The 144,179-nt window shown below is 41.9% G+C and overlaps 5 protein-coding genes and 1 non-coding gene across 8 annotated transcripts in view; 4 read left to right on the top strand and 2 right to left on the bottom strand.

The window, feature by feature from the left end:
• The window catches only part of chst11 (carbohydrate (chondroitin 4) sulfotransferase 11), a 94,224-nt gene extending 69,877 nt beyond the window's left edge, over nt 1-24,347 (top strand). For all 3 annotated transcript variants that reach the window (XM_078281464.1, XM_078281463.1, XM_078281465.1), the window contains 2 exons: nt 15,568-15,797; nt 16,015-24,347. In XM_078281464.1, the coding sequence (XP_078137590.1) occupies nt 15,568-15,797; nt 16,015-16,639 (855 nt within the window). In that variant the 3' untranslated portion in view covers nt 16,640-24,347. The remainder of the gene's footprint in view (nt 1-15,567; nt 15,798-16,014) is intronic.
• A 21,460-nt stretch (nt 24,348-45,807) lies between these two features.
• Nucleotides 45,808-90,902, bottom strand: slc41a2b (solute carrier family 41 member 2b). The gene is made up of 11 exons (XM_078281355.1): nt 90,794-90,902; nt 87,913-88,510; nt 86,744-86,851; nt 81,340-81,411; nt 80,536-80,680; nt 80,106-80,252; nt 67,846-67,993; nt 66,627-66,706; nt 57,441-57,572; nt 55,260-55,408; nt 45,808-46,173 (listed from the first exon to the last, which is right to left on the bottom strand). The coding sequence occupies exons 2-11, from the start codon at nt 88,477-88,479 to the stop codon at nt 45,988-45,990; spliced, it is 1,734 nt and encodes a 577-aa protein (XP_078137481.1). The 5' UTR covers nt 88,480-88,510; nt 90,794-90,902; the 3' UTR covers nt 45,808-45,987.
• Nucleotides 90,903-91,792: 890 nt separating this feature from the next.
• nopchap1 (NOP protein chaperone 1) lies at nt 91,793-96,345 on the top strand. The gene is made up of 4 exons (XM_078242960.1): nt 91,793-91,932; nt 93,076-93,150; nt 94,359-94,492; nt 95,319-96,345. The coding sequence occupies exons 1-4, from the start codon at nt 91,872-91,874 to the stop codon at nt 95,499-95,501; spliced, it is 453 nt and encodes a 150-aa protein (XP_078099086.1). The 5' UTR covers nt 91,793-91,871; the 3' UTR covers nt 95,502-96,345.
• Nucleotides 96,346-101,670: 5,325 nt separating this feature from the next.
• Nucleotides 101,671-101,742, bottom strand: trnap-agg (transfer RNA proline (anticodon AGG)). The gene has a single exon. It is a non-coding gene; the product is annotated as a tRNA-Pro (tRNA).
• Nucleotides 101,743-110,304: 8,562 nt separating this feature from the next.
• Nucleotides 110,305-115,478, top strand: LOC144512432 (NXPE family member 3-like). Its single transcript, XM_078243194.1, has 6 exons — nt 110,305-110,433; nt 110,575-111,030; nt 111,973-112,268; nt 112,876-112,946; nt 114,638-114,841; nt 114,925-115,478. Exons 1-6 carry the CDS (start codon nt 110,305-110,307, stop codon nt 115,476-115,478), a joined length of 1,710 nt encoding a protein of 569 aa, XP_078099320.1.
• A 10,495-nt stretch (nt 115,479-125,973) lies between these two features.
• Nucleotides 125,974-136,844, top strand: LOC144512029 (deoxynucleoside triphosphate triphosphohydrolase SAMHD1-like). Its single transcript, XM_078242561.1, has 14 exons — nt 125,974-126,660; nt 127,542-127,702; nt 127,922-128,037; nt 129,228-129,322; nt 130,396-130,536; nt 130,630-130,730; nt 130,926-131,034; nt 131,555-131,646; nt 131,784-131,899; nt 133,689-133,822; nt 135,094-135,174; nt 135,327-135,431; nt 135,514-135,651; nt 136,180-136,844. The coding sequence occupies exons 1-14, from the start codon at nt 126,610-126,612 to the stop codon at nt 136,249-136,251; spliced, it is 1,512 nt and encodes a 503-aa protein (XP_078098687.1). The 5' UTR covers nt 125,974-126,609; the 3' UTR covers nt 136,252-136,844.
• The last annotated feature ends 7,335 nt before the right edge of the window (nt 136,845-144,179 follow it).

Below are 144,179 nucleotides of genomic sequence, written 5' to 3'. Positions count from 1 at the left end.
TCAGATACCATCTAAATACAGGGAAGGAAACTAGTTTCCTTACACAGTAATACTCTTTCCTCCTCATTATGTATGACCGAGCCAAAGCCTGGCTCACAGTTAAACGCTGATTCAGAGATCACAACTGTGGCTGGTGAAAAGGATGCGCAGATCTAGGGTTGGAACTGTAGATGAATGACTCAAAGTCAACATCAGCACTAATGGAGGGTCACTGTAATGGGAAGCATGTGTCCAATGGCTGTCTGTCTGTGTGTGTGTGTGTGTGTGTGTGTGTGTGTGTGTGTGTGTGTGTGTGTGTGTGTGTGTGTGTGTGTGTGTGTGTGTGTGTGTGTGTTTGTGTCTGTTGTCATGTATCTGTATTTTAGGGGATGAAATGTCCCCACAAGGATAGAGAACCGGGAAAAAAAATCTTCTAAAGTAAAAGACTTGGGTTTTCAGTAAGAGTCAGATTTAAATTCTGGAAGATTTTTTGGAAATGAGCCTACTTAGTGGTAAGATTTGATGCGTTTCTCCTTCATCTCTTTTCACTCTGATCTACATTTTATTCACAGTATGTTTTCATATTTTTCCATCTCGACATGGTTTCAATTAAAACTAATTTCATGTTTAAGACGCAAGTAGATAGAATCAGGTGTGTCAACACTGATTTGACAATCAGACAGATTTGGATGTGTCAGCATAGTGGGTATGGAGGATATATTTATTCATAATTCAAATTGAAAGTCCAAAGAGAAAACGAAGCGAGATCAAATTAAAAATATTATTGTACTACGCTACTAGGAAAAATCAAGCCATAATTTAATTTAAAAAAGAAAAAAGGAAACTGAAAAAGAAAAAATGATCATTTGAAAATGTAAAGTGCAATGCAAAAAGTCAAATTTAAAATGTAAAGCTTGAATATAAATGCTTAAACTGAATTTGGAAATTACCGTCAATTACTTTTCCATTTCGATTTAACTTTTGGCTTTTCCATTTGGACTTGACAGAAGTGTAAGAGTAAAAGTGTATGTAAATGAGGAGGCGTGGCCCAAAGGCTGGTGGGAGGGTCTGAAACAAAAGGGGTGCATTGGGCACACATGATTCAATTTGAATTATGAATAAATATTTCCTCCATATAGTGGGCAGGACAAACACACAATCAGGAGAAAGCTCAAGTTAACTTGTGTTAACTCCTCTCTGAGTTTGATGACAGCTAATAACAAGAATGATAAGTTGATGTGCTAGCTTGCAGTGCATCTCTTTCTAGTCTATCTGTTGGTCTAATTTACACAAGTTGGTGCAGTGCTAAGTAAAGTAGCAACATGTTACACTGTGGAAGGGCCACTAAAACAAAACATGCTTAGGGCCCTGGGGATAATTATTCATCAAAGAATGGACAAAATCACTGGAATTCACTTAAAAGTTCATTTACTTGCAGCAAGTAGAGTTAGTTTACAGCACTTCAGCATAAGAAGTATACAGAAAATGACTTTCGTTCTTTAACAGTAGTTTTTTTATGGAAAAGGGAGTAATATCACACAAAGAGAAAGGCTTGACGTCTCCTCCGCATGCCCTGCCCTCAGGGGTTTTCTGTGCTTTCCACAAGGTCAGTGATAATCATGATTATCACATGAGAAACACAAGGTGCAGAATGGGCCGCATTTTTCTGTCCGAGCCCGGCCCGCGTCCGACAGTGCAGTAACCCGACCCGAGCCAGACACATTTAAAATCTAATCTTTTTCTCATACTAATGACACATGTACATTTGTTTTTGTGGAAAGCCTGCTTTTGTTAAGCAACTGTAGGAAGGCATTCAGAAATGTCAACAGATGAGCGTATCAGCGCACACGGGGCAACAAGCTCACGTTAACACAGGCACGCACCTACATAATAAGCTTTTTTAGATTTAAAATGTTCAATGCCTTATCGCACTGATGTGACCGAGCCCGACCCGAACTCCAACATCATTTCTAAATATCTGTCTGAACCCGAACCCGAGCTCGACGGGCCGGGCGGGGTTCAGACAGATATTTCAGAAATGATGTGATATCCATCCTCTAATAGTAAGCATAACTTTTCTAACAGGCCCCCCAAAAGTATCATCCATGGTCTAATTTTTTCAGTCATTACCCAGAACTTGTGATCACGTGGACAGAAGGGAAGATTTATCGGTTTATTGATTGACAGAAACTTTGACGTTTGCATGACCGGTGACTCTCCTTATCCAAGCAAAAGAAATACAACTTAGTTGGAAATTTAAAGGAGGGAAAAGTCATCAGCCCTTGTAGGACAACCAACAGTTATAGTGTGGAGAGTGGTCATTTTAGTCATTGTTTCCCCCAGAAAAGTTGTCTTTTTTTCCAGTCCCAGACTGATGGCAGCATTAATGTAAAGCCCAATAGTATCTGAGATAACAGTCTCATGGACGGACTCGTGCAATTGAGAATTTAAAAAAGCTATAAGACAAATTCTGTGCATTATTCTACATTAAGTCAGTGCTAAAAGCTAAACAGAGATTTGAAAATATCACTACGTCTAAGTTTCCAACAGAGCCACCCCACTTTAACGTTAACTGTAGTTTAAAAAATGTCTTAAAAGAACATTAAAAAAATAATATTGCTTAGTTGCTTAAGCCCGGTGGGCCACCAGGCTTGCAATACACTGGGGGAAACCCTGCTGTTTCATAAATGAATGTACTCAGTGAAGGGAGGAAAGTGTCTGCGTGTGTCTGCGTGTGTCTGTGCCACTGGATCATACGTCTGGATTGTTTCACCAGCTGCAGATATCCAGCTAAACCCACAATCCATTGTATTAGTTGAGTGTGTGTGTGTGTGTGTGTGTGTGTGTGTGTGTGTGTGTGTGTGTGTGTGTGTGTGTGTATTTGTCGATGTGTGTCGGTGTGTGTCGGTGTGTGTCAGTGTGTGTGTGTGTCTGTGTTTGTCTGTGTGTGTCGGTCCGTGTGTGTATCTGTGTATGTGTGTGTGTGTGTGTGTCTGTGTTTGTGTGTGTGTGTGTGTGTGTGTGTGTGTGTGTGTGTGTGTGTGTGTGCGTGTATGTGTGTGTTTTCCCACCCTTCCCCTCCCATCCTCCCTTGAACTGGCACCCTAGGCCAGATTATGGCGGAACACAGCGGCAGCCACTGGCACCGGCTTGAAAGAAACGTGGCACCTTTCACCCACAGCAAAGAAGCCACGCAGCTGTCTGAGCGTTGCTCTGCTGTAAAACCATCAGACCAGAGCGCAACTATATGCTATGGATACAGGTTGAAGTGTGTGTGTATTAGTATGTGTGTGTGTGTGTGTGTGTGTGTGTGTGTGTGTGGGGGGGGACTGGATAAGTCATTCTGGGTTTAAACCATAGACTGTGTAATATTAACAGACAGAGTATGTGTAACGTCACCCATTGGTTTGTGGAGAGCTGCTATGAGTCGTTGAGTTTGCCGTTACGGGTGCAGCCATCCTGGTTGCAGATGTTGACATAATTTATAAAAATGAACATCATTCTGTGTTGCAGAAGACTTAAAACTAGCGATTGAGACCATAAACTCATTATGAAAATGTTTACTGAGGTAATAAATCAAGTGAGAAGTGGATCATTTTCACATTGACTTCTACAGAAACCGACCTCCTTTTGCAACCGCACGTGTCGCCCCCTGCTGGAATTCAGATAGAAAGCAGGTTTAAGGAGTCTCCCCCTGCTGGAATTCAGATAGAAAGCAGGTTTAAGGAGTCTCCCCCTGCTGGAATTCAGATAGAAAGCAGGTTTAAGGAGTCGCCCCCTGCTGGAATTCAGATAGAAAGCAGGTTTAAGGAGTCGCCCCCTGCTGGAATTCAGATAGAAAGCAGGTTTAAGGAGTCTCCCCTGCTGGAATTCAGATAGAATGCAGGTTTAAGGCTCTTCCGCATTTGCAGCACTTCGCCGAACCAGATGCATTGTCCATTAATATTTACAGTCAATGGTTTAAAGACAAAGGGATTTAGAGGAGGCTTTATTCTTTTTGTCTCTGTCTATCTTTGGAGGCTGCCATGTGAGCATGGCTGAAGACAGACTGTGGGGTTGCACAAAGGGACCAATAATCAGTCAGGGTGGGGGCGGGCCATTTTATTAAAATACAGCATAAAAAATCGGCTTAGAAATATAGGAACTATTGGATAGGATAGAACAACATAATGTAATTCTGCTAAATAAAACATCACATTCATTATTAGTTTCACTTGTTTTAATTTTAAACAAATATCACAATACACATTTTCTATAAGCTCAGTCTGCCATTTAAATTAAAAAAACTTAAACATTACTTAAATGGAAACATGAATTGGTCATGTGAGCCAAGTGACAGTGCTCTTATCCAATGGAAATCAATCACTAGCCCCGCCCCTGACAGACATCACAGTACGTCATTTCTAGGTAACGAAGCCCTAAAAATTGTTGCAAATTCTTTCTTGCTGTCTTTTGAGAGCACTCTGTAAAACCTTCCGGACGCAGGTTTAAAAACTGAGCGATCAGTTGCCATGTACTAAGTGGAAACCTTATTCACTTTGTTCTCTTTTGCTTCTACTTGTTTAACTTCTCTCTCTTCTCTTCTGTGCGTTCTCTTTTCGCTCCCTGAGGGGTAAAACATGGCATGCTGGGAGAAAAGGGGTAAAGTGCACATGAGAGCAGAGAGAAACTTTGACGGTTCTGAGGGAAAGTCAGGGCAGTTTGTCATTATCTTGTCTGTGGCGCTACATTATAATTACACGCCTCCTTTTCTCTTTGAGATGTACTGGCACACACATACACACGCTCAGACACACACTGGTGTCTATACACAAGTGGTGTAATGCACACATGCATACAAAGGCACATAATATATGGTCTTCAGATGAACAGCAGCACAAGTACACACATGTCACACATAATTGGGATATATTTACATTGAGTTCCTTCTGTTCTGTTTTTCACTTTTTAAGGTACAGGCTGCTCATGAACCATTCATTCGTGAAGCAAAGAAAAGTAATCCACTGGAATCCAGGTGTTCATTACTGTATGCCGCACGATGACTGCTGATGTTCAATAGAGCAAAGCGCTGCGTAGGTAGGATGGGGTGGTTCATCAAACACAGGGCTTTTAAGTAGGAGAGCAGCGTTCGTGTCCAGAAGAAGTTAACAAGACTTTCACCCAGGAAACGAGGGTTTGTGTTCCGCGGGTACTACTTGAAGGGAAGTGGTGTTTTACCCCAAATCACAATCTTTTGTTCTAATCTTAACTAGTCATTTTGCTGCCTAAAAAGGCCCCTTTCTGTCAGCTAAACTTAACGGCAACGGCCGCTAAACCAGCCCAGGCCTGAAGGCGCCTGTGGCTCAGGTAGTGGAGTGGTTGGCTAGCAATTGGGAGGTTGGGAGGTTGGCGGTTCAATCCCTGGTGCTGCAGTCCCAGGTCAAAGTGTCCTTGGACAAGACACTGAGCCCCAAATTGCTACGGAGTTAGTTGATACCCACAATGTTCCTCTTCTGGGATTACTCCAGTCCTGATGCTGCACCATCGCTGTATGAATGTTTTTCTGATGAGCAGGTGGCACCTTGTACGCCAGCCTCGGCCACAGTGTATCAATGTGTGTAAAGGGTGAATGTTGCCTGTACTATGTAAAAGCGCCCTAAGTAGTTGTTAAGACTACAAAAGCGCTATATCAATACAGTCCATTTACAGAGTTTTCTACCCGACTCACAGTCACCTTTTCTCGGCTAAATTTTACAGTAAAGACACGCTAACTGACATGTGACCGGTCTTTACGCGACTAGCTGGCACTTTCTGTAATTTTGTATGATATCGTACGAATTGTTGTGTATTTTCGTACGATATCATACGCACCCATTCATTTTTTATTTGTAGTATTGTATTTTCTTGGTTTACACACATAACATAATACATAATACAGATTGATATACACATAATCAATCAAATACTCAGAGGGCCTAATCTGGGCAATTCCCAATGCATAGTTTGCATTATCCAATTACTTTGTAAGATAGAAAGAAAAACTGAAATAGTGCGAGAGTACAAATGTCAAAAGTAAAATAATATTAGGAATTACATGAGAATGCGTTGGAAGGTAATGGGTCAGAATGACAGGGAAATCAGCGTAAATGTTTACCACAGGTGCAGTCACAGGCAGGCTAGCTTTCCGCTGGGAAGCAGGCATGATGCTGGACTCAGGTTACAGGTTTAATGTGAGCGTGGGACAGGGAGAATCAGGTTCAACCCGGTGTCAGATGTCCTGCAGATCTACCCTGAAGTGACCACAGCAAGAGTTTATGTGGAAGTATGTTAATGCGTACATAGTTCTGCATCAGCAGTCAGCTGCGAGCCCGTTTTCAAACCTTTCATTTACAATTTTTTTTATCAAAGTTGCATTATGGTGCATCTCGTGGTTATGCAGCTGTGAGAGGGAGGGTTTGGGAACTTTCTCTACAGGCAGATGGTGCATTCGAGGACACACCAGAGTCAGAGAGTTGGTATTGGGCTACTGAAAAGCAATCCATTCAGAGGCTACTTTGTCAGAAAATCGGATCCAGGTGGTTAAACAAATAATTACTAGATGTCACGGACAGGTTCAGTTAAAGGACAGCCCCTGCTCTCAGCTGCATCCCCACACTATGAAAACATGACATTGAAACTAAAGGTGATGCAATGTCTGCAAAGACTACTGAAATAAAATGAAACCGTTTGTAGTTAACGGGCTAAAGTTTGCTGTGCCAGTATGGTTTATTAAGTGTTCGTGAGCAAGATGTTGGATCAAAGAGCATGTTGATAGTGAATGATTCTGCAAAACCATGGATTATGTTCAATATTGGTTTTTTTAAGTACTTCTATCTGCAATCTACACATAGTCATTGTCATGTCATATAAATTATGACATAGTTATAGTAAGGTATGTTCAGGGTGCGATTTGTGAAGAAAGCAGAGGGGGGGATGTTTTTTGATCATGCACAACAAAACAAAACATGCAAGAATGAAATCCCCCTTCCAATACCATGAATATAGAGCCACTCGGCCATCCATGCCAAAATAATCATTTATGCACTTCAATATCCAGTGGAAAAAATTCTCAAAATGAAATAGCACAAAATGGTGTCAACATAAAAACACTTTCAAGCCGGAAAACAAAATACTTTCACCCAGGAAATGTTTTGGTCCCTAAACTTAACTGCCATCGCGGCATGACGTTCACTTTTTCTGGCTAAACTCCACTACCACGGCCCCTGAAAGGACCGTCATCTGGCGGCGCCTGTAGCCGGCTCACAGTCACCTGTTGGCGGCTAAACAACTGCCGCTGGTAGCCGGCGCCCCGGAGCTCTGGAGCGGCTAAATACAACCAGCAACTGCTGCTCGGCTTGTATCTTTCTATGGCACTATAGACTGTTCACGTTACAGCGCTTTACTTAGTTTAAAATACTTCTATTTTAGGTATATAATTAATATATGGTCTAGGCTATTGGTGAAGTAGATGATCATTTTGAGGTGGGGGGGTGCATTTTGTCCCCACTGGGGATAACAATAATTCAGAAGAGGCAGGGATATGTAGACCAGAAAGGGGGAAATCCCACGCCTCCCCCCGGAAAATCGCACCCTAGGTATATTTAATGTTATGCAGTCAGGGTTGGGTTTGAGGAAACCGTCAAACTCTGGGTTGAGAAGCGACTTTAGTTCGACTCTACCAGTGTAGTTGTTTAAATGCAAGGCAGAAGCAATATTTAACTCTAATATTTAGTCCTTTTCATTTTGAACATTTTACATCAGAAAGGTTATTTTCCCCCAAGACTCACTGCTTCCTCCCAGAGTTTTATCCTGGTCTTCAGTTAGACCTTCACGGGGCACTAAAACTCTCCATTAAAGCCTGCTCTTGAAATTCTTGTGAAATAGCCTATTAACAGCTCCTTTAGGTTAGGCGAGGCCTCAGGGCTTTACTGCAGCTTTTACAGACAACCATCTCTCAAATGCCTAGAGTACAATAACAGCCACAGTCCCATCATATTTGTGGTAGGCAACACTGACTCTCATATCTACGTATATGACTTTGCTAAAAAGGAAATACTGCAATGGAGCAAATGATTACATTATTATTATTATTATTGTTATTATTAACATTAATTGGTACTGGGAATCAAACAGAAACCCTGCAGCAAATAGCATTACATTGTGTGTATGTCTCGGTGTGTGTTTGTTTGGCCCTGGCAGCGAAGCCTAGAGCTTTCAGCAGCTTTCAGAGAGGAAATGCCGTAAACATATTATTTCTAAATCTTTACAATCATTCCCTGAAAGAACCAAGCAGGCCTGCCTTGTTGCACGATCCAAACTGCCATTTTCAGCGTGTAGCTCGCTAGCTCGAAGTTTGTTGTTGTTTCCCGAAACAAACAGAGTTCTGCAAGGCGAGGGACATCCAGTGAAACATCAGGCAGGGCTGATTTTCCGGTATATGAATTGGCGTCAATCCAGACAAGTCTTTTACTGTCCGTCACTAATCAGTCGTGTCTTTCTCTGCCATATTGTCTGATTTCATTTGTTTCTGTTTCTGTATTCATGTTCATTTCTTATTCATGTTTAATATGTTTGTTTGTTTATGGATGCACCAATCACCAAGGCAAATTCCACGTGGGTGTAACTTACTTACTTAGATTCTGATTCTGAATGCTGCACCATATGCAGTTTTTTAATGAAGGTCTTCGGATGATGATGATTATGATGCAATTCTTATCCCAAAACCATATATACCCCATTATTTCCAAGAGGTTACTTTATGTGCCGTGAATACATTTACCCCGATCCCTCCTTCAGAGCTGCTCAGTAGTTGTTCTGAGCCTTTTCCAGGTATGAATGTGTGGAGCTGCATGAATATGAAGCAGTTATCATATTTTTTATGTTTGTTGAAAAAGAGCGTGTTCTCAGTAGGTTCCCTAGGTAAAGAAACATTTCCTCTGGTCTTTTCCGTGTCGCATTGTGTGCAGGTGGTCACGCCGAGGGCCCGGTCCTTCCTCTGCTGCTCCGACTTCTCATAAATGACATTATGAAAAGTTAATGTGCCATTAGAGGGCCTCAGTGGAAAGGATGAACCTGCCTCATAAACTGTCAGCATTGTCAAGGTTTTAAAGAAGGGCCTCGCCCTGTTGGCTTTTACAGAGACTTAGGTGAAGCATGTGTGTGTGTGCATGTGTGTGTGTGTGTGTGTGTGTGTGTGTGTGTGTGTGTGTGTGTGTGTGTGTGTGTGTGTGTGTGTGTGTGTGTGTGTGTGTGTTTAGTACAGTTGTGGTACACTGGCAGCTTTATTCCTGCCTGCTCTATGAATCCCAGTCTGTAAGCAGAGAGGGTCAGCGAGACAGACTGCCTTCAGTGCTCAGTGTGTGTGTGTGTGTGTGTGTGTGTGTGTGTGTGTGTGTGTGTGTGTGTGTGTGTGTGTGTGTGTGTGTGTGTGTGTGTGTGTGTGACAGAGAGAGAAAGAGAACTTTGATGAATACGATTGATCTTTGTTTAGATGACTTCGCAGCCAGCAAAAAGAGATAGAAGCTGATGCACAAACAGAAGACGAGGAGTGCAGACGGATCACATTTGATGAGACAAAATGGAAGCGTAGTTTAGCAGAAAAAAAAAAAAAGAAGCATTCCTCCAACATTACCAACATCGAACCAAAGTGAGGAGAATTGCTGCTGCAGCACTTTGTTTTCACCCGATTCACTTTGAACGTCCGGGGCATCAATTTAGCAATTCTCGCCTGTATCCAGAGACAAAGTGTATACACTTGAGAAGCAGCACCAGAATAGCCAAACAAAAAAAATCACTGCACAGGGCTGCACAGTTAATTGAGGAAATGTCTAAATAGTCGTATCGACTGCTGCAGTGTTTAAATTGCAATATGAAGCCGTATTTCTTAGAGGAAAAGATGTTTCAGGCATCTTCTCTAGACAAAGTGCTCTGATGCTCTGCAGAATCCCTGGGCTACAAATCACAACGCATTAGCATCTCATTTTGCTCCAAGACAGTATTCAGACATTTCCCAAGTTCTGAGGAATACATTATCAACAGAATGTTGTTTCCATATGTATGGTAATTCAAAGTGCAAATGTGACATTCTCAAGATATATATCAATATCAGTTTTGGTCACTTTAGAGCCCTAATTCTTAGTCTATGAATAATTGCAACAGATTCTACAGTTTATAGTGAACACACCATGGCCAGATTAACCTGTTACAGGGCGTCGGACATCGGGCACCCTGCTGAAACCCTTGCACCCCTTTTCCGCATTTGTACTGTAACAAAAAAAAAGAATCCTCTATGAAGGAAAGACCCTGCTGTACTCTTTTTCAACCATGTAGAGTTTCTTCTCTTTCTTTTATCACGTCACAAACCAACACCCTGGAGAAACTTCATTACTCTCGTTATGTCTACACTGTTATCCCAAATTAGTTGACTTTATTAGAAATTTGCGTAGAAACCCGTTACCTTAAACGGTTTAAGTTTTTAACCAAGGTGACACTTAACAGGTCAAGTTGTATTACTACAGAGCAGTAAGTTGATGTAGTAGACAAATCAAGTTTACATTAGTAGACATTACTGAAAATCATTAGTTAACTCAAGTTTCTCACATCAGGTTATACAATCAATACAGAGTACTTTATACTTATCAAAACTACAGAAAGAACTGCTCTAAATATGTTTTTTTCCTTATGACAGCCTGATTTTAAGAACAATGTACTCAATACTTTAGTTCCAGTAAAACATAAAGCATAACAATTCTCAGAGTGTATTTCCCATCATGCTCTACATGTATGTTTGACCTTCGTCTGCCTCACTGCCCAGACCCCATCAGTCCCCCCCCGGGTCTCGGTCATGGTGCAACAATAAATGTAGACAAACATGAAGACTAAATCAACCATACAAAACTAAAACCCAGATAACATCAATGCACACCCAAAACATGAACAGAACATTATTAAAACACACTAGGACAGAAACCGTTCAGAACATATTTTTTTCCCATGAGCCTTTGCACCGCTTCAGCCAAGAACAGTTCCAATGACCCCGCCCCTCCCATACAGAAACTTACCATCCTTAGTTATCTCTGCTTCATATGATCTGTGCACTGCATACTTAAGCTGATTATTACAAACAATTTAGGGGGGTGGGGGGGTGCGTGATAACGGGAGGCTTGTATCATGTGGACGCACCAACAGTGTTGTTGTCATTACTTAGAATTCCTCATGGGGGCGACAGAAACTACGCACTATAGCTTTAAATACAAACACTGGCCAGAATGTGTATCACATCTTAGTTTGTCCTCGTGGGTGTGTGAGAATTCAAACAATATGAGGTGATGCTAACAAAACCATTGCTCTATAGCAGGGGTCTTTAACGTTTTTAAAGCCAAGGACCCCTTAACTGAAAGAGAGATGGAGCAGGGACCCCCCTACTATATATATTGTATAAAACTAAGTTGCATATTGAACTGGGCCTACAATAACGTGTAGGGCAGCCTAAAGCCTTTATACATACCTTTTTAGTCCATAGAATACTAAGCTATTAAAATAATAATTGTTTTAATGTTAAAACATACATGTGGCACAGGGAATCCACAGGATGAACTGTATCTGTGGACCTTACCTGTAGGCCAGTAAGCCTATTATCAATGTGTTTTTTACACAAATGGGCTTTATAATTGCTTTAGCATGTCATCATGTATAAACTAAAATAATGAGTGCGTAAAGAAGCTTTACGGTAGCTGATAATGGATCTATTTTACTTAAATTATACTTTCATGGGACCTTTTAAGGCCCTTGGGGATGCAGGATGCCAGTATAGTTGCCCAATTTGTATGGTTAGTAACTCACTTCCTTCAATTCCTTGCGTTTGTAATCCCCTCCTAGCTTCCTTCCTCTATCTTTCTTTCTTTATTTGCAACCGTCAGCATATCAGGAGGAAGCTATTCATTACCGCCATTGCGTGTCTGACTCTCGGATCATATTTCAAACTCAAAACAACTCTCAGTGAGAATCATACAGCCCTGCAGAAGGAAATGAAGACTTGAAATATGATAACACAATCCCCACGTTCCCGTCATCGGTTTCTCACACATTTCGACGACAAATGTTCAGCAACAAGAAAAGAGCGTCGTCCGTGAATGCACAATGGGCTCGTCTCAACCCCCCCCCCAACGTGTGTAGATAAGAAAACGGAGAGTTTTTCTTTTTGCATATACGACGCTGATAATGATGTTTATGGCGAGATTAGGTTTGAACTATGTATAAGGATTTCCTTTGAATTTTCGCCCAGTTTTAATGGACACGTTTCCCAGAGAGAATGGATGCAGTTGCTAAAAGAGAGGGCACACACAGACACACACACACACCACTCACGTCTACATCAATATATAGTATCGGTATGCTCTAACACTAAGTAAGTAAGTAATTCATCATATCATCATCATCATATACCACAGCTGCACGGGGGAAAATTGCTGAGCTGAATCTTAATTGACCATATCATGCGGAGCTGCTAACTACTTTTATAGTTGTGGTTTTATGACTTTTGCTAGCTCCTATCCAATGCTGACCCACTAGTTTGTGTCCACGCGGGATTCGAGGGGTAATGTGCAGGCAAATATGCACATAATGGTATCTGCTCTCCCATGGGAACGGCCTGACATGGCCAGAGGTCAGTGATCTCCATCACGGCCCCGTCTCAGACTGTATGGACTTATCGCCTCTCTCATCTCCTACCCTCTCTCCCTCTCTCCTTCTCTTCCTCACCCTTTCATCGAAACCGCACGTGACTCGACTGAGTTGCTAGAAGAGGAGATAAATTAGCAGAAAGTAATCCTATGGAAAGACGAGAGATAAGGAGAGGAGCAGTGAGGCAGACCAGGAGATGACAAGATTTCCTCCCTTGTCTTTCTTTCCCATGCTAATTACAGCATTTTCAAATTGTCCTCCTCAGGGACGGAGGGCCGCACGCCCGCAGCGACATTAGATGAAACATAGCTTGACGTCTCTGAGCAGATTGAAAAAAGGAGAGATTTTCATCAACAAAGAGCTGCTATTCTCTATGCACTTTTACGCCTTAGTGGGCTTTGATGTTTTGACGTTAGCATGAATAGGAAGGAGTGTAGAGCACACACAGAGAAAAGAAGTGTGTGTGTGTGTGTGTGTGTGTGTGTGTGTGTGAGGGGGGGGGGCAGAGGCGTTCCTAATCCATCATGCCTTGTCAGTTTACACTTCCCTCAAAATGCTTTAAAGGACCGTTTTATATGACCGGGACAGGCGAACAAGGTTTGAAAAACAGGTTTAAGCAGAGGTTACAACATGGAGATGGGAAGTCTGTTTTCTTTCCAAGAAATAAAGAAACTACACTTTATCATGTGGACTTTCTTATATGGAGATGAGAGATTTTGTGTGAACAAGATTCAAATGTTTGGGCAAACAATTATTATTTATTTGCGAGATTCAAACATAGTGTGCGCACATCTTGTTGGAATAAGATATTAAGTTGTGGGTGCAATCTTGTGGAAAACAATCTATTCTTTTGTTGGAACCAGATCCATATATTGTTGAACACGAAGTTATTTCCGTGCAGGCCGATATCTATCTGTTGTGGGCACAGGTTGTCGAAACAAGATTGATATTTTACGTGCACAAGGTAATTTATGGAAGCAAAATCCATATGTTTTGCCGATAGTTATTCTCTAGAGGGAATAGGTTATTTAAAAGTTACATTGTTTGCACAGGAATGAAAATACCGTCTTTTTCGATCTCCACGCTGGCTATTAGAGCATCACTCAGGATGAAGATGAAACTTTGGGATGAATTAAGGAAAGCGAGAATGTGTGGCAAAAGCTCCTCATTTATTTAGTATTAGAAAATGTTTCAAGACTGTACATAACAATCTCCAAAAGGGGGATAATTTTAACTGATCGCATTAACATGACTACTATCTTTAAATTGTTAACTGTGTTGAATATTGTTGAAATGTGAACTCACAGTGAGACAAACCTTTCCTCCCACCTCTTCACCCACCCACCCACACGACTTCCCAATGGTGCTCATTGAGAAGGTAACAAGACTTTGAAACATGGCTTTTAAAATACCTCTGATTTTACGGTCATGCGTTTCCTTCATGACTGCTTTAGTATGTTGTCATCAGATAAAAAGGTGCAAAAGATTGGTTTGCACCCGTGTTTTTGTACTGTAGCAAGCTGTGCACATGATGAATTGCCCACCTGGAGACATGGTTAAAGAGCGACTCTAAAGAGAAATACATACTAACCTTTTAGTCAAGCTGTCTTCGTGTCTAGCGCTTGGTGGTGGTCCCTGAGTTATTTCAGGCACTCCATGTCAGCCCTGGCCACTAAAAGGACACGCTTGTTGTGAGTGGGACGGAGCAGTAGAGATGCAGGCCACAGTACAATCAATTTAGATTCGGCGAGGAAATCGGGGAACTGCCCTGGAGGGGAATTCGGACCCAAAGGAAAAACAATCAAGAGGCTTATGAAAACACTCCTGCCCTTCAGATGCAAAGCCCTCCGGCTGCTCTCTGCCTTTGACTCTTTTAATTCCTCCCCAGCCTCCTCCTTTCCCTCCTGCCATGGTCCACTTCATCACAAGCGTCATGGTGAATATGAAATATGCCTCAGATGAATGATTGCTGACTGGATTTGAGCATATTGAACACTCAATATCTGTAATATCCTCCCATATCATTATCTTCCTTCCTCAGTACCCATGGACTCATCTCGATCATAGTCTGTGGAGCAACTCAGATAGGGGAAAAAGATAGAGTCAATAAAGAGATGAGTATGATAATAACGGCTGAGATTAATAACACTATCTATCTCTCTTCATCATTCCCTCTTTCTGCTTTGGTTCAGTATCATTCATTTTAGAGTGCTTTATTGGCACGTTGAGATTTTACACTGCCAAGGAAGTTATACAGTAATATTTGGAAAAAGGTATAAGGACAACAAAATCTACATAGACAGGAAGTAATTTTGTCACAAAATAATGTTAATATACAACAACCAGGCTGGATAAAGTTATACCTCAAAGAGAACATTCTGTAAAGAAATACATTCTGTCCATACATGGAGATTTACAATGTACTGTGAAACCTATTAAATAGTATATTGGCTTTTTTATTGCATTATACTGTTCTTGCCCAAACCTGAATAACAATGACATGCAAACCAATGGCCCCTTTTCAGATATATTTGCCAACTACCCAACACGCTAATTTGGCCACCAAGGCAACTAAGTTTGATGCCACAAATAGCATTTACTAGTTTCTGCTGGGTTCATTAGTCAGTGTGTAAATCACAAGATGTAGTTGACAGACCCTATTGTTACTGGGCTAACACCCTAACATTAAAAATAAATTAGAGCCAAAATATCAAGAAACGACCAATGTTTACTTCATTCTGATGAAATGGTTAAGCATCAAGTACCGAATGTTTTATGTCAAGAGCCGACAGTCTCTTTATATCCAGACAGTTACTGAAAGCCCTTTGTTTCAATTTCACAGCACATGTCCCTTTCTCTCTCCCACTCCCTTCTTCTCTGCCTAAACAGCCGGAGTTGTCTGGAGCAGCCGTCCTCCACCAGGCCAGGAGGGATCAGGTAGTGGATGCCTGTCGCGTCTACAGTGCGTCTAGCCGTAAGCGCAAAGTCCTGACCCCCGGAGACCTCAAACACCTTGTGGTGGACGAGGACCACGAGCTCATCTACTGCTACGTCCCCAAGGTGGCCTGTACCAACTGGAAACGCGTCATGATGGTGCTCACAGGCCGGGGCAAATACAGGTGAGTAAAGCACCTGGCAGACATGGCTTGAGAAAGGACTGTACAATGCTCTGTGATTTACAAATTGGAAGCAAAATGCACAGGACGTGTTGGAGGATGTACTTAGATCCCTGCGTGCTGACCCCATTACACTGGAAGTGGATTCATTTCAAGGACATGAATGCATATTTTTTGTTTCGCTGTTGTTTCTTACTGTCCGTATGCCTCTCTTCCACAGTGACCCAATGGATATCCCTTCCAATGAAGCCCACATTCCTTCTAACCTGAAGACGCTAAACCAGTACAGTATTGCTGAGATCAACCACCGCCTCAAGAACTACCTCAAGTTCCTGTTTGTTCGCGAGCCCTTCGAGAGGCTGGTCTCGGCATATAGAAACAAGTTCACCCTCAAGTACAACTCGTCCTTCCACAAGCGCTTCGGCACCCGCATCATCCGCCGCTACCGCAAGAACGCCACGCAGGATGCCCTGCTCTACGGTGCTGATGTCAAATTCAAAGAATTCGCTGAGTACCTGGTGGACCCGGCCACGCAGCGTGATGGCCCACTCAACGAGCACTGGCAGACCGTCTACCAGCTTTGTCACCCATGTCACATCCACTACGACCTAGTGGGCAAGTATGACACGCTGGAAGAAGACGCTAACTATGTGTTGCGGCTGGTGGGTGTTGGCGACTCCTTGCGCTTCCCGAGCTATGCCAAGTCCACTCGTACCACCGATGCCATGACGGCCCAGTTCTTCAGCAATATCAGCACTCAGCAGCAGATCCAACTCTACCAGCTTTACAAGTTGGATTTCCACATGTTCAACTACACCACACCCAGCTACCTCCGGCTGGACTAATGGAGGACAGGGCTGGGACTCTAAGAATGACTGCCTTGTTTACGGAGAGGCAACAAAATGAGTGGATTTTTTGGAGGCAAACGTGATTTCTTTTTTTTTTTTAAACTGTCGTCGTAACTTGCAGGCATGGGGGTCTGATTTAGACATATAGATAGGTGCTGAAAGAAAGAAAGGTAATGCGTGCTTGTCTGGGCATAAGGGGGAGGATGAACAATCAACTCTGTGATACAGGGAGCACTGATTGTATAAGAATGTGGGCTAAATGGACCAAATGCATGCAAAGACTAAAATGTGTGGGTGAAGCAGGTCTTCAAGGTGTTTTGAAAGGGGAACTTATCCTCAGAGGATGGACTTGAAGAGGGATTCTTCTGATGATATTCCCTACATGTTTAAACAAAAAGCTGGCAAATTAGGCTGCTTCAGATTCTACAAAGCAAACAGCGGCCTCGCACGCGCCCTGACCCCAACGCATCGTGGGAGCTAAGCTTATCCCCCAACGCCCTCTGATCAATAGAGAAACTCTGTCAAATTGTAAAACACAATTCATGTCCTTTGCTGCACTGTCAGCGCGGTGTGTTAGCACCCATCACCCTTGCCCTCATTACATTTCAGAGGGAGACCGGCTCATCCCCGCCTGGTCAAGGACGCCCTGTAATAGATGGCTAATGACTTCACTCTCTAGACCTCTACAACTGTAACTATGGTGGGTTGGCCTTCAGCTAACAGTTTTAACCTAACAAGTTGTCAATGGTCTATATCCTTACGACGTTGGCAGAAGGGATCTCTTGTGTTTACCTTGAGGACAAGGTGTGAAAGTGTTTGATAAATCATTGCCTGTAACACCAAGCACCCTTAACACTTTGAGCTACAGTAGGTGGTTAGAAAGGTACAGGATGTTCTCACGTGATTGGGCACACCAGCTGTGAGTGACAAATCTGAGCGCAGAAGGTCTGAGCTGAAAGAAAAGAGACCGCCTGTGTGGTTGTGAAAGGGTTAGAGGCACCGGATCTCATAACCCCGCCCTGCCGTGCCCCAACATCAGTGGACACACCCAGGGCCACACCCACAAAGCCCCCGCTCAGACGACCAAACATGTCTTTTAGTAAATTAATTAAGATTATCTTCATGCTTATTTTTGTTTCTATTGTCTTATGAAGCATTGCTGCGAGCAGCAATAACAGAGGATTATTTAATTTGCTTTGTTGATTAAAGATTGAAAGATTGAATTGTTATTTTTTTCGGCGATGATGAACATTTTAGGACTTTTGAAAGTTAAACTGTTGTTGTCTTTCTTCACACCTTGCCTCCGATACATTGTTAGTGCATAGCAGCTTTTTTCATTTCTGAAGGTTGTACGGTACATTTCAGCCCATGGCTTCGTCCTTCTGTGTCTGACAGATTTATGAGTTGTTTTCCATTTCCTGTTGTCATACATTTGATGCCAAAATGGCTGCGAGAGCCTCAGAGATCCACACTCTGTGTTCAGTACCCATCATTACCGTAAGCAAAGAAAGACGCCCCCTCCCCAAACCACAACATGCAAAATGCAAACATAGCTCTCAGTGTACATATCAACAATCTACTGCCCAGCTCACAGAATCAGAGACCGTATCTCATACTGTAATGTGATTAATGTTAGTGATGCTAAGCAATGTCAAGGTTAATAACCGCACCCTCCATCACGCTGTGAATTGGATTACAGACTGTTGTGTAAGCATTATACGGGGGGGGAGAGAGAGAGAGAGAGAGATGGAGAGAGAGAGAGAGAGAGAGACAGAGAGAGAGACAGAGAGAGAGTCATTTAGTTTATTATACCTCTATGTAAATTACAAACCACTCCGGCTTCAAAGTGAAAGAGATCTTTTTTGGAAAAGCTGCATCACTTTGTTGCACTTGACTTAACCAGACACAATGTTTTCTTATGCAGTCTGTAAGACCGGGTTTAATAAAGTCCTAGTTTTGAAGGAAAATTGATGGACTAATAGTAAAGTGGGTCCTTCTTTATTACCTAATCTTGAGGCTCTGACTGTCAAGGTACAATGTTTGGGAAGAAATGCATTTAATTGTAATATTGTGTGGGAATATGGAAATATGCACCACTAAAGCACAATGCCCACTGCAACCCTCTGAAAAGGATAAACAGCTAACAAATGGATGTTAAGGGTTTTAAGATGGGTCCTGGACTATCTGATCTTGAGGCCCTGCAAAAACCCAATATCACAAATCTGTCTCAGAGGGCTTTACAATCTTCAACAAACAGTGCAGTATGACATTATGTATATGTAGACCCTCAGTTCAGATAAGGAAAAACTCCACAAAAAAGCAACCAGACAAACAAATTCCCTTAAGGGAAAATCTTTAAAACAACAAAGAAGGAACCCATCGTCCAGGACGGATAGACATGCAATACGTGCTGTGTTTTAGAGTAGACAGAAGTAGCAGTAGTAGATTTACAGGACCAGAATTATGATTTTATGTAAATCAAGTACATCACATACAGTATTAAAAGTAAAACGTGTAATTAGTTAAAGCGTCATGAATCCCTGTAACAAAACCTAATTTTAAGACCTTCACTTTTCAGCAGATACTCTGCTTACATGATGCATATCCTTCGATCAATTCGCAAACTTGGGGTCATGTAATATCCCAGCATATGAATACTGTCCACAATGCATACAGTGTGTAGGGGCCCAGCAGTTACTTTTGCTGCTGACACAGCTTTATGAAAAAGATGATTTCATCTTTTGCTATGAAAGGCTATACAACTATTGTCTGTCTGTAAATAGTGTAAAGTAATTTACATACAACTTTGCAATGCAGGAGATTTCTTTTTTAATAAGCAATTTACCTTGAGTTTTTTCTTTCAAATTGATCAGTAAACTGTACTTGTTCACTTGATAGCTCTTACTGCAATTCCAGCTCCACTTCGCTATTGTGTTTGGTCTAGTAGTGACCCCATATCTTTAAATGGATCTGGTGAGTGAAATGTTAGCATTACTGATGGGTGTGATGACTTGATTAGATTTTTTGCTCCCCCCACACTTCTCAACCCAAAGCTACACCCTTCTGCAAACCTTTCCTTGTAACTTTTGAAGGATTATTACTGTAGTGTGTGTGTGTGTGTGTGTGTGTGTGTGTGTGTGTGTGTGTGTGTGTGTGTGTGTGTGTGTGTGTGTGTGTGTGTGTGTGTGTGTGTGTGTGTGTGTGTGTATATGTGTGTGTGTGTGTGTGTGTGTGTGTGTGTGTATGTGTGTGTGTGTGTGTGTGTGTGTGTGCACATGCCTGTGAGGGGGTTATAATGCAAGAACAACCGTATTTTTTCTTTGTTTTCTTACTCCCACACATCTGGCTCTAATAAAGGAGAAAAGCTACCGGCCTGGCCTGTAGTTCTCCTGCACAAACAATGGCTGTATTCTCAGCACGGCCTCCTCCAGGGCAGTGCTTAGGGTCAGGCGCACAAAAATACACACAAACTCCGCTCGCACATTAGTTCTCCTGCTGATGTTGATGCCACGCAGCATCTTACTCAGCAGTTGTGCCCAGCAGCACCTCTCCACTTTAACACGATGGCTGAGCCATGGCTTAAACTGCTCATTAAGCCCCCAGAATGGAAGACAAACGACACACAAAGGACCTCTTAGGCTGCAAACAAGCCGTTAACAGAGGCCTCTCTTCTCCTCGCTCGATTTTCCTCTCTCCCACCCCAGTCCAAAAGTGGCCTCGTGTATTAAAAGTAGAACAAAATCAGTGTCGATGATCCCTTCTGTCCCTGTGGAAAAAGGGCAGCCTGCTTAAACAAACAGAGCTGGGAAAGAATCCCCACGGGGAACCAAAAGAGCACCTACTGTTATGACCCCAGCTGACTTTCTGCCTTCCTCCGGTAATAATGTCCCTATTCTTAACTTCCCAGTCTGCATTGGTCTGAACACTGCCCAGTTGTCTCATACTGTAGGTGTGTTTGTTTGTATTCAAGTCAAGCCAACAGGTTTATTTATATTGTTTTTGAACGATGTCTATTATTAGACTGAATTACATATTTGCTGAAAGGAACATAGGAAGGCTTCTTAACATATCTAAGGGAGTGTTTCTCTTGAGGAGCTGACGATGTGATTTGTGCTTGTATTTTTATTTTTGTTATTTATGCACAGCAGCTCTGTGAGGTTGTACTTTAATGCTTATGTTAGCCTGCTAACATGGGCACAAGGACAATGCTAAATTGTTGATGTATAGCAAGTAAAATGTTAACCATGTTCACCATCTTTTAGGGTTTTGGGTGTTAGCATGCTAACATTTGTTGATTAGAACATAACACAAAGTACATCTGAGGCTGATGGGAAATTTAGGAAACCAAAGTATTGGGCGAGTTAAAAAAAAAAACTCTCCAAGCTATAAGCTAAGCTAAGCTAAGTGGCTGCTAGCTGTGGGGTATCAATCTTTTCATCCAACTCTCAGCAAGAAATAAAAAAAGTAGAGTTGCCAAAATGTCAAACTACTCCTTTGAAGATATATTACACAAACAAAAGAAGGTTTCTATAGTTTTTATTGTTATTTTGGTTTCTTTTTGACACCAAAAAATATGATCATATTGCATATCATCAGCACAGGGGGACAAAGCCAGAAACTTCTTTTTATTTATTTTTTTATTTTTTACCAAGCTTTTTCCTTCTCTGCGTGTTTCATTTCTGACATATCTATAGTCCCAATGCAGTATGTTTGTGTACAGTGTTAACATTATGCCATTCATTCTGCTGTTGTTTTTGAGCTTTCATGTTTGGATCGATTAGTAATTACTCTGGTTGCCTCACACACTCACAGACATACACACGCCATGCACGTACACACTGGGTTTGTGTGGCACTATTGTTTCTCTGTGCCTTTCATTCACAGCAACACAAAGCAAAGAATTCAGAGCGCCTTCTCTCTGTGCTCACCTGGGCCTTCCTTTATACTGACACACACACACAGATTCATTTATTGAGTGTCAACCCCCAACTCCAGTGTCTGCCAGCAGGACAGATTCTGCTTCTTACTATGCTATTTCACACACTCTGCTGTTGTTAAGTTACCAAAATAATTAGAAAACGATTGGGTGGACAATGGTTTGCCAAAGATTGACTTGTCTACCAGCTTCTACACCGCATTGTAAATATGGATTCAGATTTTGGATTTGCTGGATTACTTCATGGCACAAAAGAGGAATTGTTTTAAAAAAAAAAAAACTGTTCACAGTGCAAAACCTTCCAGCTGCACTGAACTAAAATTGGCATGTTGGATATCACAAGATTCCTCTTGCTCCTCTAAAAAAACATTACTGTAAACAACAGAGAGGGGAAGAAGGGAAGTATCAAGATCCACTTTACAACAGAAGGCACCCAAATTCAGCTTGAGGAAATACAACACATACAGTAACACCAAAAAGAGAAACTCCATTCATATTTCTCACATGGCAAATCCCTTACTACTGTATTTACCCAGATACACACACTGACTACGTTTACATGCACAAACCCTGATTGAGACACATATTCCGAAAGCGCTGTATATGTCCAAAGAATGCTTCTAAAACCTGAATAATACCAGAATATCCCACGTCTTAATCGGAAAATGCTATATTTGGAAAAAGGCCTTTGTTGGAATATCCAAACAGAATATGCTGTTTACATGACCCGTATCAAATTCAGAATATTGTCATATTTGGAATATTAGCGGAATATTAGTGTACATGTAAACATACTCACTGTTACATGCACTCACTGCGATCTCACAGAGCTTCAGACCTGCAGAGGCCCGTGTGACTGCACCAGAGAAAAGCTCTGATTCTCCTGCTGTGTTCACACCAATGTGGATACATCTGAATCGGTTTTTCTTCTTAGATCAAAACAGACTCATGTTTTAGTGATAATGGAGCTTTTAAAAACATGCTTAAGTGTAATCTTCATCCTTCTTTGAGAATCTTGACTTTCTGGCGCGCCCTTTTTTCTTTTACACTTGCTCTGTAAACAAGTGTGTTTTTTGGGGGTAGAAGTCACATAAATAATCCTACTTATAAGATTTAATTATTTAATTTATTAATTGTGGCCACTATTTACTGTATCAGTTCTAATAACACTGAAGCCACCAAAGTAGCTGCTGAGATATGGAAACACGCTGACATCGCTGACACTAAATAATCCCTCTTTGTACCTTTTGTACTATGGCAAGCACTATAGGCCCCAAGTTAAACCACCAAGTGTGTCTGTAATAGTTTGGTTCCAAGACTTAAAATCAACACTAGGGCTAGGTATTTTTTGAAAAATTACGATACCAATACCAGTACTCTTAAAGTCATACCGATACCAATAGAGTACTTCATTTGATACCTTTTTCTTCTTCTTCATTCAATTCCCATCATGTGAATGGAAGCATTCACTAGCATGAAATGCCACCACTCCTGCCTGTCCAAATGATTTTAATGCAAGTACATTTTGAAAGTGTTCAAATTATTAAAATATGTATTAAATAACGGTACAAAACTGCACAATGAAGTTATTTGGGCTCAACTTCACCACAACACGGACTGTATGGGTTGTAGCTTCTGCGGTAGTGGGCCAATCATATGGCACATTAAATTAAAGAACTTGCGGTGATTGGCTGCGAGATAATGATAAAAAAAATACAAATAGTGCAGGTATCGTTTGACTGGAGAAGTTTTAATACTACTTTGTACTGGGCTATTTTGGACGATACCTTAGTCAACAGCCACATCTCTGATCTCTGATGTTTAGCGATTCAAATAGAGCTTTGTAGATAGGATAAAGAAGGGGGGTGTCATCTTTATATAAAGTGAGCTATAGCTTAGCTGAGTTCTATCGAGGGGCTTTCTGCCGTTTTTTGAAAATGTCTTTGTTTTACACAGGGCAAGTGTGAAGGACATGCCCAGTCGAACACATTTAAGTCATTTTATTTAATAAATTAGTGCGGGTGAAAGTCTTATTATACGGAAGAGGATTAGGGCCACATGTGAAATTTTTTTATTGAGTTCTGAGTTTAAAGTCAGAATTTTTTTAACTTCAAAAAAATGTATTGAGATAAAATATAAATCACAATTCGGAGATTAAAGTCAGAATTCATGTGTTGCTCTGACATCTTGTACGTCCTCCTTCAGTAAGGAGTTCCGGAGTGTTTCCTGGCAGCTTCATGTTCTGCCAGATGGCGTGGATGTTGTGCTGTAACCTGTACAGAAATGTGTGTGTGTGACTTTTTTTTTGGAATGAGCCCTAAATCAGCCGTGTCTGTGACTGAATTTATACCATGTCATCAGCATTTCTCACCATTGTGTGTATCAGAGTGCCTCATGTGCTGTAACTACAAGTGGCGAAGGCTGGATCATTTCTGTGTGTGTGTGTGTGTGTGTCCCTCTGCCTTAGAGGGAACGTCTTCTTCAAAACTCTCGTTCAAACAGGCGCCACTTATTTATTTATTTATTCTCAAGACAACCACCCATACTCCTTCCTCGCAATCGCCATGGCAACAACTGTCTGTATCTCTCATTTCCTCCCGGGACAGCCTCTCACTGTTCTGTTTTACTCTGTTCATATTCAGACGCACTCACCGAAATCATGAATAATTGACTGTGTACTGTACACTGAGTGTGGTGTCGACCATACAGCAGCCCGACCTGCGGTTCATCCTGTCCAATGTTTTCACAATAAAATGACACTGAAACTCCCGGAGCCTGCCACTGCTTGTTTATTTCATGGGTGGATGTCAAGTATTCGTCTGTCAGAATGGAAGATAACGTGATCAAACTCAAGAGAGGGAGTGAAAAATACAATATTTCCCTCTGAAAGTAGAACGGGGCATGAAAGACTCATTGAAAACTCAAGTAAAGTACAAGTACCTCAAATGTGTTTTTAAGTACAGTACTTGAGTAAATGTTCTCTTAGTTACATTCCACCACTCGATAGGGTTGATTTTAGCAAGAGTTGTAGCCTCCAGTAGCCCATCATGTTCCTGCCTCTGATGCACCTGCTAGTTCTAAGCCCCGGCTCATTAAATCTGCAGCAGCTGTGTTTGTGTCTCAGCCTCCGTCTCTGTCCGTCTCTAAGACGGCACTGTCTCCCTGCAAAGACCCCCATCCCTCTCATTACGCCAACACTGTGTTCTGCTGCGTTCAGTGGTCCCTTTAAAGTGGCTCCACTTTAAAAAGGCCCTGGGTCCAAAAAGTAGGCCTACCACATGAAAAATAACCCCCAAAAAAAGAAAAAAAGAGAAAGGCAAAGTAAGATTGCTCTCATCTGTGAACACCACAGATTGGAGTGCTGTTTGTAAAAATATACAACCCACTGAGGGACCTTCTCTGATCCTCCATTTAACAAACTGTGTCATAGTGTTGGGCAGGCCAAAAGTAACCCTTTAAAGTTCTCATTCCGAACTCGTAAAATAAGGACGTTTGGACAGTGGCTGTCAGCATCTGATGCGACGAAAAAGGCGTCTTTCAGCGTGTTTGTGTAACGCCCCGGGGAGAGCAGCAGTTAGATAGGATTTAGTGAGTAGTATGTAAGGGTGAATTACGCAGGACAAATCAAACACAGGACTTTCACCAAGGAGAGCGGGGTTCACGTCGCGCTTTTCACGCTTGCTATAGTCGCTTTTTTCTTTCCTCCCGCGTGTCACAGAACCGTACGCCTACCCACGACCCTTTCCTAAACCCAACCGTCCCGTAGTTCCCGCGTGTCACGGAACCTTAAGCCCACCCACGTCCTTTTCCTTAACATAACTGCGTCAAAAGTCCCGTCGCAATAGTCCCAACCAAGTGCGTTTACTTAAAGCGCTAAAGGAGACTTTTAGCGTCAATAAGAACGACAAAGGCACCTGACCAAGCGTCCATATTTTACGAGATGAGTGTGAGAATGTGTTGGCAACTCTAAGCCGGCCTGTTATGATTGGTCATCTGCTCTAGGTAGGCAGGACTGGAGTGTTTTTTTTTTTTAAAGCCACTGCGGTGTTAACATTGTCGCATGTAGTTCATGCTAATGGCAGTATAAATGTCATCTTGGCTGCCAGTGGCGTTAAATTCTCCCCAATTCCGGGTCACATCACTCCTGAAACATTTTCTGTTTATGTAGTATTTGGTTTAAAAGCCTTTATTTTGACTGTAGAAATTGCTGCTATACTCTATTAAGTGTCCACTGCTAACTATATGGCTAACGGCAGTAAACAATGTCATCAGTGTTGTTAAATCCTCCCTAATTCTGGGTCGCATTACTACACAGTCTTTGCTTTAGAGTGAGTTCCAGAGGATTATACACATAATTGTTGCATATTTGAAAGGCTTTTTGATAGCATTTCAGGTTTACTGGACAGTTTATTGTGCAGAGAGACAAGCGGCATGGGAGACTGGAGGAGTGAAATGTGTCCAAACCCATATGCCAGATGTGGACTCAATGCTGTGGTTAGACACGGTGTGTGTGCCAAACTGGATGCTCTTCTGAGGAGTGATTTGGTGAGAAAAAGATTTTAAGCTAAAAAACTGCAAGTCCTTTTCAAGAATCACATATGAATGCAGAAGCTAACCCCAGAATTCCACCAGGTGCGGATGCACCACGTTGCGATTGAGTTCCGTCATCCGCCATGCGTCATACCACACCGGGACAACTGAGAAGCCAAGCATTTTGCCTGCCCGACTCGCAGATTTTTATGTTTTGGTCGTTTTTTCCTGGATATTTGTCCTTCTACCATAAAAGTAAGTAGTCTACATCGGGGGTGGCAAACTCAGTTTCACTAAGGACCACACTGGAAAATGAGAATCACATTCTAAGGGCCAGACATGTCAAATATTTTGACCATATTATATAGCCTTCTCACTTACAGTTTGGCCCTAAAAAGTCAGCAAAAAAAATCCTTACCCATCTTAGAGTTTAGCAAATCGGGCAAAACAATAACAACATTTTTAAAAGTAGGATAGCACACAGCCGACTCACACCAACCTGTTTCACAGGCCTGAATATGCAAACTCTGAAATTCTGAGTCTCATAATCGGCAAATCTGCAAACTTTCTGCTTTGAGTGTTGCATAATTGCAGTTTGAAAGCTTCCCATGTTTTTGGTTTGGGGCACAACTAGGCGGGCCAAAATGTGTGAACCTGAATTGTGAACCTAAATTGATATGCAGGCCGGATCAAAATTTGCGGGTTCGCGCGGGTGAGTTTGACACATGGTCTACATAGTTAAATGGTTTCTTCCATTTAGTCCAGTTAACATCAACACACATCAAAGATTTGTGGCTGTGTTTTTGTATTTAAAATAGTGCAGTGATGTTATATACGATCAGGAGTCTGCACGGGCTGTTTATTTTGAAAATTGGCCGCATGCTCTAGTAATTCCACTCCCTGCCCGGCCTGTTGAACGCCCTGCGGCTTCGTTAAAAAGTAGACGTAGAGTGGGCGCGTGTTTTTTGCGTAGAGCGGCTTCCGGGACGCTTCTACGGAGCGCGGCATCGCGGCTGGTGAATAACAACACATTCTCACTCTCCCATTGCGTAAAATAAGGACACCTGGTCGTACTGACTGACATGCAGCACAAGAACAGGACAGTTAGTTTTAGGAAAAGATGGTGGCTGGGGTTACAAAATGTACATTTCAGTGACACACTGGACAAGAACAGGACATGAACCCCGGTCTCCTGGGTGAAAGTCCTGTGTTGTTTGACCCATCAGCCCCCCCAACCTGCCTCCTTACGCTGCATTTCAGTCTTTCAAACTACTACGGGTTGTCGCTCATAATACTACGTCATCTTAGAGCGCTGCGGAGCTGCTCCTGCGTTCCATACAGACGCTGAAGGCTGCTTTTTGCATCGTATGTGAGGCTGAGAGCCACTGACCAAGCGTCAGTGTTTTACGAGTTGGGAGTGAGAACGCGTTATGAATAACAAGCATTGTCTTGAGTGGCGGCAATTGCAATCGGAATGCAGCGCAGACGTGCCTGGTGGAATCTAGGGGGTGATATCTAATGAAGAGTTAGATGAATGTATTCATCTGACTAAACATCAATCCAGTATTAACTTATTTAAAGGCCAATCCGGCCCCTCGCAGCTTTTGATTTGGCCCGCATATCAATTTAGGATCACAGCACATTGGCGAAGTTTTTTTGGCATTTTGTCCTTTGATGGCTAAGTTACTTTTGTCTCTACTTTTGGGTGTTTGGCTAAGATATTTGACTTTTTCTCTTTTCTCAAGCATGTCAATAAACTCTACATGCCTGTTTAAAGCACCACCCATTTCTCATGGTCCGAGGTGGCTTTGGCTAAAGTGTAGGGGAAGCAGCTTGTTCATTAACCACAGAGGTTGGCGGTTCAATTCTCGGCTCCTCCGGTCTACCTGTTTAAGTGCCCTTGAGCAAGACACTATATGACTGCAATTTGTTTACCATGATGTTTTAGCTTGGCCTGAAATATAACCTGTGACAACATCTTCTTTCACTCCCTGTAATAACACTGATGCTGTTATATTCAAACACTGCATGTCTACTGCTGTAAACAAGACACAGGGAAATGACAGGGAGGGGTGTTGTTGTTATGATGGGCAACCGAGTGCAACCACCTGCCTAACCCCCACCCCACCCCTTCAGCAACCACACACACACACACACACACACACACACACACACACATATACACACACACACACACACACACACACCCAACACACACACACTTGGCAGTGTTCCTCCTCCTGGCTGACCTTGTGGTCCCATCTCTGAAATACACATTGCCCTTTTTACCCTCTCCAACTACACACCCTGTCATTAGAGGGAGGTGAGAGCAACTGGTGTGTGTGTGTGTGTGTGTGTGTGCAAAAAAAACAGAAAAGCAGCTACATATTCCAAGCAAGAAGAAGAGAAAGAGAGGGAGGCCAATGTGATCTCACAGGATCACGCCAATTTTAAAGCTTTGGTGCGTAACTTTTTTATATTAATACCCAGGGCCCTCATGTGAGGAGGACCCAAAAAGACGCTAGAATGAATAGCTGTGGATGCACGGTCCTCGTTCTGTCTCCCATCTCTCTTTCCATCTGTGTGTATTCACGACTTTAGACAAGTAATGCTTGTTACTAACTTCCCCAGAGTCCTTATGTATTCTCGCCACAGAGATTTCCTTGGATTGGGGTGGCACCTTGATCGCGGTTGAGGTTGCTGCTGTGGTCCTGCTCGACGCCCTGCACTGTTACTACTATTATTTCTAGTGATAGTTCTATTATCTTTATTGTTCCTATAATTGCCACTGTTCATCATACCAACTGCTATAATTATTATGAATCATATTTCTCCATATCTGTACATCTGTATCACAGTGTCTCTGTGTCCCAACCGGCAGCGGCAGATGGCCGCCCACCAAGAGCCTGGGTCTGTCTGTTAAAAGGAAGTTTTTCCTCGCCAATGTCGCACCAAATGCTTGCTCTTGGGGGAACTGTTGGGTCTTTGTAAATTATAGAGTGTGGTCTAGACCTGCTCTCTCTGTAAAGTGTCCTGAGATAACTCCTGTTATGATTTGATACTATAAATTACACTGAAGTGGATTTTTACATGGAAGCATATATTAAGCATTAGCCATAATATGGTTAACAGTAACATTCAGATAAGGTCTAACTAATGATCAGACATAAATTATCCTGTGTCCTTGTGTTTTTCTACCATTAAACGTACTGTGCAGGGATTTGAGCACTAGCGTGAAACCTGAACTGACACTTTGCAGTTAGTCAACGTGAAGAGGTGCTTTTTATCACTCGTTATCGCAGATACCATCAGATTTACTGAGGTTTCAGATTCAAGTTTCCCATGACTGGGATAAGCAGGCTTGTGACCAGAATGTTAAAGGTCAGATTCACACAAACAATCAAGGCGACCTTAAAAAGCCAGTAAGAGAACTGTCAATGCACTGACGTGTTAGGGAGGGTTTTGCTGTAAAACATAACGCGTGGTAAGTCAATTTTCCATCCATAGAGATGAAAAGTGTTGGCAGGATATCCAGACTAAATGGATTATCTGATGTGATGATAAATCACTCGCTGATTAATGCAAATGCTGACATTTAGAGTTAAGGGCTCAATGAACAGAATTAGAGGCCGATCTTTTCTCTCAAATCTCAGGCAGTTTGCGTTCTGAGGGTTAATGTTGTCATAAAGATGTCATCTGTCATCAGGATGGAGAATTTATAGTGTAAGGTGTTCCCTTGGTCAGAGAGACTGGGCTTTTACCCGGAGCAAACCGATGAACCATTGGCCCTGCTGAAGTGGCACGGAATCCCCAAACAACAGGAGCCACTACAGCTAAATGGTAAAGCTGAGACAGTGCCATAGGGCACGGTCACACCAGCATTTGTAACTAAATATTATGGCAAAATAAAATCTTAATTAATCACTGGATTCACTCACAGAGGTAAAGTACATTTGTGTAGAGTCTAACCTTAGTGAACTGTCTTGACAGTGCTGACCTTTGAGGGAATAGAGAGAGCTGAGCAGTCCTAAATAATAATAATAATAATAATAACTTTTATATTTATATAGCACCTTTCATGAAACCCAAGGACACTTTACAGAATTACTGTGGCTAAGCTAAAGGAGGTTGTAGGCTGTGGTGAACAGGTGGTGTTTCAGATGTTTTTTTAAATATGTCCAGGGATTTAGCATTTTGGATATCTACAGGGAGGGTGTTCCAGAGGGATGGGGCTGCAACACTAAAGGCTCTGTCTCCCAAGGTACAGAGTCTGGTGTGGGGAATGGAGGGCAGGCCAGCGTCTGAGGGTGGGGTGTACGGATGAGGTACTGTGGGGCCAGGGCAGATTTGTAGGTGAGAAGGAGGATTTTATATTTGATGCGGGACTAAGTTGGGAGTCAGTGAAGGTGGATAAGGGCTGGGGTGATGTGCTGCCAGGTCTTGGTGTGGGTAAGGACCCTGGCGGCAGAGTTCTGGACATACTGGAGCCTGTCTAGGGTTTTGCTGGGGACTCCAGACAGGACTCCATTGCAGTAGTCCAAACGGGAGGTTATGAAAGCATGTATGAGGGTTTCTGCCACAGAGTCAGAGAGTGATGGCCGGAGTCTGGAGATGTTTTTAAGAAAAAAAAAGAAAAAAAATGGAGGAAGCTGTATTAGCTGGCTTGTAGAGTAATAGTCTTGATCAATGTAAGTTCATTTGCAGGATAATAATCGTAAATAAACATCCGGATGTCCCTCGCCTTACAAAACTCCACAAAAGCCACACACTGAAAATGGCATGTTTTGGAGAAGATTTGGATTGTGCAACAAGGCAGGCCTGCTTGCTTCTTTTCAGGGAATGATTGTAAAGATTTACAAAGAATATGTTTACGGCATTTACTCTCTAACTGGGACGTTTTGGGACTGATTGGTGGGATTGCTGTGGACGAAGTACACACGGAGATACACTGGTAAGAGCTAATGAGGTTTAACCATGTATCAGCTAATTTAAATAGCTCATGTTACTGTATCGTGTCAACAGTTAACTTCATTTACAAAATATTGTATGTTGGTTTTGTCTTTTGCGGGGTGTAAATGTTCCACCAAAACAAGTTCCTTCCCGAGACTACTTAGCCTACTACTTAGTCGCTGAGTCTGGAGCTTAGCGCCGCCCAAGACGATTGGGATTGGTTTGAAAAAATTCAAACAGCCTAGAGCATTTTTTTCTCCTGTCCTGCAATATATATGTGGAGGAGCCAGACTAGTAGAGTAACCCCTATTTTCCCCCAGTCGTGTCTGCGCTGCGTTCCGGAGGCGCCGCAGCCCCCGCGAGCAATCGCTGCCATTCAAGTCAATGCTTCATATTCCACCAGCTGCACCACGGAGTGTCCCAGAAGCGTGCGTGAAGCGGCTCTCGGCTCGGCTCTGCTAGAGATACGTGCCAGGTCTATTTTTACGCGAGCCGTTCGGACAGTTGGGCAGGAAGTGAAACAGCGAGACTATCCAGTCAATTCACCAAAAGACACCCCCAAATATCGTTTATGTCTCCTCTACAACACCACGGACAACGATCTTGGAGTTTGAAAAACATAATACCACATCACAGATCTTTTTTTTTAAGGACAACACCAGAAAAGAGAAGGCACAGACGCGCCAAGTGGAGAATCGGGGGAGTAATATTATGCTCTGCTGGAGTAACTGTTCCGAAAAGAGGAGTGGATGGAAGAAATAATTGTTTGTTTTCTTCTGTCTGGTTAGAGTTAGAGTGCAAGGCAGGTCAACAAGCTTGCAGGACCAACTATTTCACAAGGACATGCAAATTATTTCTGCTGCGCCACTTTCTGGTGCTGTAAAGTTTGTGGAGTTCCTCTAAAAGCCCTAGATGCTGCCTCATACAGAACTCTCACTGTACTCATCAATGTTGCTAAAATCTCTAATTATCTCTAATAGAAAATGCTAATTTGACATTTATAATATGTGTCTTACTGGTGTATTTTGAAAATATATCTATTAAGAGGATATTGAGGCTTGTTTATTTACCAGTGGGAGTGCTTGCATGCATGATTAGTATGTAACTGGAGAAATAATAAGAGTCTAGAGCAGCTCAGTGCAATATGTTTTGTGTTATTTCACTGGATAAATAAAACATTGACCTTCTACAGGATAACTCAGAGTTAGTTCGTTCTCTGAGCACCACAGACATCTTCATGCCAATCCATCAGATAGTTGTTGAGACATTTCACACAAAAAAAAAAAAAAATATTACCCTCACGGTAACGCTAAGGGCAGGTGTGTTTAGGACGTGTACGAATCCACTTTTGGTAGTTTAACGGTGGAAAAAAGGGTCCGTGTGCCAGGCACATGGTTCTAAAGGGTTGTACTTAGTCTCTTCATTAATCATAGGTGTGTTTTGGGCGTAACATGCAATAAACCAATCGGAGAGTCATCTCCCATTCCCTTTAAAAGCCAGGCGCGTTTGGACCTTGGAGCATTGCTGTTATGATGGAGGATTTGCTGAGCAGGAAGGAGAGATTTTCAGGAGAAGAAACTGATCTGCTCGTGCGTGAAGTGAAAGCGCGCAAGCAGATCATATCATAATTCTTTTTCACATTGTGATATATATTTTTTGCATGTTTGTGTGCTGCTGTGTGTCCCTGTGTGTGTAACACGAATAGTGTGCGCGCTGTGCACGAGCCTAGGCCCATTTTACTAATGCGCTGTTTAAATAATAAATATGAAATGCTGCGTTATTGACTTTAGACCAGGTTTTTGTTGGTCAATGGTGCAATCACTTCCCGCTGCCTCAAGATAGCAATACGCCAAGAATGCACCTGAACACACCTCCCTGTAAGACCAGCACGTCCATGCAGACGGAAATTCAGCTGGATTTCACTCATTTAGGCTGGATATCTGCTACCTTCCTCTTCCTTTGTGTTGGCGTTCTAACCTCTGGTGGATTTGTGAGGACTATGGTTAACTGCTCCTCAGATCTCTGCAGGGTAAATCCAGACAGCTAGCTAGACTATCTGTCCAATCCGAGTTTTCTGTTGCACGACTTAAACAACCTTTGAACGTACACATGTTCCACCAAAACAAGTTCCTTCCTGAGGCTATTTTGCACACGTGGCTCTGTCCGGAGTTTAGCGCCGCCCTAGACGATTGTGATTGGTTTAAAGACATGCCAATAATCCAGAGCACGTTTTTTTCCCAACCCAGAATGCTGTGTGGACTCGCCAGACCCTCCTCTGCAGCGCTGTGGAGGTAGGTTTGGCCATGCGAGACTAGCAGAACAGCAATATACATACTGTATGTGCTGTCATCACACAAAAAATCCATATATAGCAGCTTTAAATGTTGTATTTTTTGTTATATAGATGTTTGTGTTTGGGGATGTAGAATTAGAGGTGAGAAGGTGAAAAGAGCTGTGACAGCTTGCATATGTGATGATCCATCAGTGTTGACTTGTTTCGTTTAAACCCAATCATGGTTGGGGCAGAGGGCGAAGGACAGTTGCTTTCCTCAGGAGTCAAGTGATGACGTGAGCATCAGAGGAAACTTGTCACTCTGCCCGAAATGTGTCCTCATTAGCTGTCCCTACGTGGTGATGGGTAATTAGTGCGCCTGGGTGTTCACAGGGCGGCAGACATACAGTTTTGAATCTCGTTCAGCCTCCTCCTGCTATCTCGGTTTGGGTTTGGTGCCAAATGAGATTGATAACCGGCTAAATAAAGACGGATAGATCGGCGTTTCGCTCCAAGAGCACTGAGCACCCACTACAGGCTGAGTCATCCGTCCTCGGCAACAGCACTATCGATCTTCCCTTGTCGAAAGTACAGCTACTGCCAGTGTAAAAAATAGAGGACACTGTGGTGGGGGTGCAGAGGTTACAGTGTCACATCCAGGCCAGCTACCAGCTATCTCTGGCTTTTTCCTAAAAGAGTGACTCAACGTTTAAGACAGCGGGATGTAACAACCCTTTGAAGAGGACAGAGAAGTGCAGGTCAAAGCAGCTCAACATCATAGCTCAATAAATCAGACACAGGGAAAACAATCATATGCCCTGTCTGACTCCAGAGGAATGTCACTCCAAGGTGTCAGGAATTTCTCTGTTTACCCAATAAGAACACATAAATGCTCTGGTCAGTCTTGCTTCTGCAGCGGCATTCTCTTCCCATTAAGCGCTATACTTTTTTGCATATATATATATATATATATATATATATATATATATATATATATATATATATATATATATATATATATACACACAGTGGGGCAAAAAAGTATTTAGTCAGCCACCAATTGTGCAAGTTCTCCCACTTAAAAAGATGAGAGAGGCCTGTAATTTTCATCATAGGTACACTTCAACTATGAGAGACAAAATGAGAAAAGAAATCCAGAAAATCACATTGTAGGATTTTTAATTAATTTATTTGCAAATTCCTCGGGAAAATAAGTATTTGGTCACCTACAAACAAGCAAGATTTCTGGCTCTCACAGACCTGTAACTTCTTCTTTAAGAGGCTCCTCTGTCCTCCACTCGTTACCTGTATTAATGGCACCTGTTTGAACTTGTCATCAGTATAAAAGACACCTGTCCACAACCTCAAACAGTCACACTCCAAACTCCACTATGGCCAAGACCAAAGAGCTGTCAAAGGACACCAGAAACAAAATTGTAGACCTGCACCAGGCTGGACTGAAGACTGAATCTGCAATAGGTAAGCAGCTTGGTGTGAAGAAATCAACTGTGGGAGCAATTATAAGAAAATGGAAGACATACAAGACCACTAATAATCTCCCTCGATCCGGGGCTCCACGCAAGATCTCACCCCATGGGATCAAAATGATCACAAGAACAGTGAGCAAAAATCCCAGAACCACACGGGGGACCTAGTGAATGACCTGCAGAGAGCTGGGACCAAAGTAACAAAGGCTACCATCAGTAACACACTACGCCGCCAGGGACTCAAATCCTGCAGTGCCAGATGTGTCCCCCTGCTTAAGCCAGTACATGTCCAGGCCCGTCTGGAGTTTGCTAGAGAGCATTTGGATGATCCAGAAGAGGATTGGGAGAATGTCATATGGTCAGCTGAAACCAAAATAGAACTTTTTGGTAAAACTCAACTCGTCGTGTTTGGAGGGGAAAGAATGCTGAGTTGCATCCAAAGAACACTATACCTACTGTGAAGCATGGGGGTGGAAACATCATGCTTTGGGGCTGTTTTTCTGCAAAGGGACCAGGACGACTGATCCGTGTAAAGGAAAGAATGAATGGGGCCATGTATCGTGAGATTTTGAGTGAAAACCTCCTTTCATCAGCAAGGGCATTGGAGATGAAACGTGGCTGGGGTCTTTCAGCATGATAATGATCCCAAACACACCGCCCGGGCAACGAAGGAGTGACTTCGTAAGAAGCATTTCAAGGTCCTGGAGTGGCCTAGCCAGTCTCCAGATCTCAACCCCATAGAAAATCTTTGGAGAGAGATGAAAGTCCGTGTTGCCCAGCGACAGCCCCAAAACATCTGATCTGCATGGAGGAATGGGCCAAAATACCAGCAACAGTGTGTGAAAACCTTGTGAAGACTTACAGAAAACGTTTGACCTCTGTCATTGCCAACAAAGGGGTATATAACAAAGTATTGAGATGAACTTTTGTTATTGACCAAATACTTACTTTCCACCATAATTTGCAAATAAATTCATTAAAAATCCTACAATGTGATTTTCTGGATTTTTTTTCTCATTTTGTCTCTCATAGTTGAAGTGTACCTATGATGAAAATTACAGGCCTCTCTCATCTTTTTAAGTGGGAGAACTTGCACAATTGGTGGCTGACTAAATACTTTTTTGCCCCACTGTATACAGTGCTGCTCATAAGTATTCATACCCATGCTAAAGTTGACTAAAAAGAGGAATAAAAAAATCATCTTTTGGAAATTCATCCTAATGCCTTAATTAAAAAAATGAGGAAAAATCCAACCTTTAAGGACACCAATTTTTTTTGTGAATGAATAATGTATCATGAATAAATAAATGTTCTTCCTTAGAATACAGGGGCCATAATTATACATACCCCTATGTTAAATTCCCATAGAGGAAGGCAGATTTTTATTTTGAAAGGCCAGTTATTTCATAGATCCAGGATACTATGATCCTGATAAAGTTCCCTTGGCCTTTGGAATTAAAATAGCCCCCCCCACATCATCACATCCCCTTCACCATACCTAGAGATTGGCATGGTTTTATTTCAGTTAGCCTAATAGCTGGTTTGATTTGCATTGATATGGATGTTATCTCAGTTAGCTATTAGACTAACTTAAATAAAACCATGCCAATCTCTAGGTATGGTGAAGGGTATGTGATGATGTGGGGGGGGCTATTTTAATTCCAAAGGCCAAGGGAACTTTATCAGGATCATAGTATCCTGGATCTATGAAATAACTGGCCTTTAAAAATAAACATCTGCCTTCCTCTATGGGAGTTTAACATAGGGGTATATATAATTATGGCCCCTGTATTTTAAGGAAGAACATTTATTTATTTACAATACATTATTCATTCACAAAAAAATTGTCCTTAAAAGGTCGGATTTTTCCTCATTTTTTTAATTAAGGCATTAAGATGAATTTCCAAAAGATGATTTTTTTATTCCTCTTTTTAGTCAACTTTAGCATGGGTATGAATACTTATGAGCAGCACTATATATATATATATATATAAAATTGTACAAATGGGGATAGCACACTTTTGCTCAGTCTGTCCTCAAAGGCATTCATGGCATATAAACAATCAGACAAGCACTTTATGTGAAGCACACTGAGGCTTTATGAGCAGAGGACCTCCCATACCAGCACCTAGGGGTGATTATGTCAAAATATATCCCCCATGCATTGGTATAGACCATATCATACAACGTAATGATTTCATTGTTCTCAGCATCACCCTCACGAACCTTTGGCCCTTTTACTTTATGGTGCAATTCCAGGTCCCTGGTTTCACACTGTGACACACTGTTCGAACATGTCTGAGCACCTTGGCTTGACTGGCAAGACCCACAGGCTCTGGAGAAATCTGTTTCCAATTACTTTGCGTATGAAACTTCAGTTGTTTTCCTGCTGGGGTGTTCTGCTGGGGGATTCACGAGCTGGCTGTGAGCTACCGCCAGACCCGTTTGGAACCCCTGTCTGTCTCAAGGCTCCTTGTTAACACACTGCTTAGAGCCCCAAGGGTGGCTGGATGAGTGACGGAGGGGGGTTAGGTTTCACAGGCCCTCTCAGGTCCTGTCTGGGTCACTGCTGCTGAGCCGGCAAACCGAGAACATATACCCCCAAAACTTCACAGCTCGATTTATTAAGCTAGCTCACATTGACCTTGTTAAAAATGAACCGTCTAGACCAGTAATTTCCCAACCAGGGGTACTTGTACTTGTGCGTGGAAAGATCATAGAGTAGCTCCATTAATTTCAAAAAGATTGAAATTAGAAGAATATATCCACATATTAACATTAGCGTCAACTTTAACACCTGAACACTACCGACACTATTAAACAGTGAACTATATGGGGTACGACAAAACGAGATTTCAGACACTCACTGAAAACACATATTCACACAATAATCCAACATATTATTAGCAAATATAAATCCCCACTGAGGATAGGCTTAGTGGCCTGTAGGTAAGGTAGTCACTAAGATAGCCATCCACAGATACAGTTCATCCTGAGGATTCACTGTTCCACATGTATGTTTTAAAATTAAAAGATGATTTATAAAAACATGCCAACAATTATAAGGCTATTTTAAAAGCTTAGTATTCGATACAAAAAAGGTATGTATAAAGGCTTTAGGCCTCCCTACACGTAGGGTCAGACTACACAAATTCAGTCCCATTTTGACCCGACACGTCGCAGATAAACGTTCAAAGACGTTCCCGATAACGAGGGTCGGGACTGACAAACGTGCGTCTTTACATCTTGTAGTGTGACATAATCAAAGATCAGCGATCGAACGTCTGGGACGCTTTACGACCACAACGCATGTTCTACGACGTGTTCCTTGACAATGACCAATAGGAGAGAAAGTGCTCTCTGCCTCTCATATGTAACCATGGCGAAAAAGGAGAGACGCTACTGCTGCTGTCTGCTGGAGGAAAGATACACACAGTGCTCATATAGGCTTTTTTTCATGGTAGGCATCGCCCGCCTCCCAGCATTGCACGCTAGCGGGCTAGCCTCTAGCAGTTATCTGTTTTTTCTGGTTGGTGCCATACTTGTAGTGTTGCCACTCTTCTGTCCAAGGCACAGCAAGCACATTTAGCAATACGTCCGTCTAGTTTGACATAGTGACTGTCGTGAAAGAAAATCAGTTCATTTGACAGTTTAGTTGTATGAAATAATTAACAATATCCACTTTTATATAATGAATAGTGTTATATATACATTCAGAACATACAGTGCATTGGGAATTGATGAAGGTGTATGCAAGTTCATCTGACAAAAAGGGTTATTCTAGACAACTGAGGTGCGTTGTTAAACACAATGCACCATCTGAAATATATTAATCTTAGCTATAGCCTGATGCTTGCCTGGCATGTGTTGTTCAGTGCTCCGATAATAAGGTAGTTCTTTTTAAATGTGCAGCAGTTGTTCGATACAAACCTCCTGAGCCATAGAACGTCCTTCAACTGTCGAACACAACTGATTCTCTCAGCCTTTGAGACAATCCATAAGCATGAATAATCTATAATCTGCTTGCCTTTGGCTTTGATCACATGAGAGGTAAGAAAATCCATTTGATGATGTTGAAACATTGTGAATAGTGTTGGAATGCTTCTCACCGTGTTTAGAGCGATATGGGAAGTGCATTGGTTATACAACCCAGGACTTTGAATTTAGACCACGCACACAGTCTGTTAGTACCCCCGCCCCCCACCCACCCTTCTTTTGATCCTATAACTGCCTATTCCTGTTTCCAAGAAAGACACACCTTGTGACACCCATCTTTGATTTGTTTCTTCTTGGCTGTTTTCTTGGGAAGCCACACAATTGCAGAGACGTCACGGAGGTACGGTAGCTCGTCTGCTGCCGTCAATCGATTCTGAGGCTTCTTCTGATCCAAACTCTGATGCTCAACGGTGTTACTGCTACGGAGAGACGCTTCACTGCCAAATCAGCGCACGGATCATTCCTCCTCTAAAATTGGCAGCTGTCATTGCTAATGATCCATCAAGAGGGCAGACGTGAAAAAGACACAAAAGGCCTTTAGACAGGATTTCAGGAACGCCGAGGTCAAGAGTCCACGTCCCTCCAATTTGATTTATTCAGTTAACAGCAGTTCTATTTTCTGTAAATATTCTCTGTCCCATCACGGAAGTCTAAATGTTGTTTCAAAGCCTTCTTCACATAATACAATCCTGTTGGGGAAATACTGACCTTTGTGGTGCTTGGTATCGGACCTTTTAGAGCCCCTGAAGTCCTGACAAGACAAAGGACTTGGAAGCATTCAGGCAGAGACTGGTAAACCTGGGCGGGCCCTTGCTGCCCAATTTTGTGCATACATTTGAAAGATGAATGAATGAATAATAAGTAGGAATTCAATAATGTATAGTTCAGAGTTGACCTGCTTCCCAAAACCCCTGCTGGCTCTGCCTCTATGGCAGGATCCAGTCCAGATGATACAGTAGATCGGCTGATAAATAAAGATATTTATGTCTCTATATTTTGCAAAGCCCTTAACGTAACGCTCGTAATTTCCTTAGTGAGCTACCGTACAAGCTACTGCTTCTACGTCACGGAAGAGGAAATTTAATTATCACAAGATCCATGGGATGAAAAAGTCGGCTTTTCTAATTCGCGGTGTGCCGTAGAACCTCAATACAGCCCGAGTACCGACCAAAATGTTTTAGCAACATTGAGTTTTGAAAAGTGTTAAGTGCTGTTGTGAATATGTCACATTCCATTCTGTCAAAACTCCGAGCAAAGCCTATCCCATCTGTTCTAATATGTATCAGAAATTATTCCACTGTTGTCCTCCCTGAAGATTCATCCGTGTGAACCGACCCCTGGACCAATCCCCTGGAGCCTCTCTATTAGCTTTCGAACTCTCACGTCATCTAAGTGAACGGAGGGATCGTTAGAAAATGTATATACCCTTGTGTGTCTCAACAAACCTTTAGAGCTTTGGGAACTGAAGCCTGCATCGTGTCACCTTGTTCTCCGAGCCATCGCCACTGCTTTCACAATCAAGGCAGGAGCGCTTCTGGGATCCCTTTAACCACCGGTGCTCATTGAAAGGAATGCAATTCACAAAAAGGAAGAAGAACTAAGTCCAGGCACTCAAGGTTGGTTACAGAAAGTGATAACAGGGCCTTTAATAAATACGGCAAGACATCAAAAATACACCAACGCGTGTCGGCTTGAGCCTTCCTCAAGGTGTGACCCACCCTGTGTGTATTTTTAATGTCTCGCCCTATTTATCAAAGGCCTTTTATCACTTTTTGTAACCAACAACCTGGATTTGATTTTCTATGACTTTTTTGGTCATAGTTCTTCTTTTTTGTGACCTTTGACTGTATTACTGCATGTCGCATTTCTAGCCTGAACAAACCCGCCATTTTTAAATAGTTTAGCCAGCGAGCCGAGCTGGTACTAGCAGTGGGTAAGCGCCATTTGTGTTGGCGTTCTAACCTCTGGTGGATTTGTGAGGACTATGGTTAACTGCTCCTCAGATCTCTGCAGGGTAAATCCAGACAGCTAGCTAGACTATCTGTCCAATCTGTCTGGACCGTTTGGCGCTTAGCGCCGCCCAAGACAATTGTGATTGGTTTAAAGAAATGCCAATAAACCAGAGCACGTTTTTCTCCCATCCAAGGAATGCTGTGTGGACTAGCCAGACCTTCCTCCGCAGCGCTGTGGAGGAGGGTCTGGAAATGCGGGACTAGGATACAACCAACTGGTCCACTCCCAGTACAGCATCAAACAGAACCACTGAACATATATTTCAATGCCAAACAATCTTAATTATTTCGTGAGAGCAGAGAGAATACTTGGGTTATGTTCTTCCCTGTGATGGAACACCAGCTTTTACAGGGAAACTACTTCATGTGTTGGAGGTGGGCGTACGTGTGAGATCTGTGCATAAATGCATGTTTCCATAAACACTGAGGTCAAGAGAAGAGGATGAGCATTGCCTGGTCGTGTTGTCATGGAGACCATCAGAGAACGTAGATAATATTTCTGGCTTACTTCAGGCACACTTTTTTACCTTTCATTTCAATCATAACACCTGCTTTTCCTCCCTGGCTCGATAGAGATGAGGGACAACTGATGAAAATGATCTTATAGCTAACTCTGGTCCTGCTAAGGAGCTGTGCATAGTCCCTAGGGTTAGGGTTGTATATTTTAAAGTGCCCATATTATGCTAATTTTCAGGTTTATAATTGCATTTAGACGTTGTACCATAATAGGTTTACATGGTTTAAGTGAGACATCTCACTTCTGTTCCATCTTTGTTGGGAGTCGCACATGCTCAGTAGCTAGGTTAGTACTACTAGCCAGTCAGAAGCAGAGTATGAGGGCGTGCCCTGACAGTACCTAGGTAAGGACTACTAGCCAGTCAGAAGCAGAGTATGAGGGCATGTCCTGACAATACCTAGGTAAGGACTACTAGCCAGTCAGAAGCAGAGTATGAGGACGTGCCCTGACAGTACCTAGGTAAGGACTACTAGCCAGTCAGAAGCAGAGTATGAGGGCGTGCCCTGACAGTAGCTAGGTAAGGACTACTAGCCAGTCAGAAGCAGAGTATGAGGGCGTGCCCTGACAGTACCTAGGTAAGGACTACTAGCCAGTCAGAAGCAGAGTATGAGGGCGTGCACTGACAGTACCTAGGTAAGGACTACTAGCCAGTCAGAAGCAGAGTATGAGGGCGTGCCCTGACAGTACCTAGGTAAAGACTACTAGCCAGTCAGAAGCAGAGTATGAGGGCGTGCCCTGACAGTACCTAGGTAAGGACTACTAGCCAGTCAGAAGCAGAGTATGAGGGCGTGCCCTGACAGTACCTAGGTAAGGACTACTAGCCAGTCAGAAGCAGAGTATGAGGGCGTGCCCTGACAGTACCTAGGTAAGGACTACTAGCCAGTCAGAAGCAGAGTATGAGGGCGTGCACTGACAGTACCTAGGTAAGGACTACTAGCCAGTCAGAAGCAGAGTATGAGGGCGTGCCCTGACAGTACCTAGGTAAAGACTACTAGCCAGTCAGAAGCAGAGTATGAGGGCGTGCACTGACAGTACCTAGGTAAGGACTACTAGCCAGTCAGAAGCAGAGTATGAGGGCGGGCCCTGACAGTACCTAGGTAAGGACTACTAGCCAGTCAGAAGCAGAGTATGAGGGCGTGCCATGCTAGCAGCTAGGCGAGCATTATAACGTGTGTTCCAAAGTGACCACGTTTGTCTCTGAAGTAAAGGCTGGACTACAATAGAGCTGTTTGGAGCAGTTTGTGAACAGTGTTTTCTGTTGGAGATGGTAAGTCCCTTTGGGGGGGGACTTTGGACTTTTTCACTTTGTAAACCTATAACATTAACACAAAAAAGATATATAACACAATAAAGGAAAGGGAAAAACACCAAAAAGCATAATATGAGCACTTTAAGCTTTCATCCGCTGCATTCGGAGCTCATGTGATGGCTGCCTTTCCCTTTCAATGCAGTAATGACTATCACCATGTGCCCATGTGGATAAGAGGGCGGCCACTTGTCAACTAAACCCTTCAACAAAAATAACCAGAAATGAGATGCTTCTAAATTCAAAAAACATTTATTTAGACATTTGTGGCTCATATGAGCCACAACTGCAAGAAAAAGGTATCATACCAAAAGGGGAATATTTCCACTTTGAACCAAATTGATGTCACCCTCTAGATGCTGACAACTTTGATCTCTAGAAATAGTTCCATGCCAGTAATTAAAATATAATTTTAGAATGAAAAATGCAATAGTCATCGTCGTAGAACTGAAAGTGAGTACAGAAGGAAAGCATTGCACAGAATTGCAATGCTGCAGAAAGACATTTGCATTAATGACATGACAGAGAGAAATACTTTAACCAGTGAATCTCAAGAGGCACACATTGGGAGTCGATAAGAGCCATGCGCGCAATGTGCTGCCGAGTTATCGGATTAAGGTTTGATTTAGGAGTTGAAAAGTAAGATTGTTCCCCCATTTTCTCTGACCTTTTGAACACATGGCATCTTCTGAAAAAGTCAATGAAATCTGGTGTTTAATCAGGTTGTGCTCACACTGATGATGATTAGTCTGAAATGAGTTAAAACATGAAAGCTGGTGATTAATTGTGAACATGCGTGGAGATACTATACATACATGCGCCGTAAACAGCATGTGATGAGCGTGCAAACATCCACCGTGGAATGTTTGAATTTTTCCGGCTGGACTGGCGCAGTGCTCCGGCTCTGTGCGCACAACTGGACCACCACCGAGGAAAACGGAGAGGGCAAAAAAAACAACCAAAAAAAACATTTTGACATTTCATACAGACGATTTCATGGTTTGTTTTACATGAGAGAGAAGTGCTGTTGACATTTATATAACAGGAGGCTGAAAAGATGAAAGTAAAAGTATCTGTGGATTGGTTGATCCAAAGCAATAACTAACCGTTCACTTAGCGCTGCTCTACCTAGATCCCGTTGCTACGGCTGTAGCTTTCCGTTCTCCCACAGCCATATGCCGTTCATGTGACAGTAATACAGAAATTCATAGTATTCTTTGAATCAACATGGGTCCTGATTTTGGACCAGAGCAGCTTCTCATTTCTAGTGCCCGCTGATTTTGCTGACTGACATCTGATGGCAACTGTCGCTGCGCTGTAGCTAGCTATATAGCTAATTGAGCTAACGTTAACGTCGTGAGTTGGTTTAAAAACACTAGCCATGTTTCCATCTACATGTTTTTATGCGAATTAAGTATTATCTAATGAAGAATGCTTTATGGAAACAGTAATATTCGAATGAATTTCTTGGATATCGAACACAAAGTTTGTACGTTCGATCTCATCGGATTTTCTCTTAATCGGTAAACGGCTTATGTGATAAACGCTGATGGAAACTTTATATTCTGAATAAATAATGAATTGCGATTACGTTTTAGGTCATTTTACGGTTGCAACCGGCCATAAGACAAAGACGGGTTGTTTTTTTCTCATTTCCGCCACATATTTCCGCTTTCTTTGCAGACATGGCGGGTGTCAACAAAAACAGATATAAATGGACGCACGAGGAGATGAGAAATAACGGCTATTTTAGAGATTGTTACTGGCATTTACCTGCATCATCATAGCAATGTTTTGATAGCGTCATTGTTGTCTTACTATATCTTGATATGTCGCTATCAGCTGGCACATAAGCACTGTTGTAGGTAGACGACGCAATCTATTTCGGCTGGCAAACTTTGTTCGCAAATGTCAGCTTGAATGTTGTGCGATTCAGTGCGAAAATGAATGGAAACGCCTCGAAATCTCTGCCCTCTCCAGCTGACTATTCTTCTGAAACATGCATGTGGTGGCTACATGCGTGATATAATATTAAAGGAGTGAGGCGACAGCGGCCTGTCCCAGCCAATAAGTCAGTTACTAGTTAATGATCGACATGAAAGACATGTAATAAAGAAACAGCACTGTTCTTGCATTGCAGTGTAGAGGCAGTTAGTTTGAACGATCAAGAAAAATGTAAGATCAGACTGTTATTTTCATTCCAACATGAATAGCTCACACTATTTGACTGCTCAGCTTGTATACTTGTTTGAATTTTCAAACTGTATGTTTTCACTTTTAGGATGAGGACTAACCGATGAGTTTGGCAAACACAATGGTATCTCAGGTAACGTTGCTGGGCTCTAAACTTGATCAAGAGCGATGCATTGGGACTGACTGAACTAAATGAACCTAAAAATGATCAATTGTCACAAAATGTTACTGTGACACTTTCGTCCTATGTCCCTATGTAAACATCAGTCAGGTTAGAAAACGTAAAAAAAACGTCTCAGAATTGCACCCGTGCACGTTGGCTTACATGCAGCTGGGAGCAATGGTCCAGCCTTATCCTCGCAGAGAACATTGTGGTATAACTCAAAATATTAAAATAGGAAGAAAAAAAAAAATACATAACTGCTGTGTATGGATAGAGCTTGAGCAGAGTTTGGTGAACACAGAAACATAAAAACACGCAGACACAGGAAGAAATGTCGACTTCTCCAACGATCATTACAAATTTGCGTTACTCCCGTCTAACCCTGGTGCTGGTAGACCTGCTAACATGGCAGTTCACAGCGCGTGTTCAGTTGATCTCGGATAAACTTTTCACTTTCTTGCCTCCATCCCAGCCGTCTCTGTGTCCCTCCACTGGCTTGATGTTGCGAAGCCGTATAACACAAGGCAGGTAACAAAGAGTTTGTGACACGGTGGGTGGTAAATCCCCAAAATACACACCAACAAAAGGAGATTGTTAGTACAAGAATTCCGACTGATGCTCGGCTGGCAGAGTAAGCCACCATGCCAACAGCAGCAAAGGTTTCCTCAGCGCTGTGGGTGATGGCTGGTGTTTTCCTACCATCGATATAATATGCAAGTGCTTTGGTGCAAATTATGCAGATGAAAATCTGTACTGAGAACAGTCAAAATTTATGGAATATAACGTCTTTTGTGTGTAAAAAAACCAACAAGCGAGCGGGAGAAAATAGTTTCCAAACCATCATGTGGTTCAAGTGAGTGAAGCAGAGGAATGTGCTGGCCAGCGAGAGATGGGCAACAACATCCCCACAAGGCTTAAGGAAAAGTGACAAGTCGGGGGGGCAGGAGCAGCGTCCCCCCCCCCCCATCACCGCTGATGCCGCCTCAGTCGCCCACATCGCTGTCTTGGTCTCCTATGACCCACAGGAAGTGGAAGCTGAGCGCCAGCAGGGCGGTGCCGAACAGGTCACCCAGGGCTGTCAGGTAAGGGATGGAAAAACTGTCGGGATCTTTGCCGCTCCGCCACATGGAGTGCACCATCCAGTCTGCTATGCACAACAGCAGCAACACCTGCGAGAGAGAGAGAGAGAGAGAGAGAGAGAGAGAGAGGGAGAGAGAGAGAGAGAGAGAGAGAGAGAGAGAGAGGGTTTGACTGTGGCTTGTATGAGGATATTAGGAAGCCTACATGGTCACTTCTCTCAGAAAGAATAGGCCAACAACATGGGTGGTAGGGGAGTTGGAATGAACCATTGCATCGATGCATCGCGATGCGGACGTAGTGGATTTTGCATCGATGCAGCGACAGACCATAATCGATTATTGCCTGCTGATGTTACTTGTTGATTTTCGGGGGTCGCTGCTTTCTTATGTTTCTGCCTTTTGTCTGTTGTCTGCTGTGTTCAGACTCCGCTACATTCAGGAAGTGTCTTTTTTAAGAGCAGATACAATAAAAAGGGGAGTTCATATATATCTGACTGCTGGAATTTGTTGATGAAAACCATGTGTAGCAATATATATTCATATTGAGGAGGTGGCGCATTGCGATGCATCGTGATATTGAATCGATTCAAATCGTTGACAGGATCATCGTAATCGAAACGTAAGACCAGTGAAGAGTCACACCCCTATTGGGTGGACATTGAGCGGGAATTAAATCCTCCATTGAAAACTACCAATTAGTTAAGCCAGAATTCATAAATTAAAAAGGAATAGTTTGAAGTTTTGGGAAATATGCTTCTTCGTTTTCTTTTGGAATGCTACAGTGTACATAAGAAATAAAAACCTCCCCCCCCCGTTTTTGATCAGATCAATTAGATTAGGTTGGCTTTTGTTTGATATATAGTGTCTTGCGAAAACGTTTGCTATTTTATCGGGTTGCCTCTTAACAAAATGCTCCGAGTGATTTTGAACTGGGCTTTTATTGTGAAGGGTAAAAACTTAAGAAGCTGTCGCGTCATGCGCTGCTGTTCAATATGCCACTATGGGAGTAAAATAAAAGTGTGTTGGCCGTCTTGGTTCACGCTGGTTCAGATTACGGAGCCTTCGTGTTTTTTATTTTATTACCCTCAGCTACAGTAGTTAGCACTAGAGTCTGGATCGGGCCGCATTTTTCTGTCCGAGCCTGGCCCGCGTTCTCATACTAATGACACGTGTACGTTTGTTTGTGTGGAAAGCCCGTTTTTATTAAGCAACTGTAGGAAGGCATTCAGAAAAAAAACAAATGAGGGGCAACAAGCGCACGTTAACACAGGAGCACACCTACATAATAAGCCGTTTTCAATTTAAAATGTTCAATGCCTTATCGCGCTAATGTGACCGAGCCCGACCCGAACCCCAACATCATTTCTAAATATCTGTCCGAACCCGGCCATCCATCCTCTAGTTAGCCAGCATTAGCTAGGAGGGCTAACTTGGCTTGTTTACTTCATTACGTGAACGTCTTTGTCACCCTGAACGTCCCGCAGAACACATACAGCTCTAAATAATAATGGTAGTTGTTTTTGTCAGTTGACTCATTTCACTAATACAGTATGTGGTAGAGATAGGCCTGAATCTGGCTCCTCCTGAGTGTAATTTGATGTATATTTTTTTATTTCTTTTGACTCGTTTAGTAGTGTCTTTTCAAGGCAATACCAAAGAATGATAAAGCAAAAGAAAAAAAAAGAGGATAAGAAGAGGCAGTCTGAGTGTAATCCTTAACCAAAGAGCAGAAAGAAAAGCAAGATGGAGACAAGAAAAAGCTTATGTTATCAAGGCTGGGAGGAATAGGTGCTTCAAAATGCTATGCAGAATGGCATAAACACTTACAACTGTAGTGGGAGCAGAGCGGAAGACGAGTAATGGACAGAGCAGCAGACCGAGAGATGAGTTAAGAGAGTGTTATTCATAATTCAAGTTTCCACGCACGGAGGCAACGGTGCCGAGAGTAAAAGAGAAGTCTATTAAAAGATAAGGACAGGACTATAATTTTGGGGGAAATGAGCTCCCCAAAGTTGGCAGTACAAACATTATGAAAACAAATAAGATATGCCAGTCATGGAAAGATATTGACATGTTGAATTAAGCAGGGATGATTGATTAGGATAATCTATTATTTTCTGTGTAGGAAACCGCAATTAATGTACAAGTTTTGATAACCTGACAGCACCACTTGTCTTTGAATGTGGGGGAAGTTTGTGTGATGTAATGTGTAATCTCGTTCAACAACATGGCCTCCTGCTTTCCCGTCCAATACTGTTCAGTCGTGACGCGATGAAAGCGTCTCACAGGCAAACAACAAGCTTTCCAAACCCGACTATCCACAAGCTAGGGTGTCACGGCTTTGGCTTTTATTCGTGTTGACAGGGTGGCACAGTTGGACATCCTCTCAGTTGTTGCAATTGTGGCTTTTGTAGCATCGCTTGCCTCAAACTGTCAACTACGATCCATCATTTACAGCACACAGCTTCCCATCGAGGATATTACTTTAGTTTTTTTTCCCCCTCAGACTAACAAGGAAAGGGAGGAAGAGACAGAGAGGAACATTTGTCATCTTTTTAAGGATTAAGATGCATCCAATTTCCACAGTTAGCCAAAACAAATGAAAAATGAACGAGACAAATGAAACGGAATGGCGATCCATCATGGAGCCTCTTTCTCCGTGTCTATATTCGGGCCCTAATCACATCTGAGTAGCGCAAGAGATGGAGTGTCTACAAGATAAAGCTGTTTGGTCTCCTGAGATGGCCATGGCAACAGTCGCCATTTGCCTGTGTGTCAGTTTCTCCAATTACAAACCACTTACACAGGTGGCAGAAATATACAGCGGAAAATGAGTCGGACTGTTTTGACATTTTGTTGTGGATGCTGGGAGCAGAATAAGTCGAATGCAATTCCTCTGGCTCTCTAACAGTGTTGGACAGAGGCGCAGGAAAAGGTTTCGTGCTCCTACGTGTGCGAATCATGCAGTGTTTTAGAAATGTTCTTTTGTGTAGCAACGTCAAACGGAACATGAATCCTTTGAATGTGTCTATACGCACCTTTTCGTAGGCAATGGGCAAAAACAGGTTTTTAGTATTATGCTAAACCTCTCTTGCTTTTTTCCGTGAAGCTCAAAGTCAGATTCACAAATGCTCTGAACTGCACAAATGTGTTGTAAATCATTTGGAAATCATTTCAGCTTGATGAGTGCTGCCTGCTCGTGACATTTGGTCATTAGTAGAATTGACACTCTTGAATTGCTAAATAAGACTACATGTTCCGTTCTGTTGGTGGGTTAGTTTCTTCAAAAAAAAAAAAATGTCACCATGAGGGGCTGGCTGTTATTTAGAAGAAATTTGGAGAATAGTACCCTGGGAATGAGCAGGGAATTTGTTTAACTTTAGACATTGCTAGGGTCTTGGATTGTAATTCCTGTAAACTAATTGAACATTACTTGTTACAAAAATGCTTTGAGAAAACACTGCACAGTGTGTGTGTGTGTGTGTGTGTGTGTGTGTGTGTGTGTGTTGCTTCAGGTGTTTGCAAGACTTATGACTTGTACTTGCTCCCAAGAACATGACATTTGACTTGCTCCAAAAGAGATTTCGGTGCCACTTGAATGCCTGCGCTGACCTCTGGATGTTACAGGCAACAAAAGCATCCCTTCACGTCACGTTAAAATTACACTTGGCAGAAGGTAACGTTAGCCTACCGTTAGCCTACTGTTAGTAAGTAGCTGGCTTAAACACGGTTAAAATGTTTAAAGTCGGGGAGATGTCGGAGAAAACACACCCACAAGACTTCATGGTGCACATCGTAAACTCATGGTGAATTCAGGTGCACCTTGAGAAACTCAAGCTGTAGTCAAGTAGAGTACAGTTCTGCCATCTAGAGGTTCTTCTTTTGGTTGTTTAAAAGCAATTCTATAAAGAAATATTTAAATTTGACCGTATGGCCTTAGCATTAAAAAAAGCCGTTCTTTAATGTTGTAAACTCCAACTCAAACAACAACTCCAACAGAGTAAAATCATTTACATCATTTATCATTTTTGAAAAATATAACCTCAGATCGGACTCCGTATCAGCATATACTCAATATTAAAAGAACTCGGATTGGAATCGGGACCAAAAAACGTATCAGGTCATTCACAATCGTTATTCCTGTAAATCCTGTAGTCCTGTAACTAATCAGACATTACTTATTAGCACGTGTTAAGCCTGAAAAAAAAGCAACACGTTTTAAAAAAAATACAAGGTGCTGCACTCGATTATTGCTTCAGGTACTAGTGAGATGATGAAATGAGATTCAGAAAGGCCGCTTTAATGCATTCATGAGTTTGAAAGGCTTACCACACACCAAAACACCGCATTGCAGTTTATCATACTGCGAGACGGGGTTTTGCAACGCTTCAAAGTAATCTTAGCTGTGTTCATTTATGTCTAAAAGATTCATGGTAAACAGCAGAGTATTCAGTTCACTTTAAAAAGCCCCAACCAGGAATGTCCTTTGAATGGCCTCAGTTGATGTATATGGAATTATATATTTAACTGACGATGTTAATCATATACATGATGTGTGTATTGACTCAAATAAAACCTCTATTATAAGCTGCTCACTCTAACACAAAGTTCCCTCTTCTGTTTTCTCAGGTTAACTTCTCTGAGCCCCCTCTGCCTCTGTGCATCACTTAAGTATGCAAGTATACATAACCATCCTGTGTTCAAAGACACCTGCAAATACTGCCTGAAAGAACAAAGCCACTTGATGTAACTCTATTAGCTATTTTAGAACACTGCAGGTATTTATCATCTGGGCAAACATAATTGGATTCTTAAAAGTAACTGCCCGCTGAAATGCTTGATTTGCAGACCGTTTCACATTGTCGATCCAATATTGTATAATAACATTCTAGTGTATGACTTGAATACAATTAAGCTCAGGAATGACTTGGGGAATACACAGGTATTTTATTATGACTTTTTCTTTGCATCCTCCTTTAAGCAGGCCACCCTGAATGATACCGTTTGTTTGGACCTCTCGGAGTCATTTGGGTGCTCGTTCCTGGTGCCAAAGGTCTGGTCAATTTTCCATTGAGTGATCCGATATCGATTCATAAAATCCTGAAATGGATCTTTTTAGAGGCTCCGTTTTAAAGCTAGAGTGAATATATCGGTATCCTATGAAACTAGACCATCCAAGTAATCCATCCATGTCATTCTAAATAACACTCCAAATGTAGTCAATACTTGGGGGAAATGCATCACAGAAAGCACTTTTTCTGTCTCTATGTTTGGGCTCAATTCTTAACAACATTCATATTTTTAATAATGCTCCAGGTTAGAGGGTTTCTGAGAAACTTGTTCATATCCAAGCTAAATTAGTATTGTAACGGAAATATCCCTAACTAAATAGACATTAAATCCAATCAAATCGAGACCTTGTCAATCGGAATCGAATTGATTCAGGAAATCAGTGGCGACACCCAGCCCTAGCAGCAGAGAGTCCAAAGATTCTTACTAAAGCCCAATAATTGTGATGGCACAATGGCTGCAGTGTTTCCAGTGGCCTCCGCTGTAACTGGGGGGGGGGGGGGTTGGGGAATAAGTAGTAGTAGTAGTAATAGCAGTAGTAGTAGTAGCAGTAGTAGTAGTAGTAATGTTCAGATCTATATAATAGATAACTGTCTAACCTCAGATAGCCGTGTTCTAGTGTGTTTCTGTGTGCCTTACTCTTGAGCAAAGCTGAGCGGTTTCAGGAACAAAAGGTCAGATGAGCGACCAAGGATCTTTCTCACAGCTTAGATGTGCCGGATGCCTGATCTGTCAAGATAACACTGATACCATCTGATGGCCAGCCATGACTGAGATAATGAGGTTTGGGCTTCAGAGCAAGAGATGTTCACCCTTTGATTAAGTGCCTTTCACACAGCTATTATTGGTTTGTATCTGACCATGTTTTGACCCAGTGACATAGACCTTAGTATTATTAAATGTCCCATATTACGTTACATTACCATAGTAATGCATATTCATCAGTGGTAAACTTTGTGTAACCTTTTTTTGGGTTTCTTGACTACTAAACTGTCAAACTGCTATTCTCTCGTTCTGAGTTTTCAGACAGCTCTTTGGCTTATTGCACTACGTTGCTTTATTTTATTTCGTATTGCCTCATTCTTTGTCTGAATACACTGTGGGCTTGTGTATTATTTAAGTTATGTTTTTACTCTTGTACTCCTGTTTGGTATGCCCTCAATTTCCTATTAACTGTGGATTTGTGCAAAACCATCAGCCACTGTATGCCAAAATATGTAGAACTCCGGCCAATTTAACGGCATTCTTATTCTCTTCCACTCAGTGACTGCACCAGGAGGCTCGCAGAGATATCACAGAGTCGCCCTATTCTGCAAAAAAAATTTTTTTTTCAATTTCTCCGCTAATTTTTAAATGGAACATTATCAAACCACAGCATGTGCAATTTCCGCTTATCGCTGCTATTAAAGAACCAGACGGTTGCAGACCCTTTTACTTGAACTGAATGACATCAATTTCCATCATGCTACAGACATCTTTGCCAAATTGTGTCTGAGCCCATGCTAGGCACAGAGACGAAATAGAAAACTATATTGTAAGGTCTGCATATATTCAATCTCAAATGGATGTGAGTCCATGCTAAGAGTCTCAGGCAATTGGATATTTGAAATGCAGGTCATGTGTGAATTAAACACTTATTTATTTACTTAGGGTTACTGAAGGACATTAAATGAAATACATCTGCATGGGAAAAGTGATTTCAGTTTTCAGATATGTAGTAATATACCCCATCAGGGTCTTTTGAGGGCACTTACCAGAGCTACTGACAGCCATAACTAATGCTGCTGTCTACCTCATTCAAGTGTCTAAACTGAGCCTCTTTGATTTCTCTCTTACCCCGAGTTCAAACAATCTATTCCAAACATGGAAATGTCCCCCCCCCCCCCCCCGAGGTCACGGATCATAAATGACAACAGAAGCAGACCATCCCAGACCCTCACTTTTCACACAAATGAGCTTGTGTGTTCATTTGAGTGTACTGTCAGGCGCGATGGTGAGAGTGGCAGAATGTTTATTACCGTCATTAGTATCATCATTATAACCTGGGTAGGAGTATAGTTGGAGAGGCTCAATGAAGGCGCAGCCACTGTACTGTGAGCATTCCCTGCTCATAATCCTCAAACACCCACACACATTTGTTTGCAGAGAGATAAAGACATAAGGAAGAACCTTGCGCTCAGTCCCGTTCCTTAACTACCAAGACCTTACCTAGCTACTGCACATGTGTGACTCCCAACAAAGATGGAACAGAAGTGAGATGCCTTGCTCTGTAGCTAAAACAGAGAGCTCAACACACAGGGTGAAAAGAGGAGCTGCCATGTTAACCCAACCGGTACAACCTCTAAATACAATTATGAACCTGAAAATGAGCATAATATGAGGTCTTTAAGATTATTTTCTTCTTAGATTATTACAGAGTCTTAGCCATGAATCTAGATGCACCCTAGTGGCTGCAAATGTAAAAATTCTAGTCAGGCCAATCACGTCGTGTATAGAGTCGGTGGGCGGGGCTTAACATAATGACGGCAGAGTTGCGACGGTTCCGTGTGAATTCCCTGCTACTTGAAAACAAAGAAGATGGCTGCTGCCGCTGGCGAACAGCGGTCTTTGGAGTCGGCTTTAGCCGCGACTCTGGAAGACTTGGAGTTCAGCTTTTCTTTGAGAAAAGAACAAAGAACGGCACTGAAGTCATTCTTAAAAAAGGAAGATGTGTTCGGAGTTTTGCCAACCAGATACGGCAAAAGTTTAATCTATCATCTAGCGTTGCTCTGGTTGGCTATGAGTGCAGAGGGAATTTGAAAGACAGCCGTTTATCCCGCCCCTCGAACTGAGCCCTGCCAATGGTGAGTTCCCAGACCCAACATCTGGATGTGGGTCTGGCTTGTCAGGCTAACAGAGTCTAGCATGTATCCATGTTGCAGTAATAAAAATGAGCCACAGATTGCATATTCAATTAGGAAAACCTACAGTTAGTATGAAACTTCCATATTATTTGCAGCATTCAGCCGAATAATTAGGGTCTGCTATTCTGTCTGTCTGTGTTAATACACTGATGACAAAGCAGATGCAATTCCATGGGTAATTTCTGCGGTAAGCTTCAATAAATAATCATTCTATAATAACCTTGCTGCTATGACATTGTCTAGAAACCATCATTCCAAGCAGGAGTTAGGCAATTCCCCAGACGTAGATCGAGGAGGAAAACAAAGAAGTTCATGAATTATTCTGACACGCAGCGTCTTGTCTGCGCCTGACCCAGCTTGTAAACCCTGTTGAACATTTGAAACCCAAAAAGCAAAGTGCTGTTTAAGGTTCTTAAATCTAGTCAATAAATTGACGAGTATTCTCGCTTTGATGGTTGTAAATATTAGGATGTAAAAGAGGCTGGATCCAAACTTCCTGCCCCTCCATGGGCCTGCCTCTGCCATTTGATGTTCTATCTGGGACTAAAGCCCCCTTAAAGCAGCTCTACTGGCTACAGACTAAATTGATTTGGAAAGTTCCCAACGCCTCAGTTGCCAGGATTAGATCCTAATGTTCCATGTCTGCATTCATGATTAAAAGGAGTCTTTAAAAGCCTTTGAGCAGAGCAAGCATTGGGATGCATACACAACAAAAAAAAACACACCGGCTAAATTCTTAAAATTCCAGACGTTAACACAGATCATGGTGCACCTGAAAAAGTAAAAAAAAAGGAGTCATTCATGACCCACAAGCCTTCATAATTATCTTAACTGCTGCCAAAACAAAAACGTACAGAAGTCAGATTCATTCAGGCGTCGCCTGAAGCCACAACGCTCGAGGAATTCACAGGATACACACAGCTGCTTCTCCTCCTTCACTACAAGTGTTGGGAAGGAAACACGTCCACGGATTAATCTTTCATGGGAACTTATTCTCTCACTGACGGGGAAAATAAGGTTTTGCCGCTGCATGATGCTGGAAATCAACAGTGCAGGGTGAGATGAGCTTGTGCACATAGTGAATGAAATGAACTTGCCGAAGGTGGAACGTGGAATAATGAGCAACACATGTAAAACTGACTATTTTAGAATCATAAAGCTTCTTACATATTAAAAGCACACGAATAGTCATGATGTGCTCACCTGCAGCGTAGCAGCAGCCAGGTAGACGGACATGAAGATGGGCGTCAGCGTGGTGTGTCCGCTCTTCATCAGGTGGATGGTGTAGAGGAAGATCAGGTGACCGGGGATCACCAAAAGGAGGAGCACCTGAGCCGAGCGATGATTGGCTCCTAAGAAAATACAGAAAGTGTGGAAGGGGAGGAGGGTTGGAGGTGAATGTGAGGGTGTCGCTTCTTTGCAGGAGAAACGGTGTAAAAGCGTGAATGTACGGATGAGGATTTGGACCACATGCGAAAAAATGCATTCGAGTTCTGACTTTAAAGTGAGAATATTGAGTTTAAAGTCAGAATTGTGAGGGGAAAAAAGTCAGCATTCGGCCTTTTTTCCTTTCAGAATTCTGCCTTTAAAGTAGGGCTGCACCATATTTGGTTTCATCGTCTACATCGCGATGTGCGCATACGCGATACTCACATCGCAGGACGTTGCGATGTTGACGCTAAAACTTTTTTGCTGCTTCATAGAGAAGTAAAAGTTTCTCCTTTTACATGATCGTCAACGTTAAAATTAGGCCCTATGTTCCCACATTTCTAGGACATTTTCAAAATTAGGTCTTGTGTTCCTACATTTCTTCATCCTCCCACAACATTTAGAGGGTTAGGGTTTGATAAAATTGGATACAAATTTATGAAAAAGGAAATGTAAGAACATAGGGCCTAATTTTGGAAAAGAAATCGTAGAAATGCGAGAACTGTGGGAACATAGGGCCTAATTTTGAAAAAAAAATCCTTTGAAATGTGGGAACATAGGCACGCTCCCACAAATTGTGCTGTTTGAATCAGTCCACCTACTGTCCACAGGGTTCAGAGTCCTGCTGGTTTTCAGTCTCGACTTCTAACAAGAAATGAACTTACACTTGGGACAGCGGTGCGTGGAAAATATCTGCCTGGTAGGACAGCGAACCAGCAGTACTGCAGCTCACCAGGCACAGAGCTGAAAACCACTGCTTCAAACTGATTACAAAGTGATTATAATCCTGACAGCGCTTCCGTAGACCTTGATATTCAAACCTACTTTAAACATGTGCACTTGTGTGAAAGCCAAATACAATGTGTGAAGGCCAATAACCAGCATTCAACATTCACCTAATGACTAAAATAATGAATATTCTGTAGGTCACAGCTAACAGTTCCGGGGACAATAATATTGTTGTTGTTTTTAATATTTTTCTCAATGTTTCTCTATGGTTTTATGAAAAAGGTGACTATACTGACCAATATGTTCCATCCTCAAAACCATGTATTGATTGCAGAGTTTTTGAAGCCACCAAAATACACTGAACTTAACATTAAACGTAATGACTGTTATTGTGAGTGTCACAAAGAAATAAAATGATTTTGTAACAAATAAAATAAATAGGTTATTAGGTTTTTAGGTTATAGCTATTGCTGCTACATTTTTCAGCGGCCGTTGCCGATAAGTTTAGCCGACAAAAGGAAACTGTCCTGGGGCGACGACAGTTAAGTTTAGACACCAAAATGACTAGTTAAGAGTAGAAAACTAATTAAAAAACCCCTTTAAGTTGTACCCCCGAGACACGAAAACCTGTTTCCTGGGTGAAAGTCTTGGGTTTTTCCCTTCACTTCTACCGGGATACGAACTCCGCTCCGCTGCTTGAAAGCCCCGTGTCTCCCACTGGACTTGTGTTTTGTAGGTGACGTAAAAGGGGGAAAGCAGGTAGTGGATCAAACCACTGTGAAGCAAGGGAGGGGGGGAGGGGGGGGACTCAAAATGTTTCTAAACTTAAAACACCTTTTTTTTTGCCCCATCTGAATTTGTATCGTTTTACTACTTACACAATTATAAATATATTAGAGACTTAGCTATACCAGTATCGGAAAAGCCTCCGATACTGCCTAAAATGCTAGTACTGGTATCGTAAAGTACTGGAGTTTATGCACCATGTAATTTAGCCCCGAATTTATTTACGTTCTTTTTCCGTTATGACTGACTGTCAAACTGGTTAATAAAAAAGTTCTACGGCATTTATTGTTTGTGGTTGTTCATGTATTATAAAGACTTTAACCCAAGCTAGGTCCGTACAACAGTGATATAAGTCATTTTAGATCCACACAGGGATAGTAGTATACCGCTGTTATAACATAATAAAATATATGTTTTTTTGTAAACGGCCACAGTTCTGACCTGAACCCCAGAATGTGCGGCAGGGGTAGTAGCAGCCCTTGGCCTCATCGGGAACCTCCCCAGGAGCGCAGTGGAAATGCAGGTGAGTGGAGAACCTGCTGGCCTGGATAGCCACTAGGTTACCCCCGATTCCTGGAAAAGATAGGAGAGTTCATGGGTCATGATTGGAGCAGAGCATTCGGGGTTAGGTGAAGTCAATGACAAGACAGATTAAAGTTTGGGACACAGAGACACTGATATACAGAAATACAGAGACACACAAAGGGGTCCCAACCAATCCTGCATGTTTGAGGCAGATACCAATATCAATATTTAGGTTAGTTAAAAAATATTCTCGCATTCCACAGCGCTGCGGAGGAAGGATTCAGGGATGGGAATAAAACGTGCTCTGGTTTATCTGCATTTCTTTAAACCAATCACAATGGCAGCGCTAAGCGCTGCACGGAGCCGCAGCGCCTCTGCAAAATAGCCTCGGGAAGGAACTTGTTTTGGTGGAACATGTGTACGTTCAAAAGTAGTTTTAGTCGTGTGAGAGAAAACTCAGATTGGACAGATAGTCTAGCTAACTGTCTGGATTTACCCTGCAGAGATCTGAGGAGCAGTTAACCATAGTCCTCAGAAATCCACCAGAGGTTAGAACGCTGACACAGAGAAAGAGGAAGGAAACAGACATCGGCAAAGAGACACACATCTGGCTGAATTTCCGGCGGCAGCGGAGCAATCCCAGAATTGGAACGTCGTTGATAAAGGCTAGTTAAAAAATAACAAATATATCTGCCAATATTCTTATAGTCACATAAACCTATATAGATATATACATAGCCTATGTAAAAATAAATAAATAGGGATGTCAGTTTGTAGGTCGCTTGGAACACTTGAGTCAGAGCAAGATATTTCAATTCCATTGGAGACACTGCAATGGAATTTTGTATGGATATTAAAATGCTTTATTTTCCACAGTAGGCACGGCATTGCAGGACAAGCAAAGGTGTAACTAATAATGTTTATAACGACTGCGGCTTTGCCCTTAACCTTCCGTTCTCTGTGTGTTGCAGTTCTGGAAATCCCTTGAGAACGAAATGGGCGAGAGAAAAAAAGTGCAATAAATAAATGATTCATGAGGTACATGGGCGCTGTGACTGTGACACGGTCATCATCAGCCTGCTGCATGGGCCAGATGAGTTAGTATAATAGTGTGATGAGGCCTTTCTCCAATTAAACACCACCATGACCAAGGATATGGTCATTGATTTTAAGAAAATCATCCCTCCCGCCATCTCAGACCTTCATTAAAGGAGATGAAATTGAACGGGTTGAACAGTTTAAGTATCTGGGAACCGTCATTGAAAAAAGCCTGAAGTTTGATGCCAATTGTGATGCAGTCTGTAAGAAGGGACAGCAGCGTTTGTACTTCCTCAGGAAGTTAAACACTTTTAATGTAGATAGGAAAACGATGTCCTTATTTCATAAGTCCTTTATTGAAGCTGTTCTCACTTTTGCCAGGATTGCTTGGTATGGTAACCTGAACATCGGAACATACTATACATTTTATTTATAGTATCAAATCCTAACAAGAGTTATCTCGAGACACTTTACAGAGAGTAGGTCTAGACCACACTCTATAATTTACAAAGACCCAACAATTCCAGTAATTCCCCCAAGAGCAAGCATTTAGTGCGACAGTGGTGAGGAAAAAACTCCTTTTAGGCAGAAACCTCGGTGGTGAGGAAAACTACTTTTTAGGGAGAAACCTCAGACAGACCCAGGCTCTTGGTGGGCGGTGTCTGACGGTGCCGGTTGGGGGTGTGATGAACAGTGGCAAGTATAGTCACAATAAAGATAATGGAACTATGACTAGAAATAGTAGTTGTAGTAGTTCATGGCATAGCAGAGCACTGCAGGGTGTAGCAGGACGTAGGGTGTAGCAGGACATAGCAGGGCACTGTAGGGTGTAGCAGGACATAGCAGGGCACTGTAGGGTGTAGCAGGACATAGCAGGGCACTGTAGGGTGTAGCAGGACATAGCAGGGCACTGCAGGGTGTAGCAGGACATAGCAGGGCACTGCACAGCGTAGCAGGGCATAGCAGGGCACTGCCGGGCATAGCAGGGCACTGTAGGGCATAGCAGGTGGCAAGGTGATATGTATCCCACAGTCCCCCTTGATGGCTATCTTTTTATGTTTTTTATCTTGCACTGCTGAGTGCATATCAAGTTTCCCATTTGGGATAATAAAGTGACTGAACTGAACTAAAGCTACATTGTTCCTCAAAGTAATACAAGAAATGCCATATTTCCATCATGTTTTCCACCATTTGAGATTTTGGCTGGAGCCCTTTTAATAACACCTGATGAAAACACATTGGCTGTGTCTCAAACCGCCTACTTGCACACTTCAAACATTTAGTTTTAAGTATATAGTGTAGATAACGCAAAAAGTCAGTGCACTCAAAGTACCCGGATGACCCCCTAAAAACGGTCAGAAAGTTCAGTGTGGAACGATGGGCCCTACGCGCACTAAACGGGCGCCATCTTGACTGCAAAAATCTTTTAAACTGACCTTTGTTGATCTGAAATGAAGACAGATTCAGCAACTGTATGGTCCATTTCTCGCTTAAAATGTTTTCAGAAACACGTTTTGGTGAACCATTTTCATAAAATACGAGATCGTATTCCGAACGAGCCGCCATTATGCTCGGTTTGAAATTCGGGAGCAGCCAGACCCACGTGATGCGTTCGTCACTCTCATCCTGCTCGTCATTTCCGGTAACTTTTTTAATATAAGCGTTCCTTTTGGGACAATACTAACCATCCTAAGTGGGCACTACAGCAGTAAGTGGTCAGTGCACATTAGCAGTGTACTGACGGAAGTATGCGGAATGAGACACAGCCATTCATTTGCATTTTCTTTTGCAGATTTCCTGGAAATTTGGTTACATTTGAATGGCTAAAACATCTCTGATTATTGCAGATTATTTACTTCTTCAGTTTGCAAGGGATAGACCGATTACCGGGATGTTTTTTGGCAGTCTGCAGAGTATCTGTATCAGCGTTTTATTTGCCTGATAACAGATACAGTTAATGAATTAAAAAGTGCACTACCTTGGCTCAGCTACAGCTCTGTGTCCGTCCCTCTGCTTCTGTTTCACTCACCACTGAGTCTGACTTCATGTCCCGCCCACAACACTATCTGACTCTCTTCTACTGTGTAGTATGTTGAAAGTTTCTCATTTATTAAATAATTGCTTAAAGCATCTAAACACAGTTTTGTGTATATTGGTTTTATTAACTACTAATAATTGGTATCGGCCTTGAAGAACCAGTATGGGTCGATCCCTACTCTTTACTATCAACAATCTCTACCACCATTGGAAACTTGTAGAAGAAAACGCAAAAAACCCAAGAGGCATTAGTGAACTACGGTGTGACTTTAGCAGCTTTGTTACACACACACACACACACACAACTATAAAAAGATAAATACCATGGTTGAAAACTTATTAGACTTTCCTCTCGTCTTTGCATTTTGTCTCATCATTTTCTTTTTAATACTACCACATTTTTCAAGACAGTGAAATGGATCACAGTCATTTTCCTTGTCAAGCAGATGAACAGTCTCGAGAATGTTGGGACGCCATCTGTACCGACAAAAACGCAGGGCCACTTTACATTCACATACTGCAGCTATCGCACCTTCCCTTCAGCGAGTACCACACAAACTCACTTCCTTGGACTTTCATGTTTGTATCCACAGGCTGGTGACTAAGCCTTGCAGGAGAGCTCGCATCCATTCATATAACAACAACAAAGTAGCTGACAAGTGGGCACAGAGCAGCTCAGAAGAGGAGAAAAGGGATTGACTCTTTATGTCTGTAAAAAGTATTCAGGGTAGAAGCAAGGCTCGAGAAGAGAGACGGTTTCTCTTTTCAGAATCATAACATGTTGTCATTCAAATGCTTGTAGCGCAGTGGGCAAACATCTTCCATACATTGTTAGCGTCCATTCACTGAAGTGGCTGTGTACAATAAACTATATATATATATATGTATATGTATATATATATATATATATATATATATATATATATATATATATATATATATATATATATATATATATATATATATATAAATAATAGGGCTGGGACCATATGATTTTGTTCCAATTCGATTCTTTCACGATACAAGTGATTTTCTTTTCCTTCTTTGACAAAAACAAAAGTTGAATGATACTCTTCTAGAGACAATATATCATCAGACATTCCTAAAAACTCATTGTTTTCTAAGAAGAATGCACATCACATGTCAGTCAGTCAGTCTGACATTCATTTCCTTTGGAAAGAAGAACACAACATGGATGCTCTGCTTTTGGTCTGTTTTGCTAGAAACAGATCTGATGTAGTCGCCGTCGGTGGTACCGTAGAAACAGAAAATATTCAGGTGAATCATTGGTTAAAAAAAATAAATAAATCAATCACGATACATAAGATTTCCCCCCCACAGCCCTAATATGTACAGAAAAAGAAGCAGGATGTGTGTCTCAGGCTTCTCCCTCTAAACCAGGCCTGTTATTGTGCTGAGTGTATTAAGTTAGACACTCCCACCACCTCAGGGTGAAGTCCGCTTAATTCAATCTATTGTGGCTCTTTGTCCGCCTGGTGACATTTAATTGGAGCATTAGAAGAACTCCCACAGGGCTCGTAAACAGACATAACTTCACAGTAAGCGTTGTCACACTGTCACCGCCCTCTCACTTCACACTCCTGCCCTGGCAATCTGAACATGTCACTGATCTGATGTGTCTTTAAAAGGAACACTTCAACACACTAAGGCTTAGGGTTGGGTACCAAAACCCGGTTCCACTATGGAACCGGTTCCCTACGCAACCGGTAGGAATCAATTTAGAACGCAAATTTCGGTTCCTCATTTTAGTTCCACTTAATGTGTCGACTGAAATATGTTCCCTCTGTCGCTCTGAAACGGACGTAAAAATATCACACTCTCTCTGTAGTCTACCGTTAGCTAGCTATCATAAACGTAGGCTACTTTTAAAATGCCATATTTTCTCTCTGGGCTAACCAAAATGGCCGTAAAGACATATTAACCATTCACTGCACGTGATCACTAGTAAACATATTACACTTGCTCTGCTAGTCTATCGTTCAGGACAAGACCCTGTAGCCTGGTGGTGGGGGAGGGGGACAGCCTCCCCAAATTGTCTGCCCTTTCAAACTCATACCTGTGTGTCCAGGCCTCTTGGACACCATCTGAGAGGTTTCTCCTGTGCAGGACACACCATAAGTCAGGAGGTGTCGTATCTCGCCAGAGAAGGCAAATATGGTCATTTTTCTGCTAAAGTTTGAAGCTGGTTCAGTTAGCATACCAACTCAACATTTATTTTGTTGTTACTTGTTAATAGTGTAACTGTTATTTGTTGTTCAATTATTGTAGTTGTGCGTTAGGTGACTTAGGTTTACTTATTATATATTTAAGTACTTTAAAACGTTAATATATTGTTAAATTTAAATAGTTTTCAATAAATAAATAAAAACTCTATAAAAGAGCCTCTCTTTGATGTCATTTTTCAGTTTTTCAAGAATCGGTTTAGGAATCGGAATCGTGTTAAGTTTTAAAAGTACCGGTTCGGCATCGAAAAAAATCCAAACGTTACCCAACCCTACTGAAGCTATGTTTACACTTGGCGTCTTTTTTTTAAGCTGCCAGCGTCTGTTTGACGCCTCTGCAAGATTTCTTTCTATCATCTCAGAAATATTGCAAAACTCCGTTCCACACTCACCTTAGCAGATGCTGAAAAACTGGTCCACGCATTTGTCTCCACCAGACTGGATTACTGTAACGCACTTCTCATCGGGATCCCTAACAAAAGCCTGCAGAGACTGCAATATGTTCAGAATAGTGCTGCAAGGATCCTGATGAGAGTGCGAAAATACGACCACATCACATCCATTCTCCATTCACTTCACTGGCTTCCTGTTTCCGCTAGGATTGAATACAAGGTCTCCCTCCTTACCCACCAGTGCATCTATGGAAATGCCCCCCCCCCACCTGAAATAACTACTAACCCCGAAAAATACAACTCGATCCCTCCGTTCAACAAACTCAAACCGCCTCCTTCTCCTTCTGTAAAGAAGAAGAAAAAAAACCTGCCCTACGTTCAAGCGCTTTTTGATAGCCGACCAATGACAAGCGGAGTAGCCTGACCTGTCATTTTTATAACAACAAGAAAACAATGGAGGCAGAGCACAGCGAGCTATATATGACCGGGTGCTCTCTGTACAGGGAACTCGCTTTGTGTTATGTAACGTTAGCAGCACCGCTCTCTCTCTCACTGTTCTTTCTCTAGCTCGCTCCACCACTTTGTTTTATCTGACGTTAGCACCGCCCCACATCGCGCTCTCGGATACTGTAGCAGTAGCTGTAGTTATAGCAACAAAAGATGCTTTCGGGCTACTTTTTGGAACCAAAACGTTACCAGCTTCTTCTTTGTTTTTTACTACAAAAGCACACTAGTCAACTTTTTCTTGTCAAAAAAGACGCCAAGTGTGAATATAGCCTTAGACTGAGAGGTCTATGAGCCATTTACACATGCACGGCAAAACTTGAAATCATCCAGACATTACCCGGCAGAGCTGTATGTGTGAACGCAAATGTCCACATCAGTCGGCCGGATTCTTTACCCTGCCAGCTGCAGAGTACAAACTGTAATGTCCGCTTGAGCCCATGAATGAATAGAGCAGGTCATCGAGAATTCACAGCGAGCGTGTTGATGACGTTTTCTATTGTGGCTGACGGGAAAGCGGAAGAAACGTAATGTCCGAGGCTGCAGAAGAAAGGTGATTTAGAGACGCCGGCAAAAAAATGTCTAACTGGAGAGACGACAAGATTTGGGATCTTCTGCCTAAAGGGCAGACGTGGTGTTCTTACACCCTCAGCAGGGGGCAGAGGTAGAGTGAAGGTTTGGGGCCAATATCTGGTTTATTCAGGTCAGTGGGTTTGACAGGAGGAATGAGGACGAGGAGGTCTGGGGAACTACGTACGTACGTGGGGAACTACAGGGGGTCTGTGCTCCTGTCGATGGGGGGGGTGCGCAGGAACTGTCTGCCTGCTCATCTCATCTCTGCTCCTCTCCTCCAGGTTTAATTTCATTTTGTTTATTCGAAACGGCTCAAACACCGGGATGTTACGCGATAACAGAAACACAGATTGCATATAATGAAAGAAAAACATGGACAGGAAGTGAGATGTAAAAGCAGGCAGACACCTTATCGTAAAACAAACCGAAGGGTGGGTGGGGGGGAGAGAGAGAGAGAGAGAGAGAGAGAGAGAGAGAGAGAGAGAGAATACAAAAAAGGCAAATATGCCGAGATGACAAGCAAAGATTAAAGACTGCTGTATCTGAGTGCTGTCTAGCGGGAAAACTGCAGAACAAGATGCATAACACAATGTGATATCTGCGTTTAGAAATCCAGATCAAAGGCGTTTTAAGACCTTTACAGTGGCACCTGAAACTGAATTTAAAATCAAAATTAAAACAAGGCAAGAACACCAGGCCCATTTCTGGTGTAGTATAATGCCGCAAAAGAATCGGGTTCAATAAAAACAAGTACTAGTAGGAAATTAACTTCCATCCAACTTCCGTCCGGCAGACGCTTCCTCCATACCCGGATTAAACATACCAGAATACCTTTTGAAATATTAATATAGTTTAAGCAGCCAGAGATACCTTCTATTGCAGGGAAAAAACGAATCAATTTATTTATTAAAATGAATGAACGGAGGTCCCACTCCTTTCTAATCGGACATCCACACATCAAACTTTCCGTTCAGTCTGCCTTTTCTTTTCTTTCATTTTATTTTTCATTTTTATTACTACAGGACCCTCAGTGCATCTTATTCCGCTGACAGACGCGAGTAGGCCGCCTCACTGTGTCATCACCCGTGAATAAAGTGTCGTCAATCCGAGGCGGTTAAAACGTTTGCTCAGATGGGAATTTTGCACGCACGCACACACACCCCCCCCCCCACCATTTACAGTCAGAATCGTACTCCATCTCGTTAAATGTCTCTCATTAATGCCATTTAATTAAAGGCTTATCTCTTGCTGTTGGAAGGTGCCAGGGCCCTGGCAAACTGTGGCTCAGCCAGTTAGCAGTGGGAGATAAGAGGCGAGAGGAAATGGAACTGAAGGGACTAGTTTTATGAAGTGCAGACAGACTGACGGACTGTGGCCGACTGCCTGAACCAGTCTCATTAGGCAACTTGTTTATGCTGAGGCTGAGCATTCGGTGTCTTTATTTAGTAACTTTCATTTATCCGGGGACTGTTGACTGGGCACAGGCGCTTCTTCTGCTGTCGCAGTCGCATTAATTCACACCTGGGAGCCGCACGGCACAAGACAAACAGACTCCATGGTGTGTCATCCATCTTGTGTATAAACTCCTTGTCTATATCTCAGCTCCAAGGGTCAGAGACTGCATTAACTGCCAAACTGAGAGGGAAAAAAAAGACACAAACATCTGCCGTCTGCTAAAAACGCGCACACACACACACAGTTTGTCTTTCTTTCTGGGAAATCATGTCTTATATTACCCAAAGGACCCATTCAACTCAATTCAGTTTGACTTAAAATTCAAAGAGTAATCAACTTTGGATAATTCCCGGTCCAAGTACCAAGTTGAGCCATGCTGTAATCTTTCATTATGAGGAAGCATATGCCATATTGATTATGGCTTTAGAACGTGCATGTAAGCAGGGACCAGGCGTTTGTATATAAAGGTCATTGATCATTTTAACCTAAGTTACACACGTGTATGACCACAATCTTTTGGTGTGTGTGTGTGTGTGTGTGTGTGTGTGTGTGTGTGTGTGTGTGTGGGGAGGGGGGGGCTGAACACAGCCCAATCCTTTAACACTGTGTCCTGCACTTCCACAAAGGTGAAATACAGCATTAGAGCAATCGAACTACACAGGCTTTGGGTTTTCATTACATTTCATACGTGTATCTCTTTTCTGTAAGCCCGTGGATTTAGGAAGCTATTATATTAAAACCTTTGGTCCCAGATTCTCCTTGTCTGTTGGTGCCGCCACGGGGGGGAAGCAATTGCAAATCCAACACCTTGAAGCCATTCACAGCAAAAGGAAGAAGCCGTTGCCAATACCGTGACTCACCGTTGATAACCGGGGTGTACACCACGATGCCAGCCAGATTTGGGTCAGACACTGTTTTGTCCAGGATGAGTCCTCCGATGCTGCAGAACACAACATAATTAGATCATTAACTGCTGGTACTGCGTGTGTGAAAGAGAGAGAGAGAGAGAGAGAGAGAGAGAGAGAGAGAGAGAGACACACACAAAAGGGGGCATGGAAATAGAAAGACAGAGCATTCGTTATCTAAATGATGTCCACAGTGAATCTATGGCCTTTTAAAAAGCTTCATCAGCTGCACTGAGTGGTGAAGACTTGCTACCTTGTCGTTTTTTTTTTTTTTTTTGACGGCAGCAATTGGATGCTTGATGCGTTTGCCACTAGCAATTATTAATTTCTCTTCAGTGACCACTGACAAGCAAAGAAAACAGGCTACACCCTCCTACAACCGCGATGGCTGCACCTGATTGGACGTGGGGCCGTCTGCTCCCGGGTTTTAAAATAGACTTACGCGGAGGCTCGTTTTGGAACGTTATTGAAGGAAAATAGTTCACCCAAATTTGTTTCTGAAAAAACATTTTATGCGAGAAATAAGCTATGCAGTTGCTGAACCTTTTTGTCTTCGATTTAGGAACGACAACGATCCGTTTTAAAGATTTTCGGGAGTTTTCGAGAGGCGGCGAGCAGAGCTGGACGCCCCTGATTCTCATAGAGTAGCCTGGACCTCATCTTGACGCCTCGGCCTCCGAAAGTCGAGAATGGATTGCTTGGCTGCTCCCATAGACAACGAATGGGCGGGAAAAAGCGGAAAGCATGGAAATGACGCCAACAGTGGACACGTACCATAAGAGAGAGTGAAAAACAGTACAAGAGTTTGAATAGTTTTAAGCTTATGGTGTCCACAGACACTATTTCTATTGTCTTTTTGCTCTATAAAACCTGGGAAATGTGTCATCGCCCGCACTTAGTATTGCGAGGCGAGCGAGACAATCATTCCCTTCCTACTGGCTGTCTTAGTAAAAGGCTGCCAGGCTCAAGTGGACCCGAGGGTGGATGTGCTCGGGTGCTGCAATTTGTTTTCGGGATGAGTCATCAAGCAAACCAGACACTGGCAAGTGCAGACGCAGAATAGCTGTACTTTCCCCTTTGAAGACTAAACAGGCACAGTTACACACACACACACACACACACACACACACACACACACACACACACACACACACACACACACACACACACACACCTGCTGATGAGCATGGCAGTGATGACTGGCTCCCACCCAGAGTAGAGCAGGGTGCGGCTGGCCGGGTGCTTGGAGGAGATGACGATCCACAGCGGAGTCAGACACATGAAGAAGGCGCAAACCAGTGACGACACATACGGGTAGGTATCTGGGGAAGAGGAAGAGAGGCATTTATTTTTTTTATTGTTTATATACTGTATATATTTTTTTCCCCCCGATTCATTTTTCCTCTATGGGCAGCAGTTTGGATCTTATCCCAGCATGCACTAGGGTAACGGTAGGGAAAACCCCTGGGCACTGTTCAAACCGAATGCCAGTCCAGTTTTACAGTGTCTATTTTTTTAATTTATTTTTTTTTTATACAATTTTCAACTTAAAACTACATTTTTATACAACCTACGTCTTTCATATGATTATATTTTTGCAGAGAGGGCCCCAGATAACACAGGACCTGCATTAAGGCTATTTTAAAGGGTAACTATGGGTTTTTTTCAACCCAATTTGCCTATGTTTTTGTGTCTAAGTGACTGATGGGAACAACTATCTTTGACATTGGTCCAGTATTAAACAAGCTACAACGTAAGTTAATAGGACAATTGTCCAGTTTGTATTTACCTTCACAAAAGTGCTCATTTTGCCACTGACAGGCTCAGATTAATATTCTAAGGGTCTGACAACATTATGGAAAGGATTCCTAAGGAGGTCGACCTTTCTGTTAAAAGAGTAAGATCCTTTTTTTAAACATAAAAACAGCCGCGAAAATTGTGTTCACTAAAGCCACCAGACTCCATCTAAATAAACAGTAATTTTAGCAACGTAAATATACACTTCATTCAAAGTCGACAGAAACTAAATAAAACTATGAAAATCCGTTTTGGGTCGTCTTTCCACTTTCCCAACCATCGCAACTCTAGTTTTTGTTGAAATAAACACATAGTTTACCAATTTACATGTGAAAATAGCTGGCTCCATACACATTAAAAGTATAGTTTTTTTTTAAATGGAGTCTGGTGGGTTTAGTGCTAGCGACCTCAGAGCTGTTTCTGGTTAATGTTGTCAGACACTTAGAATATTAATCTGAGCCTTTCAGTGGCAAAACGAAGCACTTTTAGTGGACCAAATTGACGATGCACATTTGCCCCATAGGGTTATATTACAGCCCGGTCTGTGGCTGCCCGCATTTACGCTTAATACTGGACCAATCACAGATTGTTGTTCCCAACAGTCATATATACACAAAAACATAGGAACATAGGGTCCAGGTTGGAAAAAACAGTAGTTACAGTTTAAGTGATATTGCGTTTTTGTAGTAACATTGTGAGAAAGTTCAGTCATGAAACATGACAGCCTCTCTCTCTCTCTCTCTCTCTAAAGGTTGCTCTCTGCAGTTTTGTAAATAGATCCATTAACTTAAATATGACTCCATATTTCTTGACTGAAGCTGAAAGTATGCTTCCCCATAAACGCGAGTTTACTGAGAGACAATCCCATCGCTAAGCTCAAACCTCATCCCAGGCTAAAATGCTAACATGCTGATGATTAGCAGGCTTAATGTTTGCATGTTTACCATCTTCGTTTAGCATATTAGCATGCTAAGATTAGCTAATTAGCAATACACGCAAATTATGGCCAAAGCCCGTCTACGGAAAACCGTTCCACTCCCTGTTCAGCCCCATTGTACCGAATTTGGTTGCAGTTCCACCAGAGTTCCACTGGGGGTGATCACAGTCCAGTGCTAAATGAATGGGACTCTATGGAGCTAGACGGCTACATTTGTCTCTTTCGCCCGATTGTCGTTTTTGCAAGTTCAACATGGATTATAGGTCAAAAGTTGAATGAACGAGCACTTGTGTCCTTTCGATTTCTTACAGGTTGAGTCGTTGTTGCCCATAACACCGAAGCATTCTGCTAATGAATGCAGATTGGTCAGTGAAGGACTGATTACGATCGGAGATCCCGCTTGACGGCATCCAAAGCAGAGCCAGAATGTCAGAGTGAATATTTCGGCGTGGTCTTTAAAACATTAGCAAACCTCTTTCTAGCACGTGTATTAACAGGGAGAGCCTAACCTGTCAGCTGTGTTGTATTAACAGAGAGAATCTAACCTGTCAGCTGTGTTGTATTAACAGAGAGAGTCTAACCTGTCAGCTGTGTTGTATTAACAGAGAGAGCCTAACCTGTCAGCTGTGTTGTATTAACAGAGAGAGCCTAACCTGTCAGCTGTGTTGTATTAACAGGGAGAGCCTAACCTGTCAGCTGTGTTGTATTAACAGAGAGAATCTAACCTGTCAGCTGTGTTGTATTAACAGAGAGAATCTAACCTGTCAGCTGTGTTGTATTAACAGAGAGAATCTAACCTGTCAGCTGTGTTGTATTAACAGGGAGAGTCTAACCTGTCAGCTGTGTTGTATTAACAGAGAGAGTCTAACCTGTCAGCTGTGTTGTATTAACAGAGAGAGCCTAACCTGTCAGCTGTGTTGTATTAACAGGGAGAGCCTAACCTGTCAGCTGTGTTGTATTAACAGGGAGAGCCTAACCTGTCAGCTGTGTTGTATTAACAGGGAGAGTCTAACCTGTCAGCTGTGTTGTATTAACAGAGAGAGTCTAACCTGTCAGCCGTGTTGTATTGACAGGCAGAGTCTAACCTGTCAGCCGTGTTGTATTAACAGGGAGAGTCTAACCTGTCAGCCGTGTTGTATTAACAGGGAGAGCCTAACCTGTCAGCTGTGTTGTAATAACAGGGAGAGTCTAACCTGTCAGCTGTGTTGTATTAACAGGGAGAGTCTAACCTGTCAGCTGTGTTGTATTGACAGGGAGAGTCTAACCTGTCAGCTGTGTTGTATTAACAGGGAGAGTCTAACCTGTCAGCTGTGTTGTATTAACAGGGAGAGTCTAACCTGTCAGCTGTGTTGTATTAACAGGGAGAGTCTAACCTGTCAGCTGTGTTGTATTAACAGGGAGAGTCTAACCTGTCAGCTGTGTTGTATTAACAGGGAGAGTCTAACCTGTCAGCTGTGTTGTATTAACAGGGAGAGCCTAACCTGTCAGCTGTGTTGTAATAACAGGGAGAGTCTAACCTGTCAGCTGTGTTGTATTGACAGGGAGAGTCTAACCTGTCAGCTGTGTTGTATTGACAGGGAGAGTCTAACCTGTCAGCTGTGTTGTATTAACAGGGAGAGTCTAACCTGTCAGCTGTGTTGTATTAACAGGGAGAGTCTAACCTGTCAGCTGTGTTGTATTAACAGGGAGAGTCTAACCTGTCAGCTGTGTTGTCGATGCTTCGAGAGAACAAAGGAAGCGACTCAGAGCTTGCTGTAAAGCAGTATCTCTGGCCGTATATGTGTATGACGTCATTGACATTTTAAAAGGCTTTTTAGAACAAAAAAGCCACTTTAAAAAAAAATCTAACACCCAGCAGTGTGTATTTTCTTAGCCTCCCCTTTCGAATACAACATTCAAATTACTAGACAAAAAATGATATCCTGAGAAAAGTGGATTTTGAGGGGTATAGCTCCATAGAGTCCCATTCATTCTGCACTGGCCTGTGAGCGCCCCCTATATGGAACTCTGGTGGAACTGCAACCAGTTCAGAAGCCGGAAGTAATGAGAGAGTGGAACATCTTCCCTTATTAGAAATTCTTTGGTATGGCCCAGGCTGATAGGAATGTGATTAGTTTTGAAGGTATTTGGGCCTAAACCAAAATACTGGACAAATTACATTTTAACCTGATGGTGGCGCTAGAGGACAAGTCAGGGGATCATCACAGTCATAAGGATACCTCGTCTAGGAACCATGAATGCCCGTAAATTTTTTTGCAGCAATCCATCCAAAAGTGGCCGAGATATTTCACTCAAAACCACTAACTTCATAATAGCACTAAATGAAAAGTCAGAGCATCACCAAATGCATTAGACTTCATCCTCTAGGGACCATCAATTTCTGTTAAAAAAAATCCCATGGCAATTCATGAAATATTTTTCGAGAGTATACTTTAATCTGGACCAAAGTGGTGGACCAACCTGCCACCCTTAAAGTGGCCATATTATGCTCATTTTCAGGTTCATAATTGTATTTAGAGGATGTACCAGAATAGGTTTACATGGTTTAATTTTCAAAAAACACCATATTTTTGTTGTACTGCACATTGCTGCAGGTCCCCTTTTCACCCTGTGTTCAGGTCTCTGTTTTAGCTACAGAGTGAGACCTCTCACTGCTGTAACATCTTTGTTGGCAGTCGCACATGCTCAGTAGCTAGGTAAGGATCACATCATCTAGCTAGCGGTTTGTTTCTCCAACTTCAGTCAGTACAAGGCAGGATTAGCTGGGAGACTTCTTCTAAATGAGGGCGCACTTCCAACTTTGCGTGGAATACCTGCAGAACAGGGACATGGAATTAGTTCTTTTGTAGATTACGGTGAACTAGTGTGTGTTGTAGCAGTGTTTTACCATTCAGAACGAGCTAGCATGCTACGGTTAGCCACCTCGTTTCGCATAGTATCATAAAAAGCCCTGCTGATTTTGAACAGCTCACCCAGAGACTGAGGGCAGGTTACATTCAGAAACCGTATCTCACTCAAAACAGCATGGATGTTTTTTTTTCCAAGTTTGAATGCGTGTGGAAGCACCAGAGACACAAAATAACACCCCAAATCCCAGAAAAGTGATTTTTTTCATAATATGGGCACTTTAAGGCCAGGCTAAAAAGTTCCTGCCATGAGCTGGTTGAACTCTCTAAATTAAAAAAAAGGGGCTTGACTTTATTTCCCATTTTCTGAACCTGAGGTAAACTAAACTAATAAAAGGAAACAACTTGCAGTCCCAGAAGCATTTGCTCCATTTACAGTACATGCTGCAAATCCACTATTTCTGACAAATTCCTGCCCTCACAGCTTTCCTTAAAAGGTGCTGTAGGTAGGATTGTGAAGATCCAGGACTTAGCCAAAGAATTTAGACATGGACAATCCCTCCCCCCTTTCCACTAAAGCCCAAAACGGTCACCTAAGCTCCTCCCCCCACAAGGGAGAATGAATGCGTGTGCATGAGCAATGATTGACACACAGTTAGACACCCCCCCCGGCCCTGATTGGAGCATCTGAACAGGGAGCTGTGGTACCAGAGGAGCCAGAGAACATAGGGTCAGTTTCAGCAAATAGGACAGAAAGTTAGTTTTAGAAGGCTTACCTACTGCACCTTTAACATTGTGAGGTTCTCCATTAAGGTTAAAGAAAAGTAGCTAGGATAAGGGGAACGCTTATCACATTTAGCCTACCAGCTTTAGTGTCCAATCCACCTGAGCTGCATACTATTTTTCAAATGTGAGAGGAAAGTGGAGCACCGAGAGGAAATGCACACCAACACAGGGAAGGTTTCGCTCACTTTCTCTCTACAACTGTACCTCTTTGTTTAAACTAAAATATAGCACAACACAACTATTTTTGAAAGAGTAATTAGGGTAAAGCACCTGCTTAGAGCAAACCACCAGATGTTTCCAGCAGGATCCTGTTCCAAGCACTAAATAACAGTCATTACAGAAACAGTCCCAGATTTATCATCTCCATGGTCTGCTAGCTGGAGAATAGAAATGGCCCAATGTTCAGTTCAGAGTATTAATGGGCTATGGCAGACCTTTAGTCCCAAAACGCTGAGAAAGATATACTGAGGCACACATTAAACATTAAATTGATATGCACAGAGTTAAGCTGACACTCCAATTAAGGTCGTCAACAGGTTAAACTATTTACATGAACCTCTGCCACCCTGCCATTGAGTTGTCCTGCTGCCGTGAACAAACCAAATGAACAAACAATTGATATTCCTGTCCATCTCTGGTGGACTACATTCCACTAAAACGCTCTGCCGGGAAAAAGAATGGTGCGGCTGCCAACTCTCTTCTAGCTGAGAAATGGCAAGATGCTGCTAATGCACGGGAAAGAATGGTGATTTTAATATTGATGACAAGTACTGCTAGCTACCCTGTTTTATGATGACAGAAGTGCATCCAAAGCCCCAGCATGAGTTTGCATATGTAAAAGCTACCAATGAGATGAGTGTGATGTTTCTCTGCCCAGGAATCCTGTTCATGGGTTTAACTATGCACCTGAAGCAGGATTATTCTAACTTTTTAACAGAATGGGCACCCGGTGCAGCGCAAAGCCCCACGCAAGTCCATCCATCCATCCATCTTCATCCGCTTATCCGGGGTCGGGTCGCGGGGGTAGCAGCTCCAGCAGGAGACCCCAAACTTCCCTTTCCCGGGCCACATTAACCAGCTCCGACTGGGGGATCCCGAGGCGTTCCCAGGCCAGGTTAGAGATATAATCCCTCCACCTAGTCCTGGGTCTCCCCCGAGGCCTCCTCCCAGCTGGACGTGCCTGGAACACCTCCCTAGGGAGGCGCCCAGGGGGCATCCTTACCAGATGCCCGAACCACCTCAACTGGCTCCTTTCGACGCAAAGGAGCAGCGGCTCTACTCCGAGCTCCTCACGGATAACTGAGCTTCTCACCCTATCTCTAAGGGAGACGCCAGCTACCCTCCTGAGGAAACGCATTTCGGCCGCTTGTACCCTGGATCTTGTTCTTTCGGTCATGACCCAGCCTTCATGACCATAGGTGAGGGTAGGAACAAAAACTGACCAGTAGATTGAGAGCTTTGCCTTCTGGCTCAGCTCTCTTTTCATCACAACGGTGCGATAAACTGAATGTAATACCGCACCTGCTGTGCCGATTCTCCGACCAATCTCCCGCTCCATTGTCCCCTCACTCGCGAACAAGACCCCAAGGTACTTGAACTCCTTCACTTGGGGTAAGGACTCATTCCCTACCTGGAGAAGGCACTCCATCGGTTTCCTGCTGAGAACCATGGCCTCCGATTTAGAGGTGCTGATCCTCATCCCAGCCGCTTCACACTCGGCTGCGAACCGATCCACGCAAGTGTCTTTGCTAATTTCCCGTCCATCGTCTACGTCCTTCAAATAGCAAAACGTGCCTGGCTTTTAAAGGGAACGGGAGATGTCACTCTGATTGCTTTATTGCATGTTATGCCCAAAACACACCTATGAATTAATTAAGACACTAAGTACAACCCTTTAGTTAATTTTCTCCTGATTCGTCTGTCTGAAAAATGCCATGTTGGTGTCAGAATGTCCGTGACATATGTGGCTTGAAAAAAGGGTCCAGTATTTACTTATATAATCTATGTTCTTTCACGTCTCCCATTAGACTCTAAGAAGCCTGCCAATGCTACTGCTTTCTCGGAGCCGTTTCAGATGCGGTTCTGACAAACATGTAGCTAATTTCCCTCAGTGCCCTGCAGCCAAGGCAACTTCTTGTAAGTGAAGTTGAACATTTTGCATGCGTTTGCTGCTGACTCAAAACCAGTGATGTACATGAGATAGAGCTGCCTACACTGACTGTGCTGTATTTGAGAGACCCTTGCCAGAGACACTTTTTTTTGCAAAATTAATGTCAGTACATCTGCTTCCCTTGCCAATGAGCTTAGACTAGTTGTGGATACAGGCTCTGCAGTGTCCATTTTGCCACACCACATCTACGATATGTCCCACCTACAAGTCGGTTGGTGACCTACCCAAGGAAAATAACTGGATGCCTGGATGCATACACGTCACAGTGAGTACAGGAGTTATGACCTCCTCATCCACGCTCTTTGTGGTAAGGAAAGGCATCCTTCTCCTAGGAAGAGATCTCATGGCTGCCTTAAACATCTGCATTCAAGGCAATACTGTCTGACCTCCGTCCACTGCTCCTCCTGTTTCTGTGTTGACTGCAGACTCTACACCTGCATTCTGCATCCCTGCTGCTCCTTACATCGGATGTTCACACAGCTCTGTGCATTAGGTGAAAATCGATCATACTGTCAAACCTGTACGTCAAAAAACTACGACCACGGTCTTTTGCTGTAAGGGCTTCTGTCTCAGTGGAACTGGATCGCTTGCTGAAAGCTGGCGTCATTGAAAAGATGAATGCATCATCCCCTGTGTTTCACCTATAATAGTCACAGGACAGAGAACTGGTGGAATAAGAATGTACACCGCCCACCGTGAACCTAACAAATCCGTAGGTACAGACTGCTACCCTCTGCTCTATGTGGATGAACTGTTTGCAAACCTACAAGGTGTGAAGGTGTTCTCTTCAACTGATCTGGCTAATGTATATTACCAGCTGCCCCTCTATGAAGATAGCTGAGACCTCACAGCATTCATCACACACCAGGGTCTTTTCAGATACCGTAGGGCCTACTACTCTAATGTTTAGAGAATACACTCTGGACCTGCCGCTATAGTCCCCTAAAGAGGTGTGGCAGTCGTGAAACCCACGTGACATAGATTGAGGAAATTATTTTGAGTTGGCTGATGGCCATGAAATACATCTGTAATATCGTTCAATTACCCAGGACACTCACTTGTTTCTATGTTGAGGATATCATTCAAAGACAACTTTCAAACACCACTCCCACTTTGTAACTCCATACGGTATTTTTGTTCGAAAATTGCTACTTTAAGTTCTCTGTTAAATATATTAGCACACAAACTTTAATCCAGACATTTAACTCTGGAGCTGTTCAGCTTTCTGGCACTTTTCTTCAGGCATTGCCTTGTGCCAGTTTATGGCTGCCCGTAATGATGTGGTGAATTTCAAAAAAAATACTAAAAAGCATGGGAGGATAATGTCTCCTCTCTTTGTAATTGTGGGCAATTTGTCATAATAAATGGATATGTGTATATGGCTCCCATTCTGCAGGTGTAAATGCAGTCGGTTTCTCAGTATTTGAGTCTAGACCCAACCTGATTTTTTTTTTTTTTTACACTCAATACTAGCCATTCCTTCCTGTTTTGTCTACATGATGGTTTCAATTTTCTCATGGACTGCCCTGAAATGGCCCAGTGTTGCCACATCCACACAAACACACAACCGTGCACGCTCACAGGCTTTGACCCCATTTCTTGGTGGTGCTGCTTTTATGTATTGTTGAGCCCTCTCGGTGAAGATCTCTCCAACAATCCCGTTTGTTAAAAGCACTTCATGAATAAACTTGACTGCGTTTGACTGGGCTACTGCAGCTACTGCAGTCTCGTCGGTGTCTCATCTCTACTCCTCAACATTAGCAGCATTAGAGCCATTAAAGGTGCAGTAGGTAAGACTTATAAAACTAACTTTCTGTCATATCTGCAGAAACTGACCCTATGTTCCAGTAGAACTACATGAAGCAGGTAATACCAAAAAAATAAAAATCCAGCTCCTCTGGCTCCACCTACAGCATGTAGTGCGATTTGCAAAAATCCACCGCTCCCTGTTCAGATGCACCAATCAGGGCCGGGGGGGGGGGGTGTCTAACTGCGTGTCAGTCACTGCTCATGCACACGCATTCATTCTCCCTTGTGGGGGGAGGAGCTTAGGTGACCGTTTTGGGCTTTAGCGGAAAGGGGGGAGGGACTGATAAGTTGTCCATGTCTAAATTCTTTGGCTAAGTCCTGGATCTTCACAATCCTACCTACAGCACCTTTTAAGGAAAGCTGTGAGGGCAGGAATTTGTCAGAAATAGTGGATTTGCAGCATGTACTGTAAATGGAGCAAATGCTTCTGGGACTGCAAGTTGTGTTTCCTTTTATTAGTGGGGGGAGGGGCTTAGGAGACTGTTTTGGGCTTTAGCAGAAAGGGGGGAGGGACTGAGAAGTTGTCGATGTTCAATCGAAAAATCCTTATGTAACACGAATCGTTTCCCTAGAATCAATTTATTTATTTTTTTACTAATAATTGACCTAAATATTTTCTGTTTATATGGTAAAGCTGACGGCGACTACATCATATCTGTTTTCAGCAAAACAGACCGAAAGCAGAAAATCCATGTTATGCTCTTCTTTCCAAAGGAAATGAATGTCAGACTGACTGACTTAGAAAACAATGAGTTTTTAGGAATGTCTGATGATATAGGGTATTTTTCAACTTTTGTTTTTGTTAAAGAAGGAAAGGAAAGTGTCAATACTATCGAATTGCATTCCTTCTAGAACCGCATCAAATGAAAATCGCAGTACGAATCGAAACCCATGTATCGTAAAAGAATAAAATTCAGGACAAAAAGCATATCGTCCTAGCCCTTAGTAATCGTGTGATTTATAATAATAATAATACATTTTATTTATATAGTGCTTTACATGGTACTCAAAAACACTTTACAGTAAAATCAGCACATAGAGCAAGCATATTAAAAGCAATTAAAAACAATAAAACCAGTAACTATCAGGTGAGAAATATAAGATTATTGTATTTATACTCTGTTTAGCTGATAGTAAACTGACCATTAGTTCCAATTCAGCAGGAAAGTGTTGGCGTGGCTGGGCTCGAAAACAACAGAGCCACTGTCCTGAGAGTGACACAGCCAGACAGCCTCACTGCACTGCCATGGAAATATGAAATCGGAAGTGTGCTTAATACATTTAGCTCACAGCTCTAAATTGTTCCCTTTCACTGTGGTGAACATCTGTGTCGTACAATTAGACCAGACAGGGTTAGTTAATGTTAGAGTCTTTCCCAGAGGAAACAGGTCCCAGTGTACGCTGTATTAAGTGAGACAAGGTGGTGCAACGGAGGTCTGGGTGTGACATGAATTAAACATGTGGAATGTGTGGTGGTGGGAGGGGAAAGAGACGGTCTGTTTCTGCAACTAAAGAGAAGCGCGGCTAAAGAGCGAGGCAGGAAGGACCTCTACTGGCCGACAGAGGGAAGTGCTTCATTACAAAAAAGCCACCACAGAAAGTAAAGATCTGGGCTCTACAACCATTTCTAACTGAGAGAAGATTGACCAAATGAAGTGAAGGGCTTGGCATTAACTTTTTGAGGCACTTGTCCTTTGGACAAGTACATTTATGTTTCACTTGTCCATGCACACAAGTCCCTTGTCTGGGTAAAGATTTATCATTTTAGAATTCTTTTTTTTTGTGTTTTGCTAATACAGAATTCAAACAAACCGGTCATCAGGTAAAATTACAACAATAACTGACGGACAAACAAGCAGTGGAGTAGTAACACTACGAGGCAGAGAGCCAGCCGCTAAAGAGTCTAATTAACTTAAAGCTTCATCCACACAAAGCACCACTGTTGTGGAGATAATAGGTAGACGCTCAGTCTAGGTGCTAGTTCTGGGTTTATCACCAGGTTCACTCAGGTGTGTCGGCCAGAACACCACTTAAGGCCAAATATTCCAGAGGATGAAATGGAAGAGCTGAGCGATATGCAAAATACAGATGAATAAATCAAACATGTATACTCATTCCTCCTTAAACAGTAATATACATTACCAAACGTAATATAAACAATAGTCACCAAGTTATTGTTTAATCTTTTTTCTGCCAAAATTTGAAATAGGTCTGAACATATACACATAAACATGAGTCCAACGTATTATCAGCAAAAATGAATCAGCCTATTTGTGATTTATTTATTTATGAAATAACATTGATGACATGCATATTGGCCTTGCAGGTACGGCAGCCACTAGGCATCTACAGACACAGTTAAGATGGATGATTAACTGTCCTACATGTATGTTTAACATTAAAACATCATGTATGAATATATTAATATGTCAATTATTATTGTAATACCTTAGTATTGTATGCACCATAATAAAAAGGTATGTGTAAAGGCTTTAGGCCACCCTACACGTCATTGTATAGGCCCAGTTTAATGTGCAACTTAAGTTTCGACAAAAGAAAGTAAGGGGTCCCTGCTCTGCCTCCCTTTCAGCTAAGGGGTCATTCCCTCCAATATCGTGAATCATATTCATTTGACATATCAGTCAAAATAACCGTAATTAGACATTTTCCTCATATCGTGCAGCGCTACTTACAAGGAGCTCATTATTAAGAGCATTATTAGTCCAGCCCGGAACCTGGACCTTGTATATCATAAATAATTTTACTCACTAAATTATACAAAGTAGGACAACAACACAATGCAGCTTTGTTTGAATCCATTTTGTGATATATCGGGTAAAATCCACACACTCACATGGGGCGCAGAGCCTGCCCCTCCCCTGTTACCACAGACCTGATCTTGAGGGAGGCCTTAACCCTCCAGCCTCAGCTTTTCACGTGGTCTCGATCTGGTTGGATTGGCTAGTTGGCGGTTTTAACACCAGCACAAAACAACAACAAAACATGCAGACCGTTGGCTCATTGGACATTGTTAGCCACTCCTGATGTACTTATATAGCGGTTTCTAAAAGGAGTAACTGTTCACCTACCTAGGCACTTGTAGAGGCCTTGGCTTATCCCGGCCAGGATCGCCAAGGTAATGAGGTCCCCAAAACTGGCGGCGATGGGTGTGGCTACATTGTCTGGGTTGATGCCAGTCTTCTTGGAACCCACGATTACACCCACCATGATGATACCTGAACGGGACACGAAAAGGGTCAGCGGCCATCACATAACTGGTATGCCTTCAGACATCATTACACAACCAGTCTGTCAGAGAGACATACCTGTTTTTTTTTTAAAATGCATGTGAGATTAGTAACAAAGACAGAAGTGACCCAGTTTCTCCAGTCACAGTATCAACAGCTTATTATAAACTGGGCTACTCAGCTGTCACTCTGTGTGTGTGTGTGTGTGTGTGTGTGTGTGTGTGTGTGTGTGTGTGTGTGTGTGTGTGTGTGTGTGTGTGTGTGTGTTTACCCTGCAGCAGGGAGGCTATAAAGGCCGTGGCCACGCTGCTGGAGCAGAGCAGCACAGCGTGGCTCATCTGGAACTTCCCTTCCGGGATCCAACCGAGAATCACGGCTGCTACGGCAGCCAGGAAACCCACCACTGTGGCTTGAACCTGGAGGAGAGAAGGGGGGGGGTGTGTGTGTGTGTGTGCTCTTTTACTAGAGTTGAGAAAACAACAAACAATGCGTGCGAAAACAGTGCTTACAGGATTAGCAGGAGGGTAGGTAATGTTCCATATAAACACGACTGTGGTAATACTGTGGGTAACATCATGTCCAGCTAGATTTTCTTCCTGCTGACGTGTTGTGTTATTGCGTGACGCATCGGACAAACAGTTCATGAAAACACAGTGACGTTGCACGTGTCGTGCTTTGTTTATTTAGTGTGTGGGTAGATGATTAGCAGAGCATGTACGCAGTCTTACACAGACAGAGATCAATACGACGCCAATCTAAATCCAAAAAATGGCCGCCATTGGTAGTCAGCGGCAATGTGTATCAAGAATATTACAGACCACAGAACATCCATAGTGTCACATAAATGGCATAGTATGCAGGTGAGATTGTGTGCCTATGTTAAATATAATTCAATTACATTCTTTTAAAAAATGTGGAACACAAATCAGTAGAGGCATTCGGTTTGAAAAGGAAAATGCATATTTAAATAGAAGCTAATCAAAACAATTCAAACAATCGTTGCAGTATTGATTCATTCATTCAATACTAGCTGTTCATGCATGTATATAGTTTAGGGCTAAAGTGTGTGTGTTACCTGCTTCAGTGCCAGGTTGCCTATGATTAGATTCCACTTCTCTATGGGAGAATCCATCTTGCCCACATTCACCTGTGTTTCGCGGTAGGACAGAATGAAGAAAACAATTAGTAACATTCTGTGAGTTTTCTATGACTGCCTGTGAATATGCCAGAGCCCAATGAAAAGCCTGTAGCATTTAATACACCAGTAGAGTGCCCGTTCAAAATGCGCCCGTTTGGAACAGGCTGACTGCCTGGCCTGTGGAATTGCTGCTTGAAGCTGTTTTTCAGAACTATTGAATTTTTTTTTTTGTCTTTATTTTTTTGTTTCAACGTACCCTTTGAGGGACATGCACACAGAATGTGTTCATCATCTGCAATTATATAATAATTATCCTGTTCACTTGTATTATTATATCTGACGTGTTTACTCCTTGTTGCTGTTCATATGTATGTTTGTTCTTATGCTTTGGAAACACAGAGAGAGAGAGAGAGAGAGAGAGAGAGAGAGAGAGAGAGAGAGAGAGAGAGAGAGAGAGAGAGAGACAGAGAGACACAGAGAGAGAGAGAGAGGTGGAAGGCAATGGAATAACAAAAGTTTTTGTTTAACTACATGTTAGTTTTGTCACTATAGGTCCTATTTTAACAATCTAGGCGCACGGCATGAAGCGCCTGGCGCAGGTACGAATCCACTTTTGCTAGTTTGACGGCGGAAAAAAGGGTCCGTGCGCCGGGCGCATGGTTCAAAAGGGTTGTACTTAGTGTCTTCATTAATTCATAGGTGTGTTTTGGGCGTAACATGCAATCAACCAGTCAGAGATCATCTCCCATTCCCTTTAAAAGACAGGCACGTTTGGACCTTGGAGCATTGCTATTATGATGGAGGATTTGCACCGTAATATTTGCATTGTTATGTAATCTTCTGCATGTGTGTGTGCTGCTGCCCTTCCCTGTGTGTGTGTGTAACAAGCATAGTGTGCGCACGCTGGGCACGAGCCTAGGCGCATGTTACTAATTTGCTGTTGAAATAACAATGAAATGCTGCGTTATTGACTTTAGACCAGATTTTTGTTGGCCAATGGCGCGATCACTTCCCGCTGCCTCAAGATAGCAATAAGCCCAGCACGCCCACGGGCGCACAGATGGGCGCAGGTGCATTTGCTATTTAAACGACGCGGGCGCTGGACGGGAAATTGACAACTGCGTCGGTCTTAAACTAGCAAAGACACTTGCGTCGGGCTTTGCGCTGCGCTGCGCGGGTGCAAGATAGGGCCCTAGGAGTCTTTTTGGGACACCAGTGAGGAGTGTCAGCTGCCACTGATCTCTGCTGTCCGTGTTGACACAGCACTGTGAATGTGGAGCGTGTATGCTGAGAGCCGGGGGCCGACAGGAAGAGCCAGAAACCAAACAAACAAAGAGAGAATTCTGCTGTGTCACTTCTTCAGATTTTGTTCCTACGGTGCAAGAGTGAGTAGTGGAGACAAACACAGAGACGTGGACACACTGAGAAATGTCTCACAGGTTCCGCTGAAGCACTTGTGGACAGGACCATATTACAGGGTTTCTGCAGGTTTCACCAAGTCAATTTTGAGACTTTTTTAAGCTCATTATGAATTCAATTTAAAACCTATATCACAACATCAAAATGCTTTCTTGCATAAGAGCAGCAGGCTTCCAATACGTTGTTAGTAACTGACTTAAACCAAGCCCTAAATTCAGTTTTTTAAAGCCAAAAGGTCCCTAAACTTGCACTTCCCCATAGCCTATGGTCTATGGTCTCTTCGACGTGTAACGTTAGACAGCCAATCACAGACATTATTAGATCTCGGTAGACGCGTGCTGTGTGCTTATTGGCTCACTGACGCTGATGAGATTTACTCCTTTGGTATTGAAATTGGCTATTGAATGACGAGGCATTTTTCGTTGCTCGACACTAAGGATGCAATTCAGTCGCTGCCTAAAAAGTATTGAATTTGGTACCCAGCCCTATTTATGACGCAGTTTCTTGGGTATGTATGAAAAATTTAACTTGTATTTTAACTATTATAACCATCTTATTAACCTGTGCTGTATTAACACCTCCCTCATGAGTGATGAAGCCTATTTCATCTTTTTATTACTGCTTGTTACTGCTCTGCATGGTTGAACGGTGCGAGAAGATGGCTTGGTCTGTGTTGCTTGGCTGTGTTTTGATGCTTGCATGGCTTCTTATACTGAATGGGGATACTGTTGATGTGGAACTGTGCTAATGTCTTGCTGCTTCCTGTAGCTCTGCGTGGCTTACTGAGAAAGCTTATTTGTTGCTCTAGCTGTCTGTATGGTGTCTTGTTGACTTCTGTCTGTATAGTTTAACCTGTACTAATGCCTTGCCGTTTCCTGTTGCTCTGGTCTAAAATCAACTGGACTATAGTTGAAAATTAGCCAGCTAGCTAACAGTGGCACATTTACAGAAATGTTAATTAATGTGTGTTGTCCTTTTATAAAATAAAGAATAAGAAATCCTGTGCTGCAAATTAATGCACTCTCTATCAGGCAAACCTGTTTCTTTCCTCACTGTCCTTCCCTTGTTACACTGTTTGCTAAGGGAGCTCTGAAGTGGAGCAGTACATTTGACATCCTGGTTGCAGCAGCCCGTCCCACCTCCGTCTACAGGAAATCACCCCTCACTCTGCTACATCAGCAAATTCCTCCACTTATTCCTAATCCGCAAAGCTCGTCCACCAAAATGCCTTCAAGATGCTGCAAATTAATTCTTGCATTAAACTTTCCAAAGTAATAACAGTGTTTTCCCCCAGGGTATTGCCAGCCTAAGATGCCCGCCACCAGGCCTAAGCCACTGGGAATTCTTTTTTAACCCTTGTGTTGTCTTCCTCCGCCGGCCATGCACTTGTTGTCCTCTCGGGTCAAAATAGAAAATTAACACATTTTTTCGGTGATTTTTGACATTTTTGTCCCTTTTTTTGACACTTTTTGTGATGTTTTTACCCTTTTTCTGACATTTTTGTCCCTTTTTTTTGACCAACTTATTACCACTAATGTTACACTTATTTTTCGGAATTTATGGTCAATAAACCTCGTTGGATTTTTAAATTATACCTAATTTTTGAGTCAAAAAAGCTGAAATTATGATTTATTTTGACTAATATTAGAGGAATGTATGTTGATGGATAATCAAAGACTTGTGTATGTCAAAGTTGAGTCAGAATACTGTTATACTTTTTTCAAATGCTAAAAAACTGAATAAAACAACTCAAAATTCAATGAAAGTAGTGATCATTAACTGTACTTGCGAAACTGGAACCATCCATGTTATTTTCTCGGTAATTTGGTTGGAAAAGAACCCTTTTTTTAAATAATTTTTTTTTTTTTTAATATAGACATTTTGATAACGGGTCCAATTTGACCCCGAGGACAACAGGAGCTTTAATTTATTTTGAGACGTTTTCTAAAACTACAGGGTTTTTTTACGACTCAGTTGGAAACTTAGACGTAGTCATATTTTAGTTCGATTTTAGCGTTGACTTAAAGTAGGATAATGTATGGAATCTGTCTCATGGCTTTTTAAATTCTGAATTTTGCGATTCCGTTCACAATTCTGTTACCACAGAAATGATTTGGCTCTACATTAATGCTGCTATCAGTCTGGGACTGGCTCCAACCGGCCCGCGTCGGCCCACTGACAAACAAGGTCAGTAGTCCACCGTTGAGTTTTCGTCTCCATTTCACCTGACAGAGAAGACGCTCCAGCTGTAATTACAGGCTGGGATGTCACAGAGGTGACCAACAAACTACAGGCAGAGAGAGGCTCAGTCTGTGCAGATGAGACGTCACCGCAAAGAATGATGTAACGCCACACACACAAACTAACGCACCCACACGATGACTTCACACATCTAAAAAGATATAACATGTTTGTGAGGCTGGCTGGAAGCGTTTCCAACGTTGCGACATAACATAGAAAAAAAACCCGAAATAGCTTTCTGTTGACTAGGCCGTAGCGGGGGGGAAAAAAATGAAAAAGCAAACAGAGCTAACGCAGCGTCACTGCATTATGAGAATATATGGGATGTCAGTTCTTCAGTCATGCAAGCTGACTGTTTGCTACATCGCAATATATGCATTCATTTATTTCTATTGCACATTTACTGCCGAAACCTTTTAGTGACAAATGCTAAATCCATTCCAACTGAGCATACACATTTAAATTAGTTTGTTTCCTCTCACATCATGCTGAACATAAAAACACTTCCCTGCTAATGTGTCATTCTGACTGTGTTCACAGAGCCAGTGTGTGTATAAGGGGCAGGGGGTGGGGGGGAATCGATACAGCATAGCATTGCGATATTTCACTTGGCAATACTGTTTAGATACATGCTGGGTGCGATTTGTGAAAAAAGCGGGGGGGGGGGATGTTTTTTGATCATGAAATCCCCCTTTCAATACCACCATGGATATAGAGCTCGGCTGGCCATGCCAAACACTTATGTACTTCAATATCTAGCGGAAAAATAATCTCAAAATGAAACAGCACAACGTGGTGTCAACATAAAACACGGCGCTTTGAAGCCGGGGAGCGGAGTTCACTTCGCGGCGAAAACAAAAATACTTTCACCCAGTAAACGCTCTTTCTTTCCTCGGGAGTGGCGAAACTCCACTACCACGGCCCCTGAAAGGAGCGTCATCTGGCGGTGCCTGTAGCCGGCTCACAGTCACCTGTAGGAGTCCCGGAGCTCTGGAGCAGCTAAATACAACCAGCAGCTGCTGCTCGGCTTGTATCTTTCTATGGCACTATAGACTGTTCACGTTACAGCGCTTTACTTTGTTTAAAATACTTCTACTTTAGGTATATAATATATGGTCTATTGGTGAAGCATTGATCACTTTGAGGGGGGGGGGATACATTTTGTCCCCACCAGGGATAACAATAATTCCGTAGAGGCAGGGATATGTAGACCAGAACGGGGGATATCCCACACCTCCCCCCGGAAAATCAAACCCTGGATGAATGGACGCCAAGTATCGATCTTTCATTGTATAAACTGCACATGAGAATTTAACATTTTGGTACTACAATAATAAACATGTATGACAGGTTTGTATGACAGTGTTGGCCAGTTTGTCTGCTTGACAATCCCATTTTGCAAAATTGAACAAAACAGAGAAATGTATCTTTTTTTGAAGGGAAAAAAACAACAGATGTTGACACAGTTTTCCTTTGGGGACATAATTTGAAGTTGCTGGGAAGAAAAAAAAAAAGGTAATAAGTTGCAATACATTGCAGAATATCGCAATATGTTGAAAACTGTTGAAGTATTATGACATAAGTATTGTGATAATATCGTTTAATGGGGGCCTCTGGTGATTGCCAGCCCGTGTGTGTGTGTGTGTGTGTGCGTGTGTGTGCATGTGCGTGTTTGTCTCACCGCTGTGGACAGCCTCGAGGCCAGGGTCATCTCCAGGTTTCCCTTGAGGCCGAGCAGAGCCGGTACCAGGATGAAGATCTCCGTGATGTACTGGAACGCCTCCCAGTGCTGCGGAGGACATAAGCACGGAATACAGAACATCACGTCTGACCCTGTAACTACTACACTTTCACTCAGCCTCATTTGACATTGAAATTAAAATGCTACGCTATCATTTAGACAGGGCTAGACAGAATTCATCATTTGCATATGCATCCATGAACCATCAAATGCTAGTAAGTGGAACTTAAAAAGGTCCCATATTGCAAGTGTAAGTAAGTGTAAGGGAGACTTCTAGTCTAGACTAGGGCTACATTTACATTGCTAGGTTTTGGTTTAAAAACACATTTATAACCCTTCTGACCCCGTGTAGGTTTGGAATCTGCGGGGTTGTGTTGCCGTCTCAACGGCCGCAAACGGGGCCCTGTGGCAACCAACAATTCGCCGGCCTGATTGGGTCTCATCGGTCATCACGTCTCGTTCTCTGAGACTAAGCTACTAACGTTACCATGGCAACTACTCGCAACGTGCGGAGTATACACGCTGCCTCCGGTTTACCCCGGCACACGCATGCCCAGTACACGAGACTGTTGATGAGATATGCGGTTTGGGCCCGTTAGTTTAAATGGAGCGTAGGAGCCACGTATTGTACGTTGTTTATGGTCTCATTTATATTATTTATGGCTGGTCAAATTTGAACATTCCCAAGTAGCGTACGTTTTATCAAAGGAAAGGTACATTTTAAAAAGAAAGTCAAATCTTACCTTCACTTCCATAATTGATCATGAGGTTTTATTTGTTATCTCTTTGTGTGGTTGAAAATATTTGATTTCTTTCCTTGTCCATGTGAGCTACCTTGATGTTAGCCATGTAATATACTGTAATATGTTTTCAAGATATTTCTTTATTTTCTTGTTTTTTTTTAAATTATTATTAATTTTATGATGATGATGATTAGGGGTGTGCAAAAAAAAAAATGAAATCGCAAAATCGTCTCAGTAATTACTTTGCGGAGTACTGTGTTAGGAAAATAAATAAACTGGAATTAGCTTTTAATGCCACTCTGTCTTGAGCTCTCAACCATGCTGCTTGGTTTTTCCAAATAATGGTTGCATTGTGGCTCAGCTTACCTGCACAATATCCAGCACCATTCCAGCTGAAACAGTTCCAAATCCAGCCAGCAGGAAAGGCAGCAAGATCTGCAGCGCCATGGCCAGCAGCGACTCCTTGGGCATGTTCTGCACGGTCGACCTCCGCCCTTCCTCCTCCCCTTCTTCTTCTTCTTCTTCTTCTTCTTCTTCCGCCTCCTCGTCCGCCTCCTCCCCGGAGAGCCTCCTCTCGGCCAGCATGGGCTCCGTTTCGGAGTAGCCTCCGTCCCCACAGTCGGATAAAGTCACCGAGGAGCGAGAGGCCCGGTCCAGGAGCCGTCGGCCCTCTGCGTGCGACGTCTCTTGCCTGTAGCCGTTCTGGAGCGAGACGGGCTCGGGCTTGGCTCCGATGTCCACCATGGCGAGCCGCTCCTCCTGCAGCTTGGTGTAACCGGTGGGGACCATGGCTTGGAAGAGAGAGGCAATCCGTCCAGAGGAAGGTGGCTTCAGAGAGAGAGCGCTCCGGCCGCCGCCTGCTCCGCTCATACGCACCGTCAGGCTAGAGCCTAGGGAATCCCCGATAGCTCCTCCCAGACTCTGGATACTCATGGTGTGCTACAGGGCCGCAGTTTCTCATCTCCTGTCATCCAGCATGAGAGCAGTGTGAAAGTGAGACACAGTAATACAGTGGTTTAGACTAGCTCAGGTGCACCATCCATGTTGGAAATTGGAAATGGAGTCTCATGAGCCTGAGGGAAATACAGAAGGGAAAGATAGCAGAGGAGAGAATAGCTAGGACAGGGAAAAACACAGCATGAAGCAACATGAAGGGGAACTTTGGGTTTTTTCAACCTATATATTTATATGTTTTTGTGTCTGGTAGGGCTGCACAATATATCTGGGGTTTTACCGTCATCGCGATATCAACTGGCACAAGTTGTTGTACCAGTCCAATATGACTGTCAGTTGAAATAAACCTTGTGTTGTATTCGATATCACAATATTTCATAATCAACAGCTGAGACACTTCTTAGAAAGAGGAACAAAACATCCACAATCCTCAGTAACCAGAGAACCAAGGCTCTGAATATGGAGCAGCTGTTTTCTATTGATACACAGACCGGCTGTAGGAGCTACATATTGTATGTTGTTTATGGTCTCGTCTATACTATTTCCTGATTATTATATTGTGCACTTATATTGTAGGTGATGGGCGTTTTCATCGCGGTTTGAGCGGAAGTGATAACATTAAATGTGTTTGCTTCACCTGGGTTTTTTTAACCTTTGACAGAAAGGGGTGAGGGGAGCCTGGGAGCGACACACTTTCTGTTGACTAATGTTGCGGCTGTAAGCAGCCCAACAAAGTGCCGCCGCACTAACACACTTGTTTCGACTCACAAAGTAACTTTACATTCGGTAACTGCAGTGCTAGTTGTATTTTGCGTGTGGAGGAATAAATCATTGCACTACAATCTCGAGTGCGTCACAGTGCGTTTATGCATCTCTCGGTGTTTAGTCCCCCGCAGCAGCACTTTGTTGGACCGCTGACAGCCGCAACATCGGCTCAGAGGGACTCTGTGTAACTTTACATCAACAGGAGTGACGGGAGTTTGAATTAAAAGTGCCCACCACATCATTACGGTATCTACAGGCTTCTTAAAAGATACAATGGCTTCAAGATAAGTTTTTGGTCTCCTGTCACTGCTCATGATCACAATTCAGTCAGTGGAGGGGACAATTTGTTGTTAAGGACACTAAACAATTGTCCACATCTCCCAGTGCTGTTAGGCAAAAATGCATTTCGCTGGATGGTGTTAAGGAAGAGAGTCAGGTACTGTTAATCACAAAGCCTGGAGAAAAGGAATGCAGCATTAGAAAGTGAAACGAGAGCAGGAAAGATACTCATCATTGGTACCAGAACTGATTCAAAGTGGAGACACAAATCTTTATGTTTAGAAATCTAGAGTCAACTGCATACATCATAATCAATTGTTAGTGTAGCTGACGGAGCCGTTTCTGAAAACAAAAATTGGCATAGACTTGTCGTGCAAATATGTGATCATCTGCCAAAATCTGATTGCCATCCGCGGGAAGCGTCTTGATGTACTGCACGTCCACCTTGGAAAACTGTGTGCTAGTGGTTGTATTGGGCTTTTAAAAAGGTATTTCTAGAGGTAAAAAGTACTGGGTGGGCGAAAATCTGTCAGATATAATAAGCCTCGTGAATTAAATCAAGTCATTTTGAGGCAAAATCTACCTTTCAAAACACAAGGTAGGAGCTGCAATCCCTTTTTTGGCAAGTGCCAAATTGCATTGTATGGGTTGAATTGCACCCTTTAGAAAAGGTATTTCAACTGGTAAATAATACTGGGTGGGCTATAATCTGTCAGATATAGCTAAGCCTCATTCATTAAATCAAGTCATGTGGTTGCAAGTGGGAAAAAAAAGGATGAATTGGTTACAATCTAGGGCACAAGGCGTCACTTTTTGGCACGAAAACTGTCTTTGCTTGGCTTATGTTGACGATGCAGTCCGGAGCTCAAAGCTCATATGTCACCTACCTTTTCATCTGCACTAAATTCCGGCCTTTAATATACCGTACCTGTCTTTGTAAGTCTTCCCATGATGGTAACATTTCTACTTTATGGTAGGGCTTTAATTTAACGCCTTCTTACGGAAACAGCTAACATTGTATAATAGTTAGTTGTGGACATTTGTTTATGTTAGCTAACACTTTGCTATGTTAGCTAACGTTAGCTGTGCAACGATAGAAATCAAAATAGGAAGCACGGCTCCCTAACGTTACTTGCTTTTTCGTTAACCGGGAGAATACAGTAGCCGAGGTTAGCTTATAAATCTAAGAGCAGCAAACTAACTACTTATTGTCGTCGTCGCCGTATTTTTATTAATTTCCATAACTTACCTTTCTGGCACGGAGACATTTCAGACTGGAAAATAGATGGGAGTCTTATTTCTTGACAGCCAGCCAGAGCCAAGCAGTAGCAGCGTCAGAAAGAAAAGTGCCACCAAAGCTCGTCTATGTTGGAAAGATGTACCACTCGGTTTGAAAATAGTGGCTGTAATCCGCACAGAGACAGGTGTTTCGTCGACATGTGCTACTTTCTGCACATGCGTGGTCTATCGAAATACGCTCTACCGCTGAAAAAAGTGAAGTAATAATATGCTTCCCATAGTCTTACAGTAGCCTACACTACCCTGGTTTTAATTTATTTTTTTTAAACATAATGTCTGACGAAAATACACAAAAACACATCAGGTGGTATTTTTCGACAAGGCGCAGCATAAATCGTCAGAACACACAGCACAGTTATCAAAGTTTTAAATGTTGTTTCACACGGTCACACCAGGGACGTTACGTTAAATGACTTTCAATCTGAAGTTATTTAGGCGCTGAGTTAATTCCCTCGTCTTTAATCATTGATTTTATTCACTTTATAATCTCGGCGAGAATGTATAGTAATTATAGCGATGATGTTAGCTGAAACACTACTGTAAATAGATCAAATGTATAATCAGTCTATGATTGTATTGAGTCAACTCTGTCTGACGGGTTGCGCGGTAACAAAAGCGAGTGAGAGTGAGATGTCATGCTACACCTACAAGCTTGCTTGTCGGAACAAACAGTGCCACTCAGATATTTTGATTGCAGTGCGCAAGCGCAGGCACCTTGTTATCCTTTTTTTTTTTAATCATAAAAATCTTTGGTTCATTACTTTTTCTGATAGGGTCCGGCAAAATGAGGAGTTGTAACGATGTTTTAATGGTCTAGTTGTTTATTAGTGTTAATGTTTGTTGTCTGTGCGATTTTACAGCCAACTTCACACAGTCTAATTTCGTGAAATCTTCCGAAACAGGAGAGGGCGCTGTATAAATCATTGCTTAAATGTTTATTTTCTTTCCTTCCACCCGGATGTTGCTTTTACTAGTTAGCTAATACATCCGTGAGTGAAACACATGTTGATACAAACGTTGCCTCTAAAATGGAATTAAACATCAAGAAAACGAGTTCAAAGGCGTTGCTTTCATGTGGGAACGGACAAGGTTTGAATACTTGTATTAGCAGTTATAATGTTGGAAGAAAAACGCCGCAAATGTGAATGACAAAAGCCTGTGTTTAGCCTAGCTAGCTAGCTAAGTTACGATACACTAAAAGATTAGCTAACTACGACTTGGTTTAACGTTAGCTAGTTCTGTGAATAAATATAATGATATTTTCTTCCAGGGACTGTTCGGTGTCCACATGACTTTCTTTGTGACGACTATAAGGTGTCTTGAAGGTTTTCTACGTCCCGGTGGCGAAATTACGATATAAGTGATATACGGCTTTTAACGTAACGTAACGGTTTAACGTACAATAACGTTATTTGTTTACCAGCTCTTAGAATGTTTTTGATATTCCCAAAGAGCTGGAATTATAATAAGACTAGCTGGTTTCCAAGGGATGTTGCTAATGTTAGAGATACGCACAGTTCCATAGAATAGAATGCCAGACATTATGGCTTGCAAAATGCAATTCACAACAACGTCCTGTATTGTTAATGTTGGCAAACAATACATATATTTAGTATTTAGAGTTAGACAAGACTAAAGGGATATGGGTAAATCATCATCAAGGTATTAATAAGTATATTTATTTATATATGTCAACACAATAGTTTGCTAAATCAATTTTGAAAATGATCAAATTCATGTCCTACAGTTGTTTTTTGCATGAGACACAATTATTTACGTCAAACAATATGAATGTCAGAGCTTTTAATGGCCACGTCCCCATAATAATTCATTTGTACAGCAAAACATGTATAAGAATGCCAAAATCCAAACATCATAAAACATGGTTTAGCTGAAATTGAACTGACATCATTGGATCTCTAATTAGACCCGGGACAGCTGCAGAGTTCACATCATTTTAGTTGTCACTCTTTTAAAGTCGACAGTAGTATGCGTGGCCTTCCTACACCACTCAACACCTAGCACTGTTGAGAAATACAACATTCTGCTCGGTTGAGCTTTGTGCCATTCAGTGACCCATAAATATTAGGCAGTGTCCCTTTTTTACTGTGACTTTGTGCTGGCTTTCTCACACACTTTGTATCAACTTGTGTGTCTTGATTTGATTCTTTTTCACTACAGATGAACCGGTACTGTCATAACTCATTGTGCGCTTGTTTGTTGTGCTGCTAGGTCTCAGTGAGAAGCTCCTCCTCAAGCCAAAGGCTGACAGACCCCCGCAGACAGAGAGAGTCCCGAGAAGCAACGGTGAGACCACACGTCCCTTCCCCTGCATGCTGTTTTGCCATTAGTTCTCATCAGTGGTGGGGAAAAAGTATTCAGATCCTTTACTTAAGTAAAAGTACTAAATACCACACTGTACAAATACTCTGTTACAAGTCCTGCATTGAAAATGTTAAGTAAAAGTATGTATCATCAGGAAAATAAGAAAACTTTGTCTGTTCACACAGAAAATGTTCTTGCATCGTCTGCTCCAACAGTCAATAGATAACGTTAAAAAAAAAAAAAACAAGCATAGGGTGCCCGGATGGCTCAGTTGGTAGAGCAGGCGCCCACATATAGAAGTTTACTCCTCAACGCAGCAGGCCCGGGTTTGACTCCGACCTGAGGCCCTTTGCTGCATGTCATCCCCCCCTCTCCCTCCCCTTTCATGTCTTCAGCTGTCCTGTCAAAATAAAGGCCTAAAATGCCCCCAAAATAAGCATAAAATACATCTGTATAGTAACCCAACAACATCTGACACACCTTTCTGTCACACACACACACACTCTCTAAACATAAAATAGTTAAATGTCCTTAAAGTATTAACAGTACTCAATGCAGAAAAATCCTCACGCCTTAGAAACTGTAAGCGATCCAAACTGTTCTGTCAGTGTTTCATGGTCTAATCATCTCAGCTGGACTAATAGGCCTGTATATTGTTGGGTAGATTAATGTATAATAAAACATCAGATTTTATAAACTACGTGTCTTTTTGTGTGCAAAAATCTGAATGTGTAAAATAACTAGTAACTAAAACTGTAACAGATGAATGTAGTGGAGTAAAAAGTCCAATATCTCTCTGACATGTAGTGGAGTAGAAGTACAAAGTGGCATGAAAAGAAAAGACTCAAGTAAAGTACAAGTACCTCAACATCTGGACTGAAGTACAGTACTTGAGTAAATGTACTTAGTTACATTCCACCACTGGTTGTTCCACATTTAATGTATAGGAAAGCGGTGAGAAGACATGCAGGAAACAGTCATGGTCGGTCTCACACCCCCGACCTTCTTCCACGAGGAATAAACCTCTACATATGTGCGCCCGCTCTACCAGCTGAGCTAACCCGGCCACCCACTGGCTACTATTTAGTTATCACTATTACATCAATTTGTTTGCAGCACAACCAAGAACAAAGGGCTTTTTTTAAGCCAGCGTTGTGATGCTCTGTGCTGTGTCTGGTTGTGTGTGTCAGTGTTGGAGCGGCTGCAGAGCTTCCTGCCTCAGATGGCCGCGGCCAACGAGAAGCTGAAGCAGCAGATGGACCAAGCTCCCGCTGGACGCTTCGACATCGAGAGCGTGGAGGGGGCCGAGAGGGTCATAGAGATGGTGAGCAGCCGCCTGCCTCCCTCGGGGGAATCCACCAAACTCCCAACATGAAACGCACACGTCAACTTTTAACGAACGCTCTTTTCAGTCGCGTTAACATTATTTGTGGTTTGATTGAATCATGTGACTATAATAATATAAAAGTGTAGAAAAGCCAGCACATCTCAAGTTCCCAAGTTGAGGAGGAGAAAGTACCGTCATTTCACTTATTTTATCAGGCTCACATCACAACACATCAACGCTGACGCCTTTCGGCACAAAGCCTTCTTCAGAGCGTCTCAGGGAGCGAGACTCTGTGTTTTGGGTTTAGCACTGCACCTAGACGCTCCATTTGTTGTTCCGCTTCGATTCTTTCACCATACACGGGCGCCGATTTCATTTGTATTGGGATTTTCATTTATTGCGATTCGATAATATTGTTGCGATTTTCCAGTTGAATAATACTCTTCTAGAGACAAGATATCATCAGACATTCCTAAAACCTCATTGTTTTCTAAGAAGAATGCACATCACATGTCAGTCAGTCAGTCTGACATTTATTTACTTTGTAAAGAAGAACACAACATGGATGCTCTGCATTTTCTACTTCTGCTCTGTTTTGCTGGAAACAGATAGGATACAGTTTCCGTCAGCTGTACCGTATAAACAGAATATATTTAGGTGATTCATTGGTAAAAAAATATATCAGTTCTAGGGAAAACAATTATAAAAAAAATCAAAAATCTGATTTCTTATTTCCCGCGCCCCTAGTAAACGGGCTAAAACAGGAGTAGGATCCCGTCTCTCGGCCCTGGTTAATCTTTGATATCTTCCTCCTGTCCCTCAGGACGTAGCGCTGGTGGAGCTCAGCGGGTCCGACAGCGACTCAGAAGATGGAGAGGAGACGTCGGAGGAGGAATCCGACTCTGGCGAGGAGAGCGGCATCACAGAGCAGAACCTTAAACTACCGGGAGACAACGGCAAGAGGAAGAAAGCCTACATCCAGGTTCTCCATCCACCGGGAGAGTAGAGAAAGTGGCGCTGCATGTTGATTTCCTTTTCCGCATGAGGTGATGCGGGTTAAACTGACCAGGGACAAAAAAAAAAACCTCTGCCTGCCTCATGCGTGGAGTGATTTGAACCTTCTTCATAGAGACAGAGACAGAGAACAGGAAGACACGGATCTTCCTCATCTCATCCCTATGGGAATCATTTTGTACATTTATGGCTCACAGCTGCAAAAGTGCTTTTTGGAGCCAGAACAGATGCTGTGATGACCTCATCCAGTCAGGCCCATCAGCTGACCTCTGAGTGGACATAATGTGCAGGGGTTTCCCCCAGAAAAGTTGTTAAGCCCGGTGGCAAGTGTCTTTTTTTTCCCGTCAAGGGTCCGGCTGGGGCCGGTCCCAGACTGATAACAGCATTAATGTAGAGCCCAATAGTTTCTGTGATAACAGAATCACGGACGGATTTGTGAAATTGTGAGTTTTAAAAAGCTAACGGACAGATTCCGTAAGGCTCTACATTAAGTCAGTGCTAAAAGCTAACTGGGGATTTGAAAATATGACTGTGTGTTAAGTTTCCAACTGAGCCGCCCCATTTTAACTGTAGTTAAGAAAAACACACCCCCACCCCAGTGGGGAGCAAGTTATGCCCTGTGGACCACCTGGCTTGCAATACACTGGGGGAAACCCTGATGTGTTTAGGCGTAATACTCGCCTTGTTTATTGGCCTCTGTTCATTGTTTCATCAGTTTAGGCCGCAACGTATTTGTGCTTCCATGAGGCACGGTTGGGATCTTCCCAAGGAAGATACATTACCAGATTTTTTTTTTTTTTTTTACATGGCAATAGAAATAAAGCCTCTGTACACGAGCCCTGCTGCATCCAGATGTGTTGATTCTACTAACATTTTGGCTATCTGAAATAATCCCTGTCATAATCAAATACCATGTTTGGTTCTATTACATACACATGATTGCTTCTCATCGACCTACCCATTCTCATCTGAAATCAATATTTTGCTACTGCTGCCTCAAAGTAAGTGTTTAGTATGTGAAAACCACTTCATTTTTGGGGTTCAACTTGAAAAGTCTAATTCACGATCAAGATAAGTGAACAAGCTGCGGTTTGGATTTAAGGATTTAGTTCCAGCTATAATCCAGGCTCAAATCCTCAACAATAACTAAGTTGACGTGCACATATTCCGGTTTTTGCCCTTATTCCGAAAAAGACAATATTCAGACTAATCTGTTTATACAGACAATATTCCACTAATATTGCCGTTAACATACAGCTGTGCAAAATATGGTTTATTTCAACGTTTTCGACCAGTGGCGGATTAGAAGTTCGGAGTTGCAATGTTTGTGCGTATTCAAAAACCTGTTGTTGTAACTATTTCGTAATGTTTAAAAGCAGCTGGGTTTCTCTTGTCGGTTTGTGTACAACAAGTATAGCAACACACAGAGCTGACTGTAAGCCGTAAACAGGAAAGCCACCGTAATCTGTCGCAAAGACACATTATTCCCATTGCTCTATATACATGTGTACAGGTCTACAGAGCCGTGGTCCTCCCCCCCCCCCCACCCTGCTGTATGGGTGTGAGTCATGGACCACCTACAGCAGGCACCTGAGTAGTCCTGGAACAACAGTGTCAAAGACCCTTCAGGAACATTGTATAAATCAAATGTATTTCTTAGATATTTCATTTTTGGCTGTTTCACTTCATCAGGTAGGCTATCAAAACCTTGTATAAAACAGACTTTTTATTATTAAGTTATGAGGCCATTTTATAGTCTTTAAATCCATCTATTCTGTATAGTTCACAACTTTCAATGGTGTAGTGATTATTTGTTATTAACATACAGAACCCTTTTACTTTATTCGCTTATTTGCATAAAGTGCAACAATATAATAAAGTACATAGAGTCCCAAGATCTTATATAAGGTGCTGTGAAATTATTGGATTTGTTTATTACATAAGGAGCTGTTTTTTTTTGTCCATAGTTCTTCAGAATTCAGCGTGCACCTGCTTACACACAGTGTCGCCGTCTATTACAGTCTGCTGTAAAACCATTGAACATCTGGTCTTCCCCAGTTTAAAACACACAACACGGATGATCAGCTGCATCAGTTCTGTGTTTCACAGAAAGTCCGTCTTCCAGGATACAGTACATCTACGGGAGAATAAATATTTGAAAAGAAATACAGAATGCCTGAGAGCCTTACTTCTTGTCCCCTGTGTTGTCCTTTACATAAATAAAGACATTCCCAGCATAAATTGATGCACAAAAAGGTGCATGGAAATTCAACAGAATGAAGGACATTAAGTGTTAAATGCTCAAAATGTTCTACCCCAGACCCCCCACATCAGGTCTCCTCAAATGTGTTCAAATACATCCTATGCCTTTGCAACCCGTTCTCACTCCGAACTCGTAAAATACGGACGCTTGGGCTGTGGCTGTCAGCGTCAGATACGACCCTTCGGCGTGTGTGTAGAAGGCACGGGGCAGAGCAGCAGCTCCGCAGGCGTGTGAAGATGACGTAGTATTAAGTGTGACAATGACAGCGAGTAGTATTAAAGTCCAAAATTCTGTGTAGGGTGGGTCAGACAACACAGGACTTTCACCCAGGAGACCGGGGTTCATGTCCTGTGCTTCCTAAACCCAAGTGTTGCTTTCTTCTTTTCCTAAACCCGACTGTCCCGTTCTTGTCCTGTTCTTCTTTTCCTAAATCCAACTGTCCCGTTCTTGTCCTGTTCTTCTTTTCCTAAATCCCAACTGTCCCGTTCTTGTCCTGTTCTTCTTTTCCTAAACCCGACTGTCCCGTTCGTGTCCCGTTCTAATTTTCCTAAACCCAACTGTCCCGTTCTTGTCCTGTTCTTCTTTTCCTAAATCCAACTGTCCCGTTCGTGTCCCGTTCTAATTTTCCTAAACCCAACTGTCCCGTTCTTGTCCTGTTCTTCTTTTCCTAAATCCAACTGTCCCGTTCGTGTCCCGTTCTAATTTTCCTAAACCCAACTGTCCCGTTCTTGTCCTGTTCTTCTTTTCCTAAATCCAACTGTCCCGTTCGTGTCCCGTTCTAATTTTCCTAAACCCAACTGTCCCGTTCTTGTCCTGTTCTTCTTTTCCTAAATCCAACTGTCCCGTTCTTGTCCTGTTCTTCTTTTCCTAAATCCAACTGTCCCGTTCTTGTCCTGTTCTTCTTTTCCTAAACCCGACTGTCCCGTTCTTGTCCTGTTCTTCTTTTCCTAAACCCAACTGTCCCGTTCTTGTCCTGTTCTTCTTTTCCTAAATCCAACTGTCCCGTTCGTGTCCCGTTCTAATTTTCCTAAACCCAACTGTCCCGTTCTTGTCCTGTTCTTCTTTTCCTAAATCCAACTGTCCCGTTCGTGTCCCGTTCTAATTTTCCTAAACCCAACTGTCCCGTTCTTGTCCTGTTCTTCTTTTCCTAAATCCAACTGTCCCGTTCTTGTCCTGTTCTTCTTTTCCTAAACCCAACTGTCCCGTTCTTGTCCTGTTCTTCTTTTCCTAAATCCAACTGTCCCGTTCTTGTCCCGCCTGTCACGGAAACGTACAAGCCCACCCACAATCTTTTCCTTAACCTGACTGTGCCAAAACTCCAATAGTCCCGACGCAGCGCGTTTAGATAAATCCTGTTTAGATCTGACGATAAAGGAGACTTTTAGCAGCAATAACAAACGCCAAAGGCACCTGACCAAGCGTCCGTATTTTACGTGATGGGAGTCAGAATGTGTTGGCCTTTGGGTTGCCAGGCCAGCTGGGATCAGGTCAAATGTTTGTGCCATGTCACCATGACCTGGAAGCTGGCACCCGTTGGGCCATCAAAGCACTTATCTAACCTCTGTGCTACCAACCCCCAGGTTGCCCACCTTTTTTTCTTTTCTTCTACCATCCCACCCTAATATTGCAGGCTAGAACCAGCCCTGCACATACAGTACACCATTTTCACCTCGCACACACACAATGCAATGGTATGGGTTATGAATTATGTAAACATGTAGAAGGCGATATTTCAATCTGCTCTGCTTGCATGAGCATCTATTGTTCACCGCACGGAGTCATGTTGTCTAAAGTAAGCATGTTAAGTCAAACATGCAAAGAAGCATAACAAATATAAAACATTAGACTACTTATCACTACTAAATAAATAATATGTTTACATAAATATTGTTTTTCCTTCATGACATAAGAATAATGTATTCAATACATTGGTTTCTAAAAAACAGAAAGGAAAACAATCAACATAAAACATTGAAATATTCCAACATACTGTCCCACATGGATAGTTTATGTCAGGAGACAGTGTTACTGTATCTACTGTATGTACTGTATGTACTGTATGTACTGTATGTATATGCCACTGGATACTGCCACGCTGCCCAGACCCCATCAGTCCCCTCACCCCCTGATGTAGTAGACAAATCAAGTTTACATTAGTAGACGTTACTGAAAATCATTAGTTAACTCAAGTTTCTCACATCAGATTAGATCAGATTATACAATCAATAAAGAGTACTTTATACTTATCAAAACTACAGGAAGAACTGCTCTAAATATGTTTTTTTCCTTATGACAGCCTGATTTTAAGAACAATGTACTCAATACTTTAGTTCCAGTAAAACATAAAGCATAACAATTCTCAGAGTGTATTTCCCATCATGCTCTACATGTATGTTTGACCTTGGTCTGCCTCACTGCCCAGACCCCATCAGTCCCCCCCCCCGGGTCTCAGTCATGGTGCAACAATAAATGTAGACAAACATGAAGACTAAATCAACCATACAAAACTAAAACCCAGATAACATCAATGCACACCCAAAACATTAACAGAACATTATTAAAACACACTAGGACAGAAAACGTTCAGAACATGTATTTCTTCCCATGAGCCTTTGCACCGCTTCAGCCAAGAACAGTTCCAATGACCCCGCCCCTCCCATACAGAAACTTCCCATCCTTAGTTATCTCTGCTTCATATGATCTGTGCACTGCATACTTAAGCTGATTATTACAAACAACTAATGTGATTTAGAAATGAATATGGTTTTTAACAAAACATGAAATAATAAGTAGTGACCACTATGAAGTTTAATTACAACTAAATCTGGGTTTACAGTGTACAACCACAGAGCTACTCTGTAAATAGCGAATCTTTTACAAACACACTAAAACGAAAGCTTTTTTTTTATTTTTTTACTCTGTTTCTTCATTTGCCACGAGTCTTGAAATGTGGACAAGATCTTGTAAAACCTAGGTTCTGGTGTAAACAAGCCATCCTCTCCGCTGGAGCTGTAAATCCATATTGCTACTTAATATGCACGTGAATGACGTCATCATCTTGTTTGCCTCTTCATTCTAAACTTCACTCAGTATTTTGATATCAGGAATATGATTTGTTTTATTAAGAATAGTTCAGGGAAATGTCCAGGGAAATATTATCACATTGCTAATGTTGGTTGGCATTAGCAACCTGCTGGCCCCAACTATGGGTTTATAAAAAAAAAAAATATATGAAACCCATACAATGTTCTTCACAGGTACAGTTAATGATTACTTCAGTTGCATTTTGGGTGTTTTACTCAATTTCATAGAATTTGAAAAAAATTAAAATAAAATCATCAAAAAAAATCCTTACTGAACTTTGACTCATGCTCTGATCTTAACTATTAGTCAAAATAATTCATAATTTCTGCTTTGAAATTACCTAATGGCATATAAATTAGGCTTATTGACCACGAATAAAAAATTTAAATAAGTGACAAAAACGTTTTAAAAACCTTTGTATTTCCACAACGCACTGAAGAGCATCATTGAAAATGTTTGCAAATGTGTTGTGCGTGAGAAAAAGCCTTGTATGTGTATGTTTTCTATGTGTGTGTGTGAGCTGAAATTGTTGTATGTGCATGCTTTTCATGTATGCGTGAGGTAAAAGTTGATAATGTGCACGTATTCTTGATATATGGCCTAAACGGCCCCTCATACCGAGAGAGACCGTCTGGACTAATGATGAAACAATGATTGTAGTTATTAGGTACTTGATTGCTGGAGTGTATTGCTCATTGGCTACAGCCTTGTGTATTTGCTTTACGCTTACGGTAGCTGTTTAGATTTCTGTAACACTTCATGGATATGCTAAAACTAACTGTACTGGCCTCTTACCTCACCGGTTAAAAGCTGAGGGCTCGTCCGGGATTTGAACCCGGGACCTCTCGCACCCTAAGCGAGAATCATACCCCTAGACCAACGAGCCTACGTGTTAACGATACGTAATTGTACATGTCTGACCTGAAATCAGGCGCTTCAAACTGCTGATGTGGCAGCTTGGGGCTCCACGTTATCTATTCCAACAGCTCCCTCTGCTGGTCACCATTATATGCTCATCTCACTGTAGATGACATGCAAAACTGAACCCTAGAAGCGTTGTACACCTGATACTACACCTAACGTCATATTGTCTTAAATCTACTCACTGTAACACAATGTATTGACCCCTGTAAACACTACAGATTAAAAAGAGGGTTTACATTTCCTCCCCTGTTCTTGTAAACTCCACACTGGTGATGTGGCAGTTTGAAGACCTACAGCTGATCTGGCCAAAGAAAAATGCCCTTTATAATTTCTCACATCCCAAAGTGATTTCTTCACGTCCAATGTCCTTAGTAACTCTTAGTAATATTGATATACCACTTGAAGCTATTTTGTGTGGCAACTTAAATTGTAAGAGTCACAAACATCATAGTGGTATAGTTATCATGTATGACAAAATTGTGAACTGTTTAATTAATGTCAGTAAATTATTCATCCAAGATAAAAGAAAGCATAACATTAGACCAGGATGGAACGAATATGTGTCTGAACTTCATGTGGAGGCTAAGGAAGCTTTTTGGAGCTGGGTATCATCTGGAAAAGCTAGGTATGGCCCAGAGTTTGAACATAAGAAAAAGGCAAATGCCAGGTTTAAATATGCTGTACGGTTTATCAAAAGTAATGAGCAGATGATGAGGGAAAATTCTGTGGCCAGAAAGTTTCAGCAGAATGATTTGTATGATTTCTGGAAGGAAGTAAAGGTTATCAATAACAGCAAGATGCCTTTTCCATCCAGTATTGATGGGATCTCTGGGGATGAAAATGTTGCAGAGCTGTGGGGGAAACATTTTAGAGAGATTTTTAACTGTGTTGAGAGTGCTGAATATCATGTTGGTGATGTCATTAATAATGATTGTGTGGTCATTAGACCTGATGAAGTGTGTCATGCTATTGAGAAATTGGCAGTGAACAAAGCGTGTGGTCTTGACCAAATAACAGCTGAACACCTGAAGTATGCAAGCCACAGAATCTCAGTGTTACTTGCTATATATTTCTCTGGATTATTAGCGCATGGCATATTACCTGACTCTATGTTACCTGTACTATTAGTGCCAGTTATTAAGGACAAAACCTGTAAGGTATCAAGCATAGAAAACTACAGGCCAATCGCTCTAGCGAGTATACTCTCTAAAGTGTTAGAACTAATTCTATTTGATAGACTACATGAATATATAATAACCACTGACAATCAATTTGGTTTTAAAAAGAAACATGGCACAGATTTGTGTATGCACTGAAAGAACTTGTTACCAAGTTGCTAATGGGGTTAGACAAGGTGGAATACTGTCACCTGTTCTTTTTAATTTGTATATGGATGATCTTTCTAGGACATTAGAAGTGTGTAAGACTGGTTGTATGGTGGGAGATAGGCATATTAATCATCTGATGTATGCAGATGATTTAATTGTTATGTCTCCTTATAGTGCTGGCCTACAACAACTGCTTAGAGTCTGTTCAAACTATGGACTACAGTATGACATCAAATTCAATGCAAAAAAGAGTGTTGTAATGATTGTCAGAACTAAGGAGGACAGGAAGCTATGCTTTCCGTCTTTTTATTTGACAGGGCAAGAGCTAAACGTAGTTACTAAAACAAAATACCCGGGCCACATTATCAGGGATGATTTTTGTGACGATGATGACATACAGCGCCAGTGCTGGAAATTATATGGACAAGCAAATATGTTGGCACGCAAATTTCATATGTGTACTGAAGAAGTTAAAACGTCTTTTTTCAGAGCATACTGTACACCACTTTATACAGCTTACCTATGGTGCAGCTATAGTAAAGCAAAGATAAATAAGATAAAGGTGGCATACGATGATGCACTTAGAATATTGTTGAAGTGTCCAAGATGGACCAGTGCTAGTCATTTGTTTGTGATGAGTAACGTTCCCACCTTCCATGCTGTGCTGAGGAATCTTATGTACAAATTCAGGTGCCGATTAACAGAGTCAAAGAATACCATTTTAACTACCTCAACTAACCCTGCACTTAGTGATACCAGATATACTTCCAAACTCTGGAAATACTGGAACACGCATATGTTTCAAGTATTGTGCATAACCATCTTTGTGTCTGTATATGGATGTATGTATGTTTTGTATGTTCCCTTTATGCAATATGTGGTGACAGTATGTCTGTATGTAGACAGTATGTCTGTATGTTTTTATGTTTGTGTGTACCCTTCCTGTAATATGTTATGTGTACTTTTATATCTGGAACTTGAGTCTGTAAATAAAGTTATAATATAATATATCCTGACTGAAATTCTTCAAATAAACTATTTTTATGTAGAAAGTCACATAACTGATAAGCGACTACCTTCTCAAGGATCTTGGAGAGAAAGGGAAGATTAAAAATAGGTCTATAGTTGGCTAAGACCTCTGGATTGAGAGTGGGTTTTTTTAAGAAGAGGTTTTATGAATGAATGAAACATGCGAATGTCACCACACTCTGAATGAAAGTTAAATAAACCAATGTCAGAGTTGTTGTGTTTGCATTAAAACTACGCAGTTTCCTTAAAAAATAGAGCCGTTGCTGTGCTTTCAAGTATCTTGCTAGTGTGTTGGCAGACCAGGTGAGTTTGTAATCAATAATAGTACCCAGATACTTATACTCCTCCACAGTCTCAATGACTGTCCCTTGAATAGTAACAAGTTGCAGTGGAGGGGGCCTTTTCCTAAAATCAGTCACCATTTATTTTGTTTTTGAAATGTTTAAAATGAGTGAGTTTTGATTGCACCATTCATGGAAGTGGTCAACCTCAGTCCTGTAGTCCTGTTCATTACCTGTTAAAAAAACAACTAAGGCAGCATCCAGTGGCGGTTCTAGACAAGTTTTACTAGGGGGGCCAAGGAGGGGCCAGTGTTTAACCAGAGGGGCACATTAAAAAATGGCAACAAATGATATTTAAAGATTATAAACTTTATTTTATTTTCAAATCATATAAACATTTATTTCGTACAAGCGTGAGTGCAGGTGCAAGAGAGGTAGGGCCATAAAAAATGAAAAATGTCTACATGCATAGCAATATGTAGAGTCCATCATGACAGAATACTCAAGCCATGGATGAAGATTATAGCAGTTTGGCCTGAAGCTCCATCTTCTGTCCCCCATCAAAATGGTTGGGAATATATTCAAGTAGGGTTGTAGTGGTACATCATTCTTGGACTTGCTGATATCTGTACAAATATGTACAGTAAGCATAGGGCACAACTACAACATGTATTTACATATGCATGTATATCTGTGTGTATTTCAAAATGTAGGCCAAGTATTTACTTAAAAAAAGAAACATTAGAGCCATATTGACACAAAAAAGAATTTACAGCAGAAAGCACCATTTTAAGGACACACAGTAGGCCTACAATGAAATTGTAATTGCACTGCTTTACAAATAGTACGAACCTTCTTCATCACAAACCTGATGGTGCAGTACTTGAGCCACATGGATCCACTTGCTGTCCCTCTGGCTGTTCCTCTCTCTGTCCCTGTATGTTTTCTTTCTCCTCACCCTCTTCTTCATCCTCCTCACCCTCTGGAATTTCCCTCTCTGTGTCAGAGCCCTCACTTTCATCACATTCCCTCTCTCCAACCTCCACCGACTCCTCTGGCTCTCCCTCTTCCTGCTCCTCAACACCTTGATTTGTTTCTCTCACTGCTGTTTTTCTCACTTTTTTGTTTACTGGGGCAAAAAAGGACGCTACGTCCCTTCCTCGTTTCATCATAACTATTAGAAGAAAAGAAATGTAGGGGCATGCATTACATTTCGTTGCCTAACCATCCCTCCCTACTTAACACGGGCAGATAGCCTGTTGATTACTTTACTCAAATGTATTTGTTATCGTAACGCAACAGCCAAGACAGATGAAGTTACGTGGTTAATTTACCCGTGTAGAACGTTGCGTCGCACATTAGATCCGCTTTTGGCACTCGTGTGTAAAACCATAATAAATTCATAATATTTTTATTTGGTCAGCACGGGTCGGCCACAGGGGTGGCCAGGGACATGTCTACAGAGGCACGGGCCTCCTTAGGCCTCCGTGTAGAACCGCCACTGGCAGCATCATCTGCAAACTTAATCAGTGAGCAGTTGGAATGGTGGCTGACACAATCATTAGTATATAAAATAAATAACAATGGTGATAAAACACATCCTTGTGGCACTCCCGTGTTTGTCATGATGGTTCTTGACTGACTGTGACGCGCTGCATTTTACAAGAGTGAGGTTTACAGCCATGTTTGTCAGCTTCTCTATCAACATGTGTGAATGGATGGTGTTGAAAGCTGAAGAGAAGTCTGCAAACAGGATGCGTACATGAGAGGCAGGTGTTTCAAGGTGTTTGTAAATTCCATTCAGGAGGGTTGTGACAGCATCTTCCACTCCCCTTTTCTCTCTGTAAGCAAACTGTAATGTGTCCATGTGAGCTTGGGTTTGTATTTTGAGACAAATTAAAATGATCCGCTCAAAGCACTTCATGGCAACAGAAGTGAGTGCCACTGGCCTAAAGTCATTCAGTCCAACTCATGGACTGTATAATATGAATGGACAGAGCATGTGTGACGTCACCCATTGGTTTGTGGAGATCTGCTATGAGTCGTCCAGTTTGCCGATTTTAGACGAGAGGGAAGAGTGAGGGAGGAGCCCTTACACTCTACGTTACGTTACACACTTTCACTGGCAATCACATCATAGCCACGCCCTAAAACACCCCCTGCTTTATGGCCGATTTGAAAATCAACGAGACCATAATTTATAAAAATGAACATCATTCTGTGTTGCAGAAGACTTAAAACTAGCGATTGAGACCATAAACTCATTATGAAAATGTTTACTGAGGTAATAAATCAAGTGAGAAGTGGATCATTTTCACATTGACTTCTACAGAAACCGACCTCCTTTTGCAACCGCACGTGTCGCCCCCTGCTGGAATTCAGATAGAAAGCAGGTTTAAGGAGTCGCCCCCTGCTGGAATTCAGATAGAAAGCAGGTTTAAGGAGTCGCCCCCTGCTGGAATTCAGATAGAAAGCAGGTTTAAGGTAGCCTGGATGCCAACCGAACTTAGCCCCACCTACAACATTCGAGGTCGGGAAGTTCGGTCTGGACTTGATTCGTTGAGGAGCAATTATGCTCGAACAAGATCTGTTCGGACCAATCAAATTGTCAGACAGATGATCGACAGTAACAGAATCAACCACGTCACCAAAGAGCGCTTGGGTTGAATTTGTTTGCAACAGCTGGCTGCCGCTGGAGAATTGAGATGTGTAGATTCCAGCATCGCGTCTGTTACAGAAGATATCAACAGCGCATTCATTTTAAAATCCTCAACCGGCCTGTCTCAAACTAGCTGATGGCGTGGCTGTGACTCAGCTGTTCAAGTGGCAGAGGCTGGTTTTAGAACGTAAGAGGCTTCACCTGTTTCAACGGCCAATACAGAAGTCAGCTGGTAAAGTCAGATATAAACTATATGAATGAAATTATCATTAATCCATTTTATTTCTGCGTTACAAACAGCTTTAGGAAATGACAGAGTTTTAGACGGAGCGGAGCCTCAACAACCGCCCGAAAGCGCGGTAGTGTTATATGGTGGAGCGAGATAGAGAGAGACTGAAGAGAGGGAGCGCCCAGCGGCGTTAGAACAAAGCCGTGAAACAGAGAAATAAAACGTGTTTTCGCCAATTCATCTCTAGAAATGCAACTGTAGCGAGCATGTCACTATCACTAACGTTATCCACATTTATATTTACACGCAACAAATGATATATCCAGCTTCAAAAAAAAGTCTAAAAGTCGGAAGTTAGAACGAATGCATTGTGCAAAGAGTGGTTGCTATGGAGATGATACACGGTGTTGAGTTCTGTTGACAGTTGAGTTGAGTTCTGTTGCTCTGATTGGTTGTAGATCTATCCAATGAATGCAGAGGCATTTTCTTTCCTGGTTCTGTTGGAACACACCCCAACATGGAGCGGTTTCAGACTCACATTCTGACTAGAATCTGAGTATGACCACGTCAGGCTAGGTTTAAGGAGTCTCCCCCTGCTGGAATTCAGATAGAAAGCAGGTTTAAGGAGTCTCCCCCTGCTGGAATTCAGATAGAATGCAGCTTTAAGGCACTTCCACATTTGCAGTAGTTCACCGAAACGGATGCTCTTTCCATTAATATTATACAGTCTATGGTCTAACTGGTTTGGGTTTCTTAGGAAGTGGTAACATTTCCGCTGTTTTCCATATCTTTGGGACTTTGTGTGTGTCAAGTAATTTCTGAAACAGTCCTCTGAAAACAGTTCTTTGCAGCTCTTTAGGATGGTGCCTTCCAGCCTGTCAGGGCCAATAGCTTTCCGTGTCCTTATATGGGAGAAGATCCGACCCACTTCCTCACAGCTTACTCTGTTTAGTGCACTTGGTCTTCCATCGAGGCTGATTGGATTGGCTGGCACGTCACCAGGGCGCCGCCAGGAATTTTGGGGCCCATGACAAAAATCTAATTGGGCCCCCTCTGTGCAGCTGTTGTCACCACATCTCTAGGACCTAACTGTCCCATCAAAAGCTTTACATAACTCTAATTAAAGGCTTGCAACTGTCTTGCTTCTTGTAGTTCAATACTAGTACTAGCACAATATTTACTGCTGGGGATTTGTACAAGCATGCAAGTCTAGTATGCAGTTCACTATTTGATGCAAGATTAAAAGCAACCATAAAAAATGTGCTGAAGGCCATCTTTTACAGTCTCAATGTATTTTTATTGTAAAATTTGACAAAATGGAAAAATTTTCTTAACAAAATTATTATTATTATTAATTATAATTATTAATGAAAGATTTTAAAAAAGAAAAACGAACAAACTTAAATATATTAATCAAAATAAATTAACATCCTCTCAAAACAATGAAAACAGCAAAACATTGACCCAAATTACCTACAGTTCTGCATCACCACCACTTGATTACATACATTAGATACAATAGATTTTTGTGTGTGTGTGTGTGTGTGTGTGTGTGTGTGTGTGTGTGTGTGTGTGTGTGTGTGTGTGTGTGTGTGTGTGTGCAAGCTTCTCAAATAAATTGCCCTTCATGAAAATAAAGTCTGTATATATAGATGTCATTCCATAATTCAATCTAAATGAACCTATCAAACTGGGTTATTTTAATATTGTCTGTATCTTACATGCAGGCTCAGGTAAGCTACTCACTGTTTCCAACGGTCCAGCATCCAGTACAGACAGTAGGTTGTTGTTGTTTTTTTTTAATTTTATTTCATAATGATCATTATGTGAGAAAATAATTGTTATTAATGTGTTTGAATTTCTGTCATTAATAAATATTTCATTTTCTTTTTTGTAATGTTAAAAAGAGCAAGAGAGACAGCGAAATCCCCACAGACTCCCTGCAATAATGCTAACTGGCATGTCATTGAACACAATGTTGCTCCCCTTCTTCACTGGGACAGGGAGGGGCACAGTTAGGGGGAGACTGGGGTGCTGCTGACTCATCTGTTGTTAAGTCTGCTAAAAGGGAGCAGGGACAATGATTTAATATGAATATCTTGCTAAATGTTTCCCTGCACTGATTAAATGTAAGCTAACACTAGTCTGTAGCTAGCTAGCTAGCTTATTTCACTATGGACATTAAGCCAACAGGTTAATACCACTCACAGACTATAGGCTACCCACCTTTCTTGGTGAAAAACTGGGTTACCCTTTCCTTTCCTCTTTCTGTTTTCTCTCTTTCCTTTTTTGAAAACCAGATTTGATTTAACGTTACTTGGTAACATTGTGGTCACTGTAGTTCTGGCGCATCTACTGACTGCAACTAAACACCATCACTGAGTGCGCTAAGGCAGGACCAAACCATTTCATGCAGATACAGGGGGGTGGTCGGTCAATATGGATGTTTACTTTTTGGTCATTGGGGAAATTTAAATTTTACTGCCAAAAACAAGTAAAAACAAAGAGATCATTCATTTTATTATTATATTTGAAATATATATACTGAATGATAATGGTTTAATAATTTTATATTAGTTTTTACCTATTTTATGGGGCCTTTGTCAGTCATGGGCCCTTGGAATTGTCTTAACCTTTCCCCCCTATACGGCTCCACTGCACGTCACTCTCCCATCTCGCAAAGTGTTCATTCAGGGCATTTGCTTGCTCAACTGTATGTACCGGGGTGTTTGAGTTGTGATTTTGACCAATGATAGTTTTAATACCCCTCCACGCCATAGACGAGTTATTTTCCTTGAGTTGTTGTTCAACTTTATCTTTATATTGTCTCGTTGGTAGAGGTGTGTCCAGAGCTTAGTGCTGCCCAAGACAATCTCTCCGCAGTGCTGTGAAAAGTTGCCTAGGTGACTGGACTTTGCTCAGTCCCTATGATTGAACATCTGTCACGTCACACTATTTTATTGCTTGATCCAGTACTGGAGGAAGTAGTCATGGTGCTATGCTGCAGTCATTAACAAAGACTATCATGAAGGCCAGCGTTTGTACTAGAAGGAACCTCCACACCATGGTCATTTTTCTGGTTGTGGCTGTCTTTATCCTTGTGCTACGTAACAAGGTAATCCTGGTGGTGAGATCTTGGTAATAGGATCACTCGAAGGGTGGACCTTATTTGAAATGTTTAATTTCAGTCAATTTTCACTATATTGTTTTGAAATGTGGATTCATTTTTGCTTTCAGTGCATTTGTCTTTGTCACCATCTCCCTGCAGACCCCCTGCCAGTTTCAGCATAAAGTGATCTCCACCATCATCATCCCGAGAGTTTCCACTGACCCTGACGCGCATCGAGGATTCTGCACACTCCAGCCACTGTCCGCTAACGACGCTCTAGAAGAACGCCTCCTACTAGACTCCATTGCTTGGCCTGAAACTCCACTTTTGCCAGCTATTCTTTCCCTGGAGCATACAAGTGACCCAGCCCACAGCACCTTCACCATTCTCCCACGGAGGGGAGGAGGACAGTGGCAAGTAGGGGATCAGCTGGAGATTATAATCAAAGTGTCTGATTTCCAGGGCCGTCCTAAGAAGTCTAGTGGAGACTTTTTACTCGTCCGTCTGCACAACCAGAAGCTAGGTGCAGGCGTGGCTGCGCAAGTGGTGGATCATCTGAATGGCAGCTACTCTGCAGTATTCTCTTTACTCTGGGAAGGAGATGTGCAGGTTGAGGTGATGCTAAAAACTATAATGTTAAATGTGATTTAACTGTAGGTGTTTTTAATCTTTCTTCTAACTGATTGTTAACTAAGCCCCCCCCCCCCCCCCCCTTCCTCAGTTAATATTGCTACACTTGTTAACTTTCGCTTCTCGCATTGCACATGTGCACTTTGTAATGATTACCCAGGCTTGTAAAGCGACACTTTGGCGAGGCTGGGTAAACTGCCTTGCCAAATACCAGTGTGATACAGTGCTGGCAGAGAACTTTAAGTCAGTATCACTGATTTTCCACACATGAGGAGACATGCTCAGAAGATGATGGTTCTCTTTGGTATTACCTACATATGTGAACAAACATTCTTTTGACTTTAGTGCACTTGTTCAAGCCCAACACATGCTAGATTTCTCTCACTGAACAAAAAAATAACTGAAAAACCGCAAATGATGTAGTTAGACTACAAACAAAATAGCAATAGCACTTTGTATGAAATTGATTAAATGCTGGTCTTTAAAAATGGCAAAACATGAACATTTTGTTCACAATTGCTTCTGTGAATGTTGATTAACTAGTGATATAATACATGTTGGCATTTTGTATTATGTATGCTTCACTTTTACATTGCATAATCATAACATAACCAGTCACAGCTTAAAAAATCATATTTACTGATACAAAATTTACTGATAAACTGAATGTTTTATAAAGAGATAAAACTAATATTGAGCCTATTGGTCCGGCCCTCCACAACAGTCCCTGTTTCTCATGTGGCCCCATGGGAAAATTTATTTCCCACCCCTGCTCTAGGCCATATTGCCTAGTGCCAGCCCTGACTTTACCAATTCAAATTCTTTGTCATTTTAGAAATGGAACGTAATTTCAGACCAAAGCAGGGTTTCATTTCCAGCCCCCAACTGTAGATTTTAGTGAAAAACTCTGGTTCTCTATCCAATCAGGTGACACTGGTTCACTCCAGTGAGGCTGTCGCCGTGCTGAACAGGCTGACCAGCGAACAGCCTGACAGGATTTACTTTGCAAGCCTCTTCCACTCAGGCTCAATCTCTGAAACTACCATCTGTAACGCCTGCCTACGTCCAACCCAGCAGCCACAGTGCAACTACACTGACCTCCGTACAGGCGAGCCTTGGTTCTGCTACAAGCCAAAGAAGCTGAGCTGTGATGCCAGGATCAACCACGCCAAGAGAGGATACATACAAAACATCACGGCCAACGAGAAGAAGCTCTTTCAAAGGTGAGGGAGCAGAGAGACAGGACACAGGCAGTTAAGATTCACTCTAAAGATCTTTAAGTTTAAAAGACAAATCCAATTAATCAGTCTGAATCATACTAGTTGAATTTCATTAAGAACATTGGATAGTATTTTATTCATTATGTTTTATTGTAAATGTACACTGTTATTCCAAATTAGTTGACTTTACTAGAAATTTGCATAGAAACCCGTTACCTTAAACGGTTTAAGTTTTTACACAAGGTGACACTTAACAGGTCAAGTTGAATTACTACAGAGCAGTAAGTTGATGTAGTAGACAAATCAAGTTTACATTAGTAGACATTACTGAAAATCATTAGTTAAAGAAAGAAGAAAAGAGCTTTATGACAGCAATTGTGGTAATTCTGTCTCCCTCATGAGGATTTCTAAGTAATGACAACAAAACTGTCGGCGCGTCCACATGATACAAGCCTTCCGTGAACGCGCAACACCAGTTTTTCCTGTTTTAGTGCTTCGTTTTTTTAGTTTTAACTTAATGAAATTATTTCAAATGCCTGTCCTCCTTTGTTGTATTTATGTTCATTTTGTAGTGTGTGTAAAAGATATTTTATTGTGTGCTTTTTTTTAGTGGTGTCAACATGAAAGTGTCCATTCGTGCTTCAGGACCTGCCAAAGTCACCGTATTGCCAAAAAAGACAGGTAAATTTGTATTACTGCCGTCACTGAAGAATGTGCTGCAGACAATGAAAGTAAAACAGGAGGGAGAAAATGTTTAAGAAACTTAAAGGGTAACTACCGTTTTTTATCTATGTTCCTATGTTTTTTAACAACAGTCTTTGACATTGGTCCAGTATTAAGCGAGATCGCTGCAGTCAGCAGCGGAGAAACAAGCTACAATGTAAGTTAATAGAACAATTGCGCAGCTGGAATTAACGTTCACAAAAGTGCTTGTTTTGCCACTGACAGACTCAGATTAATATTCTAAGGGTCTGACAACATTATGGAAAGGATTTCTAAAGAGGTCGACCTTTCTGTTAAAGAGTAAGATCCTTTTTTTTAAAACATAAAAACAGCCACGAAATTGCAAAAAAAAAAAAAACTGTGGTTACCCCTTTAACTATCTTCTGGGTAGCATTCTCCTGTAGAGAGATGTATTCAGCCCAATTTGAGAGGAGCGCTGGGAGCATTATGCGCTAGGCTCAAAGTGATGAACGTGGCACCATCTGTTAGCAGTGTGTCTAGTAGGGATGTCCTCGACTAAAGAAATTCATAGTCCCCTAAAACTTGTACAATTTTTTTGGACTAATTGATTAGTTGATTTAATCGACCAATCCCTAACACTGATTTCTCCACAAAGAATGATGCAAAAGCACCACTTGAAATCTTGTTTTTACCAGATATGTGCTCATAAGTTTCTTGGAAATAAGTCATTCAGCATGAAAAAGCTTTACAAAAAATGACTGAATCGACACAGGAAATCTTAGTCAACTAAGACAGGAACGACCGATTAGTCAGCTAATCAACTGAGTATCTAGTCTCTCAGGAATAAGGATAGTCCATAAGAGGTTTCCACAATCCCTTTCTAGCTTGGTTTTGGTCTTTTCATTGGATTTGTTTACAATAACGAACATTAAATAACCCACATCGCCTACACACGATCAGAGGTAAAACCGCGTGGTAGATTGCAGAGCATATTGCAGGCACAGAGGCAAAGTGCAGCACAGGTGTACCTTATCATTGCTTTTGGCTTTGCTTGTGCCTTGAAACGTCAGCGGCAACGTAGTCTCGCATTGCCAGACCTTCCTCCACAGCGCTGCGAAGGAGGGTCTGGCTAGTCCACACAGCATTCCGGGATGGGAGAAAAACGTGCTCTGGTTTATTGACATTTCTTTAAACCAATCACAATCGTCTTGGGCGGTGCTAAGCGCCAAGTGGAGTCACGGTGCCGCTGCAAAATAGCCTCGGGAAGGAACTTGTTTTGGTGGAACAAACAAACAAAAGTAGTTTTAGTCGTGCAACAGAAAACTCAGATTGGACAGATAGTCTAGCTAGCTGTCTGGATTTACCCTGCAGAGATCTGAGGAGCAGTTCACCATAGTCCTCAGAAATCTACCAGAGTTTAAAATTACAACACAAAGAAAGAGGAAGGTGACGGGACATCTGAAAACGGGCATCGGAATTTCTGGCAGAACGAGAGCAATCCCGGAAGTGGAACGTCGTGAATATAGACTAAAGTTTAAATAATTTGAACTTTGAGTGCAGTGCTTAGGTGCATTTTTTAGCTGTGCGCCACGCAGCCCTCTACCCATAGGAAAACATGCCACGGCCAGCACAGAGCAGTTTTTCCACGGATCATGTGTAGGCGGCTTTATCCTTTTACTTCCTTTCAGGTCATTCAGAGATGAAGAGCAGCAGTCTGAAGTCTGGACCCTCTGGCTATTACTACCAGGGTGCATGGTTAGCACTAGGTGGCACCACAGTTCAACAATTTAACATATCTGCCATCAGTCAGTGTCTGAAAGGCAAAGTGGTCCACATGTATGGGGACTCCACCATCAGGCAGTGGTTTGAATACCTCAACGCAGCACTACCAGGTAGCTGATTCACAGGCATTCATGGCAACAGTTTGATTTTGTTCACACTGCATCTGAATCTGTTCCCTCTGTAATACTTTTAGATCTTAAGGAGTTGGACCTGCACAGCTCGAGGCAAGGTGGACCTCTCATGGCCTTAGACAATGCAAACAACATCTTGGTGAAGTTTCGCTGCCACGCTCCTCCTATCCGTTTTGCCAACATCCTAATCAAAGAGCTTCACTACATTGCTAATGAAATAGATGGCTTACCTGGGGGCGCCAACACTGTTGTAGTTTTTGGCATCTGGTCTCATTTTAGCACTTTCCCCGTAGAGGTCTATATCCGGCGGCTGCAGAGCATCCGCAGAGCGGTGAAGCAGCTGCTGGAGAGGGCTCCGGGCACGGTGGTCATCATCCGGACCGCAAACCCCAAAGCTTTGACGCTTTATGAGACGATAACCAACAGCGACTGGTACTCACTGCAGCGTGATAAGGTGCTCAGAACCATGTTCAAAGGACTAAATGTTCATCTAGTCGATGCCTGGGAGATGGTCCTTGCCCACCACCTGCCGCACAGCCTCCACCCACAACCTCCCATTATTAAGGCTATGATTGACCTTATCATGTCTTACATTTGTCCTCAAAAGGGTGGCTAGATGTGTGTTTGTTGCAGCTCCAAGCCATATCCGGGTAGGGCATTACATATAATCACTGCTGAATGATCACAACTACAGTAATACAACCTTATTACATCCCCCATGTGTTGGGATTGTCAAGCAGCACTTCAGGATATGCAGAAAATGGGAAAGGTTTACAATAATATCATAAAAGTGCACAGAGAGAAAAACTGAAGATGATGAGTAAAACTTAAAGGGAGTGGAGAGAAAAACCACAGCTGTAGTATCAAGTGGACATGACGATTAGTATCTGGATGTCTCCTCTGGATCAGCAGCATGTCATCTCATCCTGTTGCTGCGACTTGTTTGAAGCATTCTGCCAGCAGTGTGATCACATCTTATTCTGCTGATATTCCCTAAAAGTTGTCTGAGGAGCTGTATTAGGGGTTCTACTAAACTTGTGTAAAACCTGAGTCAGGTCCTCTCCACTACCTTTTAGCTTTACTCATCATCTTAATTTTTTTTTTTCCTGTGCCCTTTTATGATATTATTGTCAAAATCTGAGAGCTTGCCCAGAAATTGAACCCAGGACCTTTCACGCCCTAAGCAAGAATCATACACCTAGACCAACAAGCCTCCATTGTGTAAATGTGTAATTGTACCGATGTCAGACCTGAAATCAGGCGCTTCAAACTGCTGATGTGGCACTTTGGGCCACATCAGCTCCCTATCCCTCTCCCTCTGCTGGTCACCATTATATGTTCATTCTCACTCTCCCTTGAAATATCATTAAAACAATGCTGTGTATTGTAAATAACATAATGATGTATACTTAAAATATCTGTGTAAGTAGTAAAACAATACAAACCACAAAAAATGCTTTTTAAGTTTAGAAACATTTTGAGTTCCCCCTCCCTTGCCTCACAGTGGTTTGGTCCACTGCCTGCTGTACGTTAGGCTCTGCACTAGACTCACAGTCACATCGGGTAGTGACAGGTATGTAGTAAGTAAGTGGTTCAAGGCTATTTTATTCACGTAGAGGGTTTTCACCGACGTCACATGGCACTGGGCGGTAACCTGGATGCGCATTGAGTCAATAGTTTTTTTTTTCATTTCAAAGACCGAACAAGACAGATTTTTCACAAGCGTCTCCTTTCCTCTGATAACTTCTGGCATTCCTCTCCCTGGTTTTTAATAACCTTTGGAAGTTGATAATATTCCAAATGTTTTTCTCGGTCTGACCTATTGGTACAACCTAAAACATGGCAATAATTAACCATTTTCCTTGACGCTGTTCGGGATCTACTTCAGTGCCTGTGCTTTGTTGTGATGCGGAGTACCTCCAACATGGCGACTTCGGGTCTGATGCCGCGTTGTGAAAACCCTGTATTAAACATCGGATGAAGTTTTTATTTTCTCAAATAGAAATTATGTGTGTATGAGTAATTAATGAATTAGTCATGACAAACTGTTTGCTATGTTAGTGTAATATAATGTAGCCTAGCTTGTTTAATAGCTTGTTGGATAGAAATGTACCCACTACAACTAACGTTACCACAGCAATAAGCCTAACGTTATGTGTGTGAACTGACATTAGGGTTAATATTGAAGATCTACAGTTGTGTTTTGTTCAATATGAAGTTAAGCGGCAGATCAGTATATATCCTCTGAAGAAACCTATGATTTATGTGGAGGACGCAAGATCATTTCATAATTATAATATGACCGCGTGGTGAACCTATGAAACTAACACATATTTAGACATCTGACGTTAAAGATTTGTGTTGTTGTTGCTTAGATAAAATGACAGAGAAATGAGAAACAGACATAAGATCCTTTTTCAGTAGGCTTACACCAAAACGCCAAGTAAGTACAATAAGTTCTCATATCAAGAGAATTTGGTAACATCTTTATAAGAATGGGTGCTTATGGAAATAGTAACGTCACTATGTCACAGGCAAAGGAGACAGAAAGACCTGAGGAACAGGGAGACCAGGGACAGTCAGGTGTAGAGTCTCAGGTAAGTGTGTTGAGCTTAGTTCATATTTTACCATACCATATTTGGTATCTATCTTCTTGTCTGCTCATTGGCTAAAAATGTAGACGCGTCTTATAGCATTTAAATCTAACTGGTCCGAGCAAATGCCGCTCGAGTACACGTGGGCTCACATCGCGTCAGAGGAGTCCTCAGCTTTCCATTGGTGTGTCACAGGCAAACCTTTACCGATTGGCTTATACCAGGTATCCATGGAAACCTTAGAAGTCAGAGAATACAGTGACGCCCATGTCTATGGTGACGCCCACATCAAGTTGCTAGGAGCCTCAAGAGAGAAGCGAGGACGCAATACAAATACGGAAATGAAAAACAGTTTAGCGATTTTCCGTTGTGATTCGGCCAGAAACGTCAAAATTGTGAAGCAAACAGCTCGTTTTGGATATAATGGCTTGGATATTCCATTTCCTTGGACTCTTGGGGATTTAAGAAAAAAAAGTTTTGGGCAAAAAATGCCCCGCAGTGGCTAAAGGGACAAGAAAAAATGTATGGATGCACTAGAAACACCACATTGCTTCATTGTTGAGCTATGTTTTTTTGCATTTGGCATACGTTTTTATGTTAAGCTTGTCTTGTACTGTTATGAATTTGCAAATAAAGCATTAATAAAAAAATAAATAAAGTCATCGCAGGTTTCCTCAAATAAACAACAAACGTTAACACCAGGGAGACAACATCCACAAATCTGCTAACTGTAGGCTATGTATGGCTATCGTTAATTTAAGAGTTTAAACGGCGTTCAATTGATTGCATCATGCTCACTAACTTAACCGTGACTTTATTTAGAAAATAATTCACAATTTTGTATTCTGAACATCTGAATTTACCATTGGACACGCCCAGGCATGAAACGGGAGCATGGGCGTAAATCTGATCTAACAGCAGGGGGGGGACAATAAACATAAAATTTCGGAAGAGCAATTTTTGAAGGGGACACAAATAATGCAGCCAATTATACTCGTAGAAGACATGTGTACACAGAGGAAAGCCTTAGCCTCTTAAGAGTCACCGTACCGTGTACGGCACACCTTGTGGCTGTGGCGTCGCTCTAACTTTCACTCATAATCGTTTTTATAACTTTAAAGCATTAAATCTTCAAAATATACAGCCATGCGACACACCAATTGAAAGCTTAGCCTCTCATGATTCAATTAAGCCCACACACAAAGCATACGATGATTGATAGCAGTTACACAACTGCTACAAAGTTATGGAAAATAAAACAATACAGCGTAAACTGCGCAGCCCGTTTCTAGTGCATCCATACATTTTTTCTTGTCCCTTTAGCCACCGCGGGGATTTTTTTTAACACAATGAAGCAGTTAAGCAATTAGTGTTCACACATGTAAGGAGTGGGTGTGTGACCTGGTGAATAAGTGTAGCATTTTGATTGGTTGTGTTTGGAAAAGGAAAAGCAAGTGACTTCCTGTTAGATTTTTGTGTTTTAGGTAGAGAATTATTGTGTTTAAAAAAAATAATTGTTTTATGCAATTAAAAACTGAGTGCTGAGGGCTGAGAAATAGCTCATGGTTTTGGAGATTTGGTGTGTAGTTTAGCTCTTTGAGTGAGAGGTTACGAAATGCGTGTGACATGTAAAGATGTTGTGTGTAAGCAGTTGTAAACAACAGTAATGAGAAAGAAGAAGAATTGAACATGCACCGTTCCTTAAACAGTTGACTCTTGTTGAGTTGAAGACTTTGATCAGCAGAGGGAGCCAAAGCATCAGCAGAAAAGTCCTGCTGCAGGTTCCTCTCAGAACACACAACATTTAGGGGCACACACTGCATGTTAGGGTAAAAACCATGAAACTTCCCCAGCTGATTGCTAATATTAAAACAATTATTTTTGTATGACAAGTTTTCTGTAATTTTATGTTTAAATACGCGTGTAATGTATTATCTAATGCTAACTTTTGGTGAATTTAGAAGTGTAGTAGAATGACAGCTAAATGTGTATTTGGGTTGTTTTCTTTCCATCAGTCTGAAAGATCTCATCGTTTGTGCTTATAGTGAGTATATTTCCTTTTCTGCAACCAGAACTTACACTGTATGAAGTAAAGTGACAACAAGTTCCAGTTCAGTATGTTTTACAAGACAAAGATTTTGCTAAAGTATGTACTGAGAATTAAAAAGAAGTGGCAGCACAGTGTAAAAGAGACATATGAGCTGGAAAAGCAGGCTGAGATAGAGAGGCTGAAGACTTTTAGATGAAAGCATCTCTTTAATTAATGTTAAATTCCTTTGTTTTCAGAAGGAGTCATATCAAACATATGGTTGGTGATTTCTGTCTGTCCGCCTCTTTGCTCCACACTGAAATATCTTAACTATTAATCTAAACTAAATCTATTATCTTAATAACTATTAAATGGATTGACATGAAATGTTATACAGACATTCAGGTTCCCCTCAGGAACAGTCGTAATAGCTTTGGTGATCTTCTGACTTTAAATCTAGCTCCATCATCAGATCAACATCTGAATGTGTCCAATACTTTGGTTTATGACCAAGTATCTTCAGAACTAATTACATTCATATCAGTCATCAGAAACGAGATGGTACTTTAAGTTTCTGGGGTTTTGGGACATATATTAAGATTATAATTGTCTCTTTGTTGATATTTATTTGAGACAATTTAGATTTTCTTTTCAGTGTACTTTCTGTTGTCTATCTTTTCACATGGAATGTCATTTCACTTCTTTTCTGATCTGTATATTTGTTTTATGAAGAGAAAGATCCAGTGACTAAATCACTAACATTATATGAAGTCTGACTCCAAACTGAGACATCTACCTTAAAACTGACATGTTAAATAGAATTTTTTTTCATTTAATTTTCAACAGAAAATGCCTTATATATTATGGATGTTTGTATAGAATGTAAACAATGTAATTAAGCATTGCTTTTAATGTTTGGAAACCTTATAATCAGGACTAGAATTTAAAATAAAGGTTGTTAGATGGGGGAAAATGAAACATGAAAACATGCATCCATCCATCCATCTTCATCCGCTTATCCGGGGTCGGGTCGCGGGGGTAGCAGCTCCAGCAGGGGACCCCAAACTTCCCTTTCCCGGGCCACATTAACCAGCTCCGACTGGGGGATCCCGAGGCGTTCCCAGGCCAGGTTAGAGATATAATCCCTCCACCTAGTCCTGGGTCTCCCCCGAGGCCTCCTCCCAGCTGGACGTGCCTGGAACACCTCCCTAGGCAGGCGCCGCAACTGCCTCCGCTTCCCCCTCCTGAGGTGGCGAACGGTTTTCCAGAAGTACCTTGGTGCCGACCGAAAGTCCTTCTCCATGTCTTCTCCGAACTTCTCCCACACACGCTGCTTTGCCTCTTTCAAAGCAGAGGCTGCAGCCCTTCGGGCCCTTCGGTACCTTGCAACTGCCTCCGGAGTCGTCTGGGATAACACATCCCGGAAAGACTCCTTCTTCAGTCGGACGGCTTCCCTGACCACCGGTGTCCACCACGGTGTTCGTGGGTTACCGCCCCTTGAGGCACCTAAGACCCTAAGACCACAGCTCCTCACCGCAGCTTCAGCAATGCAAACTTTGAACATTGTCCACTCGGGTTCAATGCCCCCAGCCTCCACAGGGATGCACGAAACATGCAGTTATTGATAAATTGTTTCTTTTTTCTTTATTTGGATCAAATCAGCTTCTACAAAGTGTTTGCTGGTCTTCATGGCTCCAGACACACCAAATCCAAATAATAAAACATCAACAATATCAAATGAAACAGTATCGACAAAAAAAGAAAAGGGCTAAATGAACCAAAAGATCTGAAACTACATGAAATAATTTTACAAATGAAAGGGGTCGACAACAGAAACAAAAAGCAGATTTTCAAATTGAATACCAGCAATAAGAAAGTGTAAGAAAAATAAAGATATCTTTGTAATAATGAGACAGCAGGAGGACAGGTGCTGATTAAGATGTTAAATTTGGTGATTTTTCCCTTTAACAAATAAACAACATCATGAATATAATCATCTTCTTTATCCCTAACTGCTCTGTTCCAGTGTCACACACATCTTCACTGGTAATATCTTCATTTCACCAGTACCTAAAATGTATGGAAACATCCTCTCAGTGAAAGTGTGTGTGAGGGTGTGTATGTGTGCGTTAGTATCAGGATCAGAGAACGACAGCTTTCCTCTGTTCCAGTCCAGAGTCACTCTGATCCTCTCGAGCTGCTTCTGCAGTACGAGATCATGGTCTGCCGAGCATTCACCGTCACAGACCCCCATTGCACATAATCCAGACTTTGTGTCTCCCTTCCTCTGGGCAGACTCTGCTAACACGCCCACGTCCCAGAAACAACTGTCTCCAACCTCAACATCCCAGCTGTGAGTACCTGAGGTAAAGCCCTCAGAGCCCAGGACACACCAGTGTTTACCAAATCTCTCGGGATTATCAGGAATCTGCAGTCTCTGTCCTTGTTTCACACTGGTCAGATCTTCAGACAGGTTGAGTGTTAGATGAACAGTGTTTGGGTCCAGAATCACAAGAGTGTAGGAGACCATGTCCTTCATCTTGTTCCAGATGTTGAAGCTCAGGTTGCCTAGGTGTTTGGCCTGGTCTATCAGAGCTCCTGAGAGCAGCTGTGGATCAGGGAGATTATTAGTGGTCTTGTATGTCTTCCATTTTCTTATAATTGTTTCCACAGTTGATTTCTTCACACCAAGCTGCTTACCTATTGCAGATTCAGTCTTCAGTCCAGCCTGGTGCAGGTCTACAATTTTGTTTCTGGTGTCCTTTGACAGCTCTTTGGTCTTGGCCATAGTGGAGTTTGGAGTGTGACTGTTTGAGATTGTGGACAGGTGTCTTTTATACTGATAAGTTCAAACAGGTGCCATTAATACAGGTAAGTGGAGGACAGAGGAGCCTCTTAAAGAAGAAGTTACAGGTCTGTGAGAGCCAGAAATCTTGCTTGTTTGTAGGTGACCAAATACTTCTCCTTTTCCCAAGGAATTTGCAAATAAATTAATAAAAGATCCTACAATGTGATTTTCTGGATTTTTTTCTCATTTTGTCTCTCATAGTTGAAGTGTACCTATGATGAAAATTACAGGCCTCTCTCATCTTTTTAAGTGGGAGAACTTGCACAATTGGTGGCTGACTAAATACTTTTTTGCCCCACTGTAATGTTATCTCAGGAAACTTAACAGATAGAGTAGGTCTAGACCACACTCTATAATTCACAGAGACCCAACAATTCCCACAAGAGCAAGCATTTGGTGCAGCAGCGGTGAGGAAAGACTTCCTTTAAACAGGCAGAAACCTCGTGTAGTGTAGGCTGGTGAATAGAAGAACACCTGAATGTTCAACAGGTGCCGTTTACGTCAACAGTAAGCATTTACATTATTACAACACTTCTTAGTCGCAAGCATGGTAGCAAAGCACTGTACATTCAGTAGTTACTATCTTTTCTCTCTCTCTCTTTGTACTCAGGGTCTCAGCTAATACCTGCTTTATAACAGTGGCTGCCTAGCGGTAGAATGCAGCATACGTATAGAGTTAGAGTGCAACAGCTCCCTTTTTCTGTAAAAGATGACACTATCATAAAATAAGAGTCAGCAGTGAAGAGCAGATCGAAGGCAAGACTGTAGTTGTCCTATACTGTAGAACTAAACAAAAATATAGGCTACCCATATTTTCTAGATAGCATTGGCACAGAATGTTGTGAAGCTTTACATAAGGCACATTAAACATGTAAACAGTGCACCTAAGTGTAAAACATAAGAATGATGTAGGGACCTACAAAGATAGAGCTAAATAAATACAAAAGTGTAAAAGTTGGTATGGGTTGGTATGAGTCAATGATCACACTGAAGGTAAACGACTGCATTTAATCCAAATATTCGACCATCGAGAGCCAATACAGACCAGGGATAAAAGTGAACTGGGCCACCGATCATTCTGATTGGATAGGACAACACAGTACGGTGGCTCATAACAAACAAACTGCATAATCATTTAACCGAATGATCTACAAAAAGTGTTTGTCATACAGCTAAATATATGAATGAACAGTGGTTAATTTCATATCTGGGCAAATTCAATGAAAACTACATTTCCCATAATCCTTTGTTTTGACGTAACATAGGGTACCCTACAGTATCTGAAAAGACCCTGGTGTGTGATGAATGCTGTGAGGTCTCAGCTATCTTCATAGAGGGGCAGCTGGTAATATACATTAGCCAGATCAGTTGAAGAGAACACCTTCACACCTTGTAGGTTTGCAAACAGTTCATCCACATAGAGCAGAGGGTAGCAGTCTGTACCTACGGATTTGTTAGGTTCACGGTGGGGGGTGCACTTTCTTATTCCACCAGTTCTCTGTCCTGTGACTATTATAGGTGAAACACAGGGATGATGCATTCATATTTTTAATGACGCCAGCTTTCAGCAAGCGATCCAGTTCCGCTGAGACAGAAGCCCTTACAGCAAAAGACCGTGGTCGTAGTTTTTTGACGTACAGGTTTGACAGTATGGTCGATTTTCACCTAATGCACAAAGCTGTGTGCACATCCGATGTAAGGAGCAGCAGGGATGCATAATGCAGGTGTAGAGTCTGCAGTCAACACAGAAACAGGAGGAGCAGTGGACGGAGGTCAGACAGTATTGCCTTGAATGCAGATGTTTAAGGCAGCCATGAGATCTCTTCCTAGGAGAAGGATGCCTTTCGTTACCACAAAGAGCGTGGATGAGGAGGTCATAACTCCTGTACTCATCAAAGTGAGTAGAGGAGAGCTGCAATTGTTTTAGCTTGCTGAACAGCAGATTCCAATTGAATTACAGCAGTTGCAATTGCAACTGCTGTAATTTGTAAACTTCAATAATCTTCAATGAGTGACGACTGAATGTTACAGAATTACAAAATAATGTTTTAAGTTTCAGTTTTACTCCTCTTCCTCTGCACGTACTGTACTCTCTCCCTTTGAGTCGAGTGAATGACTTTTAAACATCAGTGTAATGAACTAGGGTGTGGGTGCATGATGGCATGTAGCTCTTTAAAAAGAGAACATCTATTGTTTGGACTCTTGTATGACTGGTTGGCCCTACCTGCAGGACTGTTGTTGCTGGCCAACACTGCATTTAAACAGTCAGCAGTGTCTATATTCACTTATTCTCTTTTGGGCGCTCTCTCTAAAATTCCAATAGGCTTTACTGGCAGGAAGATTGAGTATGAAATGAAGAAAAACTAGTTGAACTGGGAGTATCAGCTGATCCTCATGCTTATTATTTATAATTATCTTTTGGGCCTTTAAGGACTCTGTAGAATCCACAGCGGACAATTACATTTCAGCAGTGTTGGGGAGCTGCTTTGAAACTGTAATTTCTAAACTTCAACACTATTTACGGAGAAATGAATGTTACAGAATTACAAAATAGAGTTACGTTTTTGTTTTACTCCCTACTTCCTCTGTCCGTACTGTACTTTCTCTCTCTTTGATGAGTCGAGTGAATTACTTATGAACATCAGTGTAATTAACCCTTGTGTTGTCTTCCTGTCGACCATGAACTTGCTGTCCGTCCAGGTGAAAATGGAAAATGACATTTTTTTGTTTCTTTTTCCTACGTTGTGTCTCTTTTGATGCTTTTGGTACATTTTTTTTTACGTTATTTTTAATTCATGGTCAATAAACCTAATTCAAATGACATTATGCTTAATTGTTGAGTTTAAACAAAGCAGAAATTATGAAATATTTTGGCTACAAGTTAAGATCAGAGGATGTTGAGTGAATCACAGACTGGTTTATGTCAAAGATCAGCTAGTATGGATACTGTTTTTATACCATTTTTTTTTTCAAATACTATGAAATTGAATGAAACTCCCAAAATGCAATGGAAAAAATCTTTAATTTTACTGGCAAAGAACGTTACATGGGTTCCATACAAGACTTTAGGTAACACTTTATTTGAAGGGGTGTGCATAAGACTGGCATGACACCGTCATTATTATGACATAACACCTGTCATGAACATGAAGGAGTCATTTTGAGTGTTCATGACTGTTGTCAATTTCATCCTGATGAAGACCATCTGTGCACATTTGTGAGATGTCATCATCATCATTAGCATAATCAACGTCCTTATATTGCTATATATTGCTACCTGTTCTGCTGTGTATGTGTTCATTCACAAACATGTTACCCGACCCAGGACCCAGCAACCAAAGCAGTTTTTAGCTCCGCTTAAAAGCTATATGAACAACACAATTGTTATTCTGGAATTCTAAACAAAAACAACTACCACCGCCAACAGTGCATGTAATTATTGAGCAGGTTGTATGAAGGTACCTGTTCTGCTGCGTTTGTGGGTGAGTTTCATTCACAAACATGTTACCCAAGGGTAACAAATAATGTCACACAGCAGAACTTAAGTCCCCCTGTCTGATATCAGCAGACAAAAACAGAACAAATGCAGCAGCATCTGTCAGAAGTCATATTACAGGACCCAAAACATGTACAAAATATTAATAATGCCAACAACATGTCTTACTCTGACAGAAATAAAGACAGATGGTTTGACTATAAAATGCCTTCCTAAAAGCAGTCCAAGACCTGGACAGGATCTGGTACAGGGAATGGAAAAGACAGAGATACTAAATAAGATAATTTCAGCCTAAACTGCAGGTAATGCAACACTGTTGGGTTTTTTAGAAGCTGTCCCCCCCCTGACAGCGACCTGCAGAAAGACCCTGAGGCAGCTGTCAAAGTGAGAGCATATTCCTAACTACTGAACTGTAGACTATAAAGGTGTTATGCAGAAAGAATAAAGAAGGAAAAAATGATGTTGGACCTCTCTGTAAATTAGCAAACAGTGATGATAATGATATGGTGGCCAGAATATTAATTTAACATTTCATTCAGCAACTGTATTTAAGTTTGAGGTATGTTAGTTGGTCTTTTGAAATGTTTTTTGTTTGTTTGTCCAATCAAACACAAAATAATTTCCATATGAGGGCAGGAACCAATCTGATAGGTGTGGTGAATATATAAAAGCCAGGCATGTTGGGTTATCTTTGTACAGACCTGCCCTGATCAGCTGTATAAACAACGTGATAGAACATTATTCGTGGGACTGTCCTAACATCGGTTAGACGCAGATACAATGTCTGACAGCTCTGAAACGCCACAGAAGAAATTGAAGATGGACTATAAGGTAAGATGTCGAGCCTAACCGTACATCACACTACATTTTCAGGACTGGAGAGATGAGGAAGACTAAACACAGGGAAGCTGAAGAGCTTATAGAATAGACAGCAATCATACACAATCACAAAGTCAAGATTGTATATGTTCACCATCTTTTGTTGAATCTATTGTCAGTCTACATCAAAAGATGATGAGACGTCGGAGGCACGGACAATGAAGATGAGGAAGATTGCAGTATGAAAAAATGAAGAAAAACTAGTTCACTGATGACTCAGGAGTCTTTTTACTGGTAAACGTTTGGTAAATGGATCGTTGGAGCAAATATGAGGAGATTATAAAAACATAATTCAAACCGATCGCATTGGCAACATACAGCTCAAAAAGCTGACAAAGATACGTAATTCCCTCCGCTAAATCTAAATCTTTCATAAAGATACCCATCAGGGAATGTTAACGGGGTTGTCGGTCTCTAAATGTTCTAATTTTTCTGAGTGCACCTTGCTATCTGCGCACCGAGTTCTACTGGATCTTCTAAGAACGGTGACGCCGTTATCAGTCGAGTGTTGATGTAATCTCCAATTTATCCTGCTCCCGAGCAGGTCAGGTGTTCACCATATGTTAACATTTGGCATGTTACCTGATAACAGGTGTAGGGCAGCCTGACGCCTTTATACACATAACCCTTGGTTGAACCAGTGTTAATTGGTCCCATCAGCATGTTATTAACCCATTCCTTTGTAGCTTTGAATTAATGTTTGGGCTCATTGGCCTCATGTAAGAACATTCTCTAGGTAGCTCGCAGCTACCCTCAGGAGAACTGGAGCTGGGTTTACTGGGACTCTTTTGGGTCATCATTGGACTGAGTTTATGTTCTATGTGTTCTGTCAGGTGTTTAATGATCCCATCCACAAGACGGTGAAGTTACACCCACTTCTCATCAAAATCATCGACACACCTCAGTTCCAGAGACTGAGAAACATCAAGCAGCTTGGAGGGGTCTACTTTGTTTACCCTGGAGCGTCCCACAACCGCTTTGAACACTCCATTGGGTATGTTGGTATGGTATCAGATAAATAGTTTTGAGTCTTAAGGGAATCACAATCTAAATTAAGTGAAGACTAGTTGGCAGTAAAGCATCAATAAAACCAAAGTAAACACATTGCATACATCAGTGCAGGTATAATACAAGTTCATATTTCCAGTTTGTCAGTAGAATACTAATTGTTTCATGAGTTTTTTATTGTTGTGTATTGTGTCTGGTGATGAAGGGTGGGGCACTTGGCAGGTCAACTTGTTGAAGCTCTGCGTACAAGGCAGCCGGAACTCAACATCAATGACAGAGACGTCCTTTGTGTGAAGATTGCTGGTCTCTGCCATGACCTGGGTGAGTGATACACACCTTTTCACTATAACATCATGTCCTATGTTTTAAATGGTTATTACTGGGTGTGATTAAAATTCAGTTTTCAGCATTTATCCTGTGTGCATTATACCATGTCTATGTTTACATTAGTTTTTATTTTTACTCTTGTTAACATTTTTTTCATTACATTTGTGTATGTATGTGTGTGTATGTCTATGTAGGAATTGGCAGAAAAAAACGTGCTTATCTATAGTGATGGTAAGGGTTATGGCAGGCAATAAAAGGTGCCGTAAGCCATGCTAATCCAGTACACTTTTTGTCAAATTTAGTTAATATCTTCTCACGGCCACCTAGGTTTCTATTTTCTGTGTGCGCTGAAAAAAAAATCTGGTGTTCCTACACAGGCCTGGCTGTGTAAATGGAAAACAAACAGAAAGGAGTGCACAAGCCACAAAATACTATTCGAGCCAATTGGCAACAGGCAGCATCACTTGATGGTGGTGGTTGGTGTAATGGTGTAAGTTGGTGTCATTTGAAATTTGCACTTGTAGAAAAAGTACTCACCCTCATTTATATTTACATCAACACAATGACAGCTGCAAACTTGCAATGAAAAATGTACTCGTATACTTTTTTTTTTACTTGGGTTCATTTTCCATCATAACCACAACTCAGTGATTACAACCTCTTGATTCTGTCACTGCAACCTCACATATGTGCTCTCTCGCGTCTATCTGCGCCTCGCCTCTGTGGACTTAGGCTGTGGAGCTCTGAGCCAACAGAACGGGGGAAGCAGGGTTTCTATCACCTAACAACTAACCAGCCAGCCCGCTTCTAAATAAACACCTTTTAATTATCTAAAGACTTTATAACAGTCAAACTGAAACACTGGCAGTGAGCTCCAGGTCCTGCAGCCGCAGACGGACTGAAATTCTGTTGAAATTTGCGTTGCAAAATTGACGAGTATTTTTTTTAACGACTGCCATGGCTTTTGGCATGACTTCCATTATGTTGTTGCATTGATGGAAAATAATGCTGAGAAAATTACAACAAATAAACATGGAAGAAATGTTGAATTTGCATCAACAGAAAACACAAAACAGGCCTTTAAAATATACTAGCTCTACAAACGGTTCACTTCACAGTTGACCTCAGTTCACTTTGCATACAATGCTCATTAGGTTCATTTATATTTATTTCTCCATATCTAGGACATGGACCTTTTTCCCATCTGTATGATCAAATGTTCATACCCAAAGCAACACATCCTTCAGGTGAACTAGGTGATAAAATGGCAAAGTGGAAGGTAAGAAATTATTATTTTTGTTGTCTGATGTGTGAAATAATAACCCAACAGCCAGGGCCTGCATTAAGCTAGAAAATCATTTGAAAACAAACAGGAAATAATCAGCAAAGACATAAACAACAGGTTTGTGTTTAAAAGTCAAGGTTGGGTGGGATGTAATAATTGTGGCAGACACGGCAACAATAATGAAGATAAATAGATAAATATAATAAAACAAAAATAGACCTGAATAATAGATAATAAATAAATAATAATAGTACAACTTGTAAAACTGAACTTGAACATGACCTGTTTACAAAGTAGTTTAATTGACTTTAGTAAACTACATTTCTCCCTAGCTTTGCTGTAGTTCTTAGCTTTCCCAACACTGCCATCAGCCAGTATCTTAGCTTAGCATAAAGACTGGAAGTCAATAGAAACAGCTAGCCTGACTCTGTCCAATAGTAACAATACCTGCCTACCAGCTCAGTAATTCAAATTCTGTATCTTATTTCATAAAATATCAAACTATTCCTTTAAGTACAATTAGCCGTGGTATTCCTGGTATTTTGCGATATTATTCATGTGCAGTGATTAATAAAATGTAGGTTAACATTAAATGAGTATTCTTGTGTTTATTGTCATTAGTCTTTTGTAGAAACCAAATCTATGGAGGGTTGGTGGGATGTACACTTGTGATTAATATATTTGGTACCACTAAAATTGCATGTACTCATATTACCTAGAGGCTGTGAACAGCAGAATGTTCAGTGTTTAGGCAGAAGTTGGGCTCACACAGGAGAGAAGAGAGAGATTCTGGGTCTCTGCTGGTTCAGTGTTGGACGGTCTGGTTCTTTGAGCCAGGAGAACCTTGGGCCAACACGGCGCAGGCTTGAGAAGATCATGAGAAGTCTTTTCTGTTTCACTACTCCATCTCCAGTTCAGTTGAGGAGAAAAGGCTATACAGGCTGACGTGGAGAAAAGGCCAAAACAGGCAGAATAGCAGAGGACCATAAGAGCTTTTTTTTATACTTTCTTTACTTTATGTCTTTTTTTTAAGTCTCATAATAACATTAGCAATTTGTATCTTTTAGCATGAAGAAGCCTCTGTAGAGATGTTTGACCATCTGGTGAAATCTAATAATCTGAAGCTGGATGCCTATGATCTGAATGATGAGGACGTGAATTTCATCAAAAAGATGATTGAAGGAGTGAAGGACCCTGAAGCAGTCCAGGTCAGTCCTGCCTGTGTGAATTGAGTGACAACAGTCAGTATCATCATCATCATCATTGATTATAATGCCATTAATATGCTGTCATCTCCACAGTGGTCAGAGATTGGTCGGGAAAAGGACAAATTCTTCCTCTTTGAAATCGTGGCCAACAAAACAAACGGCATTGATGTGGACAAGTTTGACTACTTTGCCAGGTGGGGCTTGTTGAACAGCTACTGTAGAGCAATTCATTGTTTGATGCAGAGTGATAAACTGCTATGTATTATTTTCTCCTGAACATTTATAATAATCTCCTGATTATTTTAACAATACGTAGCATCCTCCAGGTAGCTTTGATTAGTTTAAAGTAAGAAGTCCATTACACATTTCTTCACTCTGTCTCTTCTCAGGGACTGCTACCACCTGGGCATGCAGAACAACTTTGACCATCTCCGCTTCATACAGTTTGCCAGAGTGTGTGAGGTGAACGGGCTGAATCACATCTGCAGTAGAGACAAGGTGCTGACATCGTTACTCCTGTTTTTGTTAAATCCAGTTTTAAAACACCATCTATTTATCTTATCTTCATGCTTTTATTCTATACCTGTCTTATTCTATTCTATTTGATATTCTCTTTAATAAAGGTTTTTAATTCTTTTAACTGCTCATTAATGTTTACTGTGGCCGACAGGGGCAAACGCACTGCAACTTAATGAAACACAAATAGACAAAACACAAGCAACTAATAAAAAAAACGATGAAAAAAGAAAAGCACACAACCCCGGAAACAAATGCAACTAAACAAAGGCTGCATCTAGTTTACACAACGGAAGTTCTCCAGGCCTCTAGGGGGAGCGCTGAGTGGAACAGCTTGATTTGCTTGTGTTTCATTAAGTTGCAGTGTGTTTACCCCCCCGTCAGCCACCGTAAATGTTTTATGTAAAGCATTTTGAATTGTCTTGTTGTTGAAATGTGCTGAATAAATAAAGCTGCCTTGCCTTATTAGTTGTGACTAAACTATAGACAATTCTCTAAACAGGAGGTGGGCAATCTGTATAACATGTTCCACACCAGGATCTGTCTCCACAGAAGAGCCTACCAGCACAGCGTGTGCAAGAGCATAGAGTACATGTGAGTAGCTAACCTTCCCACGTTGGGCCTCTAACAACAATTAGCTTCTTCTGATGAAGCTTATTTCATTTGCTTCATAATTCACTCTATTGTGTGGTATGCATAAAAGTGATAATATGTTGGGTATGATCATTCAGGATCGCAGAGGCCTTTTTAAAAGCAGATGAGCATATCAAGATTAAAGGCTCAGGAGGGAAGGAGTTCACTCTCTCCACAGCCATAGGTGACATGGAGGCCTACACCAAGCTGACAGGTCTGTAGATACCACTGTGTGCTGTGAGCTTGTGTTTTAACATTAAAAACAACTGAACATTTTCAGAATTATTCTAAGGATTCTGATTTCTTACCTGCACACAAGGAGATCAACTATTGAGGTCCACAGTCGTACTATTTTGGCAGAAAGCACACTATTTTTGGTGATGCTAGCATATTAATGCATAAGCAAGGAGCTGAGGAACTATATATCAAAACCTACATTTAGCAGTTTAGTTACGAGGGCTGTCATCCATTAAAATATTTAATCGCAGTATTTAATCAATGATTGTCCATAGTTAACTCACAAATTAATCACACATTTTTTAATTTGTTCAAAATGTACTTTAAAAGGGATATTTTTCAGGTTTTAATGTTCTTATCAATATGGGAGCGGATAAATATGCTTTATTTATGCAAATGTTTATTCTTATTGTAACAATTCAAAACAATGACAAACATTGAGAATATTCTCCAAAATAAGCTCAAAGGTCCCTACTGGCACTGTATGCTCAAAGAATATGCTGGGAGCATAATATGGCAAACTCAAACCCATCAAGCAACAACAGATGGGCATATTGTCCTGAATGTAACATTACTTGGTAATACTAACACAATGTAGTGTCCCACTTTACACTAAAAAGGTATCTCAACATAGTTTTCAAGCAGCTCAACACAAAACAATGGAGCTTGTGCATTTCAGCAAGAGACACATTGTACAGGTATCTTGGTAAGGTAAATGTAATGATGTAATTGTAAGTGTTTGCTGCCTTTGGCGAGGAGGAGGAGGGTTCTCAGCATCAGCTGTATGCTTGGCCAGCATGTGGTGTTTGAGACTGGACTTACTCCGTTGGTAACTCAGTTCACATCCACAGTACATGCAAATAACTTGTAGAAAGAACCATCTGGAAGGGCTTTGAAGCTGAACTTGCCATTCAAAAGACCCTTTTCTTTATCCATCCCATCCTGATTTCCAAAACTACGGACAAAGATTGTCTTTACAGGCTCTCATTCACGCTACTCTAAAGAGTCAGAAGCCTCACTATTATCTATGTAGAAGACGTGGAAACAGTGTTGCAGTATAGAGCTAGTTAGTCCTGAAATATAATTAGGAACATTTAGGAAAAGGTAAGGATATATCCTAACGGCTAAATAAAAGACACAACCCTCCAAACTCTACACGCTAGCAATGCTTTTACTGTAGCTCCATGCACGTTGCTTTAGCACCTGGAGAAATCCTGAACTTTCCGTTCCTAGTTACTGTTAATAAGCTACAATTGTGCAATTTGATTTAACAGAAAAATCACAAATCAGGCCAGCAAGATAATAGGCTCCCCCACAACCCCCCTAACAGAACTTCACACCTGGTCAGTACTCAGGAAAGCCACTATAATCACACACCTCCTTCACCTAATCCTTTCAGTTACTGTACATGTACATTAATGTACATGTTAAATAATAGATGACAACCGGTCCCGTAAATAAGAAAGTTTTAATAGGTGATATACATGCCTAACTTTTATCCAAATTGTTTAGATAAAATTAATGTTATGGTAGTAGTAGTTTATTAGAATAATCATAAATATAAAGAAAAAAACATTTTCAAGAAGAGAATTAATGATTAATTGCATAGACCTATTTATATTGCTTAATTCTTTGAGTTATGCCTCTGTTATCAATCAATTATTTATTTGTAAAACACTGTGAATGAATGTGTGACCTTTTCTTTGGTTTGTTCTATACAGTGTATGGTTCTAACTCAGCTGTCTTTCACTCGGTTTGTCCTGTAGATCATGTGTTTCAACAAATACTCAACTCTTCCTCTGTGGAGCTGGCTGAGGCAAAGAACATTCTAGAAAGGATCATCTCTCGAGACCACTACAGGTTTCTGGGTGAAACCAGGCTTAAACAAGTCCCGACCTCGGTGTGCATTAATGTCTTTGTGTACCTGTATTTCAACACACTTCTGTTTGACACATTATATTGTATATTCTTACTGAGGCTGTGCTAACACTGAATGTTACAAAAACAGGTTTTGATATAACATAGCTGCTGTGCTCCTTTTGTGGTTGATAAGTGCACATTGCTTGTTACTGTTGTCTCTATTATTTTACATTTAGGATGTGATAGCAGTGTGAACAAAATCATAGGATCAAATGTTGCTTGGACTACATCTACAAGAAAACAGATTTTTGTTTTGTGAAGACTACTAGCGTCCACATTAGCGTTTCCAGGTCGTTTTCATAGAGACCCCTGCCCACAGTGAAACAGTCCAAGAAAAATAGTCCTAGTTAAATAATTGTTAAATAAAAAAACTGTGCATCACAGCCAACATCTGGTAAGGGGCTTTTTATGGTTGCTACGTTGTCTGACTAGATCGAGATGACTAAGTTGTCCTCTAACTTTGCTGCCATACAGAGTCTCGTCTGTGATTGGACTACAGACACTGCTGGTTACCCTGCCAGTCCCCTCCTGCTCCCTTAATACAGCCAGAGTCACAATATAGTTGTTGATATTTACATATATCTGGTGTTTTAAGATTCATACACTCTGAAGACAGTTTTGGAAAAGCTCTCTTTTAATGTGGACAGAGAGCCATAACTGAAAAACAAAGTCATGTGGAAGTACTTTTACTGTGAGTTGTCATTGGCATTTTAAAGGGGCGCTATGCAGTTTTGGCCGCAGTTTTGTTTTGTTTTTCGCTTTTTGCTGGCAGGTTTCTCTATAGAGCTCCCCCTACAACTTTGGAATAGATATTTAGCAGCTCTTACGTTTACTCGTGTCTGACTCCTCTCTCGGTCAGTCTGCCGTTTCCTCTTCTTCTGTTCCTCCGACAATGCTTTCCTAGCTTTCTGCTTCTTTTTTTGCCGGCTCAGCCATGACGATAGTGTGAAAAACTCCATCGCTACCTTGTTAGCCGGTTCCTGAACGGGTGTATGTGTTCAGTGCCGTGAAGCAATTTGTTACATTGCGAGACCTGATATAACGCAATAATTACTGACGCTGAGTTGAAAAGTTGCAAGGGAGGTTTTTCAGCTCACAGGTGCTAAGGAGGGGGGTGAGAAAACGCTGTTTTAGATGATGTTTTTATATTGAACTGCTTAATGTGGACATACTTTTACTGTGTGTCAAGTTTGAATACATTTTAAATCTCGTGTCCCTCACACTTCTCTCCCTTTCTCCTCCCTCCCCAAGGAGACAATACAATGTTGGGAAAGGGAATTGGCTGAAGACGTCCCTCGGGGAACGCTGAAACTACAGGACTTTGTAGTTTTAGTGAGTTTTTAGTCTAATTCCTTTTACTTTACTTTTTTTTAAATCTTGGGTTTTGTTGATTATCATTTAATTTGTAAGATGTTGCTTTCCTCCATTGGTATAATTTACTTGGGAATATAAAAACAGGCTTCTCTCTCCCCCTTCTCGTTCAGTTCACTACATTTAACTATGGAATGGAAGACGAGGACCCCATCAAGAATGTGTATTTCTACAGCAAGAGAAACCTTAACACAGCATTCAACATCCCCAAAGACCAGGTCAGAACTAAATCAATCACTCTGTAAGGAAGCCTCTGTTATGTCAGTATTCTCAACTCTATGCTGCTGTCATTCTTGTCAGGTGTCCAAGCTTCTCCCAGTATGCTTTTCTGAGCATCTGATCAGGGTTTACAGTAGAAAGACTGATGAGCAGAGTGTGGAGGCTGCCAGGAAGCGCTTGGTCCAGTGGTGCATAAAGAAGGGCTTGCCAAACCCTCAGGTAATATTTAGATCTAGGTTGTTATATATAGGACAAGTACTGTGTGGGGCCCTCAGGCTGGAGGTTCTATTATCAATAACTAAGATAGTTTGGTCTCTGGATCTAAGAAAATAGGAGAAAATGCCTGTAACCATTTACTAAAGCCCAAGGTGGCTAATAGCTTGTTTTATCCCTTAGCACCGTCACTTAAGACAAAAGAGCTAGCTAGCTAGCTTATGACAGCTAAGAGAGAAACTGTCAAATGACACGATGGAAACTGCTGTAGGCCGGAACCAAACACGCCACGTCTACATCGAGGACAGAGCCTCTATATATGGGCTCCCACTCTTCCACCAGGCCACCCAGGCCCCCTGGATTAAAGCATTTTGGCTTGAATGAATGATCATAAATATAGTCATCAAAACAATTTATTTTCTGTCCATCGACTAAAAACTTTCAGTCTATAGCCCTGCCTCAGTAATGACAAATCTCTCTCTGAACCACTCTTGTTAATACTCTAAACACTTCTCTGTCTTTATTTACATGCAGTATGGAGACACTGCAACACCAGATGTCAACCCTGGGGGAAATATCCAGAACAATCCACCGGACGGAAAATAGAGAATAAAAGTGAAAAAAGAAATCAAACACTTCCTGCTACTTATAGGTTCATTATGATTGATTCTATAAGGTGTATGAGCACAGTGTAGCACTAGACACCATTTTTCTCCCAAAACAAATGATTTCAGAGAACCAGGATACATTACTGCATGTTTGGGTCATATACTCAGTTTTTAGAGCCCTGTTCAACAGTATACACAAAAAGACACATATCTTTGTTTTAGTTTGACCATTAAACACACTTTAAATGTCTTGGTCTAAACTGAAGCATGTTGTAGAGGATTGGTTTATTCAGCTATCAGGGATATGTAGTCTTCTCTGTGTATTCTGTGTGTATTCCTTATAATCAGGACAAGCTATAAAGTGCTACCCACATGGAGTGGAGTTAAAGTGAATGTTTAAATTGTGGTTTAGGGATTTTAAATATTATTAAGGTGTTTGGTTTTTATGTTAATCTGTGTGAATTGATGTGATAATCTGATTATATATTATATATGGGAAGCTCTGATTTGGGAATCACTTTGTATTGCATCTATCAAATGAAATGATTATGATTATGAATTATGATTACTATAAACATTATGATAACAGTATACTCTAGCCAGTGGTGTCAAACTCATTTTAGTTCATGGGCCACATCCCCCTAATCAGATCTCAAGTGGGCCGGACCAGTGAACCACTCCAGAAAGATCAGAGACTGATCATAGAAATCTGCCACAGAGTTTCTTGTCAGCTTGATGTTGGCAAACGCTAGTTGCTTCTGCTACGACAGCGTTCTAAGGTCTTTTTCGTTTTCGACTGTTTTGTCACTTTTCCTCCAATTTTTGAAGCTTTTTGTGACATTTTTGTCACTTTTTTCAATGTTCTTTTGTCTTCTGCATTCGTTTGCATTCTTCAAATGCTATAAAATGGAATAAAACACCCAAATTCAAGTCAAGTATTCTGCAATGATTAAAACTCAATTAAGTACTGTATAGAGTTGCTTATTATATTCTTCAGTAAGTCTTTTTTTTGTCCAACGGTGACAAAATCCTAAAATGATCCATGTCTTTGTTAAAGGTGCTGTAGGTAGGACTGTGAAGATCCAGGACTTCCAAAAAATGTGAACATCGACAACTTCCCAGTCCCTCCCCCCCTTTCTGCTAAAGCCCAAAACGGTCTCCTAAGCCCCTCCCCCCCACAAGGGAGAATGAATGCGTGTGAACTTAAAAACTTAAAAATCCCCAAACTGGTCCAGTCTGAACACGGGAAAAAAAGGGTTCTAGGAACGTTATGTTCTAGGAACTGCAAAAATCCCTCGGGTCAGAAAGCAGCTTTTGTGTTGCTTTAACAGATCAAGATGTATTAATAAAGATTCTCAAGTCAGGTTACATACCAAACTCAGACTAGGTTATACTTATCAAAACTACAGAAAGAACTGCTCTAAATATGTTTTTTACCTTATGACAGCCTGATTTTAAGAACAATGTACTCAATACATTAGTTCCAGTAAAACATAAAGGATAACAATTCTCAGAGTGTATTTCCCATCATGCTCTACATGTATGTTTGACCTTGGTCTGCCTCACTGCCCAGACCCCATCAGTCCCCCCCCCCGGGTCTCAGTCATGGTGCAACAATAAATGTAGACAAACATGAAGACTAAATCAACCATACAAAACTAAAACCCAGATAACATCAATGCACACCCAAAACATTAACAGAACATTATTAAAACACTTTAACTAGGACAGAAAACCGTTCAGAACATGTATTTCTTCCCATGAGCCTTTGCACCACTTCAGCCAAGAACAGTTCCAATGACCCCGCCCCTCCCATACAGAAACTTCCCATCCTTAGTTATCTCTGCTTCATATGATCTGTGCACTGCATACTTAAGCTGATTATTACAAACAACTAATGTGATTTAGAAATGAATATGGTTTTTAACAAAACATGAAATAATAAGTAGTGACCACTATGACGTTTAATTACAACTAAATCTGGGTTTACAGTGTATCCAGTATATATACACCTTTAAGCCCAGCTGGTTTGTGTCACAATGAGATGACGAGTGTGATGCTTATTTGTGGCCGTCTAGTGGTTGGATTAGATTTTCTGGAGACCAGGGGCCTGTTGCACAAAAGTAGAATGAAGAAATCACCCCCCTTAATTGGTTGCACGTTTGCCGAGCCAGGATGAGAAGGTGAAGTTATGTCAAGCCAGGTGTAGATAGCTGGGATAAGTGCACGTCCACGGCTTTCTTAAATAGACCACGGTCTCCATCACAGATTTCCTGATGCAGAGATGGAGAAGACGCGTGCGGCATATTTTTCACCCGCTGAGCAGCAACTAATTATGGAAAGTTATGAGGAGGTAAAGCATATAATATGCAGAAAAGGAAATACGGCTGCTGTTATTAAACAGAGAGAAAAAGCCTGGCAGACAATAGCGGACCGACTGAATGCATAAATATGAACAATGCCGTTAATGTCAACAGGCTTATCTGCTAACGTTAGCTACCGGCGGTTACCTCGGAACAATCCAGCAAATAGACGGCCTGAAACAGATGATTTAACGTCACCGCTCATTTTACAGTTTAACAACAAAACTAAACTCTTTAAATATTACTACGTTTTTAATGTTGGTTTTGAGCGGTATGCATCCCCACTAACCTGGAAAGCGTAAACAGTAACGTTAATACAGCGTGTCGGAGGCCTACAGCGTCTTTTTTTTCTTCTTTTTTTTTTGTTTACAGCGTCTCAGGTCAGTGTGTCCAACGCTATTTTCCGATAAACTGTAGCTGTCATATTTCATGGGACCCGTGTGACTGCGATTTTCATGTTCCAGTTTTTCAGCCTCAGAGGGGAGAGAGAGAGCTGACTGTTCGAGCCGTGTATAATTACGACTGTATGACATTTCATAAACAGCTGATTGAGCGGCAGTGCGCCGCTGCTACATGCATACAGCGGAAACCCTGCATGTGCACGTGTGGTGCTGATGTTGCGCGATGTAAATCATGCGGCGCCCGAGTGCATTTGACCGGCATAAAATCGGCATATGTCAGACTGACCGGCAGGTCGCCGGTCATGGCCGATGACGTGAAAATCGGCCAATTCCGGTCACCGGCCGGTCAATCGGTGCATCTCTAGTGAGCAGGCATCTTGTAAGTAATTTCTACATACCATTTGCACACTGTTAAGAATTAAGGCACTTACCAGCCTGCAAAATGTTTTTATATTTGATCTTGACTTGTTGCCAGGTTCTTTTTTGCCCAGTCACATTTGTTCTGTATGAACATTAATTGTAGGAAGATATTTAGAATTAGACATAGCTTCTAGAGATTTGTGCACACGGTTGTAAAACATATTCTCGCATTGTGAATAAGGGTTTAAAATTAAGCCTAGTCTTTAGGGTAAATTTCCCGTGGATCATTAATTCCCTCTACTCACTTTTATGGTAAAGTAGGCTAAATAATACAATGTTATTTATATTGTGCTTTACATGTTAGGCTACTCAAAGACACTTTACAGTACAACCAGCACATTTAGCACACAACGAGATACAGCACTGAAACCAACACATAAAACAAGCATATTAAAAGCAATTAAAACAGAGTGAACAACTTTGCTAGTAAGTAGATATTTTTAAATCCTTAAATATCTACTTGTTTTTTTGACACAAAAAGCAAACTTGCTAAAAAAGGAACTACACGCTGTTTTCAGGTAACATTACTACTGACGTTCAAACAGGCCTGTGTGTGTTTTGAGAAATATCTTTATACTGCATTAAGGCTATATTTATTTTATTTTTATTTGTTATTTATATGTTATTTTATTGCCATTACCTGTTTTCCCTGTTGTCATACATACAGAAGTTTAGTTTGCTAAATTTATCAAATTTCTTTAGTTGGATATTTGATGTGAAAAGAAGGAAATGGTTCTTCCATAACATTGCACTTTAGATGTGTGTTAATTTCCCACACCAGGAGTCATTTATATAGTTGTATTTTATAGCAATCCATCCATCCATCCATCTTCATCCGCTTATCCGGGGTCGGGTCGCGGGGGTAGCAGCTCCAGCAGGGGACCCCAAACTTCCCTTTCCCGGGCCACATTAACCAGCTCCGACTGGGGGATCCCGAGGCGTTCCCAGGCCAGGTTAGAGATATAATCCCTCCACCTAGTCCTGGGTCTCCCCCGAGGCCTCCTCCCAGCTGGACGTGCCTGGAACACCTCCTTAGGGAGGCGCCCAGGGGGCATCCTTACCAGATGCCCAAACCACCTCAACTGGCTCCTTTCGACGCAAAGGAGCAGCGGCTCTACTCCGAGCTCCTCACGGATAACTGAGCTTCTCACCCTATCTCTAAGGGAGACGCCAGCTACCCTCCTGAGGAAACCCATTTCGGCCGCTTGTACCCTTGATCTTGTTCTTTCGGTCATGACCCAGCCTTCATGACCATAGGTGAGGGTAGGAACAAAAACTGACCGGTAGATTGAGAGCTTTGCCTTCTGGCTCAGCTCTCTTTTCGTCACAACGGTGCGATAAATTTAATGTAATACCGCACCTGCTGTGCCGATTCTCCGACCAATCTCCCGCTCCATTGTCCCCTCACTTGCGAACAAGACCCCAAGGTACTTGAACTCCTTCACTTGGGGTAAGGACTCATTCCCTACCTGGAGAAGGCACTCCATCGGTTTCCTGCTGAGAACCATGGCCTCAGATTTAGAGGTGCTGATCCTCATCCCAGGCGCTTCACACTCGGCTGCGAACCGATCCAGTGAGTGCTGAAGGTCACAGGCCGATGATGCCATCATTTTATAGCAATCGATTATCTATTTAAAAAATGTGCTATGTTCTATGCAAAATGTAAAAGTTTCTATTAAAGAAAAGATAGAAAATAAATATTTGTGTGTGCTGTAAAGTGGTTAGAAAAAAGTAAATCGGAATCGGCTAAAATCGGTATCAGCTGGCCTAACTCAAAGAAAATCGGAAATTGGAATCGGCCTAGAAAGTTGTAATCGGTGCATCTCTACTGCTCACATATTTTATCTAAACGGATTTTAGCAGTTAAGAAGAAGACTCATTTGTCTGGCACTGGGGGGCGGGGGAGCACCAGCTCCAGACTTCACCCCAGCTGAGGAAATGGCCCTTGTTTTAAACCAAGGAAGGCCTGTGATGGAAGGGATTCAGGGTGGGACAGCTACTGACTCTGTTCCACCTGCAGAAACTGCCCTCTTCATACAAGGTACATTTTCCAGTACTGCACATCAAACACAATCAACCATTTATGGGCATATGTGGACTGTCTGACCTTGTTTTGCCTTGCAGTGTCTGGCGACACAGTCACTCTCCTGCCACCAGACGATGATCCAGTGAGTATTATTTATTAAAAGCATATGGCTTGGCACATCCTGTCAATACAAATTCTATTTAATATGGCAGGGGGAAGGGGCTTCTGCAGCATGGGAAGGGGCTGCTGCAGCTGATGATGAGACTGTGTCACTGGACTCCAGAAGGCCTGAGGTATCATGTCCATCTTATTGAAATGCATATTTAGCCCATAATGGATGAGAAGTCAGTGATGTAGCACTTAGAAATGTATGTATGTAATAGGATCCAGACGCAGTACAGTCTGACAGCCAGCCTGGCAACAAAGTAAGTATGGGCTAATGGAAATATAAATTATGCACAATTCCTGCTGTGCTAATCGATGGGTGGTTTACAGAATTCACAAACTGTAAGATGTCTGTATACACGACATCTGAAAAAGCATATAGAGCTGGCAGATGCACAGATTGCTGTAAGCAAAAGGACTCTCCAGGATCTGGACCTTGGTATCGAAATCAAGAAGAAAACACTGAGGAAACTGGATCTGGAGATACAGAAACTAGAAAAAGAAGTAAGTGACTTCAATCCACACTGTAAGCATATCTGTAAAACAATGTATTAATCATGTTTTTCTTTCTCTCTCCCAAGCTCCAAACTGACAAGTGACAGCACTAAAATAAAAAGTTTAAGAAGCATTGTGGTGTTCCCTGTGTGAATGTACACTACACTATGCAAAGTTATTGGTTCAGTGAGGTGAGACAAAAATTGAGGTTATGAAACCAAAGTAAGCTACTATAATATCGAATAAAACATTACGCCTAATTAAGGAGTAACACAAACTATCCTTTATTAGAGAAGGACAAGACAATGAAATCACTCATCTGAAATAATGAATGTATTGGTCTCTGACCAGCCTGCCATTAATGTCATCTGGGAATATAGCTGTATTGTCCCACTCAATCTCTGGTGCCACTGCTGGACCCCTTTCCTTCCTCAGACAGGCAATATTATGTAGGACCGTGCAGATTACAATAATGTCACAGGCCCTGTCTGGGGTGACCCTCAGGTGGTGGAGACACTGAAATCGTGACTTGAGAAGGCCAAATGCCATCTCAATTCGGGCCCTTATTCTTGCATGGGCAAGATTGTATCCTTGCTGTGCTGCTGTCTGAGGGTCTGCAAGGGGAGTGAGAAGGTATGTCTCCTAACCCTTGTCTCCCAGCAGAACGCCAGAGAATTCACCTGAGAATACAAAATGTAATCATTACAACTACACATAAGTAAAACCTTTGACGCAATTGTGTTTATCAGTGAAATGTGTGTGGCCTACCTTGTGATAGTCACTGGGAAATGGTACTGGACCTAAAAACTCGGGAGTCATGGACGGACCCAGGCCACTTTGCCTCCACATTAGTAATTATGCAGGCAGCATCACAGATCATCTGAAACAATGCAATGTTTCCTATTCAGTATACATTTCATGCACAGAATACATTTGGGCTAGTTGACAGTAACTAAATAATTTTTACCTGAACGTTGATACTGTGGAAGGATTTTCTGTTGCCATAATCTCCCTCATGGGCCCCTGAGGGGAGTTTAATGCGGATCTGTGTGCAGTCCAGCGCACCAATGACATTAGGGAAAGCTGTAACACAAAATATTCTGAGTATATCCTGTGACTGTTGTAATGTAACACATTTTTGTAATCTGTAATTCATGTTACCTGCAATCTTGTAGAAATCCTCTTTGATGAAGCACATTCTTCTGTGGCCAGGGAAGGTAATAAAGATGTGTGCCAAGGACTTCAGTGCCAAACACACACTTCTGACACAACGGCAAATATATAAATATAAAAAACATGCCGCTTGCAAAAAAACGCAGTGCCACACAGACCATCTGTGGGATGGTGAGAGCATGGCTTCGCGCTGTGCGCTGCTGAATTTTGGGACCTAGCAGTCTGCACAAATAACGGATTCCATCTCCAGTAAATCGATACCTCTCATGCAGGTACTCCTCGGGAAAAGCTAAAGGGTCTGATCTGTCCCGAAACACCCTCTCACGTCTGAAAGCACGTCTCAATATCAGCGCTTCTTCATCCAAAACGTCATTCAGAAATGGGCATGCCATGGTGCAGGGAGAAACACAGGTGAATGGGACTTTATATATTGCCCTCATCACTGACTTCATTGAAATCACCGTTGCAAATTCATCAACCATTTCAAACCATCTAAACTGCAATAGTAGGATTTAAATCAAACTCATCACAGCAATAGTGACAAGTAATGCATCCATCCATCCATCCATCTTCGTCCGCTTATCCAGTATCGGGTCGCGGGGGTAGCAGCTCCAGCAGGGGACCCCAAACTTCCCTTTCCCGAGCTACATTAACCAGCTCCGACTGGGGGATCCCGAGGCGTTCCCAGGCCAGGTTGGAGATATAATCCCTCCACCTAGTCCTGGGTCTTCCCCGAGGCCTCCTCCCAGCTGGACGTGCCTGGAACACCTCCCTAGGGAGGCGCCCAGGTGGCATCCTTACCAGATGCCCGAACCACCTCAACTGGCTCCTTTCGACGCAAAGGAGCAGTGGCTCTACTCCGAGCTCCTCACGGATAACTGAG

This window comes from Sander vitreus, chromosome 23 (genome assembly GCF_031162955.1).
Source record: "Sander vitreus isolate 19-12246 chromosome 23, sanVit1, whole genome shotgun sequence".
Taxonomy (NCBI): domain Eukaryota; kingdom Metazoa; phylum Chordata; class Actinopteri; order Perciformes; family Percidae; genus Sander; species Sander vitreus.
The sequence above is the reverse complement of the archived record's forward strand: the minus strand, read 5'-3'. Positions and strand labels throughout refer to the sequence as shown.

What these genes read in the sequence shown, in the direction of transcription:
- LOC144512029 (XM_078242561.1), top strand. Translation starts at nt 126,610, where the DNA reads ATGTCTGACAGCTCTGAAACGCCACAGAAGAAATTGAAGATGGACTAT. An exon ending in TTAAACAAGTCCCGACCTCG is followed by an intron (nt 133,823 to 135,093) that starts GTGTGCATTAAT and finishes TCCCTCCCCAAG; the next exon opens with GAGACAATACAATGTTGGGA. An exon ending in AGGGCTTGCCAAACCCTCAG is followed by an intron (nt 135,652 to 136,179) that starts GTAATATTTAGA and finishes ATTTACATGCAG; the next exon opens with TATGGAGACACTGCAACACC.
- slc41a2b (XM_078281355.1), bottom strand. Translation starts at nt 88,479, where the DNA reads ATGAGTATCCAGAGTCTGGGAGGAGCTATCGGGGATTCCCTAGGCTCT. An exon ending in AGGCCTCTACAAGTGCCTAG is followed by an intron (nt 67,994 to 80,105) that starts GTAGGTGAACAG and finishes CCTCTTCCCCAG; the next exon opens with ATACCTACCCGTATGTGTCG. An exon ending in TGGCTGCTGCTACGCTGCAG is followed by an intron (nt 46,174 to 55,259) that starts GTGAGCACATCA and finishes TCTCTCTCGCAG; the next exon opens with GTGTTGCTGCTGTTGTGCAT.
- nopchap1 (XM_078242960.1), top strand. Translation starts at nt 91,872, where the DNA reads ATGGAATTAAACATCAAGAAAACGAGTTCAAAGGCGTTGCTTTCATGT. An exon ending in TTCATGTGGGAACGGACAAG is followed by an intron (nt 91,933 to 93,075) that starts GTTTGAATACTT and finishes TTGTGCTGCTAG; the next exon opens with GTCTCAGTGAGAAGCTCCTC. An exon ending in CCGAGAGGGTCATAGAGATG is followed by an intron (nt 94,493 to 95,318) that starts GTGAGCAGCCGC and finishes CCTGTCCCTCAG; the next exon opens with GACGTAGCGCTGGTGGAGCT.
- LOC144512432 (XM_078243194.1), top strand. Translation starts at nt 110,305, where the DNA reads ATGCTGCAGTCATTAACAAAGACTATCATGAAGGCCAGCGTTTGTACT. An exon ending in GTAACAAGGTAATCCTGGTG is followed by an intron (nt 110,434 to 110,574) that starts GTGAGATCTTGG and finishes ATCTCCCTGCAG; the next exon opens with ACCCCCTGCCAGTTTCAGCA. An exon ending in CGTATTGCCAAAAAAGACAG is followed by an intron (nt 112,947 to 114,637) that starts GTAAATTTGTAT and finishes ACTTCCTTTCAG; the next exon opens with GTCATTCAGAGATGAAGAGC.